Source organism: Salvelinus namaycush, chromosome 22 (genome assembly GCF_016432855.1).
Source record: "Salvelinus namaycush isolate Seneca chromosome 22, SaNama_1.0, whole genome shotgun sequence".
NCBI lineage: Eukaryota > Metazoa > Chordata > Actinopteri > Salmoniformes > Salmonidae > Salvelinus > Salvelinus namaycush.
Genome location: NC_052328.1, coordinates 19,678,229 through 19,822,407, shown reverse-complemented (window position 1 = coordinate 19,822,407; position 144,179 = coordinate 19,678,229). Strand labels below are relative to the sequence as shown.

The window sequence follows — 144,179 nt, the reverse complement described above, 5'->3', positions numbered from 1 at the left end:
GTGACTGTGGGCTGAGAAGTGTAAAATCTGGTTAGTAAGGTTTGGTGAGTGGTTGGAGCTTGTGTTGCTGTGAAAGGCAGTAATGATAAAGTAGCTTCAATAAACTGACTGGTGTATCATTAAGAAAGAAGACAACAAGGAACTGAGGAGAAAAGTGTCTTCTCGAGAAGAAAAAGTGAAATCCCTTGAAAGTCAACTACTGGAAAAGATGACCACGAGTCCACCACCAAATTCTACGCCCATCTTCCCTCTGCCAGAGCGTTTTTTACCATTCTGACAAACGTTACCACAGCATGGGCTGCCTCATACTCAATTCTCACTCCTTCTGAACTCTTTCTTGTGCTGATGAAGCTGCGTCTTGGTCTTACCCACAAAACCTGCATTTCGCTTCAATGTTAGTGCTGGGACAGTGTTACGCATCTTTCATGAGTGGTTGGAAGTCATGGCAAGAGAGCTTCAGTGTCTTATCCACTGGCTGTCCAGGAAAGATCTCAGAAAACATCCAAGTTCAGACGTGTTAGGTGCATCATAGACTGCAGTGACGTTTTCATAGAGAGGCCCACAAGTCTACACACAAGAGCTGTAACATATTCCCATTATAAGTAACACAACACCATCAAGTTTATTTTTGGCATTATCCCCACTGTCTAGAGTCTGGGGTGGCCGTGCAAGTGACAAGGTCATAACAAAGTACTCTAGGTTGATTGACCTTCTTGAATAAGGGGACTCTGTGATGTCATATCGGGGCTTCAACTTTACAGAGTAATTTTCAGTCAAATGTCCTCATGGTCCCATCATCCACAAGGGGAAGAAGTCAACTCTGTGGGTCAGAGGTGTCAGGTTCAAGGAGGATGTGATGCATCAGGATTCATGTGGAAAGGGCAGTAGAAAGACTGAAGGTGTTTCGGATTCTACTAAACAACTTGCCAGTGAGCATGGTGAAGAGGAACAAGGATGACAATTTCTATACAGTGGTGTCATGCCTACTCCTGTTCCCTCCCTCTGGCGCTCTACGTCGCCGGTCTACTAACCACCCATCCTGGCAACCCACATTGCGCACACCTGGCAACCATCATTGCGCACACCTGCCCCCCATTGTTAAGCACACCTGGACTTCCTCACCGCCCTGATTACTCTCCCTTCATATAGCCCCCAGCAGCCTCAGTCATCCGGCAGTATTGGTTTTGGTTACGTTCTGTACGCTTCTCCTATTATGTATTTTCTTCATGTTTATTATTATAAACTCACCTTCTGCGCCTGCTTCCTGACTCCCTGCGTATACATTAAAGAATACTGCCTCAGAAATTATGGAAGCAGCAATAGATTATACCATCTTCCAGATGGTCGAGGAACAGGGTCATCTTCTCCATCAACACCACAACCAGCTATTTCTACTGGGTACGATCATGAAGAAGGTCCTCTGCGTTCTCCACCGCCTCGACACCACCAGCAAGGTTCTACATACCTCTAACGAAGGGACCACAGTGAGCCAGTCCCTCAGCCTACCCAGCCAGCCACCCAGGTCAGCATCACCCGACTGTCTCTTCCGGGGTAAAGTACGCCATCGAAATGCTGTCGCTTCCTACTCCAGTGCTACCTACTCCCTCTATTTCGCCTATCAGACGTGAGCCCCCACCATCGAGGTGTCAAAGGTTGCCACAATCATACAATAATTTCCCTGCTGACGGGACGTCATCTCCAAGCCCTGGATTTGCGACCATTGGGATCCAGCACAACTACACACGTTTAGCACCACTTACCCTCACCCTCACCACACCCGTATACAAAGTTATCCTCGGCCTCCCGTGGCTCTAATTTCATGACCCCGCCAACTCCTGGTCAAAGATGAGAATCACCACCTGAGGACCAGGATGCCGGAGGACTTGCTTTCCTGCACCCTGTGGTTCCACGTCGGTGGAGGATCCTGTGAGTGTCCTCCAGCCCATCAATCGGTCCTCCCGTTTTGTTGGCGCTGTGTTTTGTTAGCGTAGATGTGGACATCCGCCAGGCTCTGGAGAGGGAACCCACTCCTGCCACCTGCCCTCCAGAGCGCACATAAGTACTCACGGGGGTGAGAGATCAGCTGTTGACCTGGGCACACACATCCATCGCTGCTGGACACCCAGGTATCACCCGCACCATCCAATCCCTCTCCGATAAATACTGATGGTCCACCTGATGGTCACCCACTATGTCAACTCATGTTTGGTATGTACTCAATCCAAATCTCCCCTGCCCGCTCCAGCAGAGAAAGTTCTTCCCCTTCCAGTGCCTCATTGGCCTTGGCCACATCTGTCCATATACTTTGTAACAGATCTCCCCTTTTCTGATGGGTTTTACCACTATTCTGGTTGTTGTTGACAGATTCTCTAAATCCTGCCATTTTATCACTCTCTTTGGTCTACCTACCACTCTCCAGGTTGCCAAGGCACTTTTCCAGAAGGTCTTCCGGCACTATGGCCTTTCGGAGGACATCATTTTCGACCGTGGTCCCCAATTCATGTCGTGTGTCTGGAAAGCTTTTAAGGAGAAGCTGGGGGCCACGGTCAGCCTCACATCCGGGTACATGACTCAGTCTAACAGGCAGGTGAAGAGGATCAACCAGGAACTGGGGAAGTTCTTAATGAGTTCTTGCTGTCCCCAGTCTACCTGGTCATGCTGCTGCTCCAGTTTCAACTGTTCTGCTTGCGGCTATGGAACCCTGACCTGTTCACTGGCCGTGCCACCTTGTCCCGGACCTGCTGTTTTGGACTCGCTCTCTACCACACCTGCTGTCTCTAACTCTGAATGATCGGCTATGAAAAGCCAACTGACATCTACTCCTGAGGTGCTGACCTGTTGCACCCTCTAGAACCACTGTGATTATTATTATCTGACCCTGCTGGTCATCTATGAACGTTTGAACATCTTGGCCATGTTCTGTTATAATCTCCACCCGGCACAGCCAGAAGAGGACTGGCCACCCCTCAGAGCCTGGTTCCTCTCTAGGTTTCATCCTAGGTTCTGGCCTTTCCAGGGAGTTTTTCCGAGCCACCGTGCTTCTACATCTGCATTGCTTGCTGTTTGGGGTTTTACGCTGGGTTTCTGTACAGCACTTTGAGATATTAGCTGATGTACGAAGGGCTATATAAATTGATTTGATTTGATAGAGGACTGAGGGTCTTCCAAATATTGAAAGTGTGTAAATAGTTACGCATGTTATTTTGTAAATGTATATTTTTTTTTTCTTCGTATTTGTTTTTCAAAAAATAAATCCCATTTTTTCCCCCCCATTTTTTTTTTCTCTCAGGAGAAAGAACATCCCAAGTTCTTTCTCCTGCGCCTGACTTCCCTGCCACCAACACGCACCCCTTACACTGCATGTAGTTCTACTTAGAACCATTTATGAAGGAATCTTCCTAGAACCTTCTATGAAGGGATCTACCCAAAAACCCTTTTATCTTTGGACGGTTCTTCCTGGAACCCACCATGAACGGTTCCACCAGCCATATTAGCCTTCAAAATTGCATTATTTATGACAATACTCTCATGACGTTACCCTGTTGGTGAGGTTTATGACCCCAATAAATACCTTTCCCACTTTCCTCTCTCTACCATACAGATTTTACTCTTGGAAAGCCCTTTGTTAACGTAGAAAGAGTCTGGTAACATCAAAGGGGTGGGGAACGGAACCATATTTCGGTAATCCAACCAGTTGAAAATATCTGTGGTACTTAAAGAATATGATGTCAGATCTGTTGTCGTCTGAGACATTATTACTGATGATAGGATGACATAAACTGTGTCTTGGAAAGTCTACACATTCTAGTTATCAGATTCACATGGAATTGTTGTGCAATTTAAATATTTAAATATGAAACTATTTGTGAAAAGATTGAATGCAATTTTAGCTTCTAAACGAGAGAATTGTTTTCAAAAGTGAACTATGCTCACTCAGTGGCCAAGCCCATGTGAACAGACATTGGTTGTAAATTATGAAATACGCCCTTCTCTCCACCACTACAAAAACCCATTGACAAAAGTCAATTTTGGGTCCCCAATGACGTGAGGACTGCTGTCCATACATTTAAAAAGGCTAAAATCAACGACAGAACTAAGCCAACCTCAGCTTGAGCTCTGGTTGAACGACTACAACCCCAAGAAATTAACATTGTGCTCCCGGTGACGTGAGGACTGATGTCCATACGTTTAGAAGTGCGAATTTCAACGTCGCGATGACGATCGACACGCTGGAAGAATAAATTTCGACTATACTAGCCAGAATATAGCATGAGCTTATAGTATGGCAACTTGGTATGAACTTTGAACTCTTATTCACTAAAGAAGTGATGCATCCTAGATGTCAAGTTAGCAGCAGCAGCTGTAAACATGGGCTAGGAAAGGAAGGACAATCTCTTCAGAAAGACAGGGTACTACAACGTATCCATTCTACCACACAACGATGGTACTACAACGTATCTGATCTACCACAAGACATATTCTTCAAAGGACAAGAGAGATCTCAGCTGGGCAACCCAGCATTATATCTACGACCAATCTATCGAGTAAATATTTCTTGCATTTTCCTTTTCCAAATGGGCGGTTATTTAGAATGCATAAAATTCTGTATTTACGATGGCATAGCTTCATAAGGTTCGAAAGAGACCCAATCCTTTTGTTCCTCAGTCTTCCCGCGCTTTCATTCAAACCCAACCCCCTTTCTTTGTGAAACCAGCCATCATATTGGTTCCGTCCGCTAGGGACGTTTTCTTGTATGACATAATTAGTTATCAATGTATGATCCATCCTGTGTATATGTAATTCTGTGGGATTATTTAGGTATTTAGTAAATACATATTTAAACCAAATTTTGTATTGCTGATTCAACTTGTTAGCCAGGGTTCGTAAAGATAACCAAGAATTCTACAACGTTCAGATGAGACTGACTAAGGTAACGATTAATAATTGATTGCTATTGATATAAAAGATTACCAGGTCTTTAAGAGTTTCTTCGGAAGACAACAGCTCTATAAACTTTCTTCCGTCGTGCCCCGATATTTTAGTTAATTACATTTACATGATTAGTCTAATCAGGTAATATTAATTACAGAGTAATGCTTTTATAATATCTCATGTCATATCACTTAATCTGGCATAGCAAAGACACGACAATACATTACCTATATCATAATGCCTTTCTTTGAGGGCCTAGTCATACCCTAATACAGTGGTGTTAGGAATCTCCTAGTTTTGTCACGTGTGCTCCCTCTCCGGCCTCTATGTCACTAGGCTGCTCGTTATGGCGCACACCTGTCACCATCGTTACACGCACCTGCGCATCTTCAGACTCACCTAGACTCCATCACTTCCCTGATTATCTTCCCTATCTATGTCACTCCCTTTTGTTCCTTCCCCAGGCGTCATTGCTTCTGTTTCATGTCTGTGCATCGTTCGTGTTTCTTGTTTTGTTTTATGTTTCATTTATTGATTAAATCACTCACTCCCTGAATTTACTTCCTGACTCTCAATGCACATCGTTACAGAATGACATCTCACCTAAGGGAAGCATCAGGGAGTGTTTTTTTCTTCTTGTTTTCGGTGGGAATGACGTCGGGTCTGGGAGCAGCTACAGGCTCTCATGCAGGCCGCCAGGCTCCCCTGCCTCCACGTCAGGCTCTCATGTCTCAGCCGGTTTGCCAGGCTCCCCTGCTACAACCTGCTCATCGGGCTTTCATGCCTCCACCGGCTCATCAAGCCTCAGTCAGATCACCAGGCTTCCCTGCCTCAGCCGGTCTGTCAGGTTCCTGCGCCCCAGCAGGGGTGACCGGTCCGCTCCTGATCCCCGGCATCGTCCCTTTGGTTGGCATCCTGCGGCTGGAGCCGAACGTGTCGGGGAGGGGGGTTAACGTCATGAATGCATAATCCGGCACTCTAGGTTGACAGGTTTCCCGTGCCTCAGCAGAAGTGACAAGTCCGCTCCTGATCCCCGGGATTGTCATTTTGGTCGTTGTCCTGCGGCCGGAGCCGCGCGTCGGGGACGGGGTACTATAACGTGTAATCCCTCTCTGGCCTCTAGGTCACCACGCTGCTCATTATGGCGCACACCTGTCACCATCATCAGACTCACCTGGACTCCATCAAATCAAATCAAAGGTATTTATATAGCCCGTCTTACATCAGCCGATATCTCAAAGTGCTGTACAGAAACCCAGCCTAAAACCCCAAACAGCCAGCAATGCAGTTGTAGAAGCACGGTGGCTAGGAAAAACTCCCTACAAAAGCCAACACCTAGGAAGAAACCTAGAGAGGAACCAGGCTATGAGGGGTGGCCAGTCCTCTTCTGGCTGTGCCGGGTGGAGATTATAACAGAACATGGCCAAGATGTTCAAATGTTCATAAATGACCAGCATGGTCAAATAATAGTAATCACAGTGGTTGTCGAGGGTACAACAGGTCAGCACGGCCAGGTGGACTGGGGACAGCAAGGAGTCATCATGCCAGGTAGTCCTGAGGCATGGTCCTAGGGCTCAGGTCTTCCGAGAGAGAGAAAGAAAGAAAGAAAGAGAGAAAGAGAGAATTAGAGAGAGCATACGTAAATTCACACAGGACACCGGATAAGACAGGAGAAATACTCCAGATATAACAGACTAACCCTAACCCCAGACACATAAACTACTGCAGCATAAATACTGGAGGCTGAGACAGGAGGGGTCAGGAGACACTGTGGCCCCATCCGATGATACCCCCGGACAGGGCCAAACAGGCAGGATATAACCCCACCCACTTTGCCAAAGCACAGCCCCCACACCACTAGAGGGATTACTTCAACCACCAACTTACCATCCTGAGACAAGGCCGAGTATAGCCCTCAAAGATCTCCCCCACGGGGGGGGGGGGGCTCGCCAACCCAGACAGGAAGACCACTCAAGTGACGCACCCCTCATAGGGACGGCATGGAAGAACACCAGTAGGCCAGTGACTCAGTCCCTGTAATAGGGTTAGAGGCAGAGAATCCCAGTGGAGAGAGGGGAACCGGCCAGGCAGAGACAGCAAGGACGGTTCGTTGCTCCAGAGCCTTTCCGTTCACCTTCACACTCCTGGGCCAGACTGCACTCAATCATAGGACCTACTGAAGAGATGAGTCTTCAATAAAGACTTAAAGGTTGAGACCGAGTCTGCGTCCCTCACATGGGTAGGTAGACCATTCCATAAAAATGGAGCTCTATAGGAGAAAGCCCTGCCTCCAGCTGTTTGCTTAGAAATTCTAGGGACAATTAGGAGGCCTGTGTCTTGTGACCGTAGCGTACGTGTAGGTATGTACAGCAGGACCAAATCGGAAAGATATGTAGGAGCAAGCCCATGTAATGCTTTGTAGGTTAGCAGTAAAACCTTGAAATCAGCCCTTGCCTTAACAGGAAGCCAGTGTAGGGAGGCTAGCACTGGAGTAATATGATCACATTTTTTTGGTTCTAGTCAGGATTCTAGCAGCAGTATTTAGCACTAACTGAAGTTTATTTAGTGCTTTATCCGGGTTGCCGGAAAGTAGAGCATTGCAGTAGTTTAATCTTGCGACTATAGGGGGTGCTGTTTCTCATTAGCATAATTTGCACTACAGATTAAACGGCTTCCTACTAAATTCTTGCTCGTACAATATGCATATTATTATTATTATTGGATAGAAAACACTCTCTAGTTTCTATTGCCGTTGGAATTTTGTCTCTGAGTGAAACAGAACTCAATCTACAGCACTTTTCATGATAGGGAGTCAGATTTCAAACATTTTGGCCACTGATCTGGAGTCAGTTTAAAGGTCCGTGTAAACGCTATGGAGAAACAGACACTTCTTACGTCTTCCCCTGGATGTCAGTGCGTGATGACGCTTTGAATGGTGTCGATTGCGCAATCAGTGCCTCTATAAGACACCAAATAGCGGAAGTAGCTTCCCTTTGCTGCCTGCGCCTTGCGCGCGAAGGACATCGGACTCGCCTCCTTCCAAGCGTTAGTTTAGCCAGTAATATTTCTCCGGTCATGTTTTTACCCGTTATAGGTGTTAACAGCATCATAAGGTAGTTAATTTGAACCGTTGTATAGCAATTTATATCCTTTTAGTGCGATTTTGAGGCATTGCTTTGTTGTGCACTTTGAAGCGCTGGGCACATTTCGGGGTCCCGGTCGTACGTTAGTGGGCATTTCGACGGACAAGTGGACATCTTTCGACCAAAAGAAGATTAGACCCAAGAAAGGATTCTTTGCCCAAGATTCTGATGGAAGAACAGCTCACAGTAAGAACAATTTATGATGATAAATCGTGTTTCTGTCGAAAAATGTTAAACGCTTACGCCGCCATTTTGTTTTGTATAGCTTCGCTTGGCGCAACCTGTATTGAAAAGTAAGGATAATTTAAAAAATGTAAATCAGCGATTGCATTAAGAACTAATTTGTCTTTCGATTCCTGTCAACCCTGTATTTTTTAGTCAAGTATATGATTAGCTATTGATTAAACTAGATCACTCAAAGATGGCGACCGACATTTCCAGGCTTGTTTTGCTACTATTTTCATTGTATAACCACGGTTTTTTATGGCTAAATATGCACATTTTCGAACAAACTCTATATGTATGTTGTAATATGATGTTACAGGAGTGTCATCTGAAGAATTCTGAGAAGGTTAGTGAAAAAATTAATATATTTTGGCGATGATACGATATCGCTCTCTTTGGCTAGAATCAGTGCTCGGGTAACGTTTGCATATGTGGTATGCTAATATAACGATTTATTGTGTTTTCGCCGTAAAACACTTAGAAAATCTGAAATGTTGTCTGAATTCACAAGATCTGTGTCTTTCCATTGCTATGTGCTGTGTATTTTTAAGAAATGTTTTATGATGAGTAAATTGGTAATACAAGTTGCTCTCTGTAGTAATTCTAGTCGCTTTGGTGAGATTTGTGATGGTGGCTGCAATGGCAAACTATGATTTATACCTGAAATATGCACATTTTTCTAACAAAACCTATCCTATACCATAAATATGTTATCAGACTGTCATCTGATGAGGTTTTTTCTTGGTTAGTGGCTATCAATATCTTAGTTTAGCCGAATTGGTGATAGCTACTGGTGTTGAGAAAAAATGGTGGACAAAGAAAAATAGTGTCTTTTGCTAACGTGTTTAGCTAATAGATTTACATATTGTGTCTTCCCTGTAAAACATTTTAAAAATCTGAAATGGTGGCTTTATTCACAAGATCTGTATCTTTCATTAGGTGTCTTGGACTTGTGATTTAATGATATTTAGATGCTACTATTTAATTGTGACGCTATGCTAGCGATGCTAATCAGTGTGGGGGGGGGGGGGGGGTGGGGGGTGCTCCCGGATCCGGGGTTGAGGCTCGTTAGAGGCTAACCTAGAAGTAACAAAAGCATGGATAAATTTTTCTGCATCCTTTTTGGACAGAAAGTTTCAGATTTTTGCAGTGTTACGAAGATGGAAAAAAGCTGTCCTTGAAATAGTCTTGATATGTTCGTCAAAAGAGAGATCAGGGTCCAGAGTAATGCCGAATTTCTTCACAGTTTTATTTGAGACGACTGTACAACCATCGAGATTAATTGTCAGATTCAACAGAAGATCCCTTTGTTTCTTGGGACCTAGAACAAGCATCTCTGTTTTGTCTGAGTTTAAAGTAGAACGTTTACAGCCATCCAGTTCCTTATGTCTGAAACACAGGCTTCCAGTGAGGGCAATTTTGGGCCTTCACCATGTTTCATCGAAATGTACAGCTGTGTGTCATCCGCATAGCAGTGTAAGTTAACATTATATTTCCGAATGACATCCCCAAGAGGTAGAATATATAGTGAAAACAATAGTGGTCCTAAAACGGAACCATCACAACCACACATGATTATGTCACTCCCTTTGGTTCCTTCCCCAGGAGTTTCAGTTTCATGTCTGTGCATTGTTTAAACTTTTATTTAATGACAGCCTAGGAACAGTGGGTTAACTGCCTTGATCAGGGGCAGAATAACAGATGTTTACCTTGTCAGCTCGAGGATTGGATCTTGCAACCTTTCAGTTAGTAGTCCAAAGCTCTAACCACTCGGCTACCTTCCACCCCTTGTTTTTTTAAATGTTTCGCTTATTGATTACATTTACATTTACATTTAAGTCATTTAGCAGACTTACAAATTGGTGCATTCACCTTATATCCAGTGGAACAGCCACTTTACAATAGTGCATCTAAATCTTTTAAGGGGGGGGGGGGGGGGTTAGAAGGATTACTTTATCCTATCCTAGGTATTCCTTAAAGAGGTGGGGTTTCAGGTGTCTCCGGAAGGTGGTGATTGACTCCGCTGACCTGGCGTCGTGAGGGAGTTTGTTCCACCATTGGGGTGCCAGAGCAGCGAACAGTTTTGACTGGGCTGAGCGGGAACTGTACTTCCTCAGAGGTAGGGAGGCGAGCAGGCCAGAGGTGGATGAACGCAGTGCCCTTGTTTGGGTGTAGGGCCTGATCAGAGCCTGAAGGTACGGAGGTGCCGTTCCCCTCACAGCTCCGTAGGCAAGCACCATGGTCTTTTAGCGGATGCGAGCTTCAACTGGAAGCCAGTGGAGAGAGCGGAGGAGCGGGGTGACGTGAGAGAACTTGGGAAGGTTGAACACCAGACGGGCTGCGGCGTTCTGGATGAGTTGTAGGGGTTTAATGGCACAGGCAGGGAGCCCAGCCAACAGCGAGTTGCAGTAATCCAGACGGGAGATGACAAGTGCCTGGATTAGGACCTGCGCCGCTTCCTGTGTGAGGCAGGGTCGTACTCTGCGAATGTTGTAGAGCATGAACCTACAGGACCGGGCCACCGCCTTGATGTTAGTTGAGAACGACTGGGTGTTGTCCAGGATCACGCCAAGGTTCTTAGCGCTCTGGGAGGAGGACACAATGGAGTTGTCAACCGTGATGGCGAGATCATGGAACGGGCAGTCCTTCCCCGGGAGGAAGAGCAGCTCCGTCTTGCCGAGGTTCAGCTTGAGGTGGTGATCCGTCATCCACACTGATATGTCTGCCAGACATGCAGAGATGCGATTCGCCACCTGGTTATCAGAAGGGAGAAAGGAGAAGATTAATTGTGTGTCTTCTGCATAGCAATGATAGGAGAGACCATGTGAGGATATGACAGAGCCAAGTGACTTGGTGTATAGCGAGAATAGGAGAGGGCCTAGAACAGAGCCCTGGGGGACACCAGTGGTGAGAGCACGTGGTGCGGAGACAGATTCTCGCCACGCCACCTGGTAGGAGCGATCTGTCAGGTAGGACGCAATCCAAGCGTGGGTGTTATGGGTGTAAGATGGCACAGTGATGCCATCTGTTGGTAAATGTTTATTACTGCAACTCATGTATTTATACCGGGGTGCTGGAGATACCCGGAAGTGTCATGATGTACAGAACAAGGCTGGTTACTCGCATGAATGTCTCTGTCTCGTCATTTACCATTGGAACAAACATGGTGTCAGAAGAGGGATTAATAACCATGCTTTCCGCAAATTAGAGTAACCTGTTCTGGTTTACCAAACAATTGTTTATTTGAGTAAAATTTCGCCGGAATTGGCTTTAGCTAGAGTGAGTTTGCTAGTTAGCTTCAGTATTGTTAGCACCGGTTAGACATGGCAGCGAACATTCCCCCTCCCGCCGTTATGAAGCTCAGCGGGGATTGGAGCACGAACTGGGATACGTTTAGAGGTGAATGGGAAGACTATGCGCTAGCAACGGGACTTCTGGAAAAGGACGAAGAGGTAGTGGCTGCCACTTTGAGGACTATAATGGGAACTGAATGCCGACACGTATACAAACACAACCTGAACCTAACAGCAGCTCAGCAAGGTAACGCTATAACTATTCTTGATGCTCTTGAACATTACTTTAAGCCAGCAAAGAACGTCATCTACGAGCGTTATGTTTTCGGTTGTTGCAAACAGGAGAACGGGGAGTCCATTGACAGCTTTGTCACTAGGTTAAGGGAAAAGGCAGCTACATGTGACTATGGTGCTTTAAGAGATGAACTGATCAGAGATAAGATTGTGCTTGGCATAACTGATGAGGGCACCCGCAGACGTTTGCTGAGAGAACGTGACCTGACGCTGGTCTTGGCAGTGGAGACATGCCGTGCAGCAGAGCTTACTGATATACGGATAAGGTCCATGGAGCTAGAAAGGCAACATATGGACAATGTCAATGCTACATTCAGGCAGCCAGTAAAGAAATTCCCCTTTGCTACACCTAATGCTAATACTACAGCCAACTCTGCAGTAGACAACCCCAATACATGCCGATATTGTGGCATTTCTCATGGACGAGGAAAAGAACACTGCCCAGCCTATGGAAAAATATGCAAATCCTGTGGTACAGCTAATCACTTTGCAAGGGTCTGCATGAAAAGCAAGAGAAAGGAGGGTAAGGTGCACTCCATTGAAACAAACACAGATGAAGGGAACAACAGCACAGAGGATGTATATGCTAGCGAGTGCATAGGGGCAGTGAAGGCAAAAGGAAAAAAGTGGTTTGTCACTCTGCTACTTAATAATAAACCACAGCAATGCCAGATAGATTCAGGGGCCACATGCAACGTTATGAGCCTTAAAGATAAAAGGAGGCTCGCGCCCAGAGACAATCTCACACAGAGTAGCACCAAGCTGAAACTGTATTCAGGCCAGTTCATGACCTCTTTAGGCCTGTTTATGACAGAGCGTGTTTTACGTGGCCAGAAACACACCCTTGAGTTTGAAATAGTTGAGGCTAGTCAACAGCCATTACTGTCAGGTTCTACATGCGAGCGCCTTGGGCTTATTAACTTTACCATCCCAGCTGATCTTAACATTATAGATAAAGTCAAGGCTGGGCCCCTGAGCAAGGAGACACTCCTAAGCAAGTACCATGATGTCTTCAACGCCCCGGTCGAGTCAGTTCCCGGGGAAGTCCACTTTGAGTTGGACGCAGCAATCCAGCCTGTCCAGTGTGCACCCCGCAATGTACCAGTGGCCATGAAAGCAGCTACGAAGGCTCAGCTTGACAAATACGAAGCAGATGGCCACATGATATCCGTCACTGAGCCTACAGACTGGATAAGTAATATGGTTATCATCAAGAAACCAGACAAGGTCAGATGCAGACAGGTCAAGCTAAGGCTAAGCATAAAAAAGCTTCAGTTTAAAGTGCCAGAGGTCCGCTTTCATGGGCACATCTTGTCCTCCATCGGATTGAAGGCGGATCCTGAAAAAGTGAAGGCTGTCTTGGAAATGCCCCACCCATCTGACGTGAAGGGAGTGCAGCGCTTCGTCGGATTCGTCACTTACCTGGCCAAATTCCTACCGCGGCTCTCTGAAGTGTGTGAGCCACTAAGGAGGCTCATGGACAAGGACGCCATCTGGCATTGGCTCCCAAAACATGACGCAGCGGTGAGGGAAATAAAAAAACTGGTCACCCAGACACCTGTACTGCGTTACTACAATGTGTCAAAACCTGTCACGATTCAGAGTGACTCAAGCCAGTATGGACTTGGCTGTTGCCTCATGCAGGAGAGCCAGCCTGTGGCATTCGCCTCTAGGGCACTCACCCTAACAGAGCAGAACTATGCCCAGATAGAGAAGGAGTGCCTCAGCATTGTGTTTGCATGCCAACGCTTCCACCACTACCTGTACGGGCGCGACAATATTACCGCAGAGACAGATCACAAGCCCCTTATTGCTATATTCAGCAAGCCTCTTCTGAATGCCCCAAAACGACTGCAGAGCATGCTACTGGCCCTACAAAACTACAACCTCAAGGTGGTGTATAAGCCAGGGCCAGAGATGTATGTGAGTGACATGCTCAGCAGGGCTACTGCATCAGGCATTCACACACGCTCCATGCATGAACAACACGCAGTGTGCAGCTTACAAAGAGAGCAAGTGGATGTTGAACACATCAACCAGGCTGACTACCTCAATGTTACGGACCAGCGCCTTATACAAATCAGACAGCACACAGACAGGGACGGACAACTCCAGGCATTGAGGTCTGTGATTATGATGGGCTGGCCCGACTGCAAGGAAGAAACTGCTTTAGCCGTCAGAGAATATTGGCCAGTCAAAGAGGAGCTCAGTGTTCAAAACGGAGTAATATTCATGTGTCAGAGAGTCGTTATTCCCCGGTCTCTGCGCCATGAGATGTTGGCGCGTGTGCACTCACGTCACATAGGAGGTGAGGCCTGTTACAGACAAGCACGTGACACACTGTATTGGCCAGGAATGCAGAGTGAAATCAAAGACTATGTCAGTAAATGCACAATCTGCAATGAATACGCCATTGAACAACAGTGAGAGACGATGATGTCCCACGAGCTACCGATGCGCCCCTGGCAGATAGTAAGTTTAGATCTCTTCCAGCACAGTGGCAAAGACTTTCTGCTGGTAGTTGATCATTATTCAGACTTTTGGGAGATTGACCTCCTCCCGACCTCTCAGCAGAGACAACGATCAAACGCTGCAAGGCTCAGTTTGCCCGCTATGGCCAGCCAGATAGGGTAATTTCAGACAATGGACCCCAATTCTCCGGTGTTGAGTTCCGAAAATTTGCTGCAGGATGGGAATTTGAGCACGTCACTTCATCACCACGATACCCAAAAGCAAATGGGAAGGCGGAGTCCGCAGTAAAAATCGCAAAGAACCTCTGCAAAAAGGCTCTGCGAGAGGGCAAAGATGCCTGGAAAGCAATACTGCAGTGGCGCAATACCCCGACAGAAGGCATGGATAGCAGCCCGGCCCAGCGCCTCATGGCACGGCGCTTAAAAGCAGCTCTGCCAGTAGCCAACACTCTCCTGGAGCCCTGTGTGGTGACTGACGTGCTGGTGAAGCTACGTCACAGAAGACAGGTCTCCAAGTTCATCTACGACAAATCAGCAAAAGACTTACCTGAGCTCAGGGTGGGTGAAACGGTGCGAATGAAGCCACTACCAGGGGACCGGACGGGCCTCTGGAGACTCGGATCCTGTGTACAGAAAGTGGCACCACGCTCCTACTTGGTCGAAGTGAATGGATCACTGTACCGTCGCAACAGGGTTGACCTTCGGATTGCTGAGCCAGCACCTACTCAGAACCCTGATGGTCAAAGGGGTCGCATGACAAAAGACGGAACTCCAGCAATGGGGCCTGAGGCACTGGGCGAAGAGCCAGGTGATCACAGGTCAAGTCACATGGGGCCTGAGGCACTGGGCGAAGAGCCAGGTGATCACAGGTCGGCTGCTCCCTCGCCCATCAATACTCCTCTTAGACAGTCAGGTGACACACCTGTGCGGGAACCCGCAGTCCTCGCAGACAAGCCCCCTGTCTTTTCACGCTACGGGCGTTTGTCTCAGCCACCAAAAAGACTTAATCTGTAGGTTTCCCATCAGGGTTGACAGAAAGAGATTAAAAGAAAAAAAAAAGTAAAGAGACTATCAAAATGTGTTAAGTTGTTACCTGAGAGAAAGAAAAAAAAGAAAAAAAAGAAAAAAAAAACTAAACTGTTCATGTTGGAAATTATTACTAGGTTTGTTTTGTTAATGAATTGACACCTCCTGTCCTATTTTATTAAAGGGAAGATGTTATGGGTGTAAGATGGCACAGTGATGCCATCTGTTGGTAAATGTTTATTACTGCAACTCATGTATTTATACCGGGGTGCTGGAGATACCCGGAAGTGTCATGATGTACAGAACAAGGCTGGTTACTCGCATGAATGTCTCTGTCTCGTCATTTACCATTGGAACAAACAGTGGGCCGCGCCGGAGATGCCCAACTCGGAGAGGGTGGAGAGGAGGATCTGATGGTTCACAGTATCAAAGGCAGCCGATAGGTCTAGAAGGATGAGAGCAGAGGAGAGAGAGTTAGCTTTAGCAGTGCGGAGCGCCTCCGTGACACAGAGAAGAGCAGTCTCAGTTGAATGACTAGTCTTGAAACCTGACTGATTTGGATCAAGAAGGTAATTCTGAGAGAGATAGCAGGAGAGCTGGCCAAGGACGGCACGTTCAAGAGTTTTGGAGAGAAAAGAAAGAAGGGATACTGGTCTGTAGTTGTTGACATCGGAGGGATCGAGTGTAGGTTTTTTCAGAAGGGGTGCAACTAAATCACTCGCTCCCTGAACTTGCTTCCCGACTCTCTTCACACATCGTTGCAGGTTTACAGGCCACATCAGGCCTTCAAGTCACATTATGCTGGTTTGCAAACTGATGTATAATTCCTAATGGAATCCAGCTAGAGTTAGGATATCCAACAAGTAGAATTGCTAATCACCCGCAACCTGGGTGATTCAAAATGACTGCCAGGGTAGAGACGATTGAATACTGAACAACCATCTCAGTAACAGGTAGAATTAATGCCAACGGATTTGATTTGTTTAGAAAACATTTGATTTGTCCTTTTCATTTATCTTTGTGTAGCATAAAAATATCATCCAAATATCATCCAATTAAAACAGATATTACAGTAAAACACAATTCAGAAAATCTCCCTGCAATTGAGCATGCTGGGAAATATTATATATGGTTCTACGTAGAAACGTTGGTGCCTGCTAAAGAATCACCAAAGAACCCTTTCTTCTAAAAATAGTTCTTAGAATGTTAAACCTGTTTGGGCTGCAGGGGCAGTATTGAGTAGCCGGATAAAAGGTGCCCATTTCAAACGGCCTCGTACTCAATTCTTGCTCGTGCAATATGCATATTACTATTACTATTGGATAGAAAACACTCTCTAGTTTCTAAAACCGTTTGAATTATATCTGTGAGTAAAACAGAACTCCTTTTGCAGCAAACTTCCTGACAGGAAGTGGAAAATCTGAAATCGATGCTCTCTTCTAGGGGCTGCCTATTAAAGTCCTTGATATTTATTCGTTTAGATGCACTTCATACGTCTTCCACTAGATGTCGACAAGAAGAGAAGAAATTGAGTGTGTAACTTGATCTGGGCTCGCATAATTGCTCTTTGTATGACGTGTCACCAGTTTCCTGTTTTCTGGAGAGCGCGTCAAGGGACCTGGATTTGCCTTCTGATAAGCTGTCGTTATGGACGACTAATATCTCCGGCTTTGATTTTATTTGATACATGTGACAATATCATCGTAAAGTATGTTTTTTCAATATAGTTGAATCAGATTATTGAAATTTTTTCGGGAGTTTTGCCGTGTTCCGTTCTCTTCCGTTTGTTGACATGGAGAGATTCGCGCCACTTGGCAATTGTGCTTGCTAAATCGAGAGGGAAAAAGGCCGTTCTAAATCCAAACAACGATTGTTCCCGACAAAGGACCCCTTGTACAACATTCTGATGAAAGATCAGCAAAAGTAGGACCCATTTTATGATGCTATTTCATATATCTGTCGAACATGTGAAATAGTCGTTTGCGCCCAGCTTTTGGGTACTCTCTCGCTATACCTAAGCTGGATGTCATAATGAAGTTATTTTTAGAATTCTAACACTGCGATTGCATTAAGAACTAGTGTATCTATGATTTCCTATACAACATGTATTTTTTAGTTATGTTTATGAATAGTCATTTGGTCAGAATATGTGTGTCAGAAAAAGTGTCAGAAAAATATCCGGACGTGGTGGGAAGAAGATGCTACGTTAGCACAATGTATAACCACTGATTTCAGCTCTAAATATGCACATTTTCGAACAAAACATAAGTGTATGTATAACCTGATGTTATAGGACTGTCATCTGATGAAGCTTATCAAGGTTAGTCAAAAATTATATATCTTTTGCTGGTTTGTTACGATCGCTAACTTTTGCTGCTGGTAAATGGCTTGTGTTTCTGGCTATTGTGGTAAGCTAATATAACGCTATATTGTGTTTTCGCTGTAAAACACTTAAGAAATCGGAAATATTGGCTGGAATCACAAGATGCCTGTCTTTCATTTGCTGTACACTAAGTATTTTTCAGAAATGTTTTATGATGAGTATTTAGGTATTTGACGTTGGTGTCTGTAATTATTATGGCTGCTTTCGGTGCAATTTCTGATTGTAGCCGCAATGTAAACTATGATTTATACCTGAAATATGCACATTTTTCGAACAAAACAGATTTATTGAATAACATGTTATAAGACTGTCATCTGATGAAGTTGTTTGTTGGTTAGTTTGGTTGGTTCTTGGTTAGTTAGGTTGGCTTTGTGCATGCTACCTGTGCTGTGAAAAATGTCTGTCCTTTTTTGTATTTGGTGGTGAGCTAACATAAATATACGTGCTGTTTTCGCTGTAAAACATTTAAAAAATCGGACATGTTGGCTGGATTCACAAGATGTGGCCTGCTGGAGGTAATTTTGCAGGGCTCTGGCAGTGCTCCTCCTTGCACAAAGGCGGAGGTAGCGGTCCTGCTGCTGGGTTGTTGCCCTCCTACGGCCTTCTCCATGTCTCCTGATGTACTGGCCTGTCTCCTGGTAGCGCCTCCATGCTCTGGACACTACGCTGACAGACACAGCAAACCTTTTTGCCACAGCTCGCATTGATGTGCCATCCTGGATGAACTGCACTACCTGAGCCACTTGTGTGGGTTGTAGACTCCGTCTCATGCTACCATTAGAGTGAAAGCACCGCCAGCATTCAAAAGTGACCAAAACATCAGCCAGGAAGCATAGGAACTGAGAAGTGGTGTGTGGTCACCACCTGCAGAACCATTCCTTTTTTGGGGGTGTCTTACTAATTGCCTATAATTTCCACCTTTTGTCTATTCCATTTGCACAACAGCATGTGAAATTTATTGTCAATCAGTGTTGCTTCCTAAGTGGACAGTTTGATTTCACAGAAGTGTGATTGACTTGGAGTTACATTGTGTTGTTTAAGTGTTCCCTTTATTTTTTTGAGCAGTGTATTTTGAATTTCGCGCCCTGCACTTGAAGTGGCTGTTGTCATATTGATCCCGACTTAGGGCTTGCAGCCATAAGAAGTTTTTTAAAGGTTCTAGGTAAAACCCTTTGCCTTACAAAATAATCCCTATCTTCCAAAAAAGGATATTCTGATCAAAACGGTTAGTAAAACCCGCCCCACAAAGAACCCTTTTGGAACCTTTTTTCTAAGAGTGTAGTATATCTTTAGCAATATCTATAACAATGGTGACTTTAGGAAATCTCCCAATCATATCGGTGTGTGCTTTTATCTGACTCATCATATCACAACTTATCTCCATTGTGTTCAGATACTCCAGCACTCTATGTGGATCAACAAGAAGTGACTGGAGTTATAAGAGGGAATGTCACGGTTCATTGTTACTATAGTGAAGCTGGAGCCAGAGGGAGGTGGTGCAGGATGTGTGTGGTGGGGGGGAAATGTCTGCAGAATTCTGGAAGTTTAGAATATCTGTGACATTACACCAGCAGACCAATGTTGTCACCAATGGCAATGTTTTAATGGTGACTATGAGTAGACTGAGGAGGGTGAACACTGGCTGGTACAGGTGTAAAAAGGAGACTTTCAGATTCATGTTCATATCACTATCAATCATCAAACCACAAAGCAAAATACCACCACCTTTAGTAAGTACTGAGCGACAACTATTAGGAAATAATGCTTTACTTCCCCACTTAGAAGCCAGTTTGAGAAATGTTGAAAGTACTGTACAGTTATTTTCTTATACCTTGACACTGACAACCTTTCCAATGCCAACAGCCCAAGACACCACTGCTGTTATAACTGGAGAACCTGCAGTCTCTTCCGAGCCACCAGTCAACAGCAACCAGACGTAAGTGTACATAAACTCCCTTCAAAGATCACCACTCATTTTAAATGTGCATGACTGAAATTTGGATTGATGAAAGCCATGGTTTCTTAACACTGTTCTAGCCTCTGGATGACAACATTACAGCTAATTTTGACACTTCCACATTGACATATGAAAACTGAGATGTTGAGTGGTTGGGAAATAAATAAGCAAGTGTTTGAACAAGTGAAGTATAGTATGATAGCTTATGTTATTTCTCTTTTCAGAAATAGGGAGGTGTCCCCTTGTACAATAACATGGCCTCAAAAGAAAACAATGTTATTACTCTACAGATTGGAACCAACCCTCTTCTGCCTGCTGAAAGCTGGTAATGTAGTGCTCTTTCTCATGTGCACCATCACTGCTGTGGGGAAGTTTAGGGAAAACCGACATCAAGATTATATCAAGGATGTGTAGAAATCAGAGATTTCTGTCTGGAGTGTTTAACTTCTTTGGGGTAGGGGGCAGTATTTTTACGTCCGGATGAAAAGCGTGCCCAGAGTAAACTGCCTGCTACTCAGGCCCAGATGCTAGGATATGCATATAATTGGTAGATTTGGATAGAAAACACTCTAAAGTTATTTTATTTGGCAGGCGAAACCCAGAGGACAAACCATCCAGGGAATTCTTTTTTTGTTCACTGTTTTCTATTGCTATTCTATGGGTAACTAGATTTACGAGGCACCTGGTTGCAGTTCCTATGGCTTCCACTAGATGTCAACAGTTTTTAGAAATTGGTTGATGTTTTACTTTGAGAAATGAAGAAGTAGGGCTGTTCAGACTCAGTGTCAAGCCAAGTGGATTCTTTTGTTTGGTGCGTGCGACCTGGAACTCGCTCCACTTTGATTTTATCCGGTATTGAACACAGTATATTCCGTCTTAAATTTTATCGATTATTTATGTTTTAGGATACCTAAAGTTGGATTAGGAAAGTTGTTTGAAATGTTTGGACCAAGTTTACAGGTAATTTATTAGATCATTTGTAGTTATGTTGGGCGAGTTGGAACGGGTGTATTTCTGAATCAAACGCTCCAAATAAATGGACATTTTGGGGATTTAACTGTCACGGCCAGGTTTAGGTCACCTAACGAAGTACAAACTCTGAAGATAAATGGGGGCCAATTAATTCACATATGGTGTCCAGGGCACAGCTGTGGGCTGAGGGGGTTCTATAACAAGTGGCAACAGTGAGAGACTTATTTCTGGAAAGGTGGATTTTTAAAAGTAGAAGCTCGAACTGTTTGGGCACAGACCTGGATAGCATGACAGAACTCTGCAGTATATTGCAACTTCACCCCCTTTGGCAGTTCTATCTTGGTGGAAAATGTTGTAGTTGGGGATGGGAATTTCAGAATTTTTGGTGGCCTTCCTAAGCCAGGATTCAGACACAGTTAGGACATCATGGTTGGCGGAGTGTGCCAAAGCAGTGAATAAAACAAACTTAGGGAGGAGTCTTCTGATGTTAACATGCATAAAACCAAGGCTTTTACGGTTACAGAAGTCAACAAATGATAAAGCCTGGAGAATAGGAGTGGAACTGGGGGCTCCAGGGCCTGGGTTAACCTCTACATCACCAGAGGAACAGAGAAGGAGTAGGATAAGGGTACGGCTAAAGGCTACAAGAACTGGTCGTCTAGTGCATTGGGGACAGAGAATACAAATAGCAGATTTCTGGACGTGGTAGAATAGATTCAAGGCATAATGTACAGACAAGGGTATGGTAGGATGTGAGTACAGTGGAGGTAAACTTATGCGTTGAGTAATGATGAGAGAGGTTTCGTCTCTGGTGGCATCAGTTAACCTAGGTGAGGTCTCCGCATGTGTATGTGGTGGGACGAAAGAGCTATCTAAGGCATTTTGAGTGGGACCAAGGGCTCTACAGTGAAATAAAACAAATACAACTAGCCAAGACAGCAGTAGACAAGTCATATTGACATTAGAGAGAGGCATAAAACAATCACAGGTGTTGATCAGGAGAGCTAAGACAACAACGGGTAAATGGCGATGAATGGGCACAGCAGGTCAGTTAGGTACATACAGGACCTGAGTTTGAGGCTGGGGCCGACAGGTGAACAAAATGAGGTTCTGTGTTATTAAAATAGTCCAGGGCGCATCAGCAGTGTAGCCGAGTGATCATAGGGTCAAAAGAGCAGCAATAGGTGAGTCAGGGTGCTGTTCGGTAGTCGGGACAGAGGCGTTAGCTAACAGTAGCCACTCGTTTGCAGCTAGCTAGCGGCAATGATCTGGAGTAATGATCCGGTGTAATGATCCAGAGCGGCAGGAATCCAGTGATATGGTAGAGAGAAGCAGTCCGATATGCTCTGGGTTGACATTGCACTGTGCAGACTGGCAAGTGTTGTTCGAGCTAAGGCTGGCTGATGCCAGGGAAAAAAGGCGCTACGACCGCTAGTCGTGACTACCAAAGACTAGTAGCTAGTTAGCGGGTTAGCTCCTGATGAAAGTTCCAGTTATAAGGAATAAAAATAGCAGATCCGTACCACATTGGGTAAGGCGGGTTGCAGGAAAGTATATTTAGTTCGTAGATAGAAAGTGAGACTAAGATATATACAAAAAAGACACTGGATAAGACAAAGACAGATATACAAGTGCTACTGAGCTGCCATCTTGGAAAAATAAGAAAGAGGAGGATGAACAAAACAAGAACAAGAAGCCTGGCTGGCCCTTCTCGGAGGGGAACCCTTTCATGGGGCCCCACATGGTATCCACCACTGACAAATCCTCCACCAGCTGATGGAGGTGGTGGCCTTCCACCCCAGTTAGGAGTGACCTGTGCCCGGTGAAGGAGCCGGGGGATTAGAAGCTGTCGGAGGAGCTGCAGAGGGTGCTGGAAGGAAAGAACAAGAACAAGAACCAGAGCAAACAAGCTGAGAGTAACGGAGGAGAGAGTGAAGAAGAAGCACTAGAGGAACTCAGAAAAGTATTGGAGAAATGTTAGAGACAAAAAGAGAAGAGAATGTTTGAAAAACAAGTGGAAAATGAAGGTTGTGCAACCAGGAAGAATGATGTCAGTGAAGAAGAAAGTAGCCAAGATGAAGAAGATAAAACGAGCAGCACCGAGGACAGCAACAAGGGCAAAACCAGAAAAGATATGAAAAAGGAGAAAAAGCCTTTCCCGGGAACATATCTGATACTACGCTACCCCAACCCCAATGGTGGTGACATGCTGGAAATGGAGAAGCCGTGGGATTTTGACGAAATTTAAGCAGTAGTGGATGATGTCACTGACCAAGAAAAAGATGCTGTAAAGTTCGAAGAAGGGGTAAGAGCAATTACCTTCATGTTACAACCCCACCATATTTATTTATATTGTAAATAAATATTGGTGTACAGTAGGTTTAACTGTGTTTGCAGAACATTTCTGCAATAAATGTTTGATTTGTATGATTAACAATGTTGGACACAGCATTTCAGTATCCCCGTGTCCCTTCCAAGGCCTGAAGAACCTTTTGAGAACTTCATGATGGACTTCATTGAGTTGAACCCTTGTGAAGGGAATAGGTATTGTTTGGTGATTTGTTGACATGTTTTCTAAACGGATTGAAGCTTTCCCTTGCAGGCGAGCCACAGCGGCTGCTGTGGTGAAAGCACTCGTGAGAGAAATTATACCCAGGTGGGGTCTGCCATCAAAAATGTATTCTGACAATCGTCGATATTTGCGAATGAGATTGTTCAGTCCCTGTCAGAGGCTTTGCAGATTGATTTGAGAACACATTGTGCCTATCATCCTCAATCTGCGGTCGAAGGACGAACCAATCGTTGAAAACTAATTTAACCAAATTGATATGGTGAAACAAGCCTGACATGGGTGAAAGTGCTTCCATTGGCACTGATGAGTATGAGAGGCAGATCCCATACAGTCACTGGTCTTTCTCCACACGAGGTGCTGACTGGCCGTCCCATGAGGATGACAAATACACCTTTTCCCCAGAACAGGTTGACCCTGCAAGGAATGGAGGAAGACATGGTTGAGTATTGTGTCACCCTTAATAGTGTTCTTAAGACTCTTTTCCCCTGGGTGAAGGCGTCTTTGCAAAATCTAGCAGGTGGAGCTGAACACTGTTTGAACCCAAGGGATTTTGTGGTGGTGAAAGATTTCAGGAGAAAGAGTTGGAAGGACCCTGTTGGAGAGGCCTGTACCAAGTTCTTCTGACCACCCCCACTGCGGTGAAGATTGCTAAGAGAGATACCTGGATCCACGTGTCGCACTGCAGACGAGTTTCTGATCCAGAAGAAGATGGGGCCTCGCCAGTTCCGTTGGTATAGTGTGGCCCTCCTCTGCATTAGCACAGGAGTACTAATACGAACAGTAGGTTGTCCTCTTGTGGGAAATCTGACAGAGGGTCAGTAGTAAGAGCTAAGGACACAATGGGTAAACATTGAGAGATTTATCCACCTCTGAATCTACAGATCCCTTGTGTGTGTGTTTTTGATAGACTCACTCCCGTTGATTCTAACCTTTGATTGTAGATTTTAGCTTTATTATGATGATTATGAATGAAATTAGTGTCACATTCTGACCTTAGTTCTTTTGTTATTTCTTTGTTTTAGTTTGATCAGGGCGTGAGTTGGGTGGGTTGTCTATGTTCGTTTATCTATGTTGTGTTTTGCGTTTTGGCCTGGTATGGTTCTCAATCAGAGGCAGGTGTCGTTAGTTGTCTCTGATTGAGAATCATACTTAGGTAGCCTTTTTCCACCTGTGTATCGTGGGTGTTTATTTTCTGTTCTGTGTTTTGTATTTTCACCGTTCAGGACTGTTTCGTTTCGTTCTCGTGTTTTGTTGTTTTTGTTCGAGTATTCGTTTTCATTAAAAGAGATAATGAATACTTACCACGCTGCACCTTGGTCCTCCTCTCTTTCTCCCAACGACGAACGTTACAATTAGATTCACTGTCGTTAATAGAAGCATAACCTTTATGATATATTATGATGATAGTATTACCATTAATGAAATTGTGTAATGAAGAATGTTTGTAACTGTATGAAGCGAAAGTACATATAGTCTATGAGATATGCTGCTGTCATAAATGGATAGGCTACTAGAATACCATTTTCAAATGATGTTTTTCTAAATATTGTATCTGAAAATGAAATCAATATATTTTTATATTTCTATTTTATATAATTTGTTTGGATTAGTAATTGAGAGATGGATCTGAGAGCGGGCTGACCTATGGTGGTTGTCATCTATGTCCCGTTTAGCTCCCAGGTGTCACGATCGTCTTGATATGAGAGATTGGACCAAGGCGCAGCATGATATGAATACATCTTCTTTTTTATTATACGAAGACGTAACACGAAACACTTATACAAACTAACAAAAACAACAAACGACCGTGAAGCTACAAACGCAAGTGCACACACAAACTACTTACGTTCAACATAGACTAGACATAGAAAATGACCCACAAACAGCTAAAGCCTATGGCTGCCTTAAATATGGCTCCCAATCAGAGACAACAATAACCAGCTGTCTCTAATTGAGACCCAATTCAGGCAACCATAGACTATCCTAGACACCTACCCTGAACATTAAACCATCTATTCTACTAAACCCCCTAAACCAAACAACACCCTAGACAATACAAAAAACACATACTTCACCATGTCACACCCTGACCTAACTAAAATAATAATGAAAACAAAGATAACTAAGGCCAGGGTGTGACATAACCCCCCCCTTAAGGTGCGAACTCCGGGCGCACCAGCATCAAGTCTAGGGGAGGGTCTGGGTGGGCGTCTGTCCACGGTGGCGGCTCTGGCACTAGTCGTGGTCCCCACCCCACCATAGTCACTACCCGCTTACGTAGCCTCCTCCAAATGGCCACCCTCCACATTAACCCCACTGGATTAAGGGGCAGCACCGGACTAAGGGGCAGCACCGGACTAAGGGGCAGCACCGGACTAAGGGGCAGCACCAGGATAAGGGGCAGCACCAGGATAAGGGGCAGCACCAGGATAAGGGGCAGCACCAGGATAAGGGGCAGCTCCGGACTGAGGGACGGCAGCTCCGGACTGAGGGACGGATCCTGGCTGGATGACTGCTCTGGCGGATCTTGGCTGGACGGCTCTGGCGGATCCTGGCTGGACGGCTCATGGCTGGCTGACGGATCTGGCTGCTCATGGCTGGCTGACGGATCTGGCTGCTCATGGCTAGCTGACGGATCTGGCTGCTCATGGCTGGCTGACGGATCTGGCTGCTCATGGCTGGCTGACGGATCTGGCTGCTCATGGCTGGCTGACGGCTCTGGCAGATCCTGGCTGGCTGACGGCTCTGGCAGATCCTGTCTGGTTGGCGGCTCTGGCAGATCCTGTCTGGTTGGCGGCTCTGGCAGATCCTGTCTGGTTGGCGGCTCTGGCAGATCCTGTCTGGTTGGCGGCTCTGGCAGATCCTGTCTGGTTGGCGGCTCTGGCAGATCCTGTCTGGTTGGCGGCTCTGGCAGATCCTGACTGACGAATGGCTCTAGCGGCTCCTGACTGACTAACGGCTCTGACGGCTCGGGACAGACGGGCGGCTCTAATGGCTCGGGACAGACGGATGGCTCAGACGGCACTGGGCAGACGGATGGCTCAGATGGCGCTGGGGAGACGGATGGCTCAGATGGCGCTGGGGAGACGGATGGCTCAGATGGCGCTGGGGAGACGGATGGCTCAGATGGCGCTGGGGAGACGGATGGCTCAGATGGCACTGGGCAGACGGATGGCTCAGATGGCACTGGGCAGACGGATGGCTCTGGCCGGAATAGGCGCACTGTAGGCCTGGTGCGTGGTGCCGGAACTGGAGGCACCGGGCTAAGGACACGCACCTTCAGGCTAGTGCGGGGAGAAGGAACAGGGCATACTGGACCCTGGGGACGCACATTAGGCCTAGTGCGTGGTGCCGGAACTGGTGGTACCGGGCTGGGGACACGCATCTCAGGGCTAATGCGGGGAGCAGCAACAGGATGCACAGGACTCTGGAGACGCACAGGAGGCTTGGTGCGTGGTGCCGGAATTGGTGGTACCGGGCTGGAGACACGCACCATAGGACGAGTGCGTGGAGGAGGAACAGGGCTCTGGAGACACACTGGAAGCCTGGTGCGTGGTGTAGGCACTGGTGGAACTGGACTGGGGCGGGGAGGTGGCGCCGGAAATACCGGACCGTGCAAGCGTACTGGTTCCCTTGAACACCGAGCCTGCCCAACCTTACCTGGTTGAATGCTCCCCGTCGCCCGACCAGTGCGGGGAGGTGGAATAACCCGCACCGGGCTATGTAGGCGAACCGGGGACACCATGCGTAAGGCTGGTGCCATGTATGCCGGCCCGAGGAGACGCACTGGAGACCAGACGCGTTGAGCCGGCATCATGGCACCTGGCTCAATGCCCAATCTAGCCCTACCAGTGCGGGGAGGTGGAATAACCCGCACCGGGCTATGAACACGTACAGGAGACACCGTGCGCTCTATTGCGTAACACGGTGTCCGCCCGTACTCCCGCTCTCCACGGTTAGCCTGGGAAGTGGGCGCAGGTCTCCTACCTGCCCTCGGCCCACTACCTCTTAGCCCCCCCCCAAGAAATTTTTGGGTAGTACTCGCGGGCTTCCAGCCTTGCCTCCGTGCTGCCTCCTCATATCGCCTCCTCTCGGCTTTCGCTGCCTCCAGCTCTTCACGAGGGAGGCGATATTCTCCCGGTTGTGCCCAAGGTCCCTTTCCATCTAATATCTCCTCCCATGTCCATGAATCCTTGATGCCTTGATCCTGTTGCCGCTTGTCATGCTGCTTGATCCGGGTTTGGTGGGTCATTCTGTCACGATCGTCTTGATATGAGAGATTGGACCAAGGCGCAGCATGATATGAATACATCTTCTTTTTTATTATACGAAGACGTAACACGAAACACTTATACAAACGAACAAAAACAACAAACGACCGTGAAGCTACAAACGCAAGTGCACACACAAACTACTTACGTTCAACATAGACTAGACATAGAAAATGACCCACAAACAGCTAAAGCCTATGGCTGCCTTAAATATGGCTCCCAATCAGAGACAACAATAACCAGCTGTCTCTAATTGAGACCCAATTCAGGCAACCATAGACTATCCTAGACACCTACACTGAACATTAAACCATCTATTCTACTAAACCCCCTAAACCAAACAACACCCTAGACAATACAAAAAACACATACTTCACCATGTCACACCCTGACCTAACTAAAATAATAATGAAAACAAAGATAACTAAGGCCAGGGTGTGACACCAGGGTTGTGTTGTGTACAAGAATAGAAGGGTTGTCTGCAGGCTGAGAAGTTGGAGTGGCAGAGGGTTGCTGAGTGGTTGGAGCAGTAGCGGATTTAGGTATAGACGACATGGGCAGTCTCCCAGGTGGCATCTTGCCGGGGGCGGCACGGGGCGCCCGCACAAAAGAATTAGGAATGGTGACATTTACGCAATCGTTTTTTTATTGCTCATTTACACGTCATGTCAATGATATCATGTCACCATGTGGGACTGTGGGTCAATTAACCTTGTCGGAGTCACACTACGAAATGCTACCAAATGAACCACAATTCATTCATAATACTGTGAATACATAGTTTCACAGACATACTGCGGAATCGTTAAGAATGATATAAAATCAGTCTGCACAGCACCAAGGTGAATTGGTTTAGTCTTGACTCTTGGTTGACAGTGTTGGGGGATGGGTAATGTATTGATGCTCGAGTGCCAAATCAACACAAAATTATTTCTAGTTGTCTTTGTTACCTCATTTTGAAGGGGGGAGGGTCCTGAAGGGGGTGTTTGCCCAGGGTGCCATACAAGCTAGAACCGCCACTGGGTTGGAGCAACATTATATAGCTGGTATACCAGAAAGACAGCATGAACCGTAGTGTATGAAAAACAAGCCGTCATAGATTAGATCATCGTCATCAGCAGCATGTTTCAATTACACTAACATTTGCTCAGCAAAGAAAGCCACTTCAAATCAAGCTGTATAGTAAGACTCAATTCGAACATCTGATTGGTACACATGAAACCCAAACAAGATGATACCTACCTTTGTGTTTACTTTTGGTACTTTGTGCTGTGATTGATTGTTTGACATTATAAACTGCGTAGTTAGAGTCCTGAATGCTGATTGGCTGAAAGCCATGGTATATCAGAGCGCATACCACGAGTATGACAAATAATTTATTGTTACTTCCCTAATGACGTTGGAAACCAGTTTATATTAGCAATAAGGCACCTCAGGGGCTTGTGGTATATGTCTAATATACCACGGCTAAGGGCTGTAACCAGGCACTCCACGTTGCGTCGCGCATAAAACAGCCCATAGCCATGGTATATTGACTATATACCACACCCCCTCGTCCCTTATTGCTTTAGTAATGTGAACAGTCATCTGTAGGTCTACCACTGCACACCAGTACCAGCCAGTGTTTTCCATCTTCAGTCCACTTATGGTCACCATCAAAACTGATTATGTGTAATTCTCTTCCTGCTTTTGTTTGGGTCCTAATGCCCCCCTGTCACGCCCTGACCTTAGAGATCCTTTTTATGTCTCTCTTTGGGTTTGGTGAGGGCGTGAGTTTGGGTGGGCATTCTATGTCTTGGTTCTATGTGGTCTATTTCTATGTGTTAGGCCGGGTATGGTTCTCAATGAGTTAGCTGTCTATCGTTGTCTCTGATTGAGAACCATACTTAGGCTGCCCTTTTCCCTCTTTCTGTGTGGGATCTTGTTCTTTGTTTTTTTTTTAATATTCTTTATTGAAAAACACAGTTAAGTGTCAACATGGGCACAGTTTATTATAAGTACAAGACCTTTAGTCTATAAGATATGCAGATTAACAAGATAGATAGAACAATAAAGTAATGAGGACAAAGGGTTGGGGCAGGAGGTGACAAATAAAATAATTTTATATGTTACTCAATCTGGAGACTTTTGTTCTGATGCCCTAGTACACTGAGATCATCCAGTATTTTCCCCAACATCTCGTCTGGTACTTTGTATTGTAAAACTGTTAAATGTTAACACGGTTTGTGTTCAATTCCTTCAGCAGCCTGCTGACCCTGAGCAGGACATTACCTACAGCACTGTGAGTCACATCAGAGGAACAGCACAGCAGGTTAAACCAAACCCCTTTGACCCAACCCCCCTTCAACCCAATCTAAACCCTCTGCAAACCAACTAAACCCACCTCAAACTCAACCCAACCCACTCCAACCCAACTCAAAGTGAAAGTAAACATTGTCTGTCTCTAAGTTCATGTGATCATGTTGCTCTCTCTCCTCCATCACACAGGACCTAAACCCTGAGAGACATGGTGACTTATACAGCACTGTGATTCCTAAGCAGCACAGGACAGCACAAAGGGTACATTTAAAACTAAATTAACACATAAGCACTGCTGGTCTTGAAGGGTTTTTCTGTCTTGAAAAGCAGAACTTATTGATTAGCTGTAATGTATTGTAGAATGTCAAATGGATGTAAATGTTTTCTGAATAACTCCATGTGTACCTGTCTACCAGCCGGACCCATTTCCTGATGATGCAGTTACATACAGAACAATGGTAAATAAAAACAAGACCCAACTAAATGTACAAAGCTAAGGCTGCTTTACTGATGTTATATTCCTTGTTTAGCTGTGTCTTAGCCACAGCTATGCTAATAGTTATCATGAACTAAGTCATGTACTGTGACTGTTTAAGCATGGTAAATATCACCTGTTAAAATATTAAGAAAATGCAAAGATTGGGCTGACTAACAATTATTATGTGTTTTGTGTTTTCTGAATAACTCCCTGTGTGTCTGTCTATGAGCAGGTTCCATTACCAGATATTGCAGTGACATACAGCACCGTGGTCACCAAGAACAAGACCCAACCAAATGTAGGCCTACATAAAAAGTTGCTCTACTGCGTTGATGATTTGACTAACTTATTCGTGCCTGTATGTTTCTACTGTGTACTGCATCAATACAGAAGGCACTGTATATCACCATAATAACTGTGTGTGTGACTGTGTGTGTGTGTGTGTGTTCCTCCTCTCTTACAGGCAGCAGAACCAGATGATGTGGTCTACAGCACAGTGGCCCAACACCAGAGATAGGTCTGTGTAAAGCATAAAAATAACATTACTCTTCAGTCATGCAGCATGTTTGCCTTTTCATTTGCTGTCATCCTTTAACTTCGTCTGACAACATGTTGCTATGATTGTGAATCCAGTAGGAAACCACACCGCACACAAATTATGGTTTTAGGTGAGTGGCTGAAGGTTCACTTTCGCTCCAGCAGGGGGTAGCAGCAGAGCAGTGACTGAATTAAATCCTTGGTCCCAAAGAACCAGACAAGCTTTATGGGGGAAAATACTGGAGGATCTCAGTGTACTAAGGCATCAGAAGAAAGGTGTCCAGATTGACAGCAAAACATATCATGTTATTTTATTTGTCACCCCCTGCCCTAACCCTTTCTCCTTATTATTTTTTATTGTTCACTTTTTCTTTTTAAAGGATGAATCAAAATGTATGTAAGGGGACAGCCGAATAACCCTTTTTGGTTCGAGATGGCACATCTTTTTCTAAGCGTGTAGGCTGACTGTCTTAAGTGAAAAGGTTGGCCAAACTTTTGAAAGTACCATGCTCAGATTCCTGATATAATTATTTGCAAACAAGACAAACTGATTTGGCATTGGAGAAATATGAAATATCTAATGCTCTGGTGTGTACAAGAAGGGAGGGTAAATGGTAGACATGTTCTCTGCATCCACTTTGTTTTAATCATTATTTTGGGTATAGGGGAGGGTCACTTGTTTTCTTTAGAGGGTTTAGGTCAAATATGTTTAGCTGAAGAGAGGGCCATCCAATTTAATTTCAGAGAGGTCCGATTTCCTCCATGTAACTCTTATTATAATTAACGTTCACTCCCTAATCTGTATATTTTTTGGACTGAACGTCTTGTATTAAACTGGCACAATTATGTCCATGTGGACACTTAACTGACGTGTTTCTTCAATAAAAAGTAAATAAACAGAATAAACCTGAATGTTTTATTTTTATTAAAGAATATTGAGTAAGAGCCTTATGTCAAAACTAGCTTATTGAATACAATTGTTGCTATCTGCCACTGAGGGGGGCATTGGGACCCAAACAAAAGCAGGAAGAGAATAACAGATAATCAGTGATGTCTATGAAGATTACGAAACGGAGTCATTTTATTCGGTGCCTCAGATCTTGGCACACAATTGTGCATAATTAACACAAGACATACAGACTCCAAACCCACAAATGGTTCTTATACATCCCTCTCCCTCCTATTTATTATCTTCTCCAGACTCTCAGGTTAAACTGTTTATATCATTAAGAAGCAGTAGTGTTTTGATTCTCTCTTCTTTAATCAATGCATTTACTGTATATATATACATTCCCCTACATACTGTAAGTATTTGGACAGTGAAGCTAAAACTTTTATTTTGGCGCTATACACCAGCATTTTGGGTTTGAGAAAAAAAATGTAATCATGAGGCGACAGTAAGGCAGTGGTGGAAAATGTACCCAATTGTCATAACTAAGAGAAAGTAAAGATACCTTAATAGAAAATGACTCAAGTAAAAGTGAAAGTCACCCAGAAAATACTACTTGAGTAAAAGTCTGAAAGTATTCGGTTTTAAATATACTTAAGTATCAAAAGTAAATGTAATTGCTAAAATATACTTAAGTATCAAAAGTAAAAGTACAAGTATAAATAATTTCTAATTCCTTATATTAAGCAAAGCAGACGGCCATGTTTTCAAGATTGTACTTTATTTACAGAGAGCCAGGGGCACACTCCAACACTCAGACACCATTTACTGTACAAACAATGCATGTGTTTAGTGAGACTGACAGATCAGAGGCAGTAGGGATGACCAGGGATGTCCTCTTGCTAAGTGTGTGAATTAGACCATTTTCCTGTCCCGCTAAGCATTTAAAATGTAACAAGTCCTTTTGGGTGTCAGGAGTAAAAAGTACATAATTTTCATTGGGAATGTAGTGAAGTTAAAATAAGAGTTGTCAAAAATATAAATAGTAAACTACAGATACCCCCCAAAAACTACTTTAAAGTATTTTTACTTAAGTACTTTACATCACTGCAGTACAGCATGTCACCTTTTATTTGAGGTTATTTTCAGACATATTTATTTTACTGTTTAGAAATGAACGGACTTTAGGTATCTAGTCCCCCCATTTGAAGGTGTCATAAGTATTTGGGCAAATTAATTTATATGTATATTAAAGTAGTCAAACGTTTAGTATTTGGTCCCAAATGCATAGCATGCAATGACTAAATCAAATGTGTGGCTCTACAAACTTGTTGGATGCATTTGAAGTTTATTTTGGTTGTGTTTTAGATTATTGTGTGCCAAGTATAAATTAATGGTAAATGTGTCATTTTGGAGTCACTTTTATTGTAAATAAGAATAGAATAATATGTTTCTGATCACAAAATATATACATAGTTTTTGTCAAAATTGCTATAACTTAGTAAATATGGTTGGGAATCATTGATGGACAGCAATATTCAAACCTTTAAGTAAGAACTGAGACTGGACCACTCATGTTATGGGTATGCTTGTCATCGGCAGTGATGAGGGTCATCTTGGGGTCATGATAGGAGCTGCACCAAATGATTGATGTATTATAATTATTGATTAAGCTTATGTTGTATTAATAGAAGGGGAAGGGCTATAAGACAACCCCCCACTATATTTATAGGGTCCTAGACTACAGATTAGCAATATATGCATTATATGGTTTAATTCTGTTCCACAGTTCTTTTCTAGTCTCTGCCACTTATAAGAAACGGTCTGAGCAGATATGAGCCATTGCAGTCAACTTAATGTCTGTGAGAAATCGCCTCAAGGCTAAAAGATACATAGACACTGACCCCTGCAGGGGAGTAAATAGATAAGAGACAAGTCAGGCACACCACTGTAAACCACACGGGAATAGAAAATTACTGCTGAGCCCTTAGAAAACACTGGACTATTGTTTTCTCCTGCAAGTTTGTATAACTGTATATGCATGGGCTTGGTCTCATGAGTAGAATATGTTGACGTAGGCAGTTACATCACTAGGGGTTGACTGCAAGTATATTAAAACAACTTTGACCTTTTTTATTTTGCAGAACTTACTCTGAAACATACGCGCTGTGTTTCCATTGTCAACTTCTGTCTGCAATTGCATTAATAAAGGTTTTATTTATTTACATAACTTCTTATGGGCAGGTGGGATGGTAGCGTCCCACCTGGCCAACATCCGGTGAAATTGCAGAGTGCGAAATTCAAACTACAGTATTATAAATATTTAACTTTCATAGAATCACAAGTGTAATACATCAAAATAAAGCTTAACTTCTTGTTAATCCAGCCGCTGTGTCAGATTTCAAAAAGGCTTTACGGCAAATGCACACCATGCGATTATCTGAGGACAGCGCCCCACATACAAACACATGAAAAACATATTTCAATCAGGCAGGTGCGACACGAAAGTCAGAAATAGCGATATAAAAAATGCCTTACCTTTGATGATCTTCTTCTGTTGGCACTCCAAAAGGTCCCAGTTACATCACAAATGGTCCTTTTGTTTGATTATGTCCTTCTTTATATCCATAAAAACTCAGTTTAGCTGGCGCGCTTCAGTCAATAATCCACCCAGTTTCCAGCAAATCTTGACAGTGATCTAGACCTGGATCCAGGGGACACTGGATATTACTGGTGTGACCTTGGTATCAAAGGAGTAGTGGATGACAACGTAAGAGTGTATACGATCTATATACTGCTAGCATCTCTGATCAGTGAAGCAGAATGAATAGGATGAAGTAATGTTACATGAACAGTCCTATATAATGTGATGAATATGCTACTTTTCCCATTATCCCACACTGTCAACACTTCACAGAAACGATTACTCAACTTGAGTTGGTTGAGTCAATGACGTGATCTTCCTGTCCGGTTTTGCGCCCCCCTCGGGCTAGTGTGGTGGAGGATATCTTTCGTGGGCTATACTCAGCCTTGTCTCAGGGTAGTAAGTTTGTGGTCTATTGATATCCTTCTAGTGGTGTGGGGGCTGTGCTTTGGCAAAGTGGGTGGGGTTATATCCTGCCTGGTTGGCCCTGTCTGGATGTATCGTGGGACAGGGCAACAGTGTCCCCTGACCCACCCTGTCTCATCCTCCAGTATCTATGCTGCAATAATCTATGTGCCCGGGGGCTAGGGTCAGTCTGTCCTATCTGGTGAAATTCTCCTATTCTATCTGGTGTCCTGTGTGAACTTAAGTATGCTCTCTCTAATTCTTCCATCTATCTCTTTCTCTCTCCCCTCCTGGAGGACCTGAGACATGGGACCATGCCTCGGGTCTACCTGACCTGATGACTCCTGGCTGTCCTCGTCCCCAGTCCACCTGATCGTGGTGCTGATCTAGTTTTTGCTGTTTTACCTGTGGCTATAGAAACCTGACCTGTTCACCAGATGTGCTACCTTGTACCGGACCTTCTGTTTTCAACCCTCTCTATCCATCTCCCTCCCTCTCGCTCTCCTTCTCTACTGCTGTCTCGACTTATGAATGCTCGGCTAAGAAAAACCAACTGACATTTACTCCTGAGGTGCTGACCTGTTGCACCCTCTACAACCACTGTGATTATTTGACCATGCTGGTCATATATGAATGTTTTAACATCTTGAAGAACGATCTGGCCTTAATGGTCATGTACTCTTATAATCTCCACCCGGTACAGCCAGAAGAGCACAGGCCATTCCTCAGAGCCTGGTTCCTCTCTAGGTTTCATCCTAGGTTCCTGCCTTTCTAGGGAGTTTTTCCTAGCCAGCGTGCTTCTACATCTGCGGTGATTGCTGTTTAGGGTTTTAGGCTGTGTTCTGTATAAGCACTTCGTAACATCTGATGTAAAAAGGACTTTATCAATAAATGTCATTTCAATTTGAAGAAATGTTTATGATTGAATAGTTATGGTGTCCATGTCATATAGTTTCTCACACATAACCTGTCTTTTTGTCTCTCAGAGAGTTCAGTTATTCCAGGCCTCTATGTTGACCAACAACAGGTGACTGGAATTGTAGGAGGGAGTGTCACTGTCAATTGTTATGGTAATTCTGGAGCTATAAGTGCATGCTGGGTGGCTCGTGTGGAGAGTAGTAATTGGGAATTTAGATGAAGCATCAGTAGAACTAAAGCGGATCATTGATGCCAATGGTAAAATAGTCGTAACAGTGACTATGAGTGGACTAAAAATGAAGAACACATGCTGGTACCAGTGTGCATTGGGAGACCTACTGATAACTGTTCATATGACTGTCAGTCAACAAACTACAAAACAGAATCCCAACACCATAAGTAAGAACTGAGTGACTATTTACAACAAACCACACTTTAATCCATGCTTTACTTACTATTTTAGAAGCTAGTCACAGAAATGCTGAAAGTAGTGTTATTTTCTTAAAACCTTTCCAGCAATGCAAATTCCAGCAACCCAAGACGTCTCTGCAGTTATGACTGGAGATTCTGACTTCAGTCAACAACATCTGGAGCCCAGATGTAAGTATCAGGTAATGTTATGTTGAAGTACGAGGCTAAACTTCTCTGTTTGTTGACACATGCAACATTTTAGCAGGGGTCCTTTTTCAGAATATATTTGCATATCTGGTTATTTATTTTTGAACCACTAACATCTTAGTTTTCATAATTTCAATGCAAAAGTGTATTTACTTAGAAGTGTCGTCCACAGACCTTGCGCAGGCAAGAACTACTTTATTTATCTATAGAAAACATGACTTTTACCAATCCAATTGTCAGGCCTCTATATTTTTTACATTGAGTTTAACATTCAACATTGCGTCTGGTACTTTGCGACCTACTGTATCTCTGGTGTTGGGCCACTGTGCTGTAGACCACAAGCTGGTTCTGCTGCCAGTAAGAGAAGAAGAAAAGAAACACACACACATGAATAAGTTAGTCAAATCATCAACGCAGTAGAGCAACTTTTTATGTAGGCCTACATTTGGTTGGGTCTTGTTCTTGGTGACCACGGTGCTGTATGTGACTGCATCATCCGGAAATGGGTCCTGCTGGTAGACAGTAACACAGGGAGTTATTCAGAAAACTCTGATATCCATTTTGAATCCATTGTACATTCTACAACACATCAGAGCCGCCAATTCAAGTTCTGCTTTTCAAGACAGAAAACATTTTCTATAAGACTAGCTGTGCTTATGCGTTTATTTAGTTTAATGTTTACCCTTTGTGCTGTCCTGTGCTGCTTAGGAATCACAGTGCTGTATAAGTCACCATGTCTCTCAGGGTTTAGGTCCTGTGTGGTGGAGGAGAGAGAGCAACATGATCACATCAACTCAGAGAGAGACAGACAGTGTGGACTTTCACTTCAGCAGTTTCATTTAATTATTTCCAATGAACATGTGTTATCTTTGAATTGTCAGTAGATGTGGTGAAATATTTCTGGTCAAATATGCATACTTAGTGCATTACTAAATTAATAAACCCAGTTCCCTTTAAAATGTTTATTTGACTATTTTACTGAGTCCAGGTAACATAAGAGATTGAGTTGATTTAAAATGTTAGGTATGACTATTTATCAACCAAAGAGAACCCTACAATATCAAGAAGAGAAAGTCACAGATGAGTGAGAGGGAGGCCTCAGACTGGCCTCTGCCAGGGGCCTCCAAATCACTAAGTCCACCCCTGCAGATGCGTGAGAAGATAACATGATCAAAGTTTACCTTTTGTGCTGTCCTGTGCTGCTTAGGAATCACAGTGCTGTACAAGTCACCATGTCTCTCAGGGTTCAGGTCCTGTTTGACAGAGCACAGAGATTAACATGATCACATCAGCTCAGAGAGAGACTGACAATGTGGGCTTTCACTTTGAGTTGGTTTGGGTTGAGTTTGAAGGGGGGGCTTAAGTTTGGTTGCAGATGGTTTAGGTTGGGTTGGAGGGGGTCAGGTTGGTTTGAGGTGGGTTGAGTTGGTTTGCAGAGGGTTTAGGTTGGGTTGGAGGGGTTTAGGTTGGTTTGAGGTGGGTTAAGTTGGTTTGCAGAGGGTTTAGGTTGGGTTGGAGGGGGTTAGGTTGGTCTGAGGTGGGTTAAGTTGGTTTGCAGAGGGTTTAGGTTGTGTTGATGTGGGGTTGGGTGAAAGAGGTTACGTTTTACCTGTTGTGTTGATCCTCTGATGTGACTCACAGTGCTGTAGGTAATGTCCTGCTCAGGGTCAGCAGACTGCTGAAAGAATGAAACACAAACCTTGTTAACATCAAACAATGTTTTTACAATATGCCATAGAAGGATGTTGTACCTCATGCATAGTGACATGAATTAGATATTTTTTGCAGTTAAATTTTTCCCCGATGATAACACAAAATGTGTTATTGTTCAAGGGTCAGTAGTTGTGGTGAGTGATTTGAGGAATTCTGTTCTGGTCAAAGATGTACACTTAGTGCAGGACTAAATAAAACAATTAAATGATCTTTAAACTGTTTATTTTAATACTACACATAAGCGATCGGGTTGATTTAAAGTGTTAGTTATGAGTAACTACTAACCAAAGCAAGCCCTAGAATATCAAGAAGGGAAAGGAACAGATGTGTGAGAAGATAACATGACCATAGCTTACTACTGAGGTGTTTGGTGGTTGGTCCTTTGCCTTCTTGTCCTCTGAAATAATCAAAAGAGGATGTTGGTACTAATGATCTTTCATCTCAAACCTTTCATTTGTAAAAGCAAGAACTCTACTGTATTTGTAATATTCTGCAAATGACATTAGTCATAAACATGATACATTTTAAATATAATTAAAACAAATACTTACTATGTTTTCTCAACATCTTCCATGTGACCAAGGTACCAGCTATCAACACCACCAACAGGCTCAGAGGAATTAACAGGCCTTCCAGCAAACTGGAATATAAAATACAATCAAATTGAATATATAAATAATTTCAGGTGTGGGGAAGTGGTTAATGCTTAAGCAAGAACATTTTAGGAAGACGTTTCATTTTGTATACATTTTTCTTTATCTGAAAATGAAACAGACATATTTTTTTGGTAATTTGGGGAACTACAGTTATTATTGTTAACCCAGACACTGGTCTCTGGTTTGATCAGCCTTGCTAGTCACAGGTGTCTCCACCAAGGTTATTATAGTTTTGTGTTTTGATATTAGTTTTTGTTTCTATTGGTTTTAATATTTGTATTTGAAATTCCGTTTAGTTTAAGTTCGTTTTCAGATCTGATTTACTAGTTTTATTTAGTTTAAGGTTAATACAAACTTTAACATTTATTTTTTGTATTACTTAGTTTCAGTTGTAGCCAACGCATGGGAGGTTAGGAGACATTTATGTGTTGTATAGTGTTTTTGGGGATGTCACTTTTGTTGCAGCTGTGGGACAGTAATGCACAAGGTGATGGGTCAGGTCGTAGGTTAGATTGGGTTTAAAGGTAGACTCAGCGAGATGACGTAGATGCACAAAGTAAACAGTAGTAGTGTGTCAATAGTCGCAACAACCAGGAACATTGTAGCGAGAGGCTAAACTTCTCAGTAGTTTTTGTCCAGTAGCTACGACGTTGTAGTAGCGTGAAGCGCACTCGTGCACATGGGCAGATACTCTGTGTGATTGCCAGAGCTTGCAACACCTTGAAAGTTATTTTACATATCAGCTAACCACATTGTGGCTGCATTCCCCTGCTCAGACATTGCATGTATCAAATCAAATCAAAGTTTATTTGTCACGTGCGCCGAATACAACAGGTGTAGTGAAATGATTACTTACAGGCTCTATCAACCAATAGTTTCATGCCACGTCATCGACTGTGCAGTCAGGCACCAGACTGTTATACCATATGATGTGGTCAGGTCATATAACATGTACGTAAAATACCTATCCAGGTGTTGTAAGATCTGGCAGGCGTCAGCAACGTCTGAGCAGAGGAATATGACTGACATGTTATAGTGATCTGGTGTCTGACTGCACAGTCGATGACGTTGCACGCTACCATTGGTTGATGCATGTAATGTCTGAGCAGGGGAACGCGACCGATATCAGCAGTGCTGCTGGTGGCAACAACATCTCGCTAAGTATACCTTTAAATGAAAGTCAGTCTCAATGTGACCCGTCAGATTCAGAAGCTATAAAACAACATTGAAAACCCCATTTGAATTTTTGCTCAAAAACTAAAACTGAACATGATCGTAATTATTTATATTATATTTTAGTTCGCTTTGGAGTTAAAGAAAATCATTTCAGTATAGTTTTAGTTTTTTAAACAGGTGTGTTAATTGTTTTTTGTCAAAAGTTACTAAATAGTTTTTTCATGATTTGTTTCTATTTACTATAATAACCTTATCGCCAACACCCTGACACCATCACAAACTATTTGGATGACTGTAAAAGTGAGGGAAATAGTGAAGAATGAATACTGACCTCTGGTGCTTCTCATCTGTGTTCTCATTAGTTACAACATTGTCCCTGTCTGTAACAGAAGGGGTAAATGTGGGTGGAGAAGTGTTAGACTCAGCACTGGTTAGTGAGGTTTGGTGAGAGGTTGGAGCTTGTGTTGATGTGAGAGGCAGAAAAGATAAAGTAGCTTCAATAAACTGACTGTTGTATCATTGAGATTGATATTAATAAAACCAGGTAATTGTGGTGTTAATTAAAACTAATCACTATCAGGCTTCCTTAGCTAAAGTGTGACACGCATTTGAATCCAATTCAATGAATCCATTTTATCAATGATATTTAACATGACTGAAAGGATCATCTCAAGAGAATGTGTGGTCCAGAGATTTCCACTTTGTTTCAGAAAAGGTCTTTCAATGTTCCTTAATCTCTAACAACACTGGATGAATATAAAGAGAATCATACTTGGTTATATGGGATTGCTCTGTACTTACTTGTGGTGGTGCTCTGTGTTGTGGTTGGTTGATTGACAGTGATATGAACAGGCATCTGTAGTTTTCCCTTTTCACACCAGTACCAGCCAGTGTTCTCCATCATCAATCCACTCATAGTCACCGTTAAGACAAAACCGTTGGTGGTTTCTCTCTGCTCCTGCACTAACTTCACAACTGTTCCATCGAAAGCTCCAGAACTTCCCACAGCCACACAAGAGCCTCCCATCCTGCACCACCTCCCGCGGCGTCCATATGAACTATAGTAACAGAGCACGGTGACGCTCCCTCCTACAACTCCAGTCATCTCTTGTTGGTCCACATAAAGTTCTGGAGTACCTGAACACAATGATAGAGGCTGTGATTGGAGGAGTCTGACAAAGAATACACCAATATATATATTGGCTACTACTTTCTCATCATTGATATTCATATAACACTGAGAAAGTGTAAGTTGAAACATTGGTTCAGTCAGTGATAGTATGTACAATAGATGTAGACTAGAGCATACAGTGTGTTTGATGATGAAACAGCAACTTGTGATTCTATCAAACACACTGTCTGTCCCAACCCAGGAGGTGCACAGGGATGTAATGTACCAATATAATATCCTCTATGGATTTAATTTGGTGAAAATATGTATGACTGCTTTGTAGAGGGAAAAGTAACACACTCATCAACAGGACTATTATGCAACATTACTGAGCACTATTCATCCTGTATTACTGGATATGCAAGCAGTGCATCTTACCTGGAGTAACAGATATCTGCAGTCTAGCCCCATCATCTCCCTCATTCTTCTTCTCCACACTACACCAGTAATAATCAGAATCACTAGAACTAAGACTTGTCATGGTCACAGTGAAGATTCGCTGGTTGATGTCATCAGAGATTGAGGTGTTTCCACTGGTTTTAGGATGATCAGTGCGTACAACAGTAGAGCAACCAAACCAATAATATTCCTTACACAAGTATTTCACATTGTTTCTATAGCTCTGATCATGGAGACATGGGATGGTGATGGAGCCTCCTTGCTTTACAGACACATGACTCACTGTGGACACAATCTGTGTATCTGTAGACACAACAACAGAAAACACATTTAGATTATTTCATTTTACACAGCTGCTCATCAAATCAAATCAAATCAAGTTCATTTTATATAGCCCTTCGTACATCAGTTAATATCTCGAAGTGCTGTATAGAAACCCAGCCTAAAACCCCAAACAGCAAGCAATGCATGTGTAGAAGCACGTTGGCTAGGAAAAACTCCCTAGAAAGGCCAAAACCTAGGAAGAAACCTAGAGAGGAACCAGGCTATGAGGGGTGGCCAGTCGTCTTCTGGCTGTGCCGGGTGGAGATTATAACAGAACATGGCCAAGATGTTCAAAATGTTCATAAATGACCATCATGGTCAAATAATAATCAGGAATAAATGTCAGTTGGCTTTTCATAGCCGATCATTAAGAGTTGAAAACAGCAGGTCTTGGACAGGTAGCACGTCCGGTGGACAGGTCAGGGTTCCATAACCGCAAGCAGAACAGTTGAAACTGGAACAGCAGCAAGGCCAGGTGGACTGGGGACAGCAAGGAGTCATCATGCCCGGTAGTCCTGACACATGGTCCTAGGGCTCAGGTCCTCCGAGAGAGAGAAAGAAAGAGAGAAGGAGAGAATTAGAGAGAGCATACTTAAATTCACACAGGACACTGGATAAGACAGGAGAAGTTATCCAGATATAACCAACTGACCCTAGCCCCCCGACACATAAACTACTGCAGCATAAATACTGGAGGCTGAGACAGGAGGGGTCAGGAGACACTGTGGCCCCATCCGATGATACCCCCGGACAGGGCCAAACAGGAAGGATATAACCCACTTTGCCAAAGCACAGCCCCTGCACCACTAGAGGGATATCTTCAACCACGAACTTACAATCCTGAGACAAGGCCGAGTATAGCCCACAATGATCTCCACCACAGCGCAAACCAAGGGGGGGCGCCAACCCAGACAGGAAGATCACGTCAGTAACTCAACCCACTCAAGCGACGCACCCCTCCTAGGGACGGCATGAAAGAGCACCAGTAAGCCAGTGACTCAGCCCCTGTAATAGGGTTAGAGACAGAGAATCCCAGTGGAGAGAGGGGAACCGGCCAGGCAGAGACAGCAAGGGCGGTTCGTTGCTCCAGAGCCTTTCTGTTCACCTTCACACTCCTGGGCCAGACTACACTCAATCATATGACCTACTGAAGAGATAAGTCTTCAGTAAAGACTTAAAGGTTGAGACCAGGTCTGCGTCTCTCACATGGGTAGGCAGACCATTCCATAAAAATTGAGATCTATAGGAGAAAGCCCTGCCTCCAGCTGTTTGGACAATGACCCCACAGAAAGCCCTGCCTCATAAGTCCCATCATATGATCAGCCAAACAACTTGACATACTGTAATGTAATTTGTGACTTCTGTAAAAAAAATTGGCAAACTGTGGTCACACCATGTGTTTGTTACACCAGACAGTAACTGAGACATGTAACTGCTGATGTTGACACACCCTTGTCCATCCATTAGAACAGAGGCAACACTTAAACAATTAAAGACATATTTAGCTTTGACATGGAAATTACTACACTACTAAACTATGGAGACAATCTCTAATTAATCAACTAAAATCTATATATTTTTTTAAAATATTCAAGTTTGGGAATGTTTAGTATATACAGTTGAAGTCGGAAGTTTACATACACCTTAGCCAAATACATTTAAACTCAGTTTTTCACAATTCCTGACATTAATTCCTAGTAAGAATTCCCTGTCTTAGGTCAGTTAGGATCACCACTTGATTTTAAGAATGTGAAATGTCAGAATAATAGTAGAAAGAATGATTTATTTCAGATTTTATTTCATTTATCCCAGTCCCAGTGGGTCAGAAGTTTACATACACTCAATTAGTATTTGGTAGCATTGCCTTTAAATTGTTTAACTTGGGTCAAACGTTTCGGGTAGTCTTCCACAAGCTTCCCAGAATAAGTTGGGTGAATTTTGGCCCATTCCTCCTGACAGAGATGGTGTAACTGAGTCAGGTTTGTAGGCCTCTTTGCTCGCACACGCTTTTTCAGTTCTGCCCACAAATGTTCTATAGGATTGAAGTCAGGGCTTTGTGATGGCCACTCCAATACCTTGACTTTGTTGTCCTTAAGCCATTTTGCCACAACTTTGGAAGTATGCTTGGGGTCATTGTCCATTTGGAAGACCCGTTTGCGACCAAGCTTTAACTTCCTGACTGATGTCTTGAGATGTTGCTTCAATATATCCACATAATTTTCCATCCTCATGAAGCCATCTATTTTGTGAAGTGCACCAGTCCCTCCTGCAGCAAAGCACCCCCACACCATGATATTGCCACCCCCGGGCTTCAGGGTTGGGATGGTGATCTTTGGCTTGCAAGCCTCCCCCTTTCTCCTCCAAACATAAGAATGGTCATTATGGCCAAACAGTTCTATTTTTGTTTCATCAGACCAGAGGACATTTCTCCAAAAAGTACAATCTTTGTCCCCATGTGCAGTTGCAACCCGTAGTCTGGCTTTTTTTAAGGAGGTTTTGGAGCAGTGGCTTCTTCCTTGCTGAGCGTCCTTTCAGGTTATGTTGATAGAGGACTCGTTTTATTGTGGATATAGATACTTTGTACCTGTTTCCTCCAGCATCTTCACAAGGTCCTTTGCTGTTGTTCTGGGGTTGATTTGCACTTTTCGCGCCAAAGCACGTTCATCTCTAGGAGACAGAATGCGTATGGCGGCTGCGTGGACCTATGGTGTTTATATTTGCGTACTATTGTTTGTACAGATGAACGTGGTACCTTCAGGTGTTTGGAAATTGCTCCCAAGGATGAACCAGGCTTGTGGAGGTCTACAATTTTTTTCTGAGTTTTTTTTTAAGGTAGGCCTTGAAATACATCCACAGGTACACCTCTAATTGACTCAAATTATGTCAATTAGCCTATCAGAAGCTTCTAAAGCCATGACCAATTTTTCAGGAATTTTCCAAGCTGTAAAAAGGCACAGTTAACTTAGTGTATGTAAACTTTTGACCCACTGGAATTGTGATACAGTGAATTATAAGTGAAATAACCTGTCTGTGAACAGTTGTTGGAAAAATTACTTGTGTCATGCACAAAGTAGATGTCCTAACCGACTTGCCAAAACTATAGTTTGTTAACAAGATATTTGTGGAGTGGTTGAAAAACAAGTTTTAATGAATCCAACCTAAGTGTATGTAAACTTCTGACTTCAACTGTGGTAAAACAATTGACTGGATTGTTCTTGACATCTACTGTAGTACATTGAACCCAGCAAAAAAAAAATCTGCAAAATATGTTACTTGCACATTTGTTAAAATTCATATTGATAGACACCGGCACTTTTTCTCTTCTATTTATTAATAATATGTTAGTTCTCTTTTACTTGAAGTCTTATTTAAATGTGTTATGCAACAACTAGAAATGTAGAACTGTTGAAAAGTACAACTGTTTCACAAGATAAATCATTAAAAACAGCATGTATCTATCACCTGACCACAAAATGTAACCTTCATTTAACTAGTCAAGTCAGTTAGGAACAGTGGGTAAACTGCCTTGTTCAGGGGCAAAACGACAGATTTTTAACTTGTCAGCTCTGGGTTTCAGTCTAGCAACTCTTTCAGTTACTGGCCCAACGTTCTAACCACTAGGCTACGTGCCACCCTAATACTGAAATCCATAATGTGACTACAATGTCTGTGGGCAAAGTAGACAGAACATTACAAGTGTTATGACCTTCAGCATGTTTTCACCGATTGACTTGCAGGAACTAAGCCTAATAATATCAAACAACTAAAGGTCTTCGCTCACTTACCTGAAAGTCCAGTGAGGAAGAAAATGATGTCCAGGACAAGGAGGAGATGTGGAGCCATGAATGGATGAGAGATAACGTCTCTGGTAGTATTTATGTTTGTGTGGGAGTACTGGTGTGTCAGCAATCAAGGCACCCAGGCAACTGACTACTTCCTGATTCACATAAACATCACTATCTTCAACTCTCTTCCTGCTTTAACAACATCGTTCAACCATTGCCCTGTTCCAGACCTTGTGTGTTCAATGATGTTGAACTGTTGAAAACCTGACCAAGGCTGATATGGTCAAAATGTGTCAAAATGTATGCTAATACATATGCTTGTTTATATGATGATTATTTGTGGAATATTCACCATCCTTAATACACTGATAACCTCATAACCAATTTACACCCTGGCTATAGTCATCGAATGAGTTACAATGGTACAGATAAAGTACATGTAAAATGTCATTTTGCTGGTTGGGTCATTCCTACTTCGCGGTGGCTTTTCTGTCCTCAGGAAATATCACTTCTTATTCAGTGTAAAATAGTTTAAAATGTGGTTTCCAAAAGGCTTTAAATAGAAAGTCAGATGTCCTTTACCTTAAAAACACAAAAATATGGATCTTGAAAGAAAGTTTTACTAATTTTAGCACTTTTTTTCAGTGGATGTAGACGTTTGTACCATGTCCCTGGGTGTTATTCATCAACTTCCATGAGAAATATAAGCCCTAATTTAAGTCATTATTTTATAGTCTTAGTTAAATTCTCTCATCAATAATATTTCTTTCATGATTATTCTATTTATTCTTATTTAAGATTGTCTGTGTGTCCCTGATATCACTTCCACCCTGTTAGTTTGTTGTACTTCTCCTTTAAGAAAACAACCTCTTCTTACAATTACACCACATTCTTAAAGTGTCATAATTCTATTGGTGGGGAAACAACGGTGCATAGCTGAATAAATATAAACACTCAGTTGTATCTATTTTTCCATGTTTCATGTTGTTAGTCTGTATGTCATATTGTTGGTCTGTATGTCCCACTTAAAATATATTTGATAAAGAGGTTAAAATTATTCTAGCTCAATATTGCACACTCACAGAGCTATGGCTAATTTAGGTCCCAAATTTCCATCCTGTTAGGTTCCACCCTGTTAGGATTATGCACCTAACAGGTTGGAAAATGCACCTAAAAAGCTTGACCAATATGTTTTTCTGAAAGTCAAACATGTCATTTTCTAACAGAATACAAAAAAAACATATACATATTGAATAATTTTTTGTAAGGTTATGAGGTCCAAATGTCACCAGATTATTGGAATGAGCTGGTTGTTAATAGGGATGTCTCCGGATGTCGACAACATCCGGAGAAATTGGAGGGCGCGCAATTCAAATAAATAATCGTAATACTAAACATTCATGAACATACAAGTGTCTTATATAATTTAAAAGCTTAAATTCTTGTTAATCTAACTGTGTTGTCCGATTTACAATAGGCATTACAGCGAAAGCAAAGCATGCGATTGTCTGAGGACGGTGCCCCACATCAACATATTGTTCAACCAGCACAGGCTTCACAAAATCACAAATAGCGATTAAATAAATCACTTACTTTTGAAGATCTTCCTCTGGTTGCAATCCCAAGGGTCCCAGCTACAACATGAATGGTCGTTTTGTTAGATAAAATCCTTCTTTATATCCCACAAAGTCCGTTTAGTTGGGGTCATCGATTTCAATAATCCACTCGTTCAACATGCAGACAAAGGAATCTAAAAAGCTACCGCTAAACTTCGTCCAAACAAGTCAAACGACGTTTCTATGTAATCCTCAGCTACTCTAAAATGTAAATAAACTATAATATTTAATACGTAAAGTAGTATGTTCAATAGGAAAGTAAAATTAGTAAGTGCGCCCTTCTCCTCGTGCGCCGAAAGACTGATATTGTAACGGTGGTTGACACAAAAACTCAAAATTCTTGCTCATTTTTGAAGAAACAAGCTAAACCTTGAATAAAGACTGTTAACATCTACTGGAAGCCATAGGAATTGCAATCTGGGAGACGGATTTACGTAGGAACAATAAGTTTCCATGATAAGAGCCTGGGACCTCCCAAAAATATTTCTGGTTGGTTTTTCTTTGGATTTTCACCTGCCATATCAATTCTGTTATAGTCTCAGACATTATGGCTTCTGGGCCTGAGTAACAGGCAGTTTACTTTGGGCACGTCAGTCAGGCGGAAATTCAGGAAACTAGACCCTATCCCAGAGAAGCAGATGTAATCTTTAGAGGCAAATGAGTTTCATGTTCAGCAAGTTCGTATTTTAGCATGTTTATTTTTCATTTAGAAATCTAGAGGAATTATTGATGGAACAGTTCAACCAGGCTGTGATTTGTTACGTTAAACCATGAGAAATAACCATCAGAAGACGGGTTAAAGATACTGCCAGTACAAGACATTGGTCAAGAGTTTTATTTCACAACACATGCACATTTGAGAAGAATAATTATATAAACCCATGAATCATACATCATGTACAGATAAAGCTACAGTACACACATCAATTATAGATATTGTTATTGGTAATGTGTGGTGTTTGGACAGAGTTTGGATAAATACAATGTAATGTTGGGAATAGAATCTGATGCCCTAGGTTTATTCTTAGACCCAGAGGGACTTATTAAACGTTGAAGGTATACAAAAATTACAAATTAAGGTTATGATAAAGAAAAATACATTAAGATAAAGCCTAATGATTGACTGATTTGAAGTCATTAGACCATTTAAAAAACAGACATAAGAGTGCTCCAGCTGGAGACGTCTCCACATACAATAACAAAATGAATCAAGGATAACACAATGAAGCTTGAAAACATATATTTTCATCGTGGTTCTTTTAAGGGGAAAGGTACATCACCCTTGTCTCATTTTCCCCTAACACAATACATTTGACACAATATCAAACAAAATAGGGACCAAAAGCCGACCCATTTGCTATCCCTGGCATTACCTTCTCACCCACGTGCTGGAGGCCTACCGCTCACGTTTGAGATTTACTGCTGTTAAGCAAATATTTTCAGTGAGAATGTGAAACCAACCAGGGAGGTTATTAATTATTTTGTTCTTTGGAAGACTATTCCAAATAATGACAACTGAGTACAAAAGGATTTATTTTCCCATACCTACATTTGAAAGGAACTAAGTCAGTTTCACTCCCTCTAGAATAGTTATGGTTATCCATGGACTCTGACCAAGTTAGAGTAGTTACATAGGTACTTGGGGACCATACTGTGGACAATCTTATGAAAAATACACAATTTAATCTGAGGGACTCTCTCCACCACTTTCATCTTTCTGAGGCTTTCAAAGTGGGAGTGGTCAAGATGAGTACAGTATGTGCTAGAAATCTGTGAATAATCCTAATTTGTCCTGAGATGTCTGCAGTTTGTTTTGAATTATCTAGGGGGCACTATTGTACCAGGAAGAGCATGCAAAATCAAAGTGGCACTGAACAAGAGCCCCAGCCAATGACACCATTTTCACACTTTTCCCCATCATTTCCGGTCACAACTTGCAGACGTGTTGCTGTGCGTTTTGTTGCCAACCTTACTTTGCTACCTGACAACGTTACGGTTTTTACTTTTTAATTACCGTTTATATTTTTAGTTTTTCCCTCACAACTTTTTTTTTCATTCAACTTTTTCACTCCGGATGCTTTATCTGGACATGGTTCGTCAGCATCATCAACAGCCGAAGCTAAGTAGTAACATTAACATGATGCCTTCTAATTGCAGTCGCTGTACTCATAATATACAGGAGAACGATCGCCTTACGGCGAGGATAGCTGTGCTGCAGGCCCAGCTTCAGACGCAATCGTTAGGCAAGGGTAATTTCAGTGTAGGAAAGGATGAAACAGCGTCTGTGCCACCAGTAAGTACAGATAGTAGTATAAATCCCCTCGCACAGTCCCCGCAGCCGGAGAACTTTCTCATGGCTTCTGGAGGGAAATGCTGTAGGAATGCTTAACCGCTGTCGCTCATTCAGCCGACAGAAACTTTCAACCGGTTTTCCTCATTAAGCAGCGAGTCGGAGTCTGAGGCCGAGCCTTCTCTTGTCTCTACTCCTCCCGTTACGGGGTCTGAGACACCGAAGCTTCCCACCATTAGCTCTGACAAATTGAAAACCCATTACCCGCAGTATTAGACTTAAAACGAATCATCCAGCGATCATACACTGTTTACCAGAGGGCAGGGCTACCGACGTTAAGGCTAATCTGAAGATGGTGCTGGCTAAAGCTAAAACTGGCGAGTGTAGAGAGTATAGAGATATTGTTATCCACGTCGGCACCAACGATGTTAGGATGAAACAGTCAGAGGTCACCAAGCGCAACATAGCTTCAGTGTGTAAATCAGCTAGAAAGATGTGTCGGCATCGACTAATTTTCTCTGGCCCTCTCCCAGTTAGGGGGAGTGATGAGCTCTACAGCAGAGTTTCACAACTCAATCGCTGGTTGAAAACTGTTTTCTGCCCCTCCCAAAAGATAGAATTTGTAGATAATTGGCCCTCTTTCTGGGACTCACCCACAAACAGGACCAAGCCTGGTCTGCTGAGGAGTGACGGACTCCATCCTAGCTGGAGGGGTGCTCTCATCTTATCTATCAACATAGACAGGGCTCTAACTCCTCTAGCTCCACAATGAAATAGGGTGCAGGCCAGGCAGCAGGCTGTTAGCCAGCCTGCCAGCTTAGTGGAGTCTGCCTCTAGCACAGTCAGTGTAGTCAGCTCAGCTATCCCCATTGAGACTGTGTCTGTGCCTCGACCTAGGTTGGGCAAAACTAAACATGGCGGTGTTCGCCTTAGCAATCTCACTAGGATAAAGACCTCCTCCATTCCTGCCATTATTGAAAGAGATCGTGATACCTCACATCTCAAAATAGGGCTACTTAATGTTAGATCCCTCACTTCAAAGGCAGTTATAGTCAATTAACTAATCACTGATCATAATCTTGATGTGATTGGCCTGACTGAAACATGGCTTAAGCCTGATGAATTTACTGTGTTAAATGAGGCCTCACCTCCTGGTTACACTAGTGACCATATCCCCCGTGCATCCCGCAAAGGCGGTGTTGCTAACATGTACGATAGCAAATTTAAATTTACCCCCCAAAAATGACGTTTTCGTCTTTTGAGCTTCTAGTCATGAAATCTATGCAGCCTACTCAATCACTTTTTATAGCTACTGTTTACAGGCCTCCTGGGCCATATACAGCGTTCCTCACTGAGTTCCCTGAATTCCTATTGGACCTTGTAGTCATAGCAGATAAAATTCTAATTTTTGGTGATTTTAATATTCACATGGAAAAGTCCACAGACCCACTCCAAAAGGCTTTCGGAGCCATCATTGACTCAGTGGGTTTTGTCCGACATGTCTCTGGACCTATTCACTGCCACAGTCATACTCTGGACCTAGTTTTGTCCCATGGAATAAATGTTGTAGATCTTAATGTTTTTCCTCATAATCCTGGACTATCGGTCCGCCATTTTATTACGTTTGCAATCGCAACAAATAATCTGCTCAGACCCCAACCAAGGAGCATCAAAGGTTGTGCTATAAATTCTCAGACAACACAAAGATTCCTTGATGCCCTTCCAGACTCCTTCTGCCTACCCAAGGATGTCAGAAGACAAAAATCAGTTAACTTCTCTAGTATAGGGGGCAGCATTTTCACGTTTGGATGAAAAGCATACCCAAATTCAACTGCCAGCTACTCATCCCCAGAAGATAAGATATGCATATTGTTAGTATATCTGGATAGAAAACACTCTGAAGTTTCTAAAACAGTTTGAATTATGTCTGTGAGTATAACAGAACTTATTTAGCAGGCGAAACCCCCAGGACAAACCATTCAGATTTTTATTTTTTGAGGTCACTCTCTTTTCAATGACATTTCATTGGGAAACCAGATTTCTAATCGACCTGCTTACAGTTCCTACCGCTTCCACTGGATGTCAACAGTCTTGAGAAATTGGTTGAGGTTATTTCTTTGTGTAATGAAGAAGTACGGCCATCTTGAATGAGAGTCACATTAAGTGTCCTGATAGATAGAAGCGCGTGAGCAGAACACTGGCTATAGTTGGTTTTAATCCTGTATTGAACACAGCTCATCCCGTCTTCAATTTTATCGATTATTAACGTTAAAAAATACGTAAAGTTGTATTACAAAGGTAGTTTCGATTTTTTTGGGCAAAGTTTACAGGTAACCTTTGAGATATGTTGTAGTCACGTTTGAGCAATTTGGAAGCGGTGTTTTTCTGGATCAAACGCGCCAAATAAATTGACATTTTGGATATATATCGACTAAATTAATCGAACAAAAGGACCATTTGTGATGTTTATGGGACATATTATAGTGCCAACAACAGAAGCTCGTCAAAGGTAAGGCATGAATTATATATTTTTTTCTGTGTTTTGTGTCGCGCCTGCAGGGTTGAAATATGCTTTTCTGTTTACTATTGTGCTATCCTCAAATAATAGCATTGTTTGCTTTCGCCGAAAAGCCTATTTGAATTCTGACATGTTGGCTTGATTCACAACCGGTGTAGCTTTAATTTGGTAACTTTCATCTGTGATTTAATGAAAGTTAGATTTTTATAGTAATTTTCATAGTAATTAATTTGAATTTGGCGCTCTGCATTTTCTCTGGCTTTTTGCCAAGTGAGACAGTAGCGTCCCGCCTAAACTCAGATTTTTGGATATAAATATGAACTTTACCGAACAAAACATACATGTATTGTGTAACATGAAGTCCTATGAGTGTCATCTGATGAAGATCATCAAAGGTTAGTGATTAATTTTATCTCTATTTCTGCTTTTTGTTACTCCCCTCTTTGGCTGGAAAAATGGCTGTGTTTTCTGTGGCTATCTACTGACCTAACATAATCATTTGGTGTGCTTTCGCCGTAAATCCTTTTTGAAATCAGACATGTTGGCTGGATTCACAACAAGTGTAGCTTTAATTTGGTGTCTTTCATGTGTGATTTCATGAAAGTTTGACGGTAGCGTCCCACATAACCTAGAGAAGTTAACCACCTAACTGAGGAACTCAATTTAACCTTGCGCAATACCCTAGATGCAGTTGCACCCCTAAAAACGAAAAACATTTGTCATAAGAAACTAGCTCCCTGGTATACAGAAAATACCCGAGCTCTGAAGCAAGCTTCCAGAAAATTGGAACGGAAATGGCGCCACACCAAACTGGAAGTCTTCCGACTAGCTTGGAAAGACAGTACAGTGCAGTATCGAAGAGCCCTCACTGCTGCTCGATCATCCTATTTTTCCAACTTAATTGAGGAAAATAAGAACAATCCAAAATTTATTTTTGATACTGTCGCAAAGCTAACTAAAAAGCAGCATTCCCCAAGTGAGGATGGCTTTCACTTCAGCAGTAATAAATTCATGAACTTCTTTGAGGAAAAGATCATGATCATTAGAAAGCAAATTACGGACTCCTCTTTAAATCTGCGTATTCCTCCAAAGCTCAGCTGTCCTGAGTCTGCACAACTGCCAGGACCTAGGATCAAGAGAGACACTCAAGTGTTTTAGTACTATATCTCTTGACAGAATGATGAAAATAATCATGGCTTCTAAACCTTCAAGCTGCATACTGGACCCTATTCCAACTAAACTACTTAAAGAGCTGCTTCATGTGCTTGGCCCTCCTATGTTGAACATAATAAACGGCTCTCTATCCACCGGATGTGTACCAAACTAACTAAAAGTGGCAGTAATAAAGCCACTCTTGAAAAAGCCAAACCTTGACCAGAAAATATAAAAAACTATCGGCCTATATCGAATCTTCCATTCCTCTCAAAAAAAATTGAAAAAGCTGTTGCGCAGCAACTCACTGCCTTCCTGAAGACAAACAATGTATACGAAATGTTTCAGTCTGGTTTTAGACCCCATCATAGAACTGAGACTGCACTTGTGAAGGTGGTAAATTACCTTTTAATGGCGTCAGACCGAGGCTCTGCATCGGTACTCGTGCTACTAGACCTTAGTGCTGCCTTTGATACCATTGATCACCACATTCTTGGAGAGATTGGAAACCCAAATTGGTCTACACGGACAAGTTTTGGCCTGGTTTAGATCTTATCTGTCGGAAAGATATCAGTTTGTCTCTGTGAATGGTTTGTCCTCTGACAAATCAACTGTACATTTCGGTGTTCCTCAAAGTTCCGTTTTAGGACCACTATTGTTTTCACTATATATTTTACCTCTTGGGGATGTCATTCGAAAACATAATGTTAACTTTCACTGCTATGCGGATGACACACAGCTGTCCATTTCAATGAAACATGGTGAAGCCCCAAAATTGCCCTCGCTAGAAGCCTGTGTTTCAGACATAAGGAAGTGGATGGCTGAAAACGTTCTACTTTTAAACTCGGACAAAACAGAGATGCTTGTTCTAGGTCCCAAGAAACAAAAGAGATCTTCTGTTGAATCTGACAATTAATCTTGATGGTTGTAAAGTCGTCTTAAATAAAACTGTGAAGGACCTCGGCGTTACTCTGGACCCTGATCTCTCTTTTGACGAACACATCAAGACTGTTTCAAGGACAGCTTTTTTCCATTTACGTAACATTGCAAAAATCAGAAACTTTCTGTCCAACAATGATGCAGAACAATTAATCCATGCTTTTGTTACTTCTAGGTTAGACTACTGCAATGCTCTACTTTCCGGCTACCCGGATAAAGCACTAAATAAACTTCAGTTAGTGCTAAATACGGCTGCTAGAATCCTGACTAGAACCAAAGAATTTGATCATATTACTCCAGTGCTAGCCTGGAGCCTACACTGGCTTCCTGTTAAGGCAATGGCTGATTTCAAGGTTTTACTGCTAACCTACAAAGCATTACATGGGCTTGCTCCTACCTATCTTTCCGATTTGGTCCTGCCATACATACCTACACGTACACTACGGTCACAAGACGCAGGCCTCCTAATTGTCCCTAGAATTTCTAAGCAAAAAGCTGGAGGCAGGGCTTTCTCCTATAGAGCTCCATTTTTATGGAATGGTCTGCCTACCCATGTGAGAGACGCAGACTCGGTCTCAACCTTTAAGTCTTTACTGAAGACTCATCTCTTCAGTGGGTCATATGATTGAGTGTAGTCTGGCCCAGGAGTGTGAAGGTGAACGGAAAGGATCTGGAGCAACGAACCGCCCTTGCTGTCCGGGGTTCTCTGGGATTCTCTGCCTTTAACCCTATTACAGGGGCTGAGTCACTGGCTTACTGGTGCTCTTTCATGCTGTCCCTAGGAGGGGTGCGTCACTTGAGTGGCTTGAGTCACTGACGTAATCTTCCTGTCTGGGTTGGCGCCCCCACTTGGGTTGTGCCGTGGCGGAGATCTTTGTGGGCTATACTCGGCCTTGTCTCAGGATGGTAAGTTGGTGTTGAAGATATCCCTCTAGTGGTGTGGGGGCTGTGCTTTGGCAAAGTGGGTGGGGTTATATCCTTCCTGTTTTGCCTTGTCCGGGGGTATCATCGGATGGGGCCACAGTGTCTCCTGACCCCTCCTGTCTCAGCATCCAGTATTTATGCTGCAGTAGTTTATGTGTCGGGGGGCTAGGATCAGTTTGTTATATCTGGAGTACTTCTCCTGTCTTATCCGGTGTCCTGTGTGAATTTAAGTATGCTCTCTCTAATTCTCTCTTTCTCTCTTTCTTTCTCTCTCTCGGGGGACCTGAGCCCTAGGACCATGCCGCAGGACTACCTGGCATGATGACTCCTTGCTGTCCCCAGTCCACCTGGCCGTGCTGCTGCTCCAGTTTCAACTGTTCTGCCTGCGGCTATGGAACCCTGACCTGTTCACCGGATGTGCTACCTGTCCCAGACCTGCTGTTTTCAACTCTCTAGAGACCGCAGCAGCGGTAGAGATACTCTTAATAATCGGCTATGAAAAGCCAACTGACATTTACTCCTGAGGTGCTGACTTGCTGCACCCTCAACAACTACTGTGATTATTATTATTTGACCATGCTGGTCATTTATGAACATTTGAACATCTTGGCCATGTTCTGTTATAATCTCCACCCGGCACAGCCAGAAGAGGACTGGCCACCCTTCATAGCCTGGTTCCTCTCTATGTTTCTTCCTAGGTTTTGGCCTTTCTAGGGAGTTTTTCCTAGCCACCGTGCTTCTACATCTGCATTGCTTGCTGTTTGTGGTTTTAGGGTGGGTTTCTGTACAGCACTTTGAGATATAAGCTGATGTAAGAAGGGCTATATAAATACATTTGATTTGATTTGACCATTGCTTTCCTTTCTAACAAAAATGTGGAAGTTCTTGCCAGAAACAGGATTTTATGATTCAATTTGGAGATAACTATTTGTACCATATTCTCCCCTGTCAGATGGTTATCTAGAACACATCCAAGAACTGACTCTTTTGCTGTGACTACTGTGTCACCTACTACCACCTTAAAGCTAGGGGATTTCCTCAGTTGAACTTTGGACCCGAACAAGATGGACTCTTATTGTCAGATAGCCATTCACTGGCTTTCAGAGGTACTGCACTGAGGTCTTTCTTCACCACATTTTTGTCTTTGTGGGAAGTAAAGCATGGATTAAAGTGTGGTTTGTTGTACATAGTCACTCAGTTTTTAATTATGGTGTTGGGATTCTGTTTTGTAGTTTGTTGACTGACAGTCATATGAACAGTTATCAGTAGGTCTCTCAATGCACACTAGTACCAGCCTGTGTTCTTCATTATAGTCCACTCATAGTCACTATCACAACACTGCACCAGAACCATAGCACCTCATAGCACCACATCATAGCTCCAGAATTACCATAGTAATAATTGACAGTGAGACTCCCCCGTACAATTCCAGTCACCTGTTTTTGGTCAACATAAAGGCCTGGAAAACCTGAACTCATAGAGACAGAAAAGACTAATGTAATGTATCAGATAAAGCATATATTATGGACACTATCACTATTCAATCATATAAAATGAATCAATACCTCTGACGACAAAGTACTGAAAATCCATAATGTGACTAGAACGTCTATGGACAAAGTAAACAGAACATTACAAGTGTTATGACTTTCAGCATGTACTCAGTCTCAGTGTCTGACTTGGAGGAAGTGAGCCTAATAATATCAAACAATAAAATGTCTTCCCTCACTTACCTGAGAGTCCAGTGAGGAAGAAAATGATGTCCAGGACAAGGAGGTGATGAGGAACCATGAGTGGATGAGAGACTGTTCTGACCCAGGAGGTGCACAGGAATGTTTGTAATCTACCAATTTATTAATGTGGTGAATATGTGTATGACTGCTTACAAGTAATACCCTCATCATTCAATGTACTACAGTAGATGTCAAGAACAATCCAATCAATTGTTTTACCACAGTTGAAGTTGAAGTTTACATAGACTTAGGTTGGAGTCATTAAAACTTGTTTTTCTATCACTCCACAAATATCTTGTTAACAAACTATAGTTTTGGCAAGTCGGTTAGGACATCTACTTTGTGCATGACACAAGTATTTTTTCCAACAACTGTTTACAGATATATTATTTCACTTATAATTCACTGTATCACAATTCCAGTGGGTCAGAGGTTTACATACACTAAGTTAACTGTGCCTTTATACAGCTTGGAAAATTCCCGAAAATGATGTCATGGCTTTAGAAGTTTCTGATAGGCTAATTGACATCATTTGAGTCAATTGGAGGTGTACCTGTGGATGTATTTCAAGGCCTACCATCAAACTCAGTATTGTCCCATTACTTTATGGGACATTACTGAGCACTACAATTAATTCCAGCAGTGCATGGATCTCACCTGGAGTAACAGATAGCTGGAGTCCAACCCCATCATCTACCCAATCCGTCATCTCCATAATACACCAATATTAATCAGAATCACTTAGACTTGTCATGGTCACACAAAATTGAGCTTGTAGCATTGCTCTTAGGATGGTCTGTGAGTTCTACAGTAGAGAAACCAAATCAATCAGATCCTCTGCAACAGTATTTTGCATGGTCACTCTGATCATAAAGTCATGGGATGGTGATGGAGCTTCCTTTCCTCACAGACACATGACTCACTGTGGATGCACTATGCGTACCTGCAGACACATGACTAACTGTGGATGCACTCTGTGTACCTGCAGACACATCAATATAAAACAAAATTTGACAGTTTAATTTTACCCAGCTGCTCAAGAGTTCTGTGTGGCTCAGTTGGTAGAGCATGGGGCTTGCAACACCAGGGTTGATAGTTTGATTCCCACAGGGGACCAGTACAAAAACATATGCAGTCACAACTGTAAGTTGCTCTGTATAAGAGTGTCTGCTAAACTGTTAGTGTCCCATTAGCCAAACATAATGCATGAATGATCTTGTGACATCTGGAGAAAAATGAGGCAAACTGTTGTTGGTTGCCACACCATGTGTTTGTGACATCAGTTATTGACTCAGAAAGTGCTGATGTTGTGACAAGTCAAGCCATGAGAACAGAGACAACACTTCTACCATTCAACTCATATTTCCACTACATGACCAAAAGTATGTGGACACGTGCTTGTCGAACATCTCATTCCAAAATCATGGGAATTAATAAGGAGTTCATCCCCCCTTTGCTGCTATATCAGCCTTCACTCTTCTGGGAAAGCTTTCTACTAGATGTTGGAACATTGCTGTGGGGACTTGCTTCCATTCAGCCACAAGAGCATTAGTGAGGTCGGGCACTGATGTTGAGCGATTAGGCCTGGCAGTTGGCGTTCCAATTCATCCCGAAGGTGTTCAATGTGGTTGAGATCAGGGTTTTGTGCAGGCCAGTTAAGTTCTTCCACATCGATCTCGACAAACCATGTATGGACCTCGCTTTGTGAACGGGGGTATTATGCTGAAACAGGAAATGGCCTTCCCCAAACTCTTTCCACAGAATCATCACGGATGTCATTTTATGCGGTAGCGTTAAGATTTCCCTTCACTGGAACTAAGGGGCCCAGCCCAAACCATAAAAAACAGCCCCAGACCATTATTCCTCCTCCACCAAACTTTACAGTTGGCACTATGCATTGGTAGAGGTAGCGTTCTTCTGGCATCCTTCACACTCAGATTCACCCTTCGAATTGCCATATGGTGAAGCATGATTCATCACTCCATAGAAGGCATTTCCACTGCTCCAGAGTCCAATGGCGACGAGCTTTACACCACTCCAGCTGACGCTTGGCATTGCGCATGGTGATCTTAGGCTTGTGAGCGGCTGCTCGGCCCTGGAAACCCATTTCATGAAGCTCCCGACAAACAGTACTGTGTTGACGTTGCTTCCAAAGGCAGTTTAGAACTCGGTAGTGAGTGTTGCAATCGAGGACAGACAATTTTTACGCTCTACTCACTTCAGCACTCTGCGGTCCCTTTCTATGAGCTTGTGTGGCTTACCACAATGGCTGAGACATTGTTGCTCCTAGACGTTCCCACTTAACACTCACAGTTGACGGGGGCAGCTCTAGCTGCCTCAGTGAAAGTCGCCAAGCTATTTTTTGTCTATGTAGATTGCATGGCTGCGTGCTCGATTTTATACACCTGTCAGCAACGGCTGTGGCTGAAATAGCCAAACACACTATTATGAAGTGGTGCCCACATACTTTTGTATATATAGTGTAGCTTTGACATTTACTGCACCCCTAAACTCTGGTGACAATCTCTAGTTTCAATCAAATCAAAGTTATGTTTGAAAAAAATAAGTTACTGGCATGTTTATTAGATACTGAAACACTGAATGGATTATTTTGTACAATATTGAGTCCCTCAAAAATAATGTGATTAAAATGTCCATGGAAAAAGTAAATAGGACATTACAAGTGTTATAACTTTCAGCGTGTATTCAGTCTCAGTGTCTGACTTGGAGGAAGTGAGCCTAATAATATCAAAAAACAAAATGTCTTCCCTCACTTACCTGACAGTCCAGTGAGGAAGAAAATGATGTCCAGGACAAGGAGGTGATGAGGAACCATGAGTGGATGAGAGCAGGGCCGGCACTAGCTTTTTGGGGGTCCTAAGATATTTGGTTGTAGCACAATTTGCTGATAACTAACCAAATTTCGAATTTGCACATTGTGTATTGTACTATTCTAATTCTCAACAGAAGTTTGAAAAAAGTTTTAAATTATTTGGAATTTTTTATATTGTTTTCTAAGTTTATACAAGTTTTGCCGTGACTTATGCCATGTTAATGACAATGCTGTTTTAAGAAAAATATGTTTTTAGCAAAAAATAGATAAGTAAAAAATAACAAATTAAAATAACAAATAATTAAAGAGCAGCAGTAAAATAACACTAGCTAGGCTATATACAAGGGGTACAGAGTCAATGTGCGGGGGCACAGGTTAGTCGAGGTAATTGAGGTAATACTGTATGTACATGGAGGTAGAGTTAAAGTGACTATGCATAGGTAATAAACAGAGAGCGTACAAGGGGGGGGGGGGGGGGGGTGGACAACACAAATAGTCTGGGTAGCCATTTGACTATCTGTTCAGGAGTCTTATGGCTTGGGGGTAGAAGCTGTTAAGAAGCCTTTTGGACCTAGACTTGGCACTCCGGTACCTCTTGCCGTGCGGTAGCAGAGAGAACAGTCTATGACTAGGGTGGCTGGAGTCTTTGACAATTTTTAGGGCCTTCCTCTGACACCAACTGGTATAGAGGTCCTGGATGGCAGGAAGCTTGGCCCCAGTGATGTACTGGGCCGTACACACTACCCTCTGTAGTGCCTTGTTGTCGGAGGCCGAGCAGTTTCCATACCAGGCTAAATCAATGGGGGCTCCCTGGAAGTCAGGGCCCCTAGGGACATGCCCTGCGTGACCGGTTGATATTCAATCATGATTAATACAGTAAAAGTTTAGATAGCTGGCTAGACTAATTTACCAATCTAAAAATTGTTAGCTGACATGGCTAATTGAGTGACTGTCAAGTGACTGACAAAACAAGAGAAAAACTGCACAGCCACATTTTGAACTTGCGCCTTGTGTATTCTATTATTTTAACTCTCGACAGTAAGATGAGACCTTGACTGAGTTTTTTGGGGTGGTTGGCGGCTCCCTAGAGGCCTTGGGCACTAAGCGACCGCTTATGTCACTTATACCTGGAGCCGGCCATGGATGAGAGAGAGAGTGTCTGAGTATTTATGTTTTATGGGCACACTGGTGTGTGTCAGGGACCAAGAAACCCAAGCAACTGACACTACTCCCTGATCCATCACTTCTTTAAGGCTCTTCCTGTTTTAATGACAGAACACAACCATGTGCCCCGTTAAAGACCTTGTGTAAAACTGGTGTTGAACTGTTGGACCTGACCAATGGTGATATAGTCAAAATGATGCTACTACATATACTGATTAATTTGATGATTATTTGTGGTTTATTCCCCATCCTCAACACACTGATAACCTCAGTCTGTCACGAATCCCGCTTCCTGAGTCTGGGTTTGCCTGTGTGTCTGTCCTGGAGTGTGTTTCAGGTGTCCTGGAACGCACCCTGTCTGGTTGCCGGGCGAATTAGCTCATTGGGAGATTGATGTTCACCCGCACCTGTTTCCCATCAGTAATCTGCACACCTGTCCTGATCATCATCTCTACCCTTCAAAAGCTCTGACCTGACTTCCATTCCCTGCCGGATCGTTAGCCATGAACAGTATGTTGTGCCTGAGTACCAGACTCCAGTTGGATAGTATTTGTTTTGTTGTTTTCATTTACGTATTGCTTGCCTTGAACTTACCTCCGTTTGTTTTGCCTTCAGTTACTCACCTGGATCATTCACTCCATTCCCGCCTGGTTGACAGAGGATTCTACTACTACATTGGACTCACCTATTTCTTCTCATCTATTCACCACCGCTGGCCGCTACGCCATCTGGATATATCTACCTTTTCACATTTTATTGTAAATAAATACTCACCTTCTTCCTACGCTCCTTGTCCTGGTCTGCTTCTGGGTTCGATCTTGAAAGATCGTGACACAGTCATGCATTAACTCCTGAGTCCTGTGTTGGTCTAGTTTCTTTATTAACAATGTTTATCAACAATTTAGTCTATTAGCATGGATATTTTTCATTTTTAAAGCTAGAGGAATTATTAATGGAACAGTTCAATCAGACTGTGATTTGTTACATTAAACCATGAGAAATAACCATCAGGAAAAGGGTTAGAGACACATCGGACAATACTTTAATTCCACAACACATGTACATAATAATAGAATAATTTGAATAAAATTAATCATACAGATAAAGCTGGATAAAGAAAATAGAACGTGTTGTTGGAATATAATCTGATACCTTAGTCTTATTCTAAGGGAATTAAACATTAAAGGTACGCAAATATGTCAAATGAAGGTTGTGGTAAAGAAAAAAGGTTAAGCCTAATGACAGCGGCATATTTGAGTTTTTTCCTCCCTGTACTTAGAAAAAAGGTGCAAGCCTTGCATTTGGTGCAAATCGTTGGTAAATTTGACCCTTGATCACTCCAGACAGACCTCTTTGGTTTCTATACATCGTTGGTATCAGCTTGATCTCGGTTTTTCCTAAACTTCACCACTCCAATGATGTTGCACAGGAGGAAGAGCAGTGCATTACCAACTTTCAGCAGGTAGAAGAATGTACGTTCCAATCTGTAGAAGAGTTAGTGCTGAGCAATTAGTGCTTTTTGAGGCCGGTCGGTTTCGGTTCAATCCTTTAAAAAATATCACGGTTTTCGATTTTGTTTTCTATTATTTGGTTTGAATGCTGTAACAACACAGAATAAAACAATTCATAAAAGTCCCATGATGGTAGTGACTGCCCATTACTGCTCATCACTTATTAACAATTTATTCACATTACTTTACTTTAAAATAATATTTCAGTTGTTGTGTATATTACATATTTTCATTCCAAGTCAACATCTCATCTCTGTAGAGCTGCTGCATGTGCTGTGTGACAAAATCACTATTTTGTAAATCTTCAAAGTAAATAAGTTATACTTTTATGACTGCTGAATACCAGCTATTAAATCACTTAGATCATGCATTTTCAGGTAGAGATACCTTGCAAAGCAACATCTGCTCTCTATATCACCTCACGATTGTGCATTCTTTTGCCATTTCTGTAGCAGGTGTAAAAGAAACACAGACCGGACAAGTAGATGCACAATGGATTATGGTCATTTTTGTTAATTACCAAGTTTTATGCGCTAAACTGTGTAGAATATTGGCCTGTTGGAAATTGCACAGTTAGACAGTCCCGGGGATACTTCCTTATTTTCTTTTTAATAGAGATAACATACACATCACACTTTTTCTTTCCTTCCTCAGAATATTGGCAGCTATTTCATAACCAGTCAACATCTTAGTTTTCATATTTCAATGTAGAAGTGTCAAAATTTGCTGTAAAGTCATCCACAGACCTTTTGTAGGCTAGAACAATGTTTTTCATCAATCCAACTATCAGCCATTTACATTTAGATTGAGTGGTGATCTATGAGGGGTGTTTGTGTACACTTACGTCTGGATGTTGCTGACTGACGGCTGACAAGAGACTGCAGATTCTCCGGATTTACAAGCAGAGATGTCTTGGGCTTTTGGAATTGGAAAGGTTGTCAGGGTCAAGGTAGAAGAAAAAAACAGTACTTTCAGCATTTCTCAAACTAGCTTCTAAGTGGGGAAGTAAAGCATTATTTACTGATAGGTTTGGTTTCTGAGCTTTAACTATTGTTAATCATTAGTTAAAAAAGAGACATGAGGGGTGCCATAATGAAGCTTAGGAGGGGCTGAGTGCAGGGAAAATGGTCACATGTCACATTACCAATAATTGTCACTCAGTACTTACTGAAGGTGGTGGTATGCTGCTTTGTGGTTTGCTGATTGACAGTGATATGAACAGGCATCTGATAGTCTCCATTTGCACACCTGTACCAGCCAGTGTCCACCATCCTCAGTGCACTCATAATAACCGTTAAAACATTGCCATTGGTTACAATATTGGTCTGCTGGTGTAATGTCACTGATGGTCTATCTAGAGTTCCAGAATTCAGCAGACATTTCCCACCCCCACCCATCCTGCACCACCTCCCTCTGGCTCCAGCTTCACTATAGTAACAACGCACAGTGACATTCTGTCCTACAACTCCAGTCACTTCTTGTTGATCCACATAGAGTCCTGGAGTATCTGAACACAATGGAGATAGAAAGTTGTGATATGATGAGTCAGATAAAAGCACACACCGATAAGATTGGGAGATTTCCTAAAGTCACCAATGTTATAAATATTGTCAAAGATACACTAGCCCCTATAAAATAACACAGAAGTGAATGATCTCATTACAGCAATATGCAACTATGGATTTCAATCAAATGCTGAATGAAATTTGTAAGACAAATGTACTTATTTTGTGCCTTTTTGCATTGAAGCCATTTTTAATAATCAAATAATATATTCAAGATGAAATTAAATAAATTATTTGTTTACGCCTCCTGGGTCAGAACAGACTATGTTTGATGAAGCATATTTTGCTGTATCATTGGAAAAACCAGCATTGTGTTCAATCCTATTTTATAAATCAGCAATATTCCTCTGTGGATTTAATTGGTGAAAGTATTTGTGATTGTCTCCTACAGCTACACAGGGAAAAGTAAAACACTCATCAACAGGTTGTCCATGCAACATTACTGAGCACTATTCATCCTCCATTACTGGATATGCAAGCAGTGCATCTTACCTGGAGTAACAGATAGCTGCAGTTGAACCCCATCATCTGCCTTGTTCTTCCTCTCCACAATACACCAGTAATAATCAGAATCACTAGGACTAAGACTTGTCATGGTCACAGTAAAGATTCGCTGGTTGATGTCATCAGAGATTGAGGTCTTTCCACTGGTCATAGGATGGTCAGTGCGTACTACAGTAGAGCAACCAAGGATACTAGATCCCCTACACCAGTACTTCACACTGTTTCTATATCTCAGATCATAGAGACACGGGATGGTGATGGAGCCTCCTTGCTTTACAGACACAAGACTCACTGTGGGCACACTCTGTGTATCTGTAGACAAAACAACAAACAACAAACAGTTTTGAATTAAAACATTTTACTCAACAAGTCCCACCAGCTTATCAACCAAATTACTTTGGAAATTTGGCCAAATGTGGTTGTGACAGCAGATAATGACTGAGATATCTACTTTAAGTGCTGATGTTGTCACACCCAAGTCTAGCCATGATCAGAGGCAACACTTTGACCATTAAAATCATACTTATCTTTGACATACTACACCCCTAAACTAAGAAGACATCTCTAGTTTCAATTAATTAATAGTGGTGTTTGAAAAGAATAATGAGTTGAAGTTGTTGTAATATTTTGTATATTGTAAAATACTCTGGATGGTTGTTCTGATACTGTACTACTGTAGTACAACCTTGAACATATATTTTTTTTAATGTTAGTGTATAATATGTTACTAAACATTTGTTAGAAAACACGTAGGTATGAATATTTGTAATCTACAAATATATTTGTAGACATGGGAGCTTTTGCCTTTTCTATTTCATAATTTTTTACTGAAAAAAAAGAGAACTGCTGAAAAAGACATATGTTGAATGTGGAGACCTATCATTAAAAACAGCTCTCATCAACACATCAGACCAAATATGACAATGCACAATGTGACTACCATGTCTTTGGGCAAAGTAGACAGAACGCTACAAGTCCAATGAATGTCAGAATGTACTCAGTGTCTGATTTGGAGGAACTGAACCCTGATACTAACATCAATGAAGAAACGGTGTACCCTCTCTTACCTGAAAGTCCAGTGAGGAAGAAAAGGATGTGCAGGACAAGGAGGAGATGTGGAGCCATGAGTGGATGAGACAGAGCGTGTGTGTTCAGGTAATTGTGACCTGGTGTGTGTCTTCTACTTCCCGATTCACACATAGACCTCACTATCTTTAACGCAACTCTGTGCCCTGCGCAACATCCTGGTGAAATAGAGGTTGAACCTGACGACGACCAAAATGGTCAAAACGTTGTAAATAAAAAAAAAATTGGTTGGGAGCATCAAACAAAGATAGAACATTGCTTTCTATAATGATGCAAATGCACGTTGGTTCATATGCAATTGTATACGTAGGGCTTGTAAAATAGAGCCTGGTCTCAATGGTAACTGTAACGTCCTGACCAGAGTTCTTATGTGTTTTGCTTGTTTAGTGTTGGTCAGGACGTGAGCTGGGTGGGAATTCTATGTTGTGTGTCTAGTTAGTCTGTTTCTGTGTCCAGCCTAATATGGTTCTCAATCAGAGACAGCTGTCAATCGTTGTCCCTGATTGAGAATCATATATAGGTGTCTTGTTTTGTGTTGGGGATTGTGGATGGTTGTTTCCTGTTCCTGTGTCTGTGTCTGTTGCACCACACGGGACTGTTTCATTTGTTCGTTCGTTTGGCTAGTCTTTCCTGTTCGTGTGTTCTTCGTGTTTATGTAAGTTCTTATGTTCAGGTCAGTCTACGTCGTTTGTTATTTTGTAATCAATTCAAGTGTTCTTCGTGTTTCGTCTTTATTTAAATAAATCCATTATGTCTGCATACAACGCTGCGTTTTGGTCCGACCCTTACTCCTCCTCCTCATCCGAGGAGGAGGCATTAGACAGCATACAGAATCACCCACCAAACCAGGACCAAGCAGCGGCAGCAGGAGAGGCTGCACTATTTGGAGAAATGGACATGGGAGGACGACCTAGACGGCAAAGGACCCTGGGCAGAGCCAGGGGAATATCGCCGCCCCAAAGAAGAGCTGGAGGCAGCGAAGGCGGAGAGGCGCTATTATGAGGCGCTCGCACGGCAGAGCGGTTGGAGGCCTGAGAGACAGCCCCAAAAAATTATTGGGGGGAGGCACACGGGGAGTGTGGCAGAGTCAGGAGTCAGACCTGAGCCAACTCCCCCTGCTTACCGTAAGGAGCCGGTGAGGGCGGAATTGGAGGTGAGTGACGCAGAGACAGTGAAGGAGTTAATGGGGAAATTGGAGGAGAGAGTTATGAGGGATGTACTGGTTTGGTGCATGAGGCACGACATCCGTCCGACTGAACGTGTCGGTGAGTTGATGTCACCGGGAACAGCTCTCCATACTCGTCCTGAGGTGCGTGCTAGCCGTCTGGTTAAGACAGTGCCTACACCACGCACCAAGCCTCCTGTGCGTCTCCAGAGTCCTGTGCGTCCTGTTACTGCTCCACGCACTAGCCCTATGGTGCGTGTCTCCTGCCCATTACCACCAGTGCCTACACCACGCACCAAGCCTCCTGTGCGTCTCCAGAGCCCTGTTCCTCCTCCACGCACTAGCCCTATGGTGCGTGTCTCCTGCCCATTACCACCAGTGCCTACACCACGCACCAAGCCTCCTGTGCGTCTCCAGAGTCCTGTTGCTGTTTCCCACACTAGCCCTGAGATGCGTGTCCCCAGCCCGGTACCACCAGTTCCGGCACCACGCACCAGGCCTATAGTGCGCTTTGAGAAACCAGTGCGCACTGTTCCTTCTCCCCGCACTCGCCCTGAGGTGCGTGCCCTCAGTCCGGTACCACCAGTTCCGGCACCACGCACCAGGCCTATAGTGCGCTTTGAGAAACCAGTGTGCCCTGTTCCTGCTCCTCGCACTAAATCAAATCAAATCAAATCAAGTTTATTTTATATAGCCCTTCGTACATCAGCTAATATCTCGAAGTGCTGTACAGAAACCCAGCCTAAAACCCCAAACAGCAAGCAATGCAGGTGTAGAAGCACGATGGCTAGGAAAAACTCCCTAGAAAGGCCAAAACCTAGGAAGAAACCTAGAGAGGAACCAGGCTATGAGGGGTGGCCAGTCCTCTTCTGGCTGTGCCGGGTGGAGATTATAACAGAACTATGCCAAGATGTTCAAAATGTTCATAAGTGACAAGCGAGGTCAAATAATAATCATGAATAATTTTCAGTTGGCTTTTCATAGCCGATCATTAAGAGTTGAAAACAGCAGGTCTGGGACAGGTGGCGGTTCCATAACCGCAGGCAGAACAGTTGAAACTGGAATAGCAGCAAGGCCAGGTGGACTGGGGACAGCAAGGAGTCATCATGCCCGGTAGTCCTGACGTATGGTCCTAGGGCTCAGGTCCTCCGAGAGAGAGAAAGAAAGAGAGAAGGAGAGAATTAGAGAGAGCCAAGATTTTCAAAATGTTCATAAATGACAAGCATGGTCAAATAATAATCAGGAATACATGTCAGTTGGCTTTTCATAGCCGATCATTAAGAGTTGAAAACAGCAGGTCTGGGACAGGTAGGGGTTCCGTAACCGCAGGCAGAACAGTTGAAACTGGAATAGCAGCAAGGCCAGGCGGACTGGGGACAGCAAGAAGTCATCATGCCCGGTAGTCCTGACGTAGCTAGCCTTGAGGTGCGTGTCTCCAGTCCGGTACCACCAGTTCCGGCACCACGCACCAGGCCTACTGTGCTCCTCAGCAGGTCAGAGTCGGCCGTCTGCCCAACGCCGCCTGCACTGCTCGTCTGCTCAACGCCGCCTGCACTGCTCGTCTGCCCAGCGCCGTCTGAGCCATCCGTCTGCCCAGCGCCATCTGAGCCATCCGTCTGCCCAGCGCCATCTGAGCCTTCCGTCTGCCCAGCGCCATCTGAGCCTTCCGTCTGCCCAGCGCCATCTGAGCCTTCCGTCTGCCCAGCGCCATCTGAGCCTTCCGTCTGCCCAGCGCCATCTGAGCCATCCGTCTGCCCAGCGCCATCTGAGCCATCCGTCTGTCCCGAGCCATCTGAGCCGCCCGTCTGTCCCGAGCCGTCAGAGACGTTCGTCAGTCAGGAGCCGCTAGAGCCGTCCGTCAGTCAGGAGCTGCCAGAGCCGCCAGCCAGTCAGGAGCTGCCAGAGCCGCCAGCCAGTCAGGGGCTGCCAGAGCCGCCAGCCAGTCAGGAGCTGCCAGAGCCGCCAGCCAGTCAGGAGCTGCCAGAGCCGCCAGCCAGTCAGGAGCTGCCAGAGCCGCCAGCCAGTCAGGAGCTGCCAGAGCCGCCAGCCAGTCATGAGCTGCCCTCCAGTCATGAGCTGCCCTCCAGTCATGAGCTGCCCTCCAGTCATGAGCTGCCCTCCAGTCATGAGCTGCCCTCCAGTCATGAGCTGCCCTCCAGTCATGAGCTGCCTTCCAGTCATGAGCTGCCTTCCAGTCATGAGCTGCCCCACTGTCCTGAGCTACCTCTCTGTCCGGAGCTACCTCTCTGTCCGGAGCTACCTCTCTGTCCTGAGCTACCTCTCTGTCCTGAGCTACCTCTCTGTCCTGAGTTATCTCCTCTATTTAGGAGGGACCTTTGGGAAGGTTCCTAGACCAGGGTCGGGGGCGAGGGTCGCCACTCAAAGGACGCTAAGGAGGGGGACAAAGACAGTGGTGGAGTGGTGTCCTCGTCCTGCGCCGGAGCCGCCACCGCGGACAGATGCCCACCCAGACCCTCCTCTTGAGTTTTAGGGGTGCGTTCGGAGTCTGCACCTCAGGAGGGGGGTACTGTAACGTCCTGACCAGAGTTCTTATGTGTTTTGCTTGTTTAGTGTTGGTCAGGACGTGAGCTGGGTGGGAATTCTATGTTGTGTGTCTAGTTAGTCTGTTTCTGTGTCCAGCCTAATATGGTTCTCAATCAGAGACAGCTGTCAATCGTTGTCCCTGATTGAGAATCATATATAGGTGTCTTGTTTTGTGTTGGGGATTGTGGGTGGTTGTTTCCTGTTCCTGTTCCTGTGTCTGTTGCACCACACGGGACTGTTTCGTTTGTTCGTTCGTTTGGCTAGTCTTTCCTGTTCGTGCGTTCTTCGTGTTTATGTAAGTTCTTATGTTCAGGTCAGTCTACGTCGTTTGTTATTTTGTAATCAATTCAAGTGTTCTTCGTGTTTCGTCTTTATTTAAATAAATCCATTATGTCTGCATACAACGCTGCGTTTTGGTCCGTTTTGGTAAAATATATAAATATGATACGACTGCCTTTAAAACCTCTTCGGGCTAGGGGCAGTATTTTCACATCCGGATGAAAAGCGTGCCCAAAGTAAACTGCCTGCTAATCAGGCCGAGAAGCTAGGATATGCATATAATTGGTAGATTTAGATAGAAAACACTCTAAAGTTCCTATCGTTTCCACTAGATGTCAACAGTCTTTAGAAATTGGTTGATGTTTTTCCTTTGAGTAATGAAGGCTGGAGTCTAGTGTACTGTTTGTTAGAGGCGTGCGACCTGAAAGCACGCTCCACTTTGTTTTCGTCCGGTATTGAACACAGTTTATCCCGTCTTAAATTTTATCGATTATTTACATTAAAAAATACCTAAAGTTGTATTAGGAAAGTTGTTTGAAATGTTTGGAACATGTTTACAGGTAACTTACTAGATATTTTGTAGTCATGTTGCACGAGTTGGAATCAGTGTTTTTCTAGATCAAACGCGCCAAATAAATGGACATTTTGGATATATAAATACGGAATTTATCGAACAAAAGGACCGTTTGTGATGTTTATGGGACATATTGGAGTGCCAACAAAAGAAGATCTTCAAAGGTAAGGCATGAATTATATCGTTATTTCTGAGTTTTGTGTCGCGCCCAGCGGGTTGAAATATGAATGTCATGTGTTTGTTTGGTGGGGTGCTATCCTCAGATAATCGCATAGTTTGCATTCGCCGTAAAGCCTTTTTGAAATCTGACATGTTGGCTGGATTAACAACAAGTGTAGTTTTTTTTGGGGTGTATTGCATGTGTGATTTCATGAAAGTTTAATATTTATAGCAATTTAATTTGAATTTGGCCCTCTGCCATTTCGAAGGATGTTGTTGAGGTGTTCCGCTTGCGGAACATCTAGCCGTAACAGGTTTTAACATCTGAATTTGTTTGTGGTTTATTCCCCATCTTCAATTCACTGACAAACTCAGTAATTAACGGAGTCCTCACTTTAAATCTTCAACATGCTTCTTATTATTTTTATACTCCTCCTCTACTCCTCACACATAATAAACACCACAACGGTTTTCTATATTTTATACTTTTTAAATTATTCATCTTTTTGTCCTCCATCCACTTTCATGGGATTTTCTCAACATTCTAAAGGCGCCATTGTGATGTCATAACTTCCAACATTCTATTCTATTCACTGTAAACACCAACTGTTGACACAAATCAGCTAATTTGACCACTTTTCCAACAACTTAGACAAAAAGCTAGAGCGCATGAAATCTTCCTCTACTTCTCTGCTATTCAAATTGGAAATTGGAAACAAAAATATTGTCTACCGATCAAACAATACAGCTGTTTTGCTAACAACGACATTTCCTCTAACTTCTTATAAACAACTGAAATGTTTACCACTTTTCCAACAGATTAGACAAAACATTAGAGGGTATGACATCTTGTGCTACATCTCTGCTATTTCAATCTGGAATCTTCATTGGTAAAGGTAAAATAAATTAAAATCTCCTCTCACCATTGAAGCTATCAACTCCAAACCAACGTTGAGCTGTTCAGACTGACCTTACTTAGATTGATGGTCAAAATATTTGTTATACTTTATATACTTTTTGAACTATAACCATTTAGCATATTGATAAATCAACGTGTGCTTGAATGATAACCATGGAAATACAAATCAAATCAAATTTATTCACAAAGCCCTTCTTACATCAGCTGATATCTCAAAGTGCTGTACAGAAACCCAGCCTAAAACCTCAAACAGCAAGCAATGCAGGTGTAGAAGCATGGTGGCTAGGAAAAGCTCCCTAGAACCTAGGAAAAATACACATTTGCAGAACCATTATTTATTTTCTCTCATTTCAACACCAACCAGAAACTGGTGCTGCGCTTCAATGTCTGGTTGTGCGTGATTGTTTGTTGGGGGGGGGGGATTGCCTAAATTAAAATCTTAATTGCACGAAACCTATTATTTGGCAGGGAAAAGTAGATAAGTGATTCAACAACTCACTTTGCTCAATCTAATGCTCTTCAACAGACTCAATCCCTGATCATCGGAGGTTATAAAAAAGTGAACAATTAGTACAGTTAAAGGGACGAGACTATGAATCAAACCAGAAAAGATCAAACATTTAAAATCACAATATTGCTTGAAAAAAAAGTCTGCCAATACCCCGCTGGGATGCTCTTTGCAGACAACAATATACTCTGCAAAACCTGTAATCTAGCATTAGATTATAAATGGAAAGACAGGATAGACGGCCATAAAAAATAAAACAAATTACATTACGCTTTCTCAGAAGAATTCATCTACCTTAGAAGGTTGTGGAAGATATAGTGAAAAACTCTCATCTTAACTTAAGACAACATCAATCAACAAAAACATTACACTGTTCTAACAAATGGGTATGATAGGCATTTTTATATCAGAAAATGTAGAGGGGGAAATGTAGACTATTTTCAGAACATAAATGGCTAGCATATTTTCATTTGCAATAAAAATAACAACCCAACAACTTTTACAACTCTTTTAAGACCACAGTTTTTGGAGAGATACACTTCTCCGCCCAAACAAGGTTCTAACCAGAATAGAAAGAGGAGTGGGAGGCCCCGGTGCACAACTTAGCAAGAGGACAAGTTCATTAGAGTTTCGTCCTCAACTGGCAGCTTCATTAAAAAGTGCCTGCAAAACACCAGTCTCAACGTCAACAGACTCCGGGATGCTGGCCTTCTAGGCAGAGTTGCAGAGAAAAAGCCATATCTCAGACTGGCCAATAAAAAGAAAAGATTAAGATGGGAAAAAGAACACAGGCATTGGACAGAGGAACTCTTGACGTTAAGACTGGTGTTTGCGGGTACTATTTAATGAAGCTGCCAGTTGAGGACATGTGAGGCGTCTGTTTCTCAAACTAGACACTCTAACGTACTTGTCCTCTTGCTCAGTTGTGCGCCGGGGCCTCCCACTCCTCTTTCTATTCTGGTTAGAGCCCGTTTGCGCTGTTCTGTGAAGGGAGTAGTACACAGCGTTGTACGAGATCTTCAGTTTCATGGCAATTTCTCGCATGGAATAGCCTTCATTTCTCAGAACAATAATTGACTGACAAGTTTCAGAAGAAAGTTATTTGTTTCTGGCCATTTTGAGCCTGTAATCGAACCCACAAATGCTGATTCTCCAGATACTCAACTTGTCTAAAGAAGGACAGTTTTCTTGCTTCTTTAATCAGGACAACAGTTTTCAACAGTTTTCCAAAGGGTTTTCTAATGATCATTTAGACTTTTAAAACGATAAACTTGGATTACCTAACACGTGTCATTGGAACACAGGAGGGATGGTTGCTGAAAATGGGCCTCTGTACGCCTATGTAGATATTCCATTAACAATCACCCGTTTCCAGCTACAATAGTCATTTACAACATTAACAATGTCATCACTGTATTTCTGATCAATTTGATGTTATTTTAATGGACAAAAAATTTAGCTTTTCTTTAAAAAACGAAGACATTTCTAATTGACCCCAAACTTTTGAATGGTAGTGTAAATTTATAATTTCTCCATGACTCTGGTTTAAAATGCATTAATATATTAATATCTGTGAGGCATAATCAGGTATCTCTTTGGTTAATCATTTGATGCCATTTAGCATTGAGTTGCACATTATATTGTGAACAGTAGAGTTTCTTTAACAATGTTTATTAGCAAAGCATGAATATCTTTTAACTATAAAGCTGGTCATTATAAATGGAACAGTATACCTAGGCTGTGACATGTTACATTACAGTTAGAAACAACCAACAGGAAAGGGTTAACTTCTTGCCACTATAGGGGGTGCTGTTTCGCATTAGCATAATTTGGTCTACAGATTAAACTGCCTAGTACTCAATTCTTGCTCGTACAATATGCATATTATTGTTATTATTGGATAGAAAACACTCTCTAGTTTCTATAGCCGTTTGAATTATGTCTCTGAGTGGAACAGAACTCATTCTACAGCACTTTTCCTGACAGGGAGTGAGATTTCAGAAATCTTGGCCTCTGGTCCCAGGTCAGTTTTAATGTCCCTGTAAATGCTATGAGGATACAAACACTGCCCACGCCTTCCTCTAGATGTCAGTAAGAGGTGACAATTTGAATGGAGTCGATTGCGCAATCAGGGCCTGTATAAAAGAGCACAAGGCGGAAGTGGCTTTCTTTTCCTGCTGCGCCTGACGCACGATGGACGTCGGACTGGCTCTCTTTCCAAGCTTTGGTTTAGCCACTTATATATCGCCGGTCATGTTTTTACTCGTTATAGGTGTTAAAAACATCATAAGGTAGTTAATTTAAACCGTTTTATAGCAATTTATATCCGTTTAGTGCGATTTTGAGGCATTTCTTTGTGATGCACTTTGAAGCGCCGGGCACGTTTCCAGTACCGGTCGAACGTTAGTGGCCATTTCGACGGACAAGAGGACATCTTTCGACCAAAAGACGATTAGACCGGAGAAAGGATACATTGCCCAAGATTCTGATGGAAGATCAGCTCATAGTAAGAAATATTTAAGATGATAAATCGTTGTTCTGTAGAAAAATGTTAAACGCATATTCCGCCATTTTTTTTGGTATAGCTTCGCTTGGCGAACCCTGTATTGCACAGTAAGGATAATTTTAGAAATGTAATTCAGCGATTGCATTAAGAACTAATTTGTCTTTCGATAGCTGTCCAACTTATATTTTTTTAGTCAAGTTTATGAATAGTTATTCATTAGACAAGATCACTGTCAAAGATGGCGCCCGACATTTTCAGGCCAGTTTTGCTAGTATTCTCATTGTATAACCACGGTTTTTTGTGGCTAAATATGCACATTTTCGAACAAACTCTATATGTATGTTGTAATATGATGTTACAGGAGTGTCATCGGAAGAATTCTGAGAAGGTTAGTGAAAAAATTAATATATTTTGGCGATGATAACGTTATCGCTCTCTTTGGCTTGAATCAATGCTCGGGTAACGTTTGCACATGTGGTATGCTAATATAACGATTTATTGTGTTTTCGCTGTAAAACACTTAGAAAATCTGAAATGTTGTCTGAATTCACAAGATCTGTGTCTTTCCATTGCTATGCGCTGTGTATTTTTAAGAAATGTTTTATGATGAGTAAATTGGTAATACACGTTGCTCTCTGTAGTAATTCTAGTCGCTTTGGTGAGATTTGTGATGGTGGCTGCAATGGCAAACTATGATTTATACCCGAAATATGCACATTTTTCTAACAAAACCTATGCTATACAATAAATATGTTATCAGACTGTCATCTGATGAGGTTTTTTCTTGGTTAGTGGCTATCAATATCTTTATTTGGTCGAATTGGTGATAGCACCTGATGGAGTAAGAAACTGATGGAGTTAGAAAAGTGGTGTCTTTTGCTAACGTGGTTAGCTAATAGATTTACATATTTTGTCTTCCCTGTAAAACATTTTAAAAATCTGAAATGGTGGCTTTATTCACAAGATCTGTATCTTTCATTTGGTGTCTTGGACTTGTGATTTAATGATATTTAGATGCTACTATTTAATTGTGACGCTATGCTAGCGATGCTAATCAATGTGGGGGGGGTGGGGGGTGATCCCGGATCCGGGGTTGAGAGGCGTGAAAAGTTAAAGGCACTTTAAGACAAGACGTTGGTCAAGAGTTTCACTTCACACCACCTGAAAGTATAATTCACATAAAACCATGAATAAACATGTACAGATAAAATAGTTAAAGTACACACATCAAGTATTTTTTATTGTTAATGTGTGATGTTTAGACAGATATAGGATATAGAATTATACAATGTGATACAATCTGACACATGTACAGTATGACCATACAACATGAAGGGCCAGATTGAAGATTTATAGCTGTTACTCCCAGCGGGAAATAAATATTGAAATATAAAAGTGTATATGAAGTAAAGGTTTTAATAAAGAAGGTAAAGGCATAATGACAGTTTTTAGCAGATTTTTTGTGTGTGTTTAATCTCCTGCTGAGAAAAAAGGTTCAAGCTTTGCACCTGTTGCAAACTGTTGGTGAACGTGGCTTTCTATATACTGTCTGTATCATCATCATCATTATCATCATTGTTGGCTTTCCCTGAACTTCACCACAGCAATGATGGTGCACAGGAGGAAGATGAGTGCTTTTCCAGCTTTCACCAGGTAGAAAAGTGTTGGTTCCAATATGTATAAAGAACATTGTTTTTACGAGTCATTCTGAAACTCAGTCAGACAGACAATTTTGAGAGCAGGTGTACAGGGGACACTTCTTATTTCTAGACACTTTATTCTTACCTCCTTTTTTACCTATACTATACCTTTCTTCTCCAGAATATAATTGCATATTTAGTTATTTATTTTCTAACATCTTAGTTTTCATAATACCAATGCAGAATCAATGCAGACCTTGTGCAGGCAAGAATGTATTTTATTTATTTATATAAAACATGCCTCTTTTCAACAATTTTCAGGCATGTATATGTTTAAATTGAGTTTAACATTAGTGGTGATCTTTTAGGGGTGTTTTTGTACACTTACATCTGGGCTCCAGATGTTGTTGACTGAAGCCTGACAGGTAAAGGTGGCTGCAGAATCTCCAGTCATAACTGCAGAGATGTCTTGGGTTGCTGGAATTTGCATTGCTGTAAAGGTTTTAAGAAAATAACACTACTTTCAACATTTCTGAGACTAACTTCTAAATTAGGAAAACATGGATTAAAGCATGGATCGTTGTAAATTATCACTCAGTTTTTACTTATGGTGGTGGGATTCTGTGTTGTGTTTTGTTTATTGACAGTCATACAAACAGTTATCTGTAGGTCTCCCAATGCAGACCTGTACCAGCCTGTGTTCTTCATTTTTAGTCCACTCATAGTCACTGTTACAACTATTTTACCATTGGCATCAATGATCCGCTTTAGTTCTACTGATGCTCCATCTAAATTCCCAATTACTACTCTCCACACGAGCCACCCAGCATGCACAACCTCATAGCTCCAGAATTACCATGACAATGACACTCCCTCCTAAAATTCCATTCACTTGTTGTTGGACTACATAGAGGCCTGGAATACCTGAACTCTCTGAGAGACAAAAAGACAAAGATTATGTGTCAGATAAACTATATAATATTGACAATATAACTAATCAATAATAACAATTTATTCCAATTGAAATTAAATATCAGATCAAATGTATTTATAAAGCCCTTTTTACATCAGCAGATGTCACAAAGTGCTTATTCAGAAACACAGCCTAAAACCACAAACAGCAAGCAATGCAGATGTAGAAGCATGGTGGCTAGGACAAACTTCCTACAAAGGCAGGAACCTAGGAAGAAACCCAGAGAGGAAGCAGGTTCTGAGGGGTGGCCAATCCTCTTCTGGCTGTGCCGGGTGAGATTATGGCCATTAAGGCCAGATCATTCTTCAAGATGTTCAAACATTTATAGATGACCAGCAGGGTCAAATAATCATCACAGTGGTTGTAGAGGGTGCAACAGGTCAGGACCTCAGGAGTAAATGTCAGTTGGCTTTTCATAGCTGAGCATTCAAAGGTCGAGACAGCAGGTGCGGTAGAGAGGGAGAAAGAGAGAGGGTCTAAAACAGAAGGTCCGGGACAAGGTAGCACGTCTGGTGAACAGGTCACGGTTCCATAGCCAGAGGCCTACCTATGGTCCTAGGGTTAAGGTCCTCCGGGAGGGGAGAGAAAAAAAGAGAGATTGAAGAATTAGAGAGAGCATACTTAAATTCACACAGGACACCAGATAGGATAGCAGAATTTCACCAGATAGGACAGACTGACCTTAGACCCCCAGCACATCAAATCCAATTTTTATTGGTCAAATACACGTGATTAGCAGATGTTATTTCGGGTGTAGCGAAATGCTTGTGCTTCTAGCTCCAACAGTGCAGTAATATCTAACAAATTACACAACATATACCCAATACACACAAATCTAAGTAGGAATGAATTAAGACTGTATACATATGTCAGAGCGGAACGGAATAAGATACAGTAGAATAGTATATACATATGAGATGAGTAATGCAAGATATGTCAGCATTATTAAGTGAATGAGATACTGTAGAATAGTATAGAAAACAGTATATACACATGAGATGAGTAATGCCAGATATGTAAACATTAAGTGACTAAGATACCGTAGAATAGTATAGAATGCAGTATATACAGTACATATGAGATGAGTAATGCCAGAGATGTAAACATTATTAAAGTGACTAGTGTTCCATTCCCTAAAGTGGCAAGTGATTCCTAATCTATGCCTATAGGCAGCAGCCTCTAATGTGCTTGTGATGGTTGTTTAACAGTCTGATGGTCTTGAGATAGCTGTTTTTCAATCTTCTGGATGATAGCGGGGTGAACAGGCAGTGGCTCGGGTGGTTGATGTCCTTGATTATTTTGTTGGCCTTCCTGTGACATTGGGTGCTGTAGGTGTCCTGGGGGGCGGGTAGTTTGCAACGGGTAATGCGTTGGGCAGACAACACCACCCTCTGGAGAGCCTTGCGGTTGCAGGCGGGACAGTTTCCGTACCAGGCGGTGACACAGCCCGACGGGATGCTTTCAATTGTGCATCTGTAAGAATTTGTGAGGGTTTTAGGTGACAAGCCACATTTCTTTAGCCTCCTGAGGTTGAAGAGGCTCTGTTACACCTTCTTCACCACACTGTCTGTGTGGGTGGTCCATTTCAGTTTGTCAGTGATGTGTACACCAAGGAACTTGAAGCTTTCCACCTTCTCTACTGTGGTCCCATCAATGTAGATAGGGGGGTGCACCCTCTGCTGTTTCTTGAAGTCCACGATCATCTCCTTTGTTTTGTTGACGTTGAGTGCGAGGTTGTTTCCCAGGCACCACACTCCCAGAGCCCTCATCTCCTCCATGTAGGCTACCTCGTCATCATTGGTAATCAAGCCTACTAATGTTTCGTTACCTTGGCCTTCTTGGGTACAGGAACAATGGTGGCCATCTTGAAGTATGCGGGGACAGCAGACTGGGATAGGGAGAGATTGAATATGCCCGTAAACACACCAGCCAGCTGATATGCGCATGCCCTACGGACATGGCTAGGGATGCCGTCTGGACTTGCAGCCTTGCGAGGGAAAATGCGTTTAAATGTCTTACTCACATTGGCCATGGAGAAGGAGAGCCCACAGTCCTTGGTAGCGGGCCGCGTCGGCGGCACATAGATGGGGAAACTGTCCCTGTCCGCCGACGATACCCCCAGACAGGGCCAACCAGGCAGGATATAATCCCACCCACTTTGCCAAAGCACAGCCCCCACACCACTAGAAGGATATCAATAGACCACAAACTTACTACCCTGAGACAAGGCTGAGTATAGCCCACGAAAGATATCCTCCACCACACTAGCCCGAGGGGGGCGCAAAACCGGACAGGAAGATCACGTCAGTGACTCAACCCACTCAAGTCGAGTAAGCACTTCTGTGAAGTGTGGGGTATTGGGAAAAGTAGCATATTCATCACATTATATAGGACAGTTTGTGGAACATTACTGTTCTTCGTCTTATTCATTCTGCTGTACTGAACACAGATGCTAGCAGTATATAGATCGTATACACTCTTACGTCGTCATCCACTACTCCTTTGATACCAAAAGAGTGTCCGCTGGCTCCAGATGTAGCTCACTGTCAATATTTGGTGGATGACATCATCAGTGATTAAGGGTCTTACCACTGCACATTGGACTGTCAGTTCATTACTGGGATTTGATCCTTTCTTATTTATTTTCATCCTGACAAACTTCCCAGTCCCTGCCCGTGAAAAGCATACCCATAACATGAGTGGTCCAGTCTCAGTTCTTACTTAAATTTGCTAGAAGATCAGAGACAAGGTTTGAACATTGCTGAACATCAATGATTCCCAACCATATTGACTAAGTATGAGCAATTTTGACAAAAACAATGTATATATTTTGTGATCACAAACATATTATTCTATTCTTATTTACAATAAAAGTATCTGTAGTTTACTATTTATATTTTTGACAACTTTTACTTCACAACATTTCTAAAGAGAATAATGTACTTTTTACTCCTTACATTTCCCCTGACACCCAAAAGTACTCGTTACATTTTGAATGCTTAGCAGGACAGGAAAATGGCCTAATTCACACAATTATTAAGAAAACATCCCTGGTCATCCCTACTGCCTCTGATCTGGCAGACTCACTGAACACATGCTTCGTTTGTAAATGGTGTCTGAGTGTTAGTGTGTGCCCCTGGCTATCTGTAAATAAAATAAACACTAGAAAATGTGGCCATCTGCTTTGTTTAATATAAGAAATTTGACATGATTTATACTTGTACTTTTGATACTTCAGTATATTTTAGCAATTACATTTACTTTTCACTTTTACTTGAGTCATTTTCTCTTAAGGATCGGACCCTTTTTTCCCAATTTTCGCCTAAAATGACATACCCAAATCGAACTGCCTGTAGTTTAGGCCCTGAAGCAAGGATATGCATATTATTGGTACCATTTGAAAGGAAACACGTTGACGTTTGTGGAAATGTGAAAGGAACGTCGGAGAATATAACACATTAGATCTAGTAAAACATAATACAAAGGAAAAAAACTACGTTTTTTTGTGTTTTTTTGTACCATCATTGAAAGAGAAAGTCCATAATGTATTATTCCAGCCCAAGTGCAATTTAGATTTTGGCCACTAGATGGCAGCAGTGTATGTGCAAAGTTTCAGACTGATCCAATGAACCATTGTATTTCTGTTCAACATTTTGTATCAAGACTGCCCAAATGTGCCTAATTTGTTTATTAATACATTTTCATGTTCAAAACTGTGCACTCTAATCAAACAATAGCAAGTTATAATTTCACTGTAATAGCTACTGTAAATTGCACTGTGCAGTTAGATTAAATTAACAAGAATTTAAGCTTTCTGCCAATATCAGATATGTCTATGTCCTGGGAAATGTTGTTAATCTTGTTACTTACAACCACATGCTAATCGCATTAGCCTACGTTAGCTCAACTGTCCCGCAGGGGACCCACCATACCTGAATAAGTTTTTTAAGGCATCTTCACCTTTACTCAAATGATGACAATTGGGTACTTTTCCACAGCTTTTTCCACCACTTTTTTCACCTCAAGATTCTTTTTAAATCTCAAACCGAAAATGCTGATGTAGAGTGCTCAAATAAAAGTTTTAGCTTCACTGTCCAAATACTTATGTACAGTTGAAGTCGAAAGTTTACATACACCTTAGCCAAATACATTTAAACTCAGTTTTTCACAATTCCTGACATTTAATCTGAGTAAAAATTCCCTGTTTTAGGTCAGTTAGGATCACCACTTTATTTTAAGAATGTGAAATGTCAGAATAATAGTAGAGAATGATTTATTTCAGCTTTTATTTCTTTCATCACATTCCCAGTGGGTCAGAAGTTTACATACACTCAATTAGTATTTGGTAGCACTGCCTTTAAACTGTTTAACTTGGATCAAACGTTTCGGGTAGTCTTCCACAAGCTTCCCACAATAAGTTGGGTGAATTTTGGCTAATTCCTCCTGACAGAGCTGGTGTAACTGAGTCAGGTTTGTAGGCCTCCTTGCTCGCACATGCTTTTTCAGTTCTGCCCACAAATGTTCTATGGGATTGAGGTCAGGGCTTTGTGATGGCTACTCCAATACCTTGACTTTGTCTTTAAGCCATTTTGCCACAACTTTGGAAGTATGCTTGGGGTCATTGTCCATTTGGAAGACCCATTTGCGACCAAGCTTTAACTTCTTACTGATGTCTTGAGATGTTGCCGCAATATATCCACATAATTTTCCATCCTCATGATGCCATCTATTTTGTCAAGTGCACCAGTCCCTTCTGCAGCAAAGCACCCCCACGACATGATGCTGCCACATGCTTCACGGTTGGGCTGGTGTTCTTCGGCTTGCAAGCGACCCCCTTTTCCTCCAAACATAACCATGTTCATTATGGCCAAACAGTTCTATTTTTGTTTCATCAGAACAGAGGACATTTCTCCAAAAAGTACGATCTTTGTCCCCATGTGCAGTTGCAAACCATAGTCTGGCTTTTTTATGGAGGTTTTGAAGCAGTGGCTTCTTCCTTGCTGAGCTGCCTTTCAGGTTATGTCAATATAGGACTTGTTTTACTGTGGATATAGATACATTTGTACCTGTTTCCTCCAGCATCTTCACAAGGACCTGTGCTGATGTTCTGGGATTGATCTGCACTTTTCGCACCAAAGTACGTTCATCTCTAGGAGACAGAACGCGTCTCCATCCTGAGTGGTATGACTGCTGCGTTGTCCAATGGTGTTGATGCTTGCGTACTATTGTTTGTACAGATGAACGTGGTACCTTCAGGCGTTTGGAAATTGCTCCCAAGGATGAACCGTGCTTGTGGAGGTCTACAATTTTTTGGGCTGATTTCTTTTGATTTTCCCATGATGTCAAGCAAAGAGGCACTGAGTTTGAAGGTAGGCCATGAAATACATCCACAGGTACACCTCCAATTTACTGAAATTATGTCAATTAGCCTATCAGAAGTTTCTAAAGCCATGACATAATTTTCTGGAATTTTCCAAGCTGTTTAAAGGCACAGTCAACTTAGTGCATGTAAACTTCTGACCCACTGGAAATGTGATACAGTTAATTATACGTGAATCTGTCTGTAAACAATTGTTGGAAAAATTACTTGTGTCATGCACAAAGTAGATGTCCTAACCGACTTGCCAAAACTATAGTTTGTTATCAAAAAATTTAAGGAGTGGTTGAAACACTTATGTTGGAGTCATTAAAAATCATTTATGTAAACTTCCAACTTCAACTTTATACAGTAAATGCATTAAATAAAGAAGAGATGCAAAACCCTACTGCTTCTTAATGATATAAACAGTTTAACCTGAGAGTCTGGAGAAGATAATAAATAGGAGGGAGAGGGATGTATAAGAACCATTTGTGGGTTTGGAGTCTGTATGTCTTGTCGTACTTATGCACACTCCTGTGTCAAGATCTGAGACACCGAATAGAATGACTCTATTTCGTAATCTTCATAGACATCACTGATTATCTGTTATTCTCTTCCTGCTTTTTTGGGGTGCCAATGCCCCCCTCAGTGGCAGATAGCACCAATTGCATTTATTTTATTTTTATTGAATAAACACACATGTACAGTTATGTGTCTACATGGGCATAATTGTGACAGTTTAATACAAGTACAAGACGTTCAGTCTATAAAATATACATATTAGGGAGTGAACGTTAATTACAATAAGAGTTACATAGAGAAAATCTGCCCTCCCTTCACCAAAATATATTTTACCTAAACCCTAGAAAGAAAACAAGTGACCCTCTATACCCAAAATAATAATTAAAACAAAGTGGACAAAAAAGATCATGTCTACCGTTTACCCTCACTTCTTGGACAGACCAGAGCCTTAGATATCCAGTTTTAGAAACTGTTCTTCGTATTGTAAGCATTACATGGCAAAGCAGGAATTTTGATAGAATGCGGGCCAGAAGGATATGGGTTCACAGGCCACAAGTGTAGAGGTGGAAAGATCTCCTTTAGAGTAAAAGTATTGCATGAATCAATCATGGTATTTTCAGGTCCGTGGAAAAAATGGCCTTTTATAAAAATGTCATGCAATTCTTTGTCATTTTACATATTAGCAGAATATTTAATGCCACGCAAAGTATCTAAATTACAGGCTAAGAATGGACAGATAGGCCAATGTGTTCATCTTATCATTCTCCAATGCCAAATCAGTGTGTCTTGTTTGCAACGAAACTGTCCCTGTTTGCAAAATAATTAAAATCAGGATTCTGAGAATGGTTCTTTCAAAAGTTAGGCCTACCTTTCCACCATAGACAAAGTAGGCCTATCTGGAACCTAAAAGTGTTATTCGGCTGTCCCCATAGGGGAATCCTTTGAAAAAATGTTTTGGGTTCGAGGTAGAACCCTTTACCCAGAGGTTTCTACATGGAACCCAAAATAGTTCTACCTGGAGCCAGAAAGGTTTCTCTTATGTAGACAGCCAAAGAACCCCTTTGGAACCCTTTTTTCTAAGTGTGTACAAACGCAGAAAGAATTAAGATTTAACTGCTGGCTACTCTTCTTCCGTGGGTTAACCCAATGAGAGAAGGTTACAAGTATTTCAATAAAATCTGTCTGGGTTTAAACATCTTCTATTGTACAGAAAGTGAATAGCTTAATCAATATATAGTGATAGAATTAAATTACTTCCCAAGCAAAGTCTCCTCGGCTACAGGTTGTAGCTCAGACTCTCAAGGTCATGGAAATTAAACAATGATACAGTATGGATCAGAGGCACGTCTTTCCCGCATATTTTACAGCTTGTTTCTAGGATAAAGCCTTGCGGACCAAAGCGATGTTATAGATCACTTTAAATAATCTGATCCATTTTATTTTCTTCAAAACCTTAAGCTAGCAAGGGCTAGGCCTGTGGTTTTTGCCATTTTATTTAATTAAAGGTAGGTCTATGGCATACCCTCTCATACCCCCTCAATTCGAGTTTTGGTTTTAATGCGGCCTAGTTTTATTTACACCATTCCAGCAGCTATGGTATCTTAGAAATATAACTTTGCTCTGTGCTTCTCCGTGCATGTACTTCGTAGCCTATAGCTTACAGGCTTTGGATTTAATTGAGACCACACAAAATAGCCTATAAGGGTACTTGATATTGTGCGCCCAGCGGAAAATCTGAGATGAGGGGTGGCATTGGGCACACATCAATATATAGACTAATAAGCAACTCATTTTAAAAACTGAAATATTGAAATTTGATCAATTACAAATTACATGACCCTCCCTTGGACTAGAATTAAAAATACTAAACCCTCCCCTTGACTGAAATTGAAAAAGCATTACCCTCCCCCATTTCCCTCCACGTAACCATTCTGTACATTTCGATTCATCCTTTAAAAATAAAATGAGATCAATATCAATAAAATAATAAGGAGAAAGGGTTGGGGTAGGGGGTGACAAATAAAATAACATTATATGTTTTGCTGTCAATCTGGACACTTTTCTTCTGATGCCTTAGTACACTGAGATCCTTCAGTATTTTCCCCCATAAAGCTTGTCTGGTTCTTTAGGCCCAAGAATTTAATTAAGTTACTGTTCTGTTGCCTGTAAGACAGGAGGAACACACAGACACACACAGTTATAATGTTGATATAGAGAGCCTTCTGTATTGACACAGTACACATTAGACACAAAGGCATGAATATTTTTTTTTTAATCATCAAAACAGAATATCTGCTTTTTATGTAGGCCTACATTTCGATGGGTCTTGTTCTTGGTGACCACGGTGCTCTATGTCACTGCATCATCAGGTAATGGAACCTGCTCATAGACAGACACAGAGAGTTATTCAGAAAACACAAATCACATAATAGTTGGATTTTTAAAATGTTTTAACAGGTGATTATTGACAATGCTTAATCGTTATGTGCGTCAATCTAAGTAACATCATAAAAAAATCCCCATCAAAATCTGTCAGTTTAAGAGACATCATTTTTTTGCCTGGGCTGCATCTCAAGCTCTCATCCGCCTATGTCGCCCTCCCGCATCTGCGGTGGAAGGTGGCCGAGCTACAGTGGTGTTTGTCAGACCTTGAGACATCCCGAAAATCGGTCTTCTCACGAAAACATCTGTGTGGTCCGAACAACTGGGCCTATTATGACCACTCTATGGAAATGGGGGACTCTCACGAACACAATGGTGTTTTGCTCAAGTGTCACGGGACTCTTCTGAAGGTAACCCATACAAATGAATGGAAGTATGGAGGTAGTTTGGTGCCAACAAAAATAAGGGGTTAAATGTGTCCAAAAAAACGCAAATATTTTCTGATATAGTTTAAGAAATTCCCCCCAATGGCTTAGATTTGAGGTTTTAAAAAGTCACACTATAAAACTTAGTTCATAATAACTATTAGCCTAGCTATGGCTAGAACGCTGCTAAACAAGGAATATAACATCAGAAAAGCAGCCTTAGCTTTGTCTGTACATTTAGTTGAGTTTTGTTCTTGGTGACCACAGTGCTGCATGTTACTGCATCATCAGGAAATGGGTCCTGCTGGTAGACAATTACACAGGGATTTACTCAGAAAACATGTACATCCTTTTTACATTCTAAAACACATCACATCTGTCAAATCAAGTTCTGCTTCTAAAGAGATAAGGGCCAGATTCAATCCGTAGTGCCAGAGATTGGCACTGTAGCGCAGCTGAAATTTGAAGGTAATTTTCTATTCAGCTGACATATTCAGCATTTATCGTGAATACAGTCTCCACGAATGTGGAAACATTGCTTTTACTGTCAATCGGGCTGTAAAGTTGATCTTCTGCGCTATTGATTGAATCGAGCCCTAATACCCTACAAGACCAGAAGTACTTGTGTTTATTTGAATGTTTACCCTTTGTGCTGTCCTGTGCTGCTTAGGAATCACAGTGCTGTATAAGTCACCATGTCTCTCAGGGTTTAGGTCCTGTGTGATGGAGGAGAGAGAGCAACATGAGTTGCATTTGAGTTGGGTTTGATTGAGTTTGATGGGGTTGTTAAGTTGGTTTGCAGAGGGTTTAGGTTGGGTTGAAGGGGGGTTGGGTCAAAGGGGTTTGGTTTAACCTGCTGTGCTGTTCCTCTGATGTGACTCACAGTGCTGTAGGTAATGTCCTGCTCAGAGTCAGCAGACTGCCGAAGGAATGAAACAAACCTTGTTAACATCAAACTGTTTGACCATAGGCCTTAGAAGGATGTTGTACCTCATGCATACTTACATATGCATTTGCACCTTTTTTAGCAGTTTCAAATTATTTCCAATGATAGCACAATGTGTTATAGTTCAAGTGTCAGAAGTTGTGGTGTGTGATTTGAGGAAGTCTGTTCTGGTCAAAGACACATACTCAGTGCAGGACTACTAAGAAACCCAGTTCTCTTTACATTGTTTATCTTAGTAGTCTTGAATTCAGTAAACATAAGAAATTAGATTGATTTAGTATTAGTTATGACTAACTATTAATCAAAGCGAGCCCTAGAATATCAAGAAGAGAAAGGAACAGATGAGTGACAAGATAACATGATCATAGCTTACTACTGAGGTGTTTGTTGGTTGGTCCTTTGCCTTCTTGTCCTCTGAAATAAACAAAAGAGGATGTTGGTACTAATGATCTTTGATGTCAAACCTTTCATTTGTAGAAGCAACAACACTCCTGTAGTTATAATATTCTGTAACCATCAATAAAAACATTTTTTAAATGTAATTAAATTAAAACAAATACTTACTATGTTTTCTCAACATCTTCCATGTGATCAAGGTGCCAGCTATCAACACCACCAACAGGCTCAGAGGAATGAACAGGACTTCCAGCAAACTGGAATATAACATGCAATCAAATAGAATATATAGATAATCACAGGCACAGTGGTGTGTATTCATGGATGCCAAGGGAAGCCAGGCTTCCCCAAAACATTTACCAAGAAAAAAAGAAAAATAATTTATGATAAAATAATTTCTCTTTTGTCTGTTTCATAATTTTCCTTCAATTCACCTAGAGGCTGAATGTATCTCGCCAGAGAAAGCATCCAAGTGAGCGAAACAGCGCCCCTCTGTCTCTGTATGTGTAGCCCATCTATCTGATGCTGTCTTGACAAAAAGAGTATGATATTGTTGCCTCCCGTAGCATTGAATGTAAGGGAAGCCAGCGAGCATTTGGGCTCCCTTGATATTTTTTTTACTCATTAATTGCGAATCAGTGTTGACCTAAACTGAGTGATCGCAACTGTGAATGGTCCGGGTGCACCAAAAAAATAAAGTGTCAAGGGAAGCCATTTTGGATTTGACTTCACATCAAATCAAGCAAACATCATTGACAGAAAAAAACCAATGCTTTACAATTCTCTGCATTCGTAACTATCAAGACACGTCACTATTGAGACAATTCCCCCCAAAATAGCCCTAATTTAAAGGACCAAGCGTTATTCCAGCTATGATTCTCCCATGCCAAATTAATAGATTAGCAGTCAAAGAATAAAATCGACATTTATAGACTAGGAAACAGATCTTGCGCATTTTAATATAAAAGTAGATTGTGTTTACTCATGCAACATTACTTTACTACATCACATTAATCACGCAATGATAATTAGTTTGATGGAAACCTTAGGCTTTGTTATAAATGACGTCGAGATTCCATTTGAATTCGCTCTAATTTTAATAACTCACATTAATCACGCAACTCCTCTCATACTGGGAAGAAATAACAAAACATTTTCAGACCTTAAGGGCAGTTTTATTTCAAATGTTGTACCCAGACGAAGATAATCAAATAAGCATTTTATAGTTCCATCGTTAGGGTAAGATAACCAAAAGTGAACACTTTCTAATCAGTTTCTAGAGCTCAATTTCCTAGATTTTGTAGACTAGTTTAATAGTGCTTAAAACCTTATCTTTATCAAATTATCCATTAAAGTTACAAACTCAAAACCTACATATGTCTACGAATGGGTGGTTTAAATTGCATCTAATTATATTCTCAGCTCTAGTAATCGATGTTAAAGCAGGAAATAATTAACTCCAGCAACTTTGTCTTTACGGTGGCCATGGGTGGACTGAGGTTTGAGAACACTGGCTAGTACTGGTGTGAAAAGGGAGACCTACAGATGCCTATTCATATCACTGTCAATCAACCAACCACAACACAGAGTACCACCACGAGTAAGTACAGATGAAACACTTATCCAATGTCCAGTCCATGTCATATCTACCATCTGTATCGCTCTCGTACCATATGGATTAATTGTAATCAACATCGCAATTACCGGTTTTAATCATATCAATCTAAATTATACGCTGTCAGTTTATTGGAGCTACTGTATAATTTCTGCCTCTGACAGTGATAAAAGCTCCAACCACTTACTAAACTTCACTAACAAGTGTTGAGTCTAACACTTCTCAGCCCACATTCACCCCTTCTGTTACAGACCAGAACAATGGGGGAACTGACGAGAAGCAAAAGGAAAGGATCCAGAGGTTGTATTCAGTCTGTTGCATATCTCTCACTTCTTAAAATTCATGGTGATACTGTAAGGGTGTGGGGCACCTGACTAGAAAGACTGATCAGAGCAGAGACAGGTGTCTGGGTTAACAATAATACTATAGTTTCCCAAATTACAAAGAAATCTGTATTTATATCTGTTATTTTTTCAACATTTACCACTTCCCCATGGTTAGATATATTTTTGTGTGTCCTGTGACGTACAGTATATACACATTTGTGGCGTTCTTCTCTCTTTTGGTTAAGTTCCTTTTTATGATACGGTTAATGTGTTAGACCATGAAGTACTTCCTCTCTGTTGCAACAGTGCAAAGAAAATGATTCCTATGACATGTAGATCAATGACTGTGCAGTAGCTGTGCCTGGGTAAAATTACTGGGAAAGCCAAGGTAAGAAAAAAGCCATATTACAACCTACAGTATGTGTTGTGATAATTGCGTTGTTTGCTCTATAACCTGTTAGTTCATATGCCTTGCCACAGTGATATGTATATACACTACCGTTCAAAAGTTTGGGGCCACTTAGAAATGTCCATGTTTTTGAAAGAAAAGCACATTTTCTGTCCATTAAAATAACAACAAATTGATATGAAATACAGTGTAGACATTGTATATGTTGTAAATGACTATTGTAGCTGGAAACGGTAGATTTTTTATGGAATATCTACATAGGCGTAAGGAGGCCCATTATCAGCAACCATCACTCCTGTGTTCCAATGGCACGCTGTGTTAGCTAATCCAAGTTTATCATTTTAAAAAGCTAATTGGTCATTAGAAAACCCTTTTGCAATTATGTTAGCACAGCTGAAAACTGTTCTGATTTAAAGAAGCAATACAACTGGCTTCTTTAGACTAGTTGAGTATCTGGAGTATCAGCATTTGTGGGTTCGATTACATGCTCAAAATGGATAGAAACAAAACTTTCTTCTGAAACTCGTCAGTCTATTGTTCTGAGAAATGAAGGCTATTTCATGCCATGAAACTGAAGATCTCGTACAACGCTGTGTACTACTACCTTCACAGAACAGAGCAAACAGGCTCTAACCAGAATAGAAAGAGGAGTGGGAGGCCCCGGCGCACAACTGAGCAAGAGGACAAGTACGTTAGTGTCTAGTTTGAGAAACAGACGCCTCACATGTCCTCAACTGGCAGCTTCATTAAATAGTACCCGCAAACACCAGTCTCAACGTCAACAGTGAAGAGGCGACTCCGGGATGCTGGCCTTGTAGAGAAACGCCAATGCCATCCTCCTCTAAACAGTCTATGACTGTCATACAATACACACTTGTAGTTTTTGGTGTCCTAGGCTACCTGGCAAAAATGCTTGCTCGTTAGCCTAATTTCCTTTCATGAGCAATTATTAGCCAGCTAGTTAACATTATCCTACTATATCTAGCTGTCACGTTCCTGACCTGTTTTCTGTTAGTTTTGTATGTGTTAGTTGGTCAGGACGTGAGTTTGGGTGGGCAGTCTATGTTTTGTGTTTCTATGTTGGTTTATGGGTACCTGATATGGTTCTCAATTAGAGGCAGGTGGTTTTCATCTCCTCTGATTGAGAATCATATTAAGGTAGGTGTTTTCACTTTGTTTGTCGTGGGTGGTTGTCTCCTGTGTCAGTGTCTGTGTCTGTTACGCCACACGGGACTGTTTCGGTTTTGTTTGTTCGTTCGTTTTATGTAGTCATTTTTCCTGTTCGTGCGTTCTTCGTGTTTCATGTAAGTTCGTCGTCCAGGTCTGTCTACGTCGTTTATTGTTTTGTAATTATTCAAGTGTTCGTCGTGTTTTCTGTTTTGAAAATTAAATATCATGTCTTATCACAACGCTGCGTCTTGGTTCAATCCATGCTCCTCCTCTTCGGATGAAGAGGAAGAGGAGAATCGTTACAGAACCACCCACCTTACCAGAACCAAGCAGCGTGAATTCGAGCAGTGGCCTGCTACACAGGATTATTGGAGTTGGGAGGAAATATTGGACGGAAAAGGTCCATGGGCACAGCCGGGAGAATATCGCCGTCCCAAAGCTGAGCTGGAGGCAGCGAAAGCAGAGAGGCGGCGATATGAGGAGGCAGCAAGGAGACGTGGCTGGAAGCCGGAGAATCAAGCTCAAGACCGGAGTTATGAAGGTACGCGGCTAGCACGGAAGCCCGTGAAGAAACCCCAAACATTTCTTGGGCGGGGGCTAAGAGGTAGTGGGTCAAGGGCAGGTAGGAGACCTGCGCCCACTTCTCAGGCTAACCGTGGAGAGCGGGAGTACGGGCAGACACCGTGTTACGCAGTAGAGCGCACGGTGTCTCCTGTACGTGTGCATAGCCCGGTGCGGGTTATTCCACCTCCCCGCACTGGTAGGGCTAGATTGAGCATTGAGCCAAGTGCCATGAAGCCGGCTCTACATATCTGGCCACCAGTGCGTCTCCTCGGGCCGGCTTACATGGCACCAGCCTTACGCATGGTGTCCCCGGTTCGCCTACATAGCCCGGTGCGGGTTATTCCACCTCCCCGCACTGGTCGGGCGACGGGGAGTATTCAACCAGGTAAGGTTGGGCAGGCTCAATGCTCAAGGGAGCCAGTACGCCTGCACGGTCCGGTATTTCCGGCGCCACCTTCCCGCCCCAGCCTAGTACCACCAGTGCCTACACCACGCACCAGGCTTCCAGTGCGTTTCCAGAGCCCTGTTCCTCCTCCACGCACTCTCCCTATGGTGCGTGTCTCCAGCCCAGTGCCTCCAGTTCCGGCACCACGCACTAAGCCACCTGTGCGTCTCCAGAGCCCTGTACGCACTGTTCCTTTTCCCCGCACTCGCCCTGAGGTGCGTGCCCTTAGCCCGGTACCACCAGTGCCGGTACCACGCACCAGGCCTATAGTGCGCTTCGAGAGGTCAGTGTGCCCTGTCCCTGCTCCCCGCACTAGCCTGAAGGTGCGTGTCCTTAGCCCGGTGCCTCCAGTTCCGGCACCACGCACCAGGCCTACAGTGCGCCTCATCCGGCCAGAGCCATCCGTCTCCCCAGCGCCATCTGAGCCATCCGTCTCCCCAGCGCCATCTGAGCCATCCGTCTCCCCAGCGCCATCTGAGCCATCCGTCTCCCCAGCGCCATCTGAGCCATCCGTCTCCCCAGCGCTATCTGAGCCATCCGTCTGCCCAGTGCCGTCTGAGCCATCCGTCTGTCCCGAGCCATTAGAGCCGCCCGTCTGTCCCGAGCCGTCAGAGCCGTTAGTCAGTCAGGAGCCGCTAGAGCCATTAGTCAGTCAGGATCTGCCAGAGCCGCCAACCAGACAGGATCTGCCAGAGCCGCCAACCAGACAGGATCTGCCAGAGCCGCCAACCAGACAGGATCTGCCAGAGCCGCCAACCAGACAGGATCTGCCAGAGCCGCCAACCAGACAGGATCTGCCAGAGCCGTCAGCCAGCCATGAGTGTCCAGAGCCGTCAGCCAGCCATGAGCGTCCAGAGCCGTCAGCCAGCCATGAGCGTCCAGAGCCGTCAGCCAGCCATGAGCGTCCAGAGCCGTCAGCCAGCCATGAGCGTCCAGAGCCGTCAGCCAGCCATGAGCGTCCAGAGCCGTCAGCCAGCCATGAGCGTCCAGAGCCGTCAGCCAGCCATGAGCGTCCAGAGCCGTCAGCCAGCCATGAGCGTCCAGAGCCGTCAGCCAGCCATGAGCGTCTAGAGCCGTCAGCCAGCCATGAGCGTCTAGAGCCGTCAGCCAGCCATGAGCAGCCCCTCAGCCCGGAGCTGTCATTAATCCAGAACTGCCCCTCAGTCCAGAGCTGTCTCTCTGTCCGGAGCTGCCCTTCAGTCCGGAGTTGCCCCTCTATCCTGAGCTACCTCTCTATCCTGACCTACCTCTCTGTCTTGAGCTATCTCTCTGTCCTGTGCTACCTTATCCTGGTGCTGCCCCTTATCTTGATGTTACCATGTAAATTAAGTGGGTGTAATAGGAGGGTGGTCATTCTAAGGGGGAGACGTAAGCTGGGATTGACTATGGTGGGGTGGGGACCTCGCCCAGAGCCTGAGCCACCACCGTGGTCAGATGCCCACCCAGACCCTCCCCTAGACTTTGTGCTGGTGCGCCCGGAGTTCGCACCTTAAGGGGGGGGTTATGTCACGTTCCTGACCTGTTTTCTGTTAGTTTTGTATGTGTTAGTTGGTCAGGACGTGAGTTTGGGTGGGCAGTCTATGTTTTGTGTTTCTATGTTGGTTTATGGGTACCTGATATGGTTCTCAATTAGAGGCAGGTGGTTTTCATCTCCTCTGATTGAGAATCATATTAAGGTAGGTGTTTTCACTTTGTTTGTCGTGGGTGGTTGTCTCCTGTGTCAGTGTCTGTGTATGTTACGCCACACGGGACTGTTTCGGTTTTGTTTGTTTGTTCGTTTTATGTAGTCATTTTTCCTGTTCGTGCGTTCTTCGTGTTTCATGTAAGTTCGTCGTCCAGGTCTGTCTACGTCGTTTATTGTTTTGTAATTATTCAAGTGTTCGTCGTGTTTTCTGTTTTGAAAATTAAATATCATGTCTTATCACAACGCTGCGTCTTGGTTCAATCCATGCTCCTCCTCTTCGGATGAAGAGGAAGAGGAGAATCGTTACACTAGCTATATATTTAACTTCCATCCTCTCAGGTGTGAGAGCAAAATTGCAAGATTGTTATAATAATTTTATTGCATCAAATGGTTGTTTTATTCAACAGAATAGAGTATTCTTAACTATTGTGTGTGTGTTCTACTGAGGAAGGGCCTCTGGGAGATACCACTGACAGGAGATTTACCATGTCTTTTAGGTGATAAAACCTAAAGAGCATTCCAGAGCATGAGTTAATGTTTCTGTTCTATACCGTACCAGGGAGAGATGGTTTCAGGTTGGAGTCGGAGGGTCAAACACTGATCTATACAATGAAAACTGTTGACACAGCAGATACTGTCTGCTATGTATTATATGTATCTTTCATACAAATCTTAACCTTGTGACCCAATCTATATATCTGTTCGTCATGTAGGTTGGAAGGGTGTATCTTGGCTATAAAATACTTTTGTACATTTGTCTCGGTGCTCTCAACAAATCATAAGAGACGTTGATTCGTCGACCATCCATCGCTATTGCAAAGCTCTCACTAATAAAGATTCAGTTTAAGTATAACTCTGACTTGTGTGATAAGTTTGTCTCTCCTCATTTGATAATACAGAAATTAACCACCACATTTGGCGATGAGGATGGGATGTGAATCTTCACTTGGTGACCGCTCCTGACGACCTGGGTAAATCGTGCACGAGGGATCCCTCAAATTTAGGATCTCAGGGAGACCACACTTCGGGAACGAAGCAGATGGACCCACCTTTGATCTGAGAGGCAGCAAGCCAAGTAGATACCACATCTCGAAAATAGTTTAAAAAAAAGAAAGGTGAGCGAACAACACGCAAAGTTGAGTTTTTAAGAAAAGCCTCTGTTACGCTCTGAGTGTGTATTCCTGTGTGAGGGAGGCACCTTGGAGGCGTAAGCAGGGCCGAGTCATTGGACGATGATCTGAGAGTTAGTCGACTCAAAGACACCTATCATTGGTCGGTTGCAGGCGACTTAGAGCCATCCAGACACTGAATTGATCACAGTGGGGATTGGTGCGGTCTATATGGGTGAGGGGTGACTGTGGGTTCTGTGTGAAGCACGGTACCTGGTGAAACCCTATTGGAAGAAGGACCTCATTCTGAAAAGTGTCTGCGTGACTGTCTAAGTGACCCTCAGAAGTGGTGAATTCCAATTATTTTAAATGTGCTAGCCAGGTATGCCCTGGGTTTGGTAATTTAGCATTAAATATCTAGAATCTTTGTGAACTAGTTTTGGCCATTTAATGTTAAAACATCTGGAATCTGTGTGAACTAGTTAAGACCATTTATGATATAGTATAAGATAGTAAGGTGCACCTATACTTGTTTTAGACCTGTACTTTGTCGTGACGTTGTATTAGTTAATGTGACGACTGTTTCTCATCGAATGATTAAAGGTTTCTAATTGCGTGATTAAATGAATCAAGCAATTATTAACTCATTAACCTGGGGCACCATGGGAAAATTAGTTTTATTGAGTTTCTATTCCCCAAATTAACTCAAAGAATATCAGAATATCAATTTTACAACAGTCGCTAATTAATCAGTTTCCTCTACAATTTCATTCTGAACGTCGCATAATCCCGGAATCTGCACAGAGCCGGGTCCGTGCAGATCCGTGCAGTAAGCAATCTTAGTTGCTTATTTATTTACTAGAAAGCAAAATTGATTATAAAAGATACACATACACAAAACACAGTCTAAGCTATTGATTAGAACTTAGTATAACGGGCCAACACACTACGGCGCGTTAGCCAAAATGGGGATTTAAAAGAGAGAAAAAGAGAAAGTACACGAGAGAAATATACATTTGGGTGCATTTGTCAGCTATGCTTATTTTAACCCTAACCTTGCCCCGAACTGCCGCTTTTATGGGTCAGAATATAATGATGTAATTACATGTTGAAGGTCTCCGTGGGTTCCCCGTGTGGGTTGTTTAGGCTTCTCAATGACGCTCTTCTCTGGTGCAACTCTCTTGTTGTCCTCATGATGTCAGTGTCCTTTTGGCTGGAGACAAAGGGAATATGGAGGCTGACAGTGAAAGTAATAAGGATTCTAATGGAAGTATATTTCCAGGCTTGGAGAGATGGAAGGAAGTAGGTTACGAGTTTGAATCCGATGAAGACATCAACAAGAGAGGCAGTGCGTCGAGGAAGATTGGGGTCAAGTACAAACAGAATGAGCTGTACTCCAGAAGCACTGGAGGTGAATTGGAAGAGAATAAGGATGAATTACCTGAGGTGGCAGGAGTAGTGAAGATCTTGGAGCTCATGATGAAGATGACTGGTCCAGTAGGAGAGACGTTTTGGGAGAAAGTGAACCCCTTCTTTTTGGCTGACCCAGTTGGGTACTGTTGAATCCACCTGAAGTGGACTTGTGAAGATTTTTTGGTGTTTCTTCCTCCCAGAGGGAGCGGGCGCTCCGCATCACGTGAATGGGGACAAGACCTGTTATTTGCTTTGCTGTCAAGAATAGAACACCTTTGAAAGGAGTGTTTACTGGGGTAGTGGTAAGGGTGGTGGTGGATCAACTGAAGTTGAAGATTCCTGGTGTCTGTAACGCCCGCCATATGGTGTGACACAGACCCGGTGGCGAAGGTTGTAAAACAGAAGAGTCACTGTCTGTCTTTTTTAGTTTTAATGCTGAGTTGTTACACGACAAAGTCATTTTAGTATACATCAGTTATCCCGTAAGAGCTTTTGTGCCGAATCCACTACGGTGTTTCAGGTGCCAAGCTTATGGACATGTTGCAGCAGTGTGTAGGAGGGAGATTCCTAGATGTGAGAAGTGTCCAGGAGGGCATGGGACAAAGGAATGTGTAGTATCGGTGAAAGAAGCGGTATGTGTTAACTGTAGGGGTGCCTATGTTGCTGGGGATCAGAAGTGTCTGGTGCGAGAGAGACAGGTTGAGGTTGCCAGGGTCAGAGTTTTACAGAAAGTGTTGTATTCTGAGGCAGTGAAGAAAGTAGAGGAAGATGGGTCAATGGTGAGGGATCCTAAGAGGCTCTTTGTGAGTAGTAGATTTTTGCCAGTACAGAGTGATAGGCCTATGTAACGGATGTGAAATGGCTAGCTAGTTAGCGGTGGTGCGCGCTAATAGCGTTTCAATCGGTTACTTCACTCGCTTTGAGACCTTGAGGTAGTGGTTCCCCTTTCTCTGCAAGGGCCGTGGCTTTTGTGGAGCGATGGGTAACGATGCTTCGTGGGTGACTGTTGTTGATGTGTGCAGAGGGTCCCTGGTTTGAGCCCGGGTATGGGCGAGGGGACGGACGTAAAGTTAAACTGTTACATTGATGCTGTTGACCCGGATCACTGGTTGCTGCGGAAAAAGGAGGAGGTCGAAAGGGGGGTGAGTGTAACGGATGTGAAATGGTTAGCGGTGGTGCGCGCTAATAGCGTTTCAATCGGTTATGTCACTCGCTTTGAGACCTTGAGGTAGTGGTTCCCCTTGCTCTGCAAGGGCTGCGGATTTTGTGGAGCGATGGGTAACGATGCTTCGTGGGTGTCAGTTGTTGATGTGTGCAGAAGGTCCCTGGTTCGCGCCCGGGTCGGGGCGAGGGGACGGACTAAAGTTAAACTGTTACACCTACGAATTAAAAGTGCTTCAGTAAGGTTGGCTTTTTAGTGTTTCATTACCATGGTTATCAACTTTACTGCAGGAATGGAACGTAAGTCACAGAAAATAGGTGTTGTGGTGGCAGCTGCAGAGAAGTACAATACGTGGGATGACGAGATTTTACAGCAGAAGAGTTACAGGGTGTGTTGAATGATAGTGTCACGTCCTCCCAGGCTCCCTCCCAAAATAGTGGAATGGGGTAGTGGGTTTTAATGAGTGTAGGTTAGTTGACAGGGTACTTTTCTCCTTTTCCCTTTCCCATTTTTGTATCACAAAGTATAATGGTTTCATACTCCACTCCAGTTGGTGGCGGTAATGCACCAATAATATTGGATGCCAACCGCCATTAAACCCCACCGAAGAAGATTATTCGGGGAGCGGCATAGTTACATTAATGTAATGTAACGTTATCTAATTTGTTTCCTTCGCTATTTAGCTACAGTAATATCTTAACGTTGGGTGTTTCAAGCTACATATTTTACATTTAGCTAATTTAGCAATCTAGATAGCCTAACTAACTTATGTAGGTCTGTGGCTTTATCTAGCTAACGTTAGCTAACATGCATTCTACCATAACAATTCGTTTTTAACTTCCAGTGTTGTCCAGTCGTTCTGCATCTCTTCTGGAATGGATTGTGGGAAGGAGAGGGTTGTCGCGTTGGTGGATATGGACTGTTTCTACGTGCAGGTGGAACAGAGGCTGAACCCAGCGCTGAAAAACACCCCGTGTGTGGTCGCACAGTACAAGACATGGAAGGGAGGCGGGTGAGTCACAGACACAGAGATTCTCCTTCCCAAGGCCAATGGTATTGAGAGCGGCGTAGCTAGCATACACGCATCAATCCAGAATAAAACATGTAGACCTAGGGGCAATGGGACAGTGGGAGTGACTCGTAGGTGTTTCCCCTTATCCCATGTTTCTTAGTTGTATGGGTCAGGCTGGCTAAGGTTTAACTTCAGTGTCCATTATAATGTAATGGAGACAGTCAGTGGAGTTAAACATTAGTTCAGGCTGGGCCTGACTTGTGATGCATACCTACATCGCCTGATTCTCAGCTCTGCAAAACGTTTGTCTCTCCCATACATTACAGTTTTTTGTTGCATGGACTGTTCAGAAAACATGCCTTGACTATGATACTCACACTTTATCTTTACCCAGTATCATAGCTGTGAGTTATGAGGCCAGGGCCCATGGTGTCACCAGGAACATGTGGGCAGACGATGCCAAGAAACTGTGCCCAGATCTCCAGGTTGCAAGGGTCAGAGAGTCACATGGGAAGGCAGACCTCACCCAGTAGGTGTCCATTATACAATATTTTAAATGACTTCGGTGACTAAGTGAATCCCCAGGAACCCCTTCAGAAAGCCTGCAGTGCTAACCAGCTAACTGTCACCGCCTGTGTAGTTACCGGGAGGCGAGTGTACAGGTGTTTGAGGTGATGTCACGCTTCGCTGTGCTCGAGAGGGCCAGTATTGACGAGGCCTACATGGACCTGACTGCTGCGGTACAGCAGAGATTGAAAAGCATGACTGACCAGCAGGTAGACCCTCAGCTCCTGAAGACCAGCCACGTCCAGGGCTACCCACTGGCTCCTCTTGACCAGGAAGAGGCAGCACAGGACACCACAACTGATAAAGGTGGGTTTTAAACCGCGGTCGTCATTGGGCTGGGATTGGGTTAGTTTACCCCAAGAACTCTAAATGAGTGTCGAGTTTTAGCATTTCAGAAAAATATTTAGGCCTATCTCTTTTAGTGCTGTGTTCTCATTTTATACATGTGGTATCTTGATATTCTGTATCTGTCCACATCCCTGGGTTTCTAATCAAAGACCATGTTATTGCAGACTTAAAAAAAAAAAAAGTGAATTACATTTTATTGGTTGCGTACACATATTTAGCAGGTGTTCCTAACTCCAACAGTGCAGTAATACCCCAAAATACATATACCCCCCCACACACACATAAAAAAGGGATTAAGAAATATTAGAACGAGCAATGTCAGAGTTCCGAATATAAATATACACTGAGTGTACAAAACACTGCTCTTTCCATGGCAGATTGACCAGGTGAATCCAGGCGAAAACTATTATCCTTTATTGAGGTTCAATTTGGAGGCGACACCTGTTTAGGCGAGGTGCGGGCTAGCAGAGTAGAACACGTGAAAAAGAAAAGGAGAGCCGCACACTCTAGGAGCTCAGATGCAACAATTTAATAACCAACTTTTTGACAGACAAGCTGTCTCCATCATGGTATAATTACAGACACTGCGGGTCACTAGTTTGTATTAACTGGGTGGTTTGAGCACGGAATGCTGATTGGCTGAAAGCTGTGGTATATGAGACCGTATACCACGGGTATGACAAAACATTTACTTTTACTGTTCTAATTACATTTGTAAGCCGTGTATAATAGTTTCAAAGAACACACAGGTGTCTGTAATCATGGCTGGGTGTGGCTTGATTTCATTGGTTAATTTACAGATATAAATACAACCATATAAAAAGTATAGATGGGAAACATACGATCATAGATATAATTTGGCTACATACAAGGGTCTTTAAATGAAAGATTCAGGCAGCCTCTCGTTTAACAATAAATGATCAAGGTTACCCCCTCTCCTAGGGTGGGTGACTGTTTTCGATGCCGATATAATGAAGGGACGAAATAGTGGTTCGCTTCCAAAAAGTTGGCCGCACCTGGGTACGTCGAGTTTTTGCACCTAATGGTTCTACGATGCTCCGGGATTCTTACTTTTAATTAGCGTTTTACCCACATAATTTGTTTACCACAAGGACAAGTTATAAGATAAATAACTGCCTTAGTGGAGCACGTAATAACACCTTTTAATTGGGATCTGTTTCCCAGTTTGAAGGATCTACATTTGTACATGCTGTTGCATTGAGCACAGCCATTACACTTGTAGTTTCCATCCAGTAGAGGTGCAAATAGACGTTGTGCGGGGGAATTTTGGGGTGGTAAATCAGTTTACCCATTGACCTCTAAGATTTCTGCCCCGCGAGAATACTACCAAGGGAGGGTCCGAAAACACATTACCGATACTGTCATCGAATCTTAGAATGTGCCAATGTTTGTGAACAATTCCTTTAATTTGTTCAAAGCAATTTGAATAGCGCGTAGTAAGAACGCAAGAATGATTATTTTTGCGAGACTGTCCTTGAAAGAGATCATGTCTTGATTTGTTTTGGATTGTTTCAATGGCAGTATTAATCTGACCATTTTTGTACCCCCTTTGGTTGAATTTTATCTCAGCCATATGATTATTTTGATTCAACAGAATTGGCTGTAGGGCAAACTGTTTTTCAAGGGAAGCGGGTGACAGCTATCAGCCCTCAACAAACGGTTACGATCAGTATGGTTTCCTGTAAAAATCTGTGTATATTACATTATCCTCACACAAAATCAAAAGATCAAGTAAACTGATTTGACGTGTCTCAGATTGCATAGTAAACTTCAGCTGCTCAGAACAAGAGTTAAGAAAAGCATGGAATGCCTGGAGTTGTTTTGCATCACCCCCTCCATTGAACAAAAATATCATCAATATACCGTTTCCACATAATAATGTTAGGCAAGGAAACATTTTTGAGAGGATTGAAAATAGACTGTTTCCATGTAACCCACGTACAAATTAGCATGGTTAGGAGCCATAGGGGATCCCATAGCAGTATCCTTCGTCTGGATAAAGAAATCCTTTAGAAACATGAAATAGTTGTTGTGTGTGTACTATTTCAGCCAATGTTATAATGCATGTAGTTCATTAGGGTCATGTTGCAGAAGAAAATGTTCCATTGCTTCAATACCGCCCTCGTGTGGAATATTTGTGTGTAACGACTCAACATCGGAAGTAATTTACAAAGTATTCTCAGGGAGAGGATCAAGAGATTCAATGATAGAGATCATACTGCTGGTGTCTTTTACAAAGGGGGGAGCTGTTCTGTGAGTGGTCTGATTTTAAAAAAAGTTGATAAAGGGGCCGTTACTGCATCAATGTCTGCTATAATAGGGCACCCAGCAGGTTTTGTAACATTCTTGTGTAATTTCGGCAAAGTATAGAAAGTGGCAATTTTAGGGAGTTGAATAGCCAAAAAGTTGTGTTCTTTTTTGGTGATTTGACCAGAACTTAAATACCCATCTAGGACAGTAAAGATGGTGTTCTGACATTGGGAAATGGGGTCACTTCTGAGTTTCTTGGATAAGGTGTTGTCAAGCAGTTGTCTGACACTCATTTACATAAACTGTCCTATCCATGATTACTACCGACCCACCCTTATCAGCAGGGCGGGTAAGGACTGACGTATCAGACTAAGTCAAGCAAAGCTTGTTTTTCATCCTTATGGAAATTATGGAAAGATATGTACTCATGTTTGTTCTTAAAGAGATTACCAACATCTTTTTAAAGGAGTCTGCGATATGCCTCAATAGAGCGGTTGCGGTTGGCTGGAGGTACAAAATAACTCTGACTTCTAAAAGGAGTCGGAGTGTGTGCAGGTGAGGTCACCTGTTAAATCCACTTCAATCAGTGTAGGTGAAGCGGAGGAGACAAGTTAATAAAGGAGTTTTAAGCCTTGAGACAATTGAGACATGGATTGTGTATGTTTGCCATTTCAGAGAATTAATGGGCAACACAATCTTTAAGTGCCTTTGAACGGGGTATGGCAGTAAAGGCCAGGCGCACCGGTTTGTGTCAAGAACTGCAAACTTTCTGGGTTTTTCATGCTGAATAGTTTACAGGGGGTATCAAGAATGGTCCACCACCCTAAGGACACCCAGCCTTGGAGTCAACATGGGCCAGCATCCCTGCTTTCGACACCTTGTCGAGTCCATGTCCTGACGAATCCTTTTGTTCTGAGGACAAAAGGAGGTGCAACTCAATATTAGGAAGGTGTTCTTAATATTTTGTACACTCAGTGTATATGTATATGATGGTGTATATAGACATTATGGGCAGTATATGAATAGAAAAGGGGTGTACAACAGTAGTTATATAGGATAGGCCTTGACTAGAATAAAGTAAATACATATGAAGTGGGTAAAACGGTATGTTAACATGGTGCTCCTCTCCATGTTTTTCCCCAGAAGAACGAAGGTCCAGTGGGCTGCAGCAGTGGCTGTCCTCTGTGTCAGGGGGCTCTGGCTGTGCAGAGCTGCAGTTGGCTCTGGGGGCTGTGATCGTCGAGGAGATGAGGGCTGCAGTGGAGCAGCACACAGGCTACCGCTGCTCGGCAGGGATATCCCACAACAAGGTCAGTACTCTCTTCCCCTCTCAACACAACCAGTGTGTTCTACCTCTTTCTGTCAATAGTTCTACTAGCTTTCTTTACTTGTCCTTTCTGTCATGATCACTGAATTTATCATGTCTCCCCAGGTGCTGGCTAAACTAGCCTGTGGTCTGAACAAACCCAACCGCCAGACACTCCTGCCATTAGGCTCTGTTCCAGAGCTCTTCAACTCACTTCCCATTGGCAAAATGTGAGTGTACTGCTAGTTAAAACTAACCGTGTGCTGTAACTGAGAGAAAATTAAGACAAATGACACAATTACACATATCCTTCACTATACATGCAACATACAATACAATCTTTCCTGGACTACAGGACCATCAGACTATGCAGATGAATACAGAATCAACTTTACAGACTCAGAGATAGACTGATCCGGTCCTGTTGTTCCTCTCTCCAGCCGAAACCTGGGGGGTAAGCTGGGGTCGTCCATCACGGAGACCCTGGAGGTAGAGAACATGGGGGAACTGACCCGCTTCTCTCAGGCCCAGCTGGGACAGCACTTTGGGGACAAGACTGGGTAAACAACACACACTTCCTTCATGTCATGAAGTATATAAACCACTCTTCCTCAATGAACCACACTTATGTAATACTGTGGATCATTTTAAGTTATTAGCTAAAATTGTAATATTGCAATCTGGTGTTGTGAAAGGAACTATCCTCTTAAATATGTTATACTATTTGGTGCCAGTGGTGGCTAATATACAGTGCCTTCGGAAAGTATTCAGACCCCTTGACTTTTTCCACATTTTGTTAAGATACAGCCTTATTCTAAAATGTATTGAATATTTTGTTCCTCATCAATCTACACACAATACCCCATAATGACAAAGTCAAAAACAGTGTTAGACATTTTTGCTCATTTAAAAAAAAAAATGAAATATTATATTTACATAAGTATTCTGACCCTTTACTCAGTACTTTGTTGAATCAAATCACATTTTATTGGTCACATACACATGGTTAGCAGATGTTAATGTGAGTGTAGCGAAATGCTTGTGCTTCTAGTTCCGACAGTGCAGTAATATCTAACGAGTAATCTAACAATTTCACAACTACTACCTTATACACACAAGTGTAAAGGGATGAATAAGAATATGTACATATAAATATATGGATGAGAAATGGCCGTGCGGCATAGGGAAGATTAATAATTATTAAAGTGGCTAGAGATTTGAGTCTGTATGTCGGCAGCAGCCACTCAATGTTAGTGATGGCTGTTTAACAGTCTGATGGCCTTGAGATAGAAGCTGTTTTTCAGTCTCTCGGTCCCAGCTTTGATGCACTCGCCTTCTGCATGATAGCGGGGTGAACAGGCAGTGGCTCGGGTGGTTGTTGTCCTTGATGATCTTTTTGGCCTTCCTGTGACATCGGGTGGTGTAGGTGTCCTGGAGGGCAGGTAGTTTGCCCCCGGTGATGCGTTGTGCAGACCTCACTACCCTCTGGAGAGCCTTACGGTTGTGGGTGGAGCAGTTGCCGTACCAGGCTGTGATACAGCCCGACAGGATGCTCTCGTTTGTGAATCTGTAAAAGTTTGTGAATGTTTTCGGTGACAAGCCAAATTTCTTCTGCCTCCTGAGGTTGAAGAGGCGCTATTGCGTCTTCTTCACCACGCTGTCTGTGTGGGTGGACCATTTCAGAAGTGCCTTTGGCAGTGATTACAGCATCAATTCTTGGGTATGACACTACAAGCTTGGCACACCTGTGTTTGGGGAGTTTCTGTATTCTTCTCTGCAGATTCTCTCAAGTTCTGTCAGGTTGGATGGGGACCGTTGCCGCACAGCTATTTTCAGGTCTCTCCAGAGATGTTCAATCCGGTTCAAGTCTGGGCTCTGGCTGGGCCACTCGAGGACATTCAGTGACTTGTCCCGAAGCCACTCCTGCGTTGTCTTGGGGTTGTTGCGTAGGGTTGTTGTCCTGTTGGAAGGTGAACCTTAGCACCAGTCTGAGGACCGGAGCACTTTGGAGCAGGTTTTCATCAAGGATCACTCTGTACTTTGCTCCGTTTATCTTTGCCTCGATCCTGACTCATCTCCCAGTCCCTGTCACTGAAAAACAACCCCACAGCATGATGCTGCCACTACCATGCTTCACCGTAGGGATGGAATCAGGTTTCCTTCAGACGTGATGCTTGGCATTCAGGCCAAAGAGTTCAATCTTGGTTTCATCAGACCAGAGAATCTTGTTTCTCATGGTCTGAGAGTTATTGGGTGCCTTTTGGCAAACTCCAAGCAGGCTGTCATGTGCCTTTTACTGAGGAGTAGCTTCCATCTGGCCACTCTACCATTTTTGATTTGGCCTGACCATAACGGCCTGATTTGGCCTGACCATCTACCATAACGGCCTGACCATAACGGCCTGAGTGTTGCAGAGATGTTTGTCCTTCTGGAAGGTTCTCCCATCTCCACAGAATAACTCTAGAGCTCTGTCAGTGACCATCAGGTTCTTGGTCACCTCCCTGACCCAAGCCCCTTTTCCGATTGCTCAGTTTGGCTGGGCGGCCAGTTTTAGGAAGAGTCTTGGTGGTTCCAAACTTCTTCCATTTAAGAATGATGGAGGCCACTGTGTTCTTGGGGATCTTCAATGCTGCAGAAATGTTTTGGTACCCTTCCCCAGATCTGTGCGTCAGCACAATCTTGTCTCGGAGCTCTACGGACAATTCCTTTTGGCCTCATGGCTTGGTTTTTGCTCTGACATGCACTGTCAACTGTGGGACCTTATATAGACAGGTGTGTGCCTTTCCAAATCATGTCCAATCAATTGAATTTACTACAGGTGGACTCCAATCAAGTTGTAGAAACATCTCAAGGACGATTAATGGAAACAGGATGCACCTGAGCAAAGGTTTCCAATTTCATAGCAAAGGGTCTGAATACTTAAGTAAATTAGATGTTTTTTTTATTCTAAAAACCTGTTTTCGCTTTGTCATTATGGGCTATTGTGTGTACATTGCTGAGGATTTTTTTTTTTTAATCCATTTTAGAATAAGGCTGTAATGTAACACAATGTGTAAAAAGTCAAGGGGTCTGAATACTTTCCAAATGCACTGTAGTTCCCATATTGATATAATAAATATTGCTCTCTTCAGCCAGTGGCTGTATGACCTGTGTCGGGGGATTGACTTTGAGGCAGTGAAGCCCAGACAACTCCCTAAATCCATCGGCTGCAGCAAGAACTTCCCTGGGAAGACATCTCTCACTACCAGAGAGCGGGTACTTGGCTATATTCATGCCCTCTCTCCATCTGTTCTTCTGTCTGCCTCTGGTGCATCTCAGTAGATTATGGCCAGTCTCCCGTGTTGATTCCTGTTGAGCTCTGTTGTCTGAATAAAATACTCTGTCTTATCTCTGCAGGTGCAGCACTGGCTCTATCAACTGGCTCTGGAGCTGGAGGAGAGACTGACCAAGGACAGAGAGCTGGTGAGGGACTTCATCTCACCATCTTCTGTTTGTCTCATCCCTCCCTGTCTGGTCACACCCTCATGAGACTGAGGGACGGAAGGATAATCTGCAGTTGAAGTTGGAAGTTTACATAAACCTTAGCCAAATACATTTAAACTCAGTTTTTCACAATTCCTGGCATTTAGTCCTAGTAAAAATTCTCTGTCTTAGGTCAGTTAGGATCACCACTTTTATTTTAAGAATGTGAAATTTCAGAATAATAGAGTGGTTTACTTCAGCTTTTATTTCTTTCATCAAATTCCCAGTGGGTCAGAAGTTTACATACACTCAATTAGTATTTAGTAGCATTGCCTTTAAATTGTTAAACCTGTGTCAAATGTTTCAGGTAGCCTTCCACAAGCTTCCCACAATAAGTTGGGTGAATTTTGGCCAATTCCTCCTGACAGAGCTGGTGTAGCTGAGTCAGGTTTGTAGGCCTCCTTGCTCGCGCATGCTTTTTCAGTTCTGCACACAGATTTTCTACAGGATTGAGGTCAGGGCTTTGTGATGGCTACTCCAATACCTTGACTTTGTTGTCCTTAAGCCATTTTGCCACAACTTTGGAAGTATGCTTGGGGTCATTGTCCATTTGGAAGACCCATTTGCGACCGAGCTTTAACTTTCTGACTGATATCTTGAGTTGTTGCTTCAATATATCCACAAAATGTTCCATCCTCATGATGCCATCTATATTGTGAAGTGCACCAGTCCCTCCTGCAGCAAAGCACCCCCACAACATGTTGCTGCCACCACCTGCTTCACGTTTGGGATGATGTTCTTCGGCTTGCAAGCCTCCCCCTTTTTCCTCCAAACATAACGATGGTCATTATGGCCAAACAGTTCTATTTTTGTTTCATCAGACCAGAGGACATTTCTCCAAAAAGTACGATCTTTGTCCCCATGTGCAGTTGCAAACCGTAGTCTGGCTTTTTTATGGCGGTTTTGGAGCAGTGGCTTCTTCCTTGCTTCTCAGGTTATGTCGATATAGGACTCGTTTTACTGTGGATATAGATACTTTTGTACCTACTTCCTCCAGCATCTTCACAAGGTCCTTTGCTGTTGTTCTGGGATTGATTTGCACTTTTCGCCCAAAAGTACGTTCATCTCTAGGAGACAGAACGTGTCTCCTTCCTGAGCGGTATGATGGCTGCGTGGTCCCATAGTGTTTATACTTGCGTACTATTATTTGTACAGATGAACGTGGTACCTTCAGACTTTTGGAAATTGCTCCCAATGATGAACCAGACTTGTGGAGGTCTACAATTTGGCTGATTTCTTTTGATTTTCTCATGATGTCAAGCAAAGAGGCACTGAGTTTGAAGGTAGGCCTTGTAATACATCCACAGGTACACCTCCAATTGACTCAAAGGATGTCAATTAGCCTATCAGAAGCTTCTAAAGCCATGTCATGATTTTCTGTAATTTTCCAAGCTGTTTAAAGGCACAGTCAACTTAGTGTATGGAAACTTCTGACCCACTGGAATAGTGATGCAGTGAATTATAAGTGAAATAATCTGTCTGTAAACAATTGTTGGAAAAATTACTTGGCATGCACAAAGTAGATGTCCTAACCGACTTGCCAAAACTATAGTTTGTTAACAAGAAATTTGTGGAGTAGTTGAAAAACTAGTTTTAATGACTCCAACCTAAGTGTATGTAAACTTCCGACTGCAACTGTACCTCCCCACCTGCATGCCTATCACTCCTCTAAATTCCATTTCTGTCACTCATTCTCTCTCCCTCTGTGTAGAATGGTCGTGTGGCTAAGCAGTTGACTGTGGGTGTAAGGCAGTTGGGTGATAAAAGGCCCAGCAGTTTCTCTCGGTGCTGCTCGTTGGCACGCTACGACGCCACCAAGATCTCCTCGGACAGCTTCGCAATCCTCAAGAGTCTCAACACAGCAGGGAACCATCAGGCAGCATGGCAAGTTGCACAAATGAAGTCTGCCGTGACATTAACTATATATGCAACCAACTCTAGACAGCATGGAAAATATAACACCATTATTTGGAACACTACAGCTATAGCCACCCTGAAATCTTAACCTTCAGAGACGTTGATTTCCCATGGCTGTCTGTTTTCGAATGTATATGTGTCTCACTTTCTCTTTCTGTTTCTTTCTATCCAGGACTCCTCCCCTCACCCTGCTCCACATTTCGGCCAGTAAATTTAATGATTCACCCTCTGCCGGGGCCGGAGGAATTGCCAGCTTCCTGTCCAGTGATGTCACTTCCACCCAGGCCTCCACTCAGTCTTGCTCTGGTTCAAAGAAGGACTCCACCCCCAAGAGACCCGGTGCCATCCAGTCCTTCTTCCAAAGATCTGCAGAGAAACAGAGGAAGGATGAAGAGGGAGAGGAAGAAGAGAATGATAGGGGCTATGGAACCTTTCTCCCGCCTTCTTCTTTTCCTGTGTCTTTCTCTGTAGTAGAGAGGAGTGTGTCTGAGAAAGAAAAAACAACCTCAACTGTCTCTAGTACATCTTGTCACTCTTCTTCTGTGGTCAGTTCATCAGCCAGCCCCCATACTGGCATCACTTCCTTCTTTCAGAGGAAGACTCTTGGGAGAAACCAGCAGCCCGTAACCGCAGCCTCACACAGCGACAGTCTCGCAACAGGCAGAACAAGATGTTCCACAGTAGGATATGATACAATAGGGAGTGTCCAACTTTTAACAGACACAGTTGGGTGTGAAATAGCAGGAAGTTACACAGCTCCCGGAGCTGAAACATGTGACGAGCAGACTGCGAACACTAGTTCTAACCAAGCAGAGGACCAATCTCTGGGGTCTGGGGAGGGAACTTGTACTCTATCAGAGGAAAAACAGTCTGAGGGGTCAGAGTTTTCCTACTATCCCCCTTCTGACCCGCCTCAGTGCCTGGCCAGTGTGGCCAAAGAGGACCTGCTGACTTGTGAGTGCTGTGGCCAGGACGTGCTGGCCTGGGAGATGCCTGAACATAATGACTACCACTTTGCCTTGGACCTACAGAACTCTTTCTCCTCTGCAAGCACAACCACCAACACCTCTCTTCATTCCTCCTCTCTCTCCTCCTCTGTTACAACTGCCTCCCGCCCCCCTCTCAGGGCAGGCGCCCTTCAGTTGTCCCGGGGGAAGACGCGGGCCAGGGGCCAGTCAACACCCCAGCCTAAACGGCCCCGCTCCCAAGGTGGTAGTACTGGTACGCTGGACTCCTTCTTCAAGAGGAGCTGAGGACAAAGTGGAGGAAAGGAAGAGACGGACCATGAAAGGAGGTAGAGAATACACTGTGCTGGACTGGTTACTTCTGCTGATGCTATTTAAACTGACCAACAATATTCTAAACTCACTGCCAAAACAATTTATGTGATTGTATGGTGAGATTCTGTTTAATAGTAATGGCAATTATTGTACAGAAAAAATATTTTACCTATAGAAAATTAGCATATTTTATGATGGTTCTACAGATATTGGTAAAGCCATACTTTCCTGGATGTCCTCTTTCAAGGGATATGTTGTCTTGAGAAGCTTGTACATTTCTGTGATCATGTTTCCATTAAACATTGAAAAGAGTTATTGTGTTGTGGGCCTTTTTTATCAACCATGTGAAATGTGTTTTTGCCACTAGATGGTAGCATCACACAAGACGAGCGCACGCAAAGTTAAGGCACTCAATTTAATGCTTATTCAGCTTAGATACAGTATTCGTGTTCAAGGAAATTGTTTGCAAATCTAAGAGAAGGCAAACATGCAAAATGCCCCCATGTGCTATTGGGCTTTTGCTGTGAAAACATTGTTAAAGGTCAGCCAACAGACATTTGGCCCACCTTGGGAATAAACTAATGAGTCAGTGTAATCAGTATAAACAGTAGCCTATATTGCAGAAAGTGGGCTGTAGTGTGACTATCTCCACAGCTGTTAAACACTATAATGCTCGTACTGAAGTGGTCTTCTTTAAACTATTCCATATCAGGTTATTTTCCTAATAGTTTCAAACAAAAGAGAAGGTAAGTGGAAACCTCATGTTTGGTTTACTTCCAGGTCATGGCAGAGTTAGGCTGGTGTGAGAGCAACAAGGAGGCCCTAAACGTATGACAGACATCGCCAGTCCCGTCAATGATAAGGCCTGGGAACTAACAGAATAGAACTACTTTCATTTTGTGGATTTAACAATATAATTATGTGGATTTAACACTGGAATGACAATTTCAATAACATCTTAATACTGAGGTTCAATCTTAATGTCTGTTTTGTTATCTTTGACCTCAGTACAGTCCTGGTTGCCTCTATGATGAGTGGCATTGCACCATTTCTGGGTGTCACATGCTTTTGTGTACATTCTCTCTACGTGAGGAATCAAGTGATCATCCCTTTCATAACACAGTGGTGTTTCAGTCTGACTCACAGTTTCTAGTGTCTTGCATCAGCTGAGTAATAGAAAGGGAGGCGGCTAACAAAGGGGAGGCAAGAGAACTTCATGGGCCCATTTATTATAGCTTTTCACCAGGGCACCCTTCAGGTAAACAGCCTAACTACACCATTGAGGTGTAGAATCTATAGAAAACACAGACAAAAATGAATGTAACAACTTTTTATTTATGTGTACCATAATATACAAACTGGATCTGTACATAAATATGTGGTACTCCACCCCACACATAACAGCCCAAACTGGAAACAGACGCCTCACAAGTCCTCAACTGGCAGCTTGATTAAATAGTACCCGCAAAACACCAGTCTCAACGTCAACAGTGAAGAGGCGACTCCGGGATGCTGGCCTACTAGGCAGAGTTACTCTGTCCAGTGTCTGTGTTCTTTTGCCTATCTTAAAATGTTATTTTTATTGGCCAGTCTAAGATATGGCTTTTTCTTTGCAACTCTGGCTAGAAGGCCAGCATCCCGGAGTCGCCTCTTCACTGTTGACGTTGAGACTGGTATTTAGCGGGTACTATTTAATCAAGCTGCCAGTTGAGGACTTGTGAGGCGTCTGTTGTTCAAACTAGACACTCTAATGTACTTGTCCTCTTGCTCAGTTGTGTAACGGGGCCTCCCACTCCTCTTTCTATTCTGGTTAGAGACAGTTTGCTCTGTTCTGTGTAGGTAGTACACAGCGTATGAGATATTCAGTTTCTTGGCAATTTCTCGCATGGAATAGCCTTAATTTCTCAGAACAAGAGTAAACATGAGTTTCAGAAGAAAGTTATTTGTTTCTGGCCATTTTGAGCCTGTAATCAAACCCACAAATGCTGATGCTCCAGATACTCAACTAGTCTAAAGAAGGACAATTTTAATGCTTCTTTAATCAGGACAACAGTTTTCATCTGTGCTAACATAATTGCAAAAAGTTTTTCTAATGATCAATTAGCCTTTTAAAATGATAAACTTGGATTAGCTAACACAACCTGCCATTGGAAAACAGGAGTGATGGTTGCTGATAATGGGCCTCTGTACGGCTTTGCAGATATTCCATAAAAAATCTGCAATTTCCAGCTACAATAGTCATTTACAACATTAACAATGTCTACACTGTATTTCTGATCAATTTTATGTTATTTTAATGGACAAAAAATGGGCTTTTCTTTCAAAAACAAGGACATTTCTAAGTGACCCCAAACTTTTGAACGGTAGTGTATGTTTGAGTGAGAGGAGAGTGTGTGTAAGCACTTCACCCAGAGGTGTGAATCAACTGTGTTTAAGGTGACTGCTGCTTTACACTCATTTCCATATTTACTATTGGATAGATCTCTGTGCCTTTTGTAACCAGGTCTTCCTTACACCTCAACCTCACCGTGGTGACTGTTGCTAGGTGAACAGGTGACACAGGAGACAAAATATACTTCCCTCATCAGTATCTAGAAAAGCAAAAGGAAACAATCGAAATAGCAGGTCTTGAAAAGGCTTGAGAAAAGGTTTGGTGACAACAAGGCTTCGGAAAAACAAAGTAAAAGACAAAAGTTGAGGGAAAAGTCAGTTCTTTGCTGAGATGACAGGAGAGGGGCTTTGGAAGAAGCAGGAAGGCTGAAGATGACAGGAGAAAGAGACGGAACCCTCTCCTCCGATGTTCTAGATCCTGGGATCTAGCTGGGACGGCTGTGGTTCTCCTGTTCCACTGGGCGGTTCTGGGTTCTAGGCCTTGTCCTCCTCCTCACTCTGTGAGGGCTGTGACTGGGAGACAGGCTGCAGCTTGGTGACCTGGCCGATGCCTTTGGTGGCTCCCTCTCTGAACAGCAGCTTGGCCCCCACCTTCAGGTACTCTGGGTGCTTAATGAATTTAAAACACACCACCGCCTTCTCACCTGTCCTCAGCTCCTCCTGTGGTACACAGATAGATGGATTAGTAGTTTCATGGAAGACTTGTATAGAATATTATCACTATGTTAACACTTCACAACTATTCATTCTACAAATCCTTCAAACTTGTGTTGACACGATACCAGAAATATTTAAGTGTGTTAACTTTTGTGCAGCATGAGAGGGGAGCTAACATGATACATCCCAGACTCCCAGTGCAGGCTAGCAATGAGTAAGGGGGAGCAGGCAAGGTTCACGCTATAATAAGGGGTAGGGGGCGTTGATAGACAGGCTTGATCCGTGAAGTACCGAAAGTAAAAAAAGATACAGTACCAAACGTTTTTTCATGTTCTAGTATCGAAATAGGACAGACGTTTCGGTATACCGTGCAACACTGCTTCATAAAATGTTCTGTCTGTGACTGCAGGGTTTACCCAGACAGAGAGGATTGTGGTACGGTGGAGGACTGACCTTGCCATGCACAGCCTTCACAAATCAAATCAAATTTTATTGGTGACATACACATGATTAGCAGATGTTAAGGCAAGTGTAGCGAAATGCTTGCGCTTCTAGTTCCGACAGTGCAGTAATATCTAACAAGTAATCTAACAATTCCACAACAACTATCTTATACACACAAATCTAAAGGAATGAATAAGAATATGTACATATAAATATATGGATGAGCAATGACCGAGAGGCATAGGCAAGATGCATTAGATTATATAAAATACAGTACATACATATGAGATGAATAGTGTAAGATATGTAAAAAATATTAAAGTGCCATTATTTAAAGTGACATTGTTTAAAGTGACTAGTGATCCATTTATTAAATTAGCCAATGATTCAAGTCTGAATGTAGGCAGCAGCCTCTCTGTGTTAGTGATGGCTGTTTAACTTCACCAGGGTAGGGGGCAGCATTGGGAATTTTGGATTAAAAGCTTGCCCAAATTAAACTGCCTGCTACTCAGCCATAAAAGCTAGAATATGCAGATAATTAGTAGATGAGGATAGAAAACACTATAGAAGTTTCTAAAACTGTTTGAATGATGTCTGTGAGAATAACAGAACTCATATGGCAGGCAAAAACCTGAGAAAGAAATCCAACCAGGAAGTGGGAAATCTGAGGTTTGTAGTTTTTCAACTCTTGCCTATCGAATACACAGTGTCTATAGGGTCATATAGGCTTCTACTGTGAAGTGGGGGCGAATGAGAGGGGAATGAGTCAGAGGTCTGCCAGAGAGCCACGAGCTGACCATGCGCGTTCACGTAATAGTTAGCTTGCGTTCTATTACATTTTTACAGACAAAGGAATTCTCTGGTTGGAACATTATTGAAGATTTATGTTAAAAACATCCTAAACATTGATTCTATACATCGTTTGACATGTTTCTACGGACTGTAACGGAACTTTTTGACTTTTCGTCTGCACCTAGTGATCGCGCCTCATAAATTTTGATTACTGGGCTAAACGCACGAACAAAAAGGAGGTATTTGGACATAAATGATGGACATTATCAAACAAAACAAACATTTATTGTGGAACTGGGATTCCTGGGAGTGCATTCTGATGAAGATCATCAAAGGTAAGTGAATATTTATAATGCTATTTCTGACTTCTGTTGACTACACAACATGGCGGATATCTGTTTGGGTTGTGTTGGTCTCTGAGCGCTGTACTCAGATTATTGCATGGTGTGCTTTTTCCGTAAAGTTTTTTTGAAATCTGACACAGCGGTTGCATTAACGAGAAGTTAATCTAAGATTCCATGCATAACAGTTGTATCTTTTAGCAATGTTTATTATGAGTATTTCTGAAAATTGATGTGGCTCTCTGCAAAATCACCGGATGTTTTGGAACTACTGAACATAATGCGCCAATGTAAACTCAGATTTTTGGATATAAATATGAACTTTACCAAACAAAACATACATGTATTGTGTAACATGGAGTCCTATGAGTGTCATCTGATGAAGATCATCAAAGGTTAGTGATTCATTTTATCTCCATTTCTGCTTTTTGTGACTCCTCTCTTTGGCTGGAAAAATGGCTGTGTTTTTCTGTGACTTGGCTCTGACCTAACATAATCGTTTGGTGTGCTTTCGTTGTAAAGCCTTTTTGAAATCGGACACTGTGGCTGGATTTACAACAAGTGTATCTTTAAAATGGTGTAAAATACTTGTATGTTTGAGGAATTTTTATTATGGGATTTCTGTTGTTTTGAATTTGGCGCCCTGCAGTTTCACTGGCTGTTGACGAGGTGGGACGCTACCGTCCCACATACCCTAGTGAGGTTAACAGTCTGATGGCCTTGAGATAGAAACTGTTTTTCAGTCTCTTGGTCCCAGCTTTGATGCACCTGTACTGACTTCGCCTTCTGGATGTTAACGGGGTGAACAGCAGTGGCTCAGGTGGTTGTTGTCCTTGGTGATCTTTTTGGCCTTCCTGTGACATTGGGTGCTGTAGGTGTCCTGGAGGGCAAGTAGTTTGCCCCCAGTGATGCGTTGTGCAGACCTCACCACTCTCTAGAGAGCCTTGCGGGTTGAGGGCGGTCCAGTTTCCTTAACAGGCGGTGATACAGCCCAACAGGATGCTCTTAAAACATTTTAGGGATCCCTTCACCCCCATTCCCGCTCGGATCCCGTTAACGGGACTGATTTAACAACATCCAGTGAAATTGCAGCACGCCAAATTCAAAAACAGAAATACTCATAAAAATAATTAATTAAACATACAAGTGTTATACATCAAAATACAGCTTAACTTCTTGTAAATCCAGCCACAGTGACAGATTTCAAAAAGGCCTTACGGCGAAAGCAGACCATGCGTATATCTGAGGACAGCACCCCGCATACAAACACATAAAAATCAGATTTCAACCAGGCAGGTGCTACATAAAAATCAGAAATAACGATATCATTCATGCCTTACCTTTGAAGATCTTCTTCTGTTTGCACTCCAAAATGTCCCATAAACATCACAAATGGTCCTTTTGTTCGATAAATTCCTTCATTATATCCCCAAAATGTCAATTTATTTGGCGCGTTTGATTCAGAAATACACCGGTTCCAACTCGCCCAACATGCTTACAAAGTATCTAATAAGTTACCTGTAAACTTGGTCCAAACATTTCAAACAACATTCCTAATGCAAATGTATGTATCCTAAAACGTAAATAATCAATAAAATTTAAGACGGAATAAACTGTGTTCAATACCGGATGAAAACAAAGTGAAGCGCGTTCCAGGTCGCGCTTATTCAAACAGTTTTAGAAACTTCAGAGTGTTTTCTATCCAAATCTACTAATAATATGCATATCCTAGTTTCTGGGCCTGAGTAGCAGGCAGTTTATTTTGGGCACGCTTTTCATCCGGACGTGAAAATACTGCCCCCTAGCCCAAAGAGGTTTTAATGGTGCATCTGTAAAAGTTTGTGAGGGTTTAAGTTGAAAAGCCACATTTCTTCAGCCTCCTGAGGTTGAAGGGGCGCTGTTGCGCCTTCTTCACCACACTGTCTGTGTGAGTGGACAATTTCAGTGTGTCCGTGATGTGTAGGCAGAGGACCTTAAAACTTTCCACCTTCTCCACTGCTGTCCCATCGATGTGGATAGGCGGGTGCTCCCTCTGCTGTTTCCTGAAGTCCACGATCATCTCCTTTGTTTTGTTGACGTTGAGTGAGAGGATGTTTTCCTGACACCACACTTCGAGTGCCCTCACCTCCTCTCTGTAGGCTGTCTCGTAGTTGTTGGTAATCAAGCCGAATACTGTTGTGTCGTCTGTAAACTTGATGATTGAGTTGGAGGCGTGCTTGGCCATGCAGGGATTTATATTTTAACTTTTGATACTTAAGTATATTTTACCAATTACATTTTATTTTGATACTTAAGTATATTTAAAATCAAATACTTTTAGACTTTTACTCAAGTAGTATTTTACTGGCTGACTTTCAGTTTTACTTGATTAACTTTCTATTAAAGGTATCTATACTTTTATTCAAGTATGATAATTGGGTACTTTTTCCACCACTGTCAAATGTATATGTGTCACTCTCTTTCCTTATCTTGCTATCCAGGACTCCTCCCCTCACCCTGCTCCACATTTCAGCCAGTCAATTTAATGACGCACCCTCTGCCGGGGCCGGAGGAATCACCAGCTTCCTGTCCAGTGATGTCACTTCCAACCAGGCCTCCACTTAGTCTCGCTCTGTTTCAAAGAAGGACTCCACCTCCAAGAGATCCGGCGCCATCCAGTCCTTCTTCCAAAGAGCTACAGCGAAAGGGACGAAGAGGGAGATTAAGAAAATGATAGGGACTGTGGAACCTTTCTCCCGCCTTCCTCTTTTCCTGTGTCTTTCTCTGTAGTAGAGAGGTGTGTGTCTGAGAATGAAACCCCAACCTCAACTCTATCTAGTACATCTTGTCACTCTTCTTGTGTAGAAAGCTTATCAGCCAGCCACCAGACTGGCATCTCCTTCTTTCAGGAAGACTCGGGAGAAACCAGCAGCCCGTACCCTTAGCCTCATACAACAACAGTCGTGCAACGGGCAGAACAAGATGTTAAACAGCGGGATATGATACAATAGGAAGTGTCCGAATAGAACTATTCCCATACACTGGAACGACAATTTCAATAGGGTCTTAATACTGAGGTTTAATCTTAATGTCTTGTTTTAACTGTTGACATCAGACAGGTCACACCAGGTCTTTGACCTCAGTACAGTCCTGGTTGCCTCTATGATGAGTGGCATTGCACCATTCGTGAAGAATCAAGTGATCATCCCTTTCATAACACAGTGGTGTTTCAGTCTGACTCACAGTTTCTAGTGTCTTGCATCAGCTGAGTAATAGAAAGGGAGGCGGCTAACAAAGGGGAGGCGAGAGAACTTCATGGACCCATTTATTATAGCTTTTCACCAGGGCACCCTTCAGGTAAACAGCCTAACTACACCATTGAGGTGTAGAATCTAGAGAAAACAGACAAAAATAAATGTAACAACTTTTTATTTGTGTGTGCCATAATATACAAACTGGATCTGTACATAAATATGTGGTACTTCACCCTCATTTTTTTAATAGAATTAACAATTTTTTAAAAAGGAAAACAAGGTAGAGAATACGTGACACTTGTTGGTGCTGGACTAAAACAGTCTGAACAACAGGTGATATATAATTGAGTGAAATTAGAAACCACTACAAATCTATAAAAAACCAGAAGCATTACTTAGATGCAAAAATCAATTTACAACATCTGATCAGCTCTTTTCATATTTTGGTTCAAATAGTCATTTTCACCTCTGAGTGCACACATAATACCATATGTGCAACAAAAAGAGCACATTTAGTTGCCCCTCTTAAATAGTTTTAATGCCGCGTTCACATGCTAGTTGGAAATAGGAAATTCAGAAATGTCCAACTTGCTAACTGGTTGTAGATACACGTACCGCGTTCAACCAGTTAGCAAGTTGGAAATTCCAGAGTTCTGAAGCACGTAAACGAAGCATAAATGAGCGAGTGATTTCTCTGCGTCATTCTTTCTAACATGCAATAACTTGACACTTTATATGGTCAACAGCAGACTTGAACAAACAAATTCAGCAATCAACACCTTTCCCTATTCATCATCTAGATATCAAAAGTTGTTTCAAGGAGTAGCACCAAATCAAGTTGATTTACCTAAAAAGTTGTAAAACCTTGGGGTGTCATGGAAAGGTACTCCAAAAGTAGTTCCACTAGGCACTGTGTTTTACCCCTTCATAAATCAGAAACAGTAACGTAAGGGAGAAGACGACAGAAAAAGACAACCTCAGACACAATTGCCAAATAGGGCAGTTTAAACATAGCAGCACAAAGTGGCCGCTTTTTAAACAATAAGCATAATCAACACACACAAAGTAGTCACTCTCTTTGGGAGAAATGGCTGACTATTCCTCAAAGACACTCAAAATGATCAATAAAATCTCAATCATTGGAGTAGTTCTGTGAGAGAGTGGAATGGTGTCTATACTGTATGAACTATACTGACCTGAGTAACTAAAGCACTTGAAAAGTAGGTAGCAACACCATTCGTTGGTTAGTCGGGCTATCGTGAGGCATTGCTGCGAGTTACAAACATAATTCTCAAACTGTGCCAGAGGAACTTTACTGGGGATGAATGTCAGCGAGATCATTGGCCATCTTGGCCAGTTTATCACAAGGTCAAGTTTTACCCATACATCACAAGCTAAAAGGAAATGCCTCATCATAAAGTGCCAATGTGAACAACATATTCAAACATGGTATAAGAGGACTTTTGTCACTTTCAGCCAGGCACTGTGCAGGTCATACAAACCAGATGATGTGGGATTATGAAGTTGACAGAAGAGGCATCACAATTCTAACCTCTGACATCCTAGTTCTGTAGCTGCAATAGAAGAAAACTCACATCGATCTGCCATCAGTCAGTCCTGTCTGTATTTTTAGTTTGTAAACATTCCAGACATCTGGTAACAGAACTCAGTGACTTTTCAGGTGATAAATACAGGCGTCTCGGTGTGTGTGGACGCACCTGTGTACTTGTGTTTCAGTACACGAATGTATGTTTGAGTGAGAGGAGAGTGTGTGTAAGCACTTCACCCAGAGGTGTGAATCAACTGTGTTTAAGGTGACTGCTGCTTTACACTCATTTCCATATTTACTATTGGATAGATCTCTGTGCCTTTTGTAACCAGGTCTTCCTTACACCTCAACCTCACCGTGGTGACTGTTGCTAGGTGACACAGGAGACAAAATATACTTCCCTCATCAGTATCTAGAAAAGCAAAAGGAAACAATCGAAATAGCAGGTCTTGAAAAGGCTTGAGAAAAGGTTTGGTGACAACAAGGCTTCGGAAAAACAAAGTAAAAGACAAAAGTTGAGGGAAAAGTCAGTTCTTTGCTGAGATGACAGGAGAGGGGCTTTGGAAGAAGCAGGAAGGCTGAAGATGACAGGAGAAAGAGACGGAACCCTCTCCTCCGATGTTCTAGATCCTGGGATCTAGCTGGGACGGCTGTGGTTCTCCTGTTCCACTGGGCGGTTCTGGGTTCTAGGCCTCGTCCTCCTCCTCACTCTGTGAGGGCTGTGACTGGGAGACAGGCTGCAGCTTGGTGACCTGGCCGATGCCTTTGGTGGCTCCCTCTCTGAACAGCAGCTTGGCCCCCACCTTCAGGTACTCTGGGTGCTTAATGAATTTAAAACACACCACCGCCTTCTCACCTGTCCTCAGCTCCTCCTGTGGTACACAGATAGATGGATTAGTAGTTTCATGGAAGACTTGTATAGAATATTATCACTATGTTAACACTTCACAACTATTCATTCTACAAATCCTTCAAACTTGTGTTGACACGATACCAGAAATATTTAAGTGTGTTAACTTTTGTGCAGCATGAGAGGGGAGCTAACATGATACATCTCAGACTCCCAGTGCAGGCTAGCAATGAGTAAGGGGGAGCAGGCAAGGTTCACGCTATAATAAGGGGTAGGGGGCGTTGATAGACAGGCTTGATCCGTGAAGTACCTAAAGTAAAAAAAGATACTAAAACATGAAAAAACGTTTGGTACTGTATCGAAAAAGTACCGAAGTTTCGGTATACTGTGCAACACTACTTAATAAAATGTTCTGTCTGTGACTGCAGGGTTTCTCCAGACAGAGAGGATTGTGGAACGGTGGAGGACTGACCTTGCCGTGCACAGCCTTCACAGTAGCAGTCTGTCTGATGTTGCCCACGTGCACAGTGACCTGGAAGCCCTTGTGGAAGGTCTTGGCGTGGAATAGCAGCACGATCTCCGCCTCAAACAGCCAACAGATAGTGGGGTTCATCTCTGGACTCACCATCACCATACCCTGGGAGGGAACACACAGGAAGTACAGTCATTAAACACAATGAAACAGAACAATGGAAAATATGTTGATATTAGAAATTTAAGGCAAACACTACTGCATAAACCACGATGAACAGAGACGTACAACTCAGTTTCAGCAGCTTGGGTGACATACAAGTACACACAGTTTGAGCGTCTCACCTTGCGTAACAGCGAGCGGTCGAAAGCGTCCAGTGCGAGCGTGGCGGCCTGGCCGGCCCTCAGTACCCTGCATGCTGAGCGGTTCCTCTGGATGCTGCACACTGTCAACTTGAGGAACTGACCGGAGTCTGTAGGACCCACAACCAGCTGCTCCCCCTCACGACAGATACCACTGGATGGATGGGGAGAGATGGATGAGAGTTTGACAGATACCACTGGAGAGAGGGGGGGGGGGGGGAGTTTGACAGATACCAATGGAGAGAGACAGAGGGGGAGGAGAGTTTGACAGATACCAATGGAGAGGGAGAGAGAGAGGGGGAGGAGAGTTTGACAGATACCAATGGAGAGGGAGAGGGGGAGGAGAGTTTGACAGATACCAATGGAGAGGGAGAGGGGGAGGAGAGTTTGACAGATACCAATGGAGAGGGAGAAAGAGAGGGGAAGGAGAGTTTGACAGATACCAATGGATGGACAGTTAGACATACCACCACTACATGAGAGAGAGACACAGAGAAATGTAATAAGACAAAGAGGGAAGGTCAGACAGATGCTACTCTACAAGGAGAACTAGATAAGAAAAAGGAACATGACAGAGAGGAGAGGACAAGACACTGAGGCTCCTATAACAGTGCACTGACCTGTATAGAGTTCCTCCCACCACTGTCCCCACATCAGGCACTGTGTAGATCTCATCCACCTACAGGGAAAGCACACACTGTCAAAACACACATTTACATTATTGCTATTCATTTACTGTGTGTGTGTGCGTGTATGTGCGTGTGTTACCTGAAACTCAGTGAGCTGTTGCATGAGCTCCTCCTGCTCCTTGCTGTTGCTGAGTGGGGGGATGATGTTGAAGAAGACCTTGAGCAGATTCAGACTTTCCCCAGACACACTGGACACGGTGAAGATGGGAGTGATGCTGCACAGGAAACAGCACCACCACCGTCACATGACCAGGGCTATGACAACGCACACTATGACCAACATCAAATGACCAATACAATGATATGACGCTAACATTATGGCTGGAACCCTGTGTGGCTGTGTACGTACAGTACATTAAGTACTGATCATGACACTGTACGTGTGTGGAGGATTGACCGTGACAATTTATTGTTAAAATGAGAGGCCGCCTGGATCTTTCATTTAAATACGCTTGCTCCTTTCGGTCTCAACGTAGACTTGATCTGAAGCCATTCTTGTGATTGTGTTTTTTATATTCATTGTAAATGTTTGTTGGCCTATGTAGCCAAATTGTATCTATGCTCGTATGTTTTCCATTCATGCTTTTTATATGTCCTATTTATATCTGTAATATTTATATCTGTATATCTGTCATATTTATATCTGTCATACTTAGATCTGTATATCTATATATCTGTAATATTTATATCTGTAATCAAGCCACACCCAGCCATGATTGAAAGGACACACAGGTGTCTGTAAAGTATATAAGCTAGTGACCCGCAGTGTGTGTCATTATACCTTGATGAAGACAGCTTGTCTGTCGAAACGTTGGTTATTAAATTATTGCATCCGAGCTCCTAGTGTGTACCTGGGTGACTGAGCAAACTGCTGTGCGGCCGTGACGGCATCGTCAGCAGTGGACACCACCAGAGGCACCTTGTTGCAACCGGGCTGTTTGAGGATGCGCTCTAGCTGCCGGACCGTGCGCTCCACCGTGTCGCGCTTACACAGGTCCACCTTACTGACCACAATGAAGATGGGTACCTTCAGAGCCATGGCCAGACCCAGGTGCTCCCGTGTTGTACCGGCTGGATGGGGCACAGAGAGGGGGGCGCAGGTTAATACGAGTCATGTCCATACATTTCATTGATGTGTCAACACAGATCTCTTAACACTCTTTAATCATATAGTATGTTATCAAGTGTTCTGTATGGTGCAGCTTTTGGCTTATATCACTGATTCAAAAAGCATGCATTCTGAAGCTTATTGATATCCATGTAGTTAAGTACAGTGTTGGGGTGCCAGCAGATGAGACTGCTTATCTAGAGTTTAAACCCCATAGAAAGAGACTGGGACATGAGGCCAGGTTAATAACATCAGGTAAACAAGCCATGACGTAGGTTGACTGTTATGTCATGGGAAAAAAGTGTGCAAAGGTGAGACCAGATAAACCGAGAGCCCAGTGACATAATCACACTTTGACACAATCTCAACAATTTGAGATCCCCGGCCATCTGATATGGATATAGCCTAAAGTTGTATACATATTTCACAATAACTTTGACCCTAGCCATATGTTGGCTACCTCAAAGTTGATGTCACTGTGCATGTTTTTTTGCTGGGTGTGACTTTTAGATGGAACCTGAGAGAGTTGAGCGACTGGAGAATTCCGTCACATGCTACTACACGTGGACTCAAATCATCACGTCTGATTCCATTAGATAATCATCACATAGGAACCCATTTAAAAACTAAAAACACACACTGCAAATGTAATTAGCTTTCTGGAGCCAGACGGTTTGTACACAGTCATACGCTTCTTATCACTCACTGAACAAAAATATAAAACGTAACAATTTCAAAGATTTTACTGAGTTTGACTGATTTCTTTATATCAACTAATTTAAATAGATTCATCAGGTCCTAATCTATGGATTTCACTTGACTGGGAATACAGATGGTCACAGACACTTAAAAAACTAAAATAAATAGGAACGTGGATCAGAAAACCTGTCAGTTTGTAGTGTGCAGCGCGACACATCGCCTTCGCATCGAGTTGATCAGGCTGCTGATTGTGGCCTGTGGAATGTTGTTCCACTCCTCTTCAATGTCTGTGCGAAGTTAATGGATATTGGAACACACGATCATACACGTCGATCCAGAGCATCCCAAACAAGTTCAATGGGTTCAATGATGTCTGGTGAGTATGCAGGCCATGGAATAACTTGAACATTTTAGCTTCCAGGAATAGTGTACAGATCCTTGCAACATGGGGCCATGCATAATCATGCTAAAACATGAAGTGATGGTGGAGGATAAATGGCACTACAAATGGGCCTCAGGATCTCATTTCATTATCTGTGCATTCAAATTGCCATTGATAAAATGCAATTGTGTTAGTTTTCGTAGCTTATGCCTGCCCATACCATAACCCCACCATTCACGACATTGATTTTAGCAAACCACTCGCCAAAACGACACCATACACATGGTTTGTGGTTGTAAGGCCGGTTGGCTGTACTGTCAAATTCTCTAAAAAGTTGTTGGAGGTGGCTTATGGTAAAGAAATTGACATATAATTATCTGGCAACAGCTCTGGTAGACATTCCTGCAGTCAGCATGCCAATTGCATGCTCCCTCAAAACATGAGACATCTGTAGCATTGTGTTGTGTGAAAAAAAAAAAAATCACACATTTTAGAGTGGCCCTTTGTCCCCAGCACAAGGTGCACCTGTGTAATGATCATGCTGTTTAAATCAGCTTCTTGATATGCCACACATGTCAGGTGGATGGATTATCTTGGCAAAAATACATCTATGCTCATTAACAGGGATGTAAACCAAATTTGCGAGAAATGTTTGTGCATAGGGGATCTTTTATTTCAGTTCATTAAACATGGGACCAAAACTTCACATGTTGCATTTTATTTTTGTTCAGTATAGTTTAAACAAGAACTACAAAACCTGATAAGGAGAGACTACAGTTGAGGGAGAAACAGACAGTAGGCCCTATTGCAGAGAAAGCATAAGGACACAAAAAAAGAGAACGAGAAGAGGAAAGCAAGATCGAGCATGTACGAGAGAGAAACTACAGAGCGTGGGTGAGGGAGAGAGAGTGAGAACTTCAGAGTGGGTGTAGCCTACTGTGTGACACTAAAACATCACCTCAAGCATCCTGTAGTGTGTGTAGAAAAACACTGCTGCTGACAAGTAAACAAAACAACTATGCTTATGCTCATAAGAATAATCTTAAGGGCATCTTAATCAGTAGTTCTTGCCATTGAAGAAAAACCTGCCATTTCTGTATATCAACAATATGTCTGTATCCTAAGCCAGTGTCTCCCCTATATTCATTTAGCAACAGTGGCCAAACACTGCTAAATTCTTGCCACCACTGCAAAAAATGTCAATATTTATACAGTGACAAGCTTTTAAATGGATAGTCATTAGCTCAATGACTGGAAGTCTATGGGAACAGCTAGCATGTCATTGCGCTGACACTAGTAGCAAAGCACCCCCCGGTGGGTGAGATGTAAGAGATGTATGGCTGGGTCTGGATATAGGCCACAGAGAGGTCAAGGGCACTGACCCAAAACAGTCTGGCGGGACCGAAATAAACGTACCCTCTCAGCTGAGACAGATTGTATTTGCATGCTGGCAAACCAAACATAACTTACACTGTCTGTATGTGTGTGTTAGGGGGTAAGGCAACATGGTGTCATAATGAGCCAACCTCTTCCTCTGCTTTTATGGGCCCCATCAAGAGGCACGTCTTGGCTCAACATGATGCCTCAGAGCTCTGTAAACACCCCACCTCACTGAGTGGAAAGTATGTGTGTGTGCATGTACTAGCAAAAGAGGCATGCCTTGAATAGCCTGCAGCTTCGCCGATCAGCTGATCCATGTCCAAGTCTGTGTGTCACTGTCAAATCAAACTTTAATTGTGACATGCTTCGTAAACAACAGGTGTAGACTAACAGTGAAATGCTTACTTAAGGGAGAGGTGAAGCTGGTTGAGAGAATACCAAGAGTGTGGAAAGCTGTCATCAAGGCAAAGGGTGGCTACTTTGAAGAATGATTCCATGTGTTATTTCATAGTTTTGATATCTTCACTATTATTCTACAATGTAGAAAATAGTAAAAATAAAGAAAAACCCTTGAATGAGTAGATGTGTCCAAACTTTTGACTGGTATTAACACCAGCTAACTATGTGTATGTGGCCAACAAAATTTGATTTGATTTGTGAGTGTGTGGGTAGAGTCCAGTGAGAGTGCATAGACAAAGAGAGTGTTAAAAATACATTTAAAAACAAAGGTCAATGTAGATAGTCCGAGTAGCTATTTGGTTAACTACACTGAAAAAAGCTTATCCCAGAAATGTTCCATACGCACAAAAAGCTTCTCAAATTTTATGCACAATTTTGTTTTAAATCCCTGTTAGTGAGCATTTCTCCTTTGCCAAGATAATCATCCACCAGACAGGTGTGGCATATCAAGAAGCTGACTGAACAGTATGATCATTATTACATAGGTGCACCTTGTGCTTATGACAATAAAAGGCCACTAAAATGTGCAGTTGTGTCACACAACGCCACAGATGTCTCAAGTTGAGGAAGCATGCAACTGGCATGCTGACTACAGGAATGTCCACCAGAGCTTTTGACCGAGAATTGAATGTTCACTTCTCTACCTTAAGCTGTCTCCAACATCATTTTAGAGAATTTGGAAGTATGTCCAACTGGCGTTGTGTGGGCAAGTGGTTTTCTGATGCCAACAATGTTAACAGAGTGCCCTATGTGGCAAAGGGTTTATGGTATGGACAGGCATAAGCTATGGACAACGAACACAATTGCATTTTATCGATGGCAATGTCAATGCACAGAGATACCGTGATGAGATCCTGAGGCCCATTGTCGTGCCATTCATCCGCCGCCATCACATGTTTCAGCATGACAATGCATGGCCCAATGTTGCAAGGATCTGTACACAATTCCTGGAAGCTGAAAATGTCCCAGTTCTTCCATGGACTGCAAACTCAGACATGTCACCCATTGAGCATGTTTGGGATGCTCTGGATCGACAGCGTGTTCCAATATCCATCAACTTCGCACAGACATTGAAGATGAGTGGGACAACATTCCACGGGCCACAATAAACAGCCTCATCAACTCTATGCGAAAGGAGATGTGTCACACGGCATGAGGCAAATGGTGGTCACACCAGATACTGACTTATTTTCTGATCCACGCCCCTATTTATTTTTTAAAGTATCTGTGACCAACAGATGCATATCTATATTCCCAGTCATGTGAAATCCATAGATTAGAACCTAATTTATTTAAATTGACTGATTTCCTTATATGAACTGTAACTTAGTAAAATGTTTGAAATTATTGTATGTGGCATTATATTTTTGTTCAGTATATTAAGCAGTCTTATGGCTTAGGGGGTAGAAGCTGCTCAGGAACCTTTTTGTCCTCGACTTAGCGGGCCGGTCCCCTTCTTATCCAACATTAATGCTTGACTATTGATAGTTTTCTATATCTGGGCCCATAGCCAATATGGGCCAGCTTCTCCATGGCCTTTTGGCAGGTCACAGAGAATACACCAGACTAGGCCTATTCCTTACACAGATCCATTTCTCTGTTTTATAATTAAAGTCTGGGCTCTGACGTTGCAAGGCGTGTCTGTCTGTGTGTCCCATGGATGGTCCTTATACCTGACCCATATCCCCCAGGACATTAGTCTGACTTCAGAATCACTACCTGGCTGGGCCAGTGAAACGGAGGGAGGTGGTATGGCAGACAAGTAAACACATTGCTGAAGGTCACTTTTCAAACAAACATACCTGTGTCTGGTTACTAGTTATGCAAATGTAAAATTAGAGTATAAAGACAGCTCAGGAATTTGGGACATTAGACTTACAATATTTCCATGGATAAATCGATCAATGTTTTGATCTGTTTGGTGGACTATTTTGACCAACCAACATACAGTACAGGAACGTAAATCGGGCCCCTTGACGTTTTCCACATTTTATTACGTTACAGCCTTATTCTAAACTGGATACCATTTTCTCTCATCAATCCACACACAATGCCCCATAATGACAAAGTAAAAACAGGTTTTTCAAAATGTTTGCAAAAAATAAATAAAAAATACCTTATTTACATAAGTATTCAGACCCTTTGATATGAAACTCGAAATTGAGCTCAGGTGCATCCTGTTTCCATTGATCATCCTTGAGATGTTTCTAAAACTTCATTGGAATCCACCTGGGGAAAATTCAATTGATTGGACATGATTTGGAAAGGCACACACCTGTCTATATAAATATCCAACAGTGCATGTCAGAGCAAAAACCAAGCCATGAGGTTGAAGGAATTGTCCGTAGAGCACCGAGACAGGATTGTGTCGAGGAACAGATCTGGGGAACAGTACCAAAAAATGTCTGCAGCATTGAATGTCCCCAAGAACACAGTGGCCTCCATTTTTAAATGGAAGAAGTTTGGAACCACCAAGACTCTTCCTAGAGCTGGCCGCCCAGCCAAACTGAGCAATCGGGGTAGAAGGGTCTTGGTCAGGGAGGTGACCAAGAACCCGATGGTCACTCTGACAGAGCTCCAGAGTTGGAGATGGGAGAACCTTCCAGAAGGACAACCATCTCTGCAACACTCCACCAATCAGGCCGTTATGGTAGTGGCCAGACAGAAGCCACTCATCAGTAAAAGGCACAGTAAAAGGCCTGCTTGGAGTTTGCCAGAAGGCACCCAATAACTCTCAGACCATGAGAAACAAGATTCTCTCATCTGATGAAACCAAGATTGAACTCTTTGGCCTGAATGCCAAGCATCAAGTCTGGAGGAAACCTGGCACCATCCCTACGGTGAAGCATGATGGCAGCAGCATGGTGGTGGCAGCATCATGCTGTGGGAATGTTTTTCAGCAGCAGGGACTGGGAGACGAGTCAGGATCGAGGCTGAACAGAGCAAAGTAGAGAGATCCTTAATGAAAACCTGCTCCAGAGTGCTCAGGACCTCAAACTTCGCGAAGGTTCACCTTCCAACAGGACAACGACCCTAAGCACACAGCCAAGACAACGCAGGAGTGGCTTCGGGACAAGTCTCTGAATGTCCTTGAGTGGCCCAGTCAGAGCCGGACTTCAAAAAAGCTTTGCAGCGACGCTCCCCATCCAACCTGATAGAGCTTGAGATGATCTGCAGAGAAGAAATGGGAGAAACTCCCCAAATACAGGTGTGCCAAGCTTGTAGCGTCATTCCCAAGAAGACTCAAGGCTGTAATCGCTGCCAAAGGTGCCTCAACAAAATACTGAGTAAAAGGGTCTGAATACTTAAATTAGATATCCTTTTTATATACATTAGCAAAAATGTCTAAAGACCTGTATTTATGCTTTGTCATTATGGAGTATTGTATGTAGATTGATTAAATCGTTTTTTTGGGGGGGGGGGTTTAATCTGTAACCTAACAAAATGTGGAAAAAGTGGTCTGAATAATTTCCCAATGATGTAATTCAGAAGAAATCATACAAACTGTCTGCACAAAAGCAAATCTCAGGCATTTTAACTCAGTAACGGAAGAGAGCCCGTATTCACGGTGACAGGTGAAAAGTTTCCACCTGTCACTGTTCTGGGAGAAATAGAGGCAGGGTGAGGCATGTCAGCATGGCCGAGCGGTCTAAGTCACTGCGTTCAGGTCGCAGTCTCCCCTGGAGGCGTGGGATCAAATCCCACTTGACACTAACATTTTGGTTAACCCTCACAACTAATAGGTGAACAAATGAATAATGTTGTTACAACAACACAGCCTAAAGGTATTCAATAATCCTGGAACCCAGAACCAGCCATGATGTCTGGAAAGTTATGAACACATCTGCAAGTAGTGAGCAAATTAATACGCTTGTCAAAAGAGCACTTAAAAGGAGCAGTAGGTAAGCTTTATGGGTGACCTGAACAAATTCAAGTAGAAATTAGAGTTCTTGATCTGTCATTCTCATTGAAAGCAAGGGGGCAAGTTTTGTTTTTGCTCTTTTTACCCCAGCTTCAAACAGAAGAAAATATAATATTTTTGTTTATTGAATAGATTTCACAGCAATTTAGACAGTACAATGATTCTCTGTCAAATAAACTAAAATTAGGCGAACCAGTCGAATTTTAGCAACCAGGAAATGGCAGAGCGATTTCTGCCTATTGTAGTTTTAAGCAGAGAGGAGAGGCAAAGCGAGAGGATTTAATCTTGTCCAAAATCTTTCTGCATGACATAAGCCCTTTATTGGTCTATGAGAGTGCCGAATTACGTGATGCTTATTTGATCTAATAGACGTTCCATAATGTTTAGGCTATTACAAAAGTAATGACATAAGTGGATGCACCTGGCATTCTGGCAACTTTGAGAAAAACTACTAAGTTGTGCTGGTTGTTCACAAGCGTATCTGGCCTCTCATTGGCTAGAATGGTACCACCTGATCTCGCCTGCCTTAATCATTGAGGACATGTATTTCTATTGTTAGAGCGGTCACTCCGTTTATTTTGTCAATATAATAGATCATCTTTGCCCTAAGGTATTCAAATCATCTTAGAACCCAGAAGCAGCCAATGGCGCCTGACTGTTAGACATGTAGGTGAGTTAGGAGGAAAGATAAACATGTCAGGATGGCCGAGCGGTCTAAGGCGCTGCGTTCAGGATGCAGTCCCCCCTGGAGGCTTGGATTCAAATCCCACTTCTGACAACATTTTGGTTGTTCCTGGCAACTAAGAGTGCAAATCAATAGTGTCATACTAAATACCTATTGTAAATGTAGGAGTAACAGCCAAAACCTGAACCAGGGCAAGAGGCTTTAACTTGGCAGGCTGCCTACGTTCCCCTTGAGGCAATCAAGCTCACTCTGATATCCAGGCAGTAAAGTATGTTGTTGGCAGACAAGCAGATACCACTGCTTATCTATAGAGTTAGAAACCCAGAGAGAGGGAGTCTTGGTAGGGTCGTGACTGTTCGATATAACAGTTGCACATTAAGCTAAACATGTCAGCATGGCCGAGCGGTCTAAGTCACTGCGTTCAGGTCGCAGTCTCCCCTGGAGGCGTGGGTTCGAATCCCACTTGACATTTTTTTTTAGCTAATCCTGGCAAATGACAGATAAAATGGATAGTGTTATAATAAAGGAAAAAAGTAATGAGCTATTCAGTAAACACTGAAAGATAATCTAAATAAAGAAAAAAGGCTAAGCAAGGGTGTTGATTTGATTTGTGTGTCAGTTTCCTTTCTTCGCTCAGATTTCAGCTACGTCCCGATAAAGCTATTTTAGACTGTCTCCTCTTCCTCAGTCATGACCACTGATCTGGGAGGACTTGAAAGGTGAAAGCAATATTAAGGACACCTATCCAGTCCCTTCAAGTATTAGTACAAAGGAACAGAAAGGAAACAAGAGCAGAATGCCTTTGAAAGCCTTGGGACAGTGGTGAACTTCAAGAATCGGAACCTTTCCTGTAGTGTCAGCACTGACATCCCAAGTGTCTTTCCTTATAACTCAACAGGTGTCCGTCCTTTGGTGATCTACAGACCAGCATCTGTTAGGGGGCTCAGAGGAACGGCGGTTAGTCTGGGACTTGATTTTGACTGGGGGAGGGGGCGGCAGGGGTAGTCTGTTACATAAGCCCAGACAGCAGTGCGTTTTTGTTTTTTTGCAGTGTGTTTGTACAGCCGTACTGCCCAGCTTGGAACATAGCTAGCCTGCCATTTCAGACAAGAGGGTTGGACTTGAGTAGATTGGAGTCAGATTGTGCAATACTCCTGCTTAGGGCTGTCCCCTACTAAAGAAAATCTTGGTCGACCGAAAGTCTGTTCTTCCGAACAATCGATTGCTCAACATTTTTAAACGTGTATTTTCCATATATAAAAAACACAGTATGCGCTTTAATAAAATCAACTATTTGTATTGAACTCGTCTGATACTTTAAACAGTTTGAAGCCTCAAGAGGGCACCAGAGATCTAGATAACCAGAAGAAGAAAAATTACTTAAAACTTCTTATGGCTGCAAGGGAAAGTATTGAGTAGCCAGTGAAATCGTGCCCATTTCAAACGGCCTCGTACTCAATTCTTGCTCGTACAATATGGATATTATTATTACTATTGGATAGAAAACACTCTCTAGTTTCTAAAACCGTTGGAATTATTTCTCTGAGTGAAACAGAACTCATTTGGCAGCACTTTCCCTGACCAGGAAGTAGAATGTCAGAAATATATGCTCTGTTCAACTTCCTGCCTATACATGGTCATGACACGTAGGAGTCTACGTACACTCCATACGCCTTCCTCTGGGTGTCAAAATGATGTGAGAGAAGAAATGTTGTGTTTATCTTGGTCTGAGGTGGAATAAAAGCTATTTCTTTGACGTGACCGTCCACTTCCGGTACTCTGAAGCGCGCGACTTGGAAGTGGGATTGCCTTCTGTTTTGCTGCCGTAATGGACGACAACTATCTCCGGCTCGGATTTTATTTGATACATGTGACCATATCATCGTAATGTATGTTTTTTCAATATAGTTTAATCAGATTATTGAAATTTTTTCGGGAGTTTTGCCGTGTTCCATTCTCTGACTGTGTTTACGTTGGAGAGATCCGTGCCACTCGGCTAGTGCCCATGCTAAATGAAGAGGGAAATTTGCCATTCTGAATCCAAACAACGACTCATCTGGACAAAGGACACCTTGTTCAACATTCTGATGAAAGATCAGCAAAAGTAAGACCCAATTTATGATGTTATTTCATATATCTGTCGTGCATGTGAACTGGTCGTGGGCGCCCAAGTGTTTCTGGCTATTGTGGCTACGCTAATATAGCGCTACATTTTGTTTTCGCTGTAAAACATTTAATAAATCGGAAATATTGTCTGGAATCACAAGATGCCTGTCTTTCAATTGCTGCACACTATGTATTTTTCAGAAATGTTTTATGATGAGTAATTAGGTATTTGACGTTGGTGTCTGTAAATATTATGGCTGCTTTCGGTGCAATTTCTGATTGTAGCTGAAATGTAAACTATGATTTATACCTGAAATATGCAAATTTTTCGAACAAAACATATGCTATACAATAAATATGTTATCAGACTGTCATCTGATGAAGTTTTTTCTTGGTTAGTGGCTATTTATTTCTTTATTTGGTCGAATTTGTGATAGCTAGTGATGGAGTAAGAAACTGATGGAGTTAGAAAAGTGGTGTCTTTTGCTAACGTGGTTAGCTAATAGATTTACATATTTTGTCTTCCCTGTAAAACATTTTAAAAATCGGACATGTTGGCTTGATTCACAAGATGTGTACCTTTCATATGCTGTATTGGACTTGTTAATGTGTGAAAGTTAAATATTTAAAAAAAATATCTTTTGAATTTCGCGCCCTGCACTTGAGCTGGATGTTGTCATAAGTGTACCGGTGTCGGGCCAGCCAGCCTAACAGGTTAACCAGACTGAACTATTTTCCTCCCACTCCTGTTGGCTTTCGCAATTTCTGCCATTACTCTCCTGAAGTTGCCGGTAATAGGCTACACGAGGAGTCTGCAACCTTTCATGTGAAATGCCAATTTATTTGACAATTTCTACCGAGATGCATGACAGTTATGGTTTTCAAATGCACATTTTCGTTAAACAGTTTCGTTTAATTTATAATAACATCTTCATATCTCAAAATCATTCATATGTGGTTAATCAAAATTCTATCCAAATGAAAATGGTACAAACCTAAAAAGTAACTGAATGCCGTTGCCAACTATGTAAACATAGCCGACAAAGCGAACAAATAAAAACATTCCAGCCTGTAGTTAGAAAATATCCTGATTAAAAATACATTTCCTATGAATCACCTTATTTCAGACAAGCCATGTGTAGCCAAACTTGAAACATTGTATCAACTATTAACTTGGGCCAGCCCAAAGCTTGCACTAGCAAACTTGCAACATTGTATAAAATATTCTGGGACCTCAGTTTCCTGAGCCAGTGAGCACAGGACAGACACAGCTGTAGGATATTTGCGCAATGGATTAGAAGCAGTGCTTGATTTGGGCAGGAGCTCATCAGAGCTTGGTACCGGCACCTCAAATGTTCTACTGCTTGAGTTCCTGTTCCTCTTATAGAATATTAGCTCAAAAGTATTGTGGAGCTCCTGCACCTAAATAAACTCAGCAAAAAAAGAAATGTCCTCTCACTATCAACTATCAACTTATTTTCAGCAAACTTAACATGTGTAAATATTTGTATGAACATAACAAGATTCAACAACTGAGACAAACTGAACAAGTTCCACAGACATGTGACTAACAGAAATATAATAATGTGTCCCTGAACAAAGGGGGGGGGGGGTCAAAATCAAAAGTAACAGTCAGTATCTGGTGTACTGCATTAAGTACTGCATTGCATCTCCTTGGACTGCACCAGATTTGCCAGTTCTTGCTGTGAGATTTTACCCCACTCTTCCACCAAGGCACCTGCAAGTTCCCAGACATTTCTGGGAGGGGGGGGGGGGGGGGGGGGGCCTTAGCCCTCACCCTCCGATCCAACAGATCCCAGACGTGCTCAAATGGCCATGGCAGAACACTGCCATTCCTGTCTTGCAGGAAATCACACACAGAATGAGCAGTATGGCTGGTGGCAATGTCATGCTGGAGGGTCATGTCAGGATGAGCCTGCAGGAAGGGTACCACATGAGGGAGGAGGATGTCTTCCCTGTAACGTACAGCGTTGAGATTGCCTGGAAAGCTCAGTCCGATGATGCTGTGACCACCCACCTCCAAAATCGATCCCGCTCCAGAGTACAGGCCTCAGTGTAACGCTCATTCCTTCGACGATAAACACGAATAACTGTGACCTTTAGGAGGCATAACCTGCCTTGGACAAGCACAGAATTCATGTAAACCAGGGGTAGGCAACTAGAATTAGCCGTGGGTTGACAATTGTTTTGCTAAAAACTTTGGGAGAGCAAAAAAATATAATCCCAGGTGGCCGGTCTTGGCCTGCGGGCAGCCTGTTGCCGACCCCTGACGTAAACCAACAAAAAGCGATTTTAACAAACAACCACAGAGTCTGGGTCAAGTGTAGCAGTCAGACTCACCGATGCCTGTGTTTGCACTGACCACCAGCATGGCAAAGTCTGGGCAGTAGCTGGTCAGGCCAAAGATGGTTGTCTTCAGGTACTTGTGGTGGCCGGCCAAGTCAATGAACGTGATCATCTTAGAGGCACTCTCACATATCTCCTCTGCTGTCCGCGACTCACTGTAGTTCACCACCTGAGGGACACAAGAGGTCAAAGGTATAAAAAAATAAAAAAAATCACAAGCCAACCTATCTAGTCCTTTCATCTATTAGTGGTTATGAAAAAGACATTTGAGAGTTTGGGACATGGCCAGTCCTTTCCCTCACCTCTCCTTTGCTGTTGAAGCCGAGAATCTCAAAGCTGATGCTGGAGGTGCGTCCTGTCTGGATCTCGTGGAGGTGTCTGAAGAGGTTGAGTCTGGCCCGGCCTCGCCCGTTATCCAGCTCACCCTGTGTCAGCACACCTAGCAGGGTGGACTTTCCTGAATCCACGTTACCCAGCACAGCCACCCGCAGGTCCAGGAACTAAATACAAAAACACACGTATAACATAGTATGAATGTTGACCTAGTCACACATAGCCAACTTATCAGCAAATGTTGTAGTAGTAGTACGACAAGTAGTGACTCTCACTGTCTACAGCCAATGTAAACACACTTAACAGCTTATGAGCTTCTCATGAGGTCACTAACCTGCTGGTCGTCTGGCACCTTCCTTATGAGAACCTCAGCTATCTTACGAGGGATATCAGCATCGTGGTCCACCTCTCTCTCTCTGAGAATGGTGATGTCAGCCCCAACCCTTCAAGTCAAAAGTAAATGAAAAGAGTCAATTACACGTACAACATCGGCACAGAAATACTTCTGGTACAAGAATTGCACAAACAATTTCATCACATCTTTAAAAAAAGGAGTATACGAGAAGGCTGGCAGGGCTCCAGAGTGGCGCAGCGGTCTAAGACACTGCATCTCAGTACTTGAGGCATCACTAGACACCATGGTTCGAATCCAGGCTGTATCACAACCGGACGTTATTGGGAGTCCCATAGGGAGGCGCACAATTGGCCCAGCGTCGTCCGGGTTTGGCCAGTGTAGGCAGTCATTGTAAATTATAATTTGTTCTTAACTGACTTGCCTAGTTAAGGTTAAATAAAAAAACATTTAATCTAAACAGTTGGTGTGTGGGTCGTACTTCTCTGCCATCCTGCCTAGGGTCTTTAGCGATGACCTCAGGTCTTCCTCTGATAGGCCCACCAGCATGCCGTTGTCATCGACACCAATCTGATAGACAGCTTCACCACGCCCCTCCTGTAGACGCCATTTCATCTGTGTGGCCAGGTGTTCAAAGCGGTATTGCGTGGGGTCGATCAGCTTCAGCTGTAGAGGGGGAGAGGAAGCTGAGACTAAAGAGCTGAAGGAATGGTATGGCTAATACATTGCTAACGCCTCTGTTCAGGCCAATTAATGTTTCTAGTTTGCATTTTGCAGGTGGTGAAAATAACTAATACTGTAAGTAGGATGTCTTTGTACATTTGTTTGGAGGCAGCAGCTGCCCCTGGTCCTAAAAATGACAGTGCTAATCCACTGTGGTAGAACATGAACATGTTCGGGTTGCAGCCAGACTATTCACTGCTCTTTGGTCATAATACACCTTTACATACAGAACAGAAGAGTGAAACAAAGCTACATCCAGTCTTTTCCACTAGCGCCGGCTGTCGGCTGAACAGCCGATTACAGGCTCATTTTCAGCCAGCTACTTTTTCCACTTTAACTAAGCTACTTTCAAAAAAGTCAACCGATCCCTCTCCCGCTAGAAGAAACATACATCTTTCTAGCAATCTATTGACTTTAAACATCAGCTATCTGAGCAGCTAACCGATCACTGCAGCTGTACATCGTCCATCTGTAAATAGCCCACCCAATCTACCTACCACATCCTAATATTGTTTTTATTTACTTTGCTGCTCTTTTGCACACCAGTATCACTACTTACACACCATCATCATCTGCTCATCTATCACTTCAGTGTTAATCTGCTAAATTGTAATTACTTTGCTACTATGGAATATGTATTGCCTTACTTCCTCATGCCATTTGCACACACTGTATATGCTTTCTTTTTTTCCCTATTGTGTTGACTGTACACTTGTTTATTCCATGTGTAACTCTCTGTTGTTGTTTCTGTCGCACTACTTTGCTTTATCTTGGCCAGGTCGCAGGCCTACCTGGTTAAATAAAGGTGAAATAAAATAATTTTTAAAAATAGGCGCTTGTCAATCACAAAGCGAGCGATGACAGGAAAAACTGCTTTGTCTCGCCTTCCGATACCTGTGTGCAGTGGGATTTGTCTGCACTGTGGTTGGTTGAAGTCAAATTTCTTTACATGCAGGGGGAGAGCATGATGCTTCTTCATCTTCTCTGAGTGAATTTCATTTTACTTGCATATACACCTATACTTTTTCAGTTCGCAAGGTGTAAAGTATGAGCATATGTGCAAGTTGTGGTTTATACCAAAATAAATAGCTGCCATAGCGAAAAGTACAGTTGAAGTCGGAAGTTTAAATACACTTAGGTTGGAGTCATTAAAACTAGTTTTTCTATCACTCCACAAATTTCTTGTTAACAAACTATAGTTTTGGCAAGTCGGTTAGGACATCTACTTTGTGCATGACAAGTCATTTTTCCAACAATTGGTAACAGACAGATTATTTCACTGTATCACAATTCCAGTGGGTCAGAAGTTCACATACACAAAGTTGAATGTACCTTTAAACAGCTTGGAAAATTCGAGAAAATTATGTCATGGCTTTAGAAGCTTCTGATAAATCATGTCAATTAGCCTGAGTCAATTAGAGGTGTACCTGTGGATGTATTTCAAGGGCTACCTTCAAACTCAGTGCCTCTTCGCTTGACATCATGGGAAAATCAAAAGAAATCAGCCAAGACCTCAGAAAAAAAATTGTAGACCTCCACAAGTCTGGTTAATCCTTGGGATCAATTTCCAAACGCCTGAAGGTACCACGTTCATCTGTACAAACAATAGTACGCAAGTATAAACACCATGGGACCACGCAGCCGTCATACCGCTCAGGAAGCAGACGTGTTCTGTCTCCTAGAGATAAACGTACGATGGTACGAAAAGTGCAAATCAACCCCTGAACAACAGCAAAAGACCGTGTGAAGATGCTGGAGGAAACAGGTACAAAAGTATCTATATCCACAGTAAAACAAGTCCTATATCAACATAACCTGAAAGGCCGCTCAGCAAGGAAGAAGACACTGCTCCAAAAACGCCATAAAAAAAGCCAGACCACGGTTTGCAACTGCACATGGGGACAAAGATCGTACTTTTTGGAGAAATGTCCTCTGGTCTGATGAAACAAAAATAGAACTGTTTGGACATAATGACCATCGTTATGTTTGGAGGAAAAAGGGGGAGGCTTGCAAGCCAAAGAACACCATCCCAACCGTGAAGTACGGGGGAGGCAGCATCATGTTATGGGGGTGCTTTGCTGCAGAAGGGACTGCTGCACTTCACAAAATAATGGCATCATGAGGCAAGAAAAATATGTGGATATATTGAAGCAACATCAAGACATCAGTCAGGAAGTTAAAGCTTGGTCGTAAATGGGTCTTCCAAATGGACCCCAAGCATACTTCTAAAGTTGTACAAAATGGCTTAAGGACAACAAAGTCAAGGTATTGGAGTGGCCATCACAAAGCCCTGACCTTAATCCTATAGAAAATGTGTGGGCAGAACTGAAAAATCATGTGCGAGCAAGGAGGCCTACAAACCTGACTCAGTTACACCAGCTCTGTCAGGAGGAATGGGCCAAAATTCACCCAACTTACTGTGGGAAGCTTGTGGAAGGCTACCCGAAATGTTTGACCCAAGTTAAACAATTTAAAGGCAATGCTACCAAATACTAATTGAGTGTATTTAAACTTCTGACCCACTGGGAATGTGATGAAAGAAATAAAAGCTGAAATAAATCATTCTCTCTACTATTATTCTGACATCTCACATTCTTAAAATAAAGTGGTGATCCTAACTGACCTAAGACAGGGAATTTTTACTAGGATTAAATGTCAGGAATTGTGAAAAACTGAGTTTAAATGTATTTGGCTAAGGTTTATGTAAACTTCCGACTTCAACTGTATTTCTGCGTTTTGTTTCATAGTGGGTAGCTAATCACACAAAGAACCATATAAAATCAGTATGATTTCTAATTTCTATGCAAACAACTACGTAGAGTCCCATATAACCCACCTTACATGCAGCAACAGTGCCTGGGGCATTGCGTGCACTGAGTGAAGTGCTGAAAGATTAATTTTTAGAACCGCACCAGCATAGAAGTTTGTGGAATTTAGCCGGAAGTCTACTGAAGTTTGACTTAGTCCTTGTGTTTCTTGGCTTTTTATCATTTTGTTCACACACACACACTAGATTGTTATCCAATGTTTGTTTGATCTTGATCAACTGCTACTAGCAAAGGGATGTCAGAGAATCTCATCTATCAAAGAGACGAATCACACCGTTACAACTAGAGGTCGACCGATTAATCGGGGCCGATTTCAAGTTTTCATAACAATCGGAAATCTGTATTTTTGGGCGCCGATTTGCCGTTTTTTTTTTTTTTTTTTTTTTTACACCTTTATTTAACTAGGCAAGTCAGTTAAGAACACATTCTTATTTTCAATGACGGCCTAGGAACGTTCTGCCTCATTTTTGTTTTAATAAATCGGCCGATTAATCGGTATCGGCTTTTTTTGTCCTCCAATAATCGGTATCGGCATTGAAAAATCATAATCGGTCGACCTCTAGTTACAACAGTAAGGTGTGATTAAAGCCCGTCCTTAAAGTTTCAGCTGAATATTTGTCACACCCAAGTGATTCAAATATTTGAGGGCACATTGTCCTTTATTGAGCATGGAAAACACCCAAAAACTTTTATTCATTTACAGTGTTTGCCCTATATTTTCAGGATGGTAAAACGTTCTCAGTGTAACGTTTGTGTAAAGTATTCAGATATAAAGTACGTAGAACTAACAATCACCAAAATAAAAACTAGACAGTCAGGGGAAAAAATAGCATGTAAAAAGTGCTGGACCCTCGTTTCATGAGCTGAGATAAAACATCCCAGAACTTTTCCATACACACAAAAACCTTATCTCTCTCAAATGCACAAATTTGTTTCCATCCCTGTTAGTGAGCATTTCTCCTTCGCCAAGATAATTCATCCACCTGACAGGTGTGGGATATCAAGAAGCTGATTAAACAGCATGATCATTACACAGGTGCACCTTGTGCTGGGGACAATAAAAAGCCACTCTAAAGTGTGCAATTTTGTCACAAAACAAAATGCAACAGATGTCTCAAGTTAAGGGAGCGTCCAATTGGTACGCTGACTGCAGGAATGTCCACCAGAGCTGTTGCATGTTCATTTCTCTACCATAAGCCACCTCCAACGTCATTTTAGAGAATTTGGTAGTACGTCCAACCAGCCTCAACCACAGACCAGGACCTCCACATCCGACTCCTTCACCTGCAGTGATAAACTAGGGCTAGGCTATTCACTTGTAAAGTAAAGCTGAAATATAGACAACCAATGATGGAGGTAAGATTATTGGAAACTGGTAGGCCTTCCATCAGCTGACAACTGCTATTCTCCAGTAATGAGTGAGCAAAGGTGTGTGTCATGACACATGTATAACATTGTATTTCAGCTTACCTTGTACTCTATATTCCCCTCTTCAGCCTGAAAGAGAGGAGAGGACAGCATTGTTATGTTGGACAGAAGAGAACTGAGACAAATGGTACCTAATGTTCTCTAAAAAGGCACAAAGAACCCCAATCTGACTGAAAGAGCAGTATCCAACAGTAAATGAATGAGTGGGTGGTTGGAAGAACTTTAAAGCTGCAACATTGTTTCAACTAGCCATAAAAGAGTCTACATGCAAATAGAACTGTAAAGTGATGCAATGTTGGCTTAAATTGCTCTTTGAGTAGAGATTGTGATTATTCTGTTAACTAAAGACCACATACCACAAAACCCAACAATAAAGTGCTTCTCGCGCAGTTGGCGGTAAGTGCACCCGATTCAGCTGCCCTGAGGCTGGGTAGGCGAAGTGTTCCCATTTTGTACCATCTCATGTGTCTGAAGGTACAAATCAAGTGCACTATAGGCCTGTCGCTGGCTGGCTCAGATTAGTGTCGGCAGTAACGTAGCAGGCATAAAAGAAAGCTATAGCAAAGTTGATACGGTGAGATAAAAAGTGTTTCAACATTAATAGTGAGATACTCAACGAATACAGCAAAGAGCTGCTGTTTTTTTTATGAGCAAGTTCATGTTTATTCTTAATCAGCACTGTCACTTTTTATTCAACCATAGAATTGGTGTTCTTCCTACATCCACTTGCGCTATACCCAGCACTGCAGCTGTAATGAATGAGTAGGAAAGTGTATTGATGGGTTTGCGTTGTTATTATTAGCAGTTTGTGTCTTTTGATATCAAGGAATATTTCACTTTCTCTGCTCATAAGAGTAACATAAATTTGTGCACGAGGTAGAAATAATCCGGTGCGACTCGAGTTTCAATCAGCTGGAAGACTGTTGCTTTTTGGTCAGTGTCAGCAGAGGAAAGGCAGGTGGACCCTTAGTCTGCTACTCTCTACCTCCACTGAGACTGACCATCAGTCCAGTAAAATAAAAACAAAAAGCAAAATATTGAAATGTATTGTTGCATAGGCTTACATTTTTTAAGTCATGTTAATAAATAAATTACAAATCTGAGCGGTAGATCTCAGCTTGCATTTTTACTCAGAAAGTGATCTTGACTCAGAAACGGTTGGTGACCACTGCCCTACATAAATGGGGATTCTAAATGGCCATGACAGAACACTGACATTCCTGTCTTGCAGGAAATCACGCACAGAACGAGCAATATGGCTGGTGGCATTGTCATGCTGGAGGGTCATGTCAGGATGAGCCTGCAGGAAGGGTACCACATGAGGGAGGAGGATGTCTTCCCTGTAACGCACAGCGTTGAGATTGCCTGCAAAGCTAAGTCCGATGATGCTGTGACCACCCACCTCCAAATTGATCAGCTCCAGAGTACAGGCCTCAGTGTAACGCTCATTCCTTCAACGATAAACGTGAATCCGAACATCACCCCTGGTGAGACAAAAACGCGACTCGTCAGTGAAGAGCACTTTTTGCCAGTCCTGTCTGGTCCAGCGACGGTGGGTTCGTGCCCATAGGCGACGTTGTTTCCGGTGATGTCTGGTGAGGACCTGCATTACAATAAGCCTACAAGACCTCAGTCCAGCCTCTCTCAGACAGTCTGAGCACTGATGGAGGGATTGTGCATTCCTGGTGTAACCAGGGCAGTTGTTGCCATCATGTACCTGTCCCGCAGGTGTGATGTTCGGATGTACCGATCCTGTGCAGGTGTTGTTACACGTTGTCTGCCACTGCGAGGACGATCAGCTGTCCGTCCTGTCTCCCTGTAGCGCTGTCTTAGGCGTCTCACAGTACAGATATTGCAATTTATTGCCCTGGCCACATCTGCAGTCCTCATGCCTCCTTGCAGCATGCCTAAGGCACGTTCACACAAATGAGCAGGGACCCTGGGCATCTTTCTTTTGGTGTTTTTCAAAGGCAGTAGAAAGGCCTCTTTAGTGTCCTAAGTTCTCATAACTGTGACCTGAATTGCCTACCGTTTGTAAGCTGTTAGTGTCTTAACGACCGTTCCACAGGTGCATGTTCATTAATTGTTCATGGTTCATTGAACAAGCATGGGAAACAGTGTTTAAACCCTTTACAATGAAGATCTGTTAAATTATATGGATTTTGACGAATTATCTTTGAAAGACAGGGTCCTGAAAAAGGGACGTTTATTTTTTTGATGAATTTGTTTCAGAGATATATACACACACAGCAGCTCAAGTTAAAGTAAATGGGAAATAAAGCTAAAAGACTAAGTAATAAACTATAGCTAATTATTATGTGAGGAGGTTCTATTCTATCTAAAATCTCTAAAATTCTCTGGGGGAGAAAGCAATTCATCAGCTCTGCAGATGATTTCAGTGGCGTCTGCCTTTGCTTCAATCCTCTACACTCAGCAGGCGAGGCAAGCCGTCCCTTTGCTATTTACAAACACAGCTGTTCCAGATTTTTTTAGCTACCTAACGTTAGCTAGTCAACAAACCATTGGAACCAATTATACAATATATTAAAAGGGAACGATCTGGCTAACTTGGCTATAGTAGTTTTACTGCAACTATTCAGTTCAATAAACAACCAACGTTGCTACATAATGTATTTTGTAAAGCTAGCTAACATAGCTAATTAGCTATAGCTACTTCCTACGTGTCACTGCATCTGTAGCCAGGAAGCTAGCTAATAGTGTAAAAATGACTTTCTGCTTGTAGACACTTGCTTCAAACGGGCAGTCAGTTCACAAGAACTTCAGACAGAAGATGGTTACAAACATGTTTTTGGACAATATGCACGCATACAAGTATGTTATGCACAAACTAATTGTAAGAGTTTTTATAAAAAATTTGGCGGGTAATAAACTTGCAAGCCATTTCTCTTTGGTCAGCTAGCTAACGTTAGCTAGCTACTGTACCACCCTATTGCAGGCTACGGAAACATATCTGCTTACCTCTGGGGGTAGATTAGCCGGGGGAAGATATGGGGGGTTATTGCTTGGTTTGGAGTTTCGGGATGACCGACTCTTTGCTTTTTTGGCATTCTTCAAACACTTTTTAGAACTCATTCCGAAGCCATTCCCCGAACTAACGTTAGATCCAACTCCTTGGCAACCAGACTTCTGCCCGGAACCTGATCCAAAAAGCTCTGATACCCGCGAATCCATTACTTCGGAATCGTGTGTACGCTAGCTATGCACGATTTGAAATAGAAAACGTCCTAAAACCGAGACATTCAAGCGTATTTTTAACGGGGAGAGTTTCAAAAAAATGTTTTTAAAAAATCGATAAGAACAACTCAACTGCCAGCTGGTTAGGGTTCCTGCCCACCAACAACAAAGTGGACAATAACAACTCCGCGTCGTTGACTCGTTTTGAGTTGACAGCGGATCTACGTCAGACCTATATTATTCATATTTAAAGTAGCTTGCTACGTCAGTATATTTTATCAATACAAAATATTTGGGCTTGTTCGACATTGCAGCCCACAGTGCAAGCGACTTCCGACTGATTGATCTACAAATCAACTTGCATCATAAATAATGATATTTTTAGATCATTCAGTCAATAACAGTTTACACATTGTAGGCTACATCACGGTTTTAACACGGCCAAAATTAGCTACTTAGAGGTGTATTCATATTACCTATATTTGAAGATGAAGTAAACTTTTAAATAACTTTCCAACTGATTGTGTAGCAATACCATTTGTTAGAAATATTGAGTTAATACAAGTTAAGATATGTATTTTAACCTAACCAATAGGCTAAACTTCATGAGGTTACGTTGTTACTACTGGGAACAACTTGTATGAACATGTATATTGTTCAATAGTACCACCATGTGGTCATACACAAACAAATATATTGGCTTTTGGGGAGGTGCATCTGTGACAGCCAAAAGTTGCACACTATTTAGTTTTCCAACAGCAAGGTTCAGTGCAACATGGCAGTGTTGCCATTGTTTATAAAAGTTTTCCTTTGTAATTTTGAAATAAGCATGTATCCAACCCTCATATCACACACAAACTGTAAATATGCACTCAGTGTCCAGTTTATAAGGTACAACCATCTAAAATAAAATGTTATTTGTCACATAGACCTTACAGTGAAATGCTTACTTTTGAGCCCTTAACCAACAATGCAAGGTTTTAAAAACTCCCGAGTGGTGCAGCGATCTAAGGCACTGCATCTCAGTGCCAGAGGTGTCGCTGGTTCAAATCCAGGCTGTATCTCATCTGGCTGTGATTGTGAGTCCCATAGGTGGGTGAACAATTGGCCCAGTGTCATCTGGGTTTGGCTGGGGTAGGCTGTCATTGTAAATAAGAATTTGTTCTTAACCGACTTGCTTAGTTAAATAAAGGTAAGAAATGTTTGCTAAATCAACTAAAGGAAAAATATTAACACAATAAAACAACAAGGCTATATACAAGTGGTACAGAGTCAATATGCCGGGGTACGGGTTTGTTGAGGTAATTGAGGCAATATGTACATGCAGGTAGGGGTAAAGTGACAGTGCATAAATAATAAATAGAGAGTAGCAGAAGTACATCAGCATGATGCAACAGGAACCAGGATTTGTCGGACCAGGCAATGTTTTCCACTCCGCAATTGTCCTGTGTTGGTGAGCGCATGCCCATCGGAGCCGCTTCTTCTTGTTTTTAGCTGATAGGAGTGGAACCTGGTGTGGATGTCTGCTGCAATAGCCCATCAGTGACAAGGACATCTCGGAACACAAGTTGTGTGTTCCGAGATGCCGTGTTGCACGCGGCTGTTGTACTGATATATTTGGGCTTGAAGT

The 144,179-nt window shown here is 42.7% G+C and overlaps 4 protein-coding genes across 5 annotated transcripts; 1 reads left to right on the top strand and 3 right to left on the bottom strand.

The window, feature by feature from the left end:
- Positions 1 to 36,590: 36,590 nt before the first annotated feature.
- On the bottom strand, positions 36,591 to 41,772 carry LOC120017432 (the record flags this gene model as incomplete). The annotated part of the gene is made up of 10 exons (XM_038960179.1): positions 36,591 to 36,674; positions 36,770 to 36,838; positions 37,009 to 37,080; positions 37,508 to 37,579; positions 37,936 to 38,004; positions 38,396 to 38,436; positions 38,591 to 38,679; positions 40,203 to 40,251; positions 40,673 to 41,008; positions 41,421 to 41,772. Coding segments are annotated over 10 exons (1,233 nt in total), but the record flags the coding sequence as incomplete, so codon positions are not given.
- A 21,128-nt stretch (positions 41,773 to 62,900) lies between these two features.
- LOC120017431 (polymeric immunoglobulin receptor-like) lies at positions 62,901 to 65,424 on the bottom strand. The gene is made up of 4 exons (XM_038960178.1): positions 65,367 to 65,424; positions 64,288 to 64,611; positions 63,399 to 63,737; positions 62,901 to 63,147 (listed from the first exon to the last, which is right to left on the bottom strand). Exons 1-4 carry the CDS (start codon positions 65,422 to 65,424, stop codon positions 63,071 to 63,073), a joined length of 798 nt encoding a protein of 265 aa, XP_038816106.1. The 3' UTR covers positions 62,901 to 63,070.
- A 31,748-nt stretch (positions 65,425 to 97,172) lies between these two features.
- On the top strand, positions 97,173 to 109,114 carry polh (polymerase (DNA directed), eta). The gene is made up of 11 exons (XM_038960548.1): positions 97,173 to 97,222; positions 97,424 to 97,591; positions 97,986 to 98,120; positions 98,232 to 98,464; positions 101,921 to 102,087; positions 102,210 to 102,313; positions 102,524 to 102,643; positions 105,215 to 105,338; positions 105,480 to 105,545; positions 107,317 to 107,489; positions 107,695 to 109,114. The coding sequence occupies exons 2-11, from the start codon at positions 97,455 to 97,457 to the stop codon at positions 108,773 to 108,775; spliced, it is 2,340 nt and encodes a 779-aa protein (XP_038816476.1). The 5' UTR covers positions 97,173 to 97,222; positions 97,424 to 97,454; the 3' UTR covers positions 108,776 to 109,114.
- Positions 109,115 to 111,175: 2,061 nt separating this feature from the next.
- LOC120017642 (GTP-binding protein 2-like) lies at positions 111,176 to 142,752 on the bottom strand. Of its 2 annotated transcripts, XR_005472131.1 has the most exons (13): positions 142,334 to 142,752; positions 139,397 to 139,423; positions 134,857 to 135,041; positions 134,358 to 134,466; positions 133,993 to 134,190; positions 133,685 to 133,859; positions 121,434 to 121,653; positions 120,662 to 120,797; positions 120,514 to 120,572; positions 119,876 to 120,047; positions 119,532 to 119,696; positions 118,561 to 119,081; positions 111,176 to 111,324 (listed from the first exon to the last, which is right to left on the bottom strand). XR_005472131.1 is itself a non-coding variant. In XM_038960546.1 (12 exons), the coding sequence occupies exons 1-12, from the start codon at positions 142,544 to 142,546 to the stop codon at positions 118,896 to 118,898; spliced, it is 1,845 nt and encodes a 614-aa protein (XP_038816474.1). In that variant the 5' UTR covers positions 142,547 to 142,752; the 3' UTR covers positions 116,819 to 118,895. The 2 variants fall into 2 exon arrangements, 1 of the variants encoding a protein (XP_038816474.1); XM_038960546.1 differs by lacking the exon at positions 111,176 to 111,324 and having other exon boundaries at positions 116,819 to 119,081.
- Between the last annotated feature and the right edge of the window lie 1,427 nt (positions 142,753 to 144,179).

Coding starts and splice junctions, on each gene's coding strand:
- LOC120017431 (XM_038960178.1), bottom strand. CDS start 65,424: ATGGCTCCACATCTCCTCCTTGTCCTGCACATCCTTTTCTTCCTCACT. Junction 64,612..65,366: donor CTTCCTCACTGGACTTTCAG/GTAAGAGAGGGT, acceptor TTTTGTCTACAG/ATACACAGAGTGTGCCCACA. Junction 63,148..63,398: donor GCAGCATACCACCACCTTCA/GTAAGTACTGAG, acceptor CAATTCCAAAAG/CCCAAGACATCTCTGCTTGT.
- polh (XM_038960548.1), top strand. CDS start 97,455: ATGGATTGTGGGAAGGAGAGGGTTGTCGCGTTGGTGGATATGGACTGT. Junction 102,314..102,523: donor TCACTTCCCATTGGCAAAAT/GTGAGTGTACTG, acceptor TCCTCTCTCCAG/CCGAAACCTGGGGGGTAAGC. Junction 105,546..107,316: donor TGACCAAGGACAGAGAGCTG/GTGAGGGACTTC, acceptor CCCTCTGTGTAG/AATGGTCGTGTGGCTAAGCA.
- LOC120017642 (XM_038960546.1), bottom strand. CDS start 142,546: ATGGATTCGCGGGTATCAGAGCTTTTTGGATCAGGTTCCGGGCAGAAG. Junction 133,860..133,992: donor GCTTCAACAGCAAAGGAGAG/GTGAGGGAAAGG, acceptor TGTGTCCCTCAG/GTGGTGAACTACAGTGAGTC. Junction 119,697..119,875: donor ACCGCTCGCTGTTACGCAAG/GTGAGACGCTCA, acceptor GTTCCCTCCCAG/GGTATGGTGATGGTGAGTCC.